Source organism: Trematomus bernacchii, unplaced genomic scaffold (assembly GCF_902827165.1).
Source record: "Trematomus bernacchii unplaced genomic scaffold, fTreBer1.1, whole genome shotgun sequence".
In the NCBI taxonomy this organism is placed as follows: domain Eukaryota; kingdom Metazoa; phylum Chordata; class Actinopteri; order Perciformes; family Nototheniidae; genus Trematomus; species Trematomus bernacchii.
This window is the reverse complement of record NW_022987797.1, coordinates 4019556-4163734: the sequence shown is the minus strand read 5'-3', so window position 1 is coordinate 4163734 and position 144179 is coordinate 4019556. Positions and strand designations below refer to the sequence as shown.

The 144179-nt window shown below is 41.2% G+C and overlaps 3 protein-coding genes across 4 annotated transcripts; 1 reads left to right on the top strand and 2 right to left on the bottom strand.

The window, feature by feature from the left end:
• Positions 1 to 65557: 65557 nt before the first annotated feature.
• si:dkeyp-87e7.4 (uncharacterized protein LOC557283 homolog) lies at positions 65558 to 86463 on the bottom strand. Its single transcript, XM_034149934.1, has 2 exons — positions 86329 to 86463; positions 65558 to 68700 (listed from the first exon to the last, which is right to left on the bottom strand). The coding sequence occupies exon 2, from the start codon at positions 68688 to 68690 to the stop codon at positions 67620 to 67622; it is 1071 nt and encodes a 356-aa protein (XP_034005825.1). The 5' UTR covers positions 68691 to 68700; positions 86329 to 86463; the 3' UTR covers positions 65558 to 67619.
• A 3917-nt stretch (positions 86464 to 90380) lies between these two features.
• kctd6a (potassium channel tetramerization domain containing 6a) lies at positions 90381 to 134216 on the bottom strand. Its single transcript, XM_034149872.1, is given in 5 exon segments — positions 90381 to 90491; positions 90734 to 90892; positions 123027 to 123279; positions 127438 to 127607; positions 133879 to 134216. Coding segments are annotated over 5 exon segments (720 nt in total). The 5' UTR covers positions 133906 to 134216.
• Positions 134217 to 135510: 1294 nt separating this feature from the next.
• On the top strand, positions 135511 to 143669 carry LOC117497885 (bromo and FHA domain-containing protein DDB_G0267958-like). Of its 2 annotated transcripts, none has more exons than XM_034149918.1 (5): positions 135511 to 136522; positions 137039 to 137206; positions 138320 to 138498; positions 138749 to 138989; positions 140437 to 143669. In XM_034149918.1, the coding sequence occupies exons 1-5, from the start codon at positions 135887 to 135889 to the stop codon at positions 140908 to 140910; spliced, it is 1698 nt and encodes a 565-aa protein (XP_034005809.1). In that variant the 5' UTR covers positions 135511 to 135886; the 3' UTR covers positions 140911 to 143669. The 2 variants fall into 2 exon arrangements, with proteins under 2 accessions (XP_034005809.1, XP_034005808.1); XM_034149917.1 differs by having other exon boundaries at positions 135887 to 136522; positions 140428 to 143669.
• The last annotated feature ends 510 nt before the right edge of the window (positions 143670 to 144179 follow it).

Below are 144179 nucleotides of genomic sequence, written 5' to 3'. Positions count from 1 at the left end.
TCTCCAACGAGGCGTTTTGGGGAGGTATTTTCTGTGTTAGAGTTTTACTCCCTACAGGGTGTACTTTCAGGGTTTTTGACTCTGCAGACCGTTTACATGCATAAAAACCTTCATAACACACAAGGGGACGGGTTATAACTGGAAAAGCATGACATGGGACCTTTAAGCTGCAAGCTGGTTTTGATGTTATCGTTTGATAAAGGAGATTAACTAATGATTAAATGTTAAAACATATTAGTTTAAAATAAATGTTTTTGCTATTATGTATCTGTGATTTCACATGTGTTCATTATTATGCTTTTGACAAAAGATGCTCCAAACACTGACGAGAGATGATTTTTCTATTATGATTGGCTGTCTCAATCATTGTGATTAAATATTTCAATCTTATTATGTTGTTATTAATGTGATTGTTATTGATGTAATTGATGTTGTGTAAGTCCACACTCAAATCTGAAGATTCTCATTGATTTAAGTATTGAACTAATTATTATTAGAATGGTTTTTAGGTTATCAAAATTGATAAAAAGAGAGGAACTGTTGGGGAATAATTTGCTTAGGTATTCAACCTTCGACCCAGTTCATCGTTTCCTGTCTTTACTTTCTCTTTTCCCATGGCATAGTTCTACGGCCTTGGGTATTGCTGCTATCTCTCTTAAAGGGGACCTATCATGCAAAATGCACCTTTGTACGTCTTTTATACATGAATATGTGTCCCCGGTGTGTCAGGGAACTCACCAAGTGGCAGAAAACACAACCCTCTCTCTTTTCCTCCATACCCAAAATCTCTAAAAACGGGGCTGCAACGGATCTGATCAAAACTGATCCAGATTTGAAAATAGTCTGACGTCAGTGACGAGGAGCTCCGCCTATATGGCCAACTCTCCACCAATCAGGGGAATGAGAGGTTGCCGTGGCATGGTAACAGCATGGTAACAGCATGGTAACATGATGCTCGTAACTCGGCCCCCTCCTTTGCAGGGGGCGTGGTCAGCTGCAGCGCATGCAAAGACAGGGGTGGAGGAGAGCAAAATAGAGCGAAATGAGGCATGGCTAAAATGCATGATCTGTTTGGTATTTTGAAAAAGAAAACGTATAAATATACCTTATATAGGTATGGCCCTACAATATATTATTCAAATATAGCATGATAGGTCTCCTTTAAGGAGGGGCAGCTGGGCGCATTGTTGTTGCCAGCTTATGACCGAGCACAAGCTGACATGAGATAGTTTATTGTTCAGGGACATCAAGAAGCCCTTCTTTTCTCTGGAACATAGGTTCCCTGGCGCACATTCTTTTCTATGGACGACAGCTCTAGTTAAATTCAGCGTCCATAATTGCACGGCTTCCATTAGGCGCCAGGCCCCTTCATAAGGTTTTATCTCTTGGACATGTCTGGCTCCTTTTCATCGTCTGTGCTTGCTGGGGCAAAACAAGGCAAGGCAAGGCAAGTTTATTTATATAGCACCTTTCAACACAAGGCAATTCAAAGTGCTTTATACAAATAAAAGACATTAAGAGCATTAAAGGTAGGGTAGGTACTGTAAGTTTGAGAAACCGGCTCGAGATACACTTTTTGTTATATTCCATGGAATGCTCTTAATATCCCGATAGCAATGAATGTCTTAAGAGCTTTGACAAAAAAATCCATAAAAGAATGTCATCTGTGGAAGCCGTAGTACTGTAAAAAGTACGACCAATCATTTTAGCCGGCCCGGCTAAAATAACTGGATGGCCTACCTGCCTGTCAGCCTTCCATCTGTGCACAAACTTATCTCGTGCCCTCATTGGTCATGTGCGCGTTCGTGTGTGTTGGAGGAGGGGCTCTGTAAGGAAGTGGCAGATTTTCTCCGGTTGTGTATTTTCAAATTCTAGCGATCTCGAGCCGGTTTCTCAAACTTACCTACCCTACCTTTAAGAAACATATTATAAAATGATATCTAGAAACACTCATTTAAAAGTAATGATATAAAATGACATTTAAAAACACTCATTTAAAAGCAAAGATAATAAAAGTTACAGTGCAGTTTAAGATATGAATATATCAATTAAAAGCAGCAGCAAAAAGAAAAGTCTTCAGGCTGGATTTAAAAGTAGTAAGAGTTGCAACGGACCTGCAGGTTTCTGGTAGTTTGTTCCAGATATTTGGAGCATAATAACTGAACGCTGCTTTACCATGTTTAGTTCTGACTCTAGGGACAGAAAGCTGACCAGTCCCTGAAGACCTGAGAGTTCTGGATGGTTCATAATTTAGCAGGAGGTCAGAAATGTATTTTGAGCCTAAACCATTCAATGCTTTATAAACCAGCAGCAGTATTTTGAAATCAATTATTTGACAGGAAGCCAGTGTAAAGACTTCAGAACAGGAGTGATGTGATCCACTTTCTTAGTGTTGTTGTTTTTCTTAGAGAGCGAGCGAGGGAGAGAGAGAGAGAGGGCGCACCGGTACTGGCGCTGTTGTTATTAGAATCTGGTGCTAGCGGATATAAGAAGTAGATGTTTCTACAACCAGGGTGGAGGAGAGCTCTCCTGTCAGACTGAGAGGCTCAGTGAGGTAAAGGACTCTCTGAGTGTTTAGATAGTTAATTTTAGTCTAAGTTATCTCAGTGGGTCTCAAACGTTTTGACCACAAATTATGTAAACACATATTTCCAAGGCACTCCTTTATAATTATTAGGATAAATAAAAACAGGTTTGAAATCATTCCAATGTATACTATAGGACAGTAAACCAAAAATATCGTTTAAAGTTGGAGAGATACAAAAATATGCATAAATAAATAAATGTTAACTAGGGAAAATAAGATATAAAAACAAAAATAAAATAAGTTACATTCATTTGTTATTGGCTATGGTAGGTTATTGGTTATGTTCACATACTTATTTGATTATTAAAATGTAAACCGATCTTTTTCATATGGGTGTTTTAGAGTTGTACCCCCTAGATCTAGTCTCTAGTAATTGTGTGCTCAAAGTGCACCAGATAGAAGCATTTTACTTTAAAATGTTCAAAAAAATCTTCCCGGGGGGGGGCATACCCCCGGACCCCCCCTAGAGGATGTGACGTCCACCCCCCAATTAAAACATGTTCATACAATACTGAATACATTTGAAGCCATTTTGACGTATATAACCTATGTCAATAAGTTTCTGTTTTTGTAGTGTATTTATCTTTTGTAGAAATCTCGCCTATAATCTCGCCTAGGGCAGCAAATTGGCTAGAACCGGCCCTGGTACTAGGCCTCAAGAGCCTTTCTTGTGCTGGCAGACACATAGAAACAAATTTGCGGGGCGCACTTCGCACGCGCACACACTAAAAAATGTCACGCGCTCCGCGCTCACATTATGCTGGGCCCACGTGCCTTAGCATCGCTGCTATGACTCCATCCTGGGGGAAACACTGGGGTTATTTGTGAATAAACGACCCTCTGTAACGTTTGCATTCAACGGGAGCACTAGAGGTCGAAAAACTTTAAGACGTAATTATAGGTCGTATTAAGCGCTTGAACAAACAACATATTTGGTCGTAATAAGGGCTTGAACAATCGACCCATTTGGTCGTATGAGTTGGAGGACTTGTTGGGATGATGGGAAGTTGGGGTGCGGTGGCTGTTAACCAAAGGCCGGTCAGGGACAGTGTGGCGGATCGATGTTGTAGGACGACAGGGCGTTTATCCATCGGGGCTCCACCCACTGTACCCATAGAGTCCAGTAGAGGGCGGAGCCTGTGTGAAATAGAACGATAGGTTACGTATTGTAACCCTAGTTCTATAAGCACAGGCGGAGCCCTCTACCTAGGGGCCATGTCTTTCCTATGCTGCTCGCTGAAGAGGGTGTAGTAGGATGACAGTCAGGAGGCGTAGCCGCCTTATATACTGTGGGCCTGCGCGCGCATTCAGGTAGGCTCGCCCCGATTGGCCGGCTACGTTGATACAACTTCAGTGTGTGAACGCTCGCATATCATTGATGAGAGTAGTACCCATAGAGTCCAGTAGAGGGCTCCGCCTGTGCTTATAGAACTATAATACAATACGTAACCTATCGTTTTGTTTTTTACCGTGGTAACGACATTCATAAAATGTCACTGGCAATGCTGTCGAAAACTGATATTCTAAGTTTTGACATCCCTATTTTACAATAGAAAACTATACCAAAGTTCATGGTAACCCTTCCAACTGTTGTCACAACACTTTGCTAAAAACAGAAAGGTCGACCTCATGGCCAGACAAGAGAATATTAACACAAATTCATGACAATAGCTGTTCAGATATTTCACACTGAAATAATGTGATGGACCCACCAACACTGAAATCCCTAGAGTCATGGCTAGAGAGAGATTAATTATCAAAATCTTGATCTGTGTGTTTCCTGTTTGCCCCATCCTGATTCTTCCACGTGTGTGTAATCCCCCCCCCCCCTGATTATTCCTCGTGTGCCCTCGTTGATTTGTAATTGTGTTCCTTGTGAAATTCGGGATTCTTCCTCGTTTCATTTAGTTGTTTTGTTTGAACGTGCCTGCTCCCCTTTGTTTTGCATTTGACCGTTTTTTTCGTGTAATCTTTACTATTATTAAGCTCTCATTTTGACCATTGTACAAGGTTCAAGGTTCAAGGTTCAAGGTTCTTTATTGTCAATCTGACATAGCTACAGAGTAATTATGCAGTTGAAAATCTTATGTCACAGGCTTCTCCAACAATGCAACATAATAACATAACATAATAATAATAAGAGCATGAGCAATACAAAAATAATAATAGTTATAAAAATGAAATAAAGTTATGATGTGGAATAGTGCAGTATGAGTCTATATACAAGTTATTGGAATGATATATATATATATTAGGTATTAGATACATACTACTGAGTAGCAGTTGAATGTTTGAAGTTGTTTCAACAGTTCAATTTTTTAACAGTCTCACTGCCCGCGGGAAGAAACTGTCTCCGAATCTTCTTGTCCTTGCCAGGATGCTGCGGTAACGTCTGCCAGACGGCAACAGAAAGAACAGTTTGTGGCTGGGGTGATGGGGGTCTTTGATAATCCGTAGTGATTTCTTCCTGAGCCGCTGAGAGTAAAGGTCCTCCATGGATGGCAGCTCCGTCCTGGTGATGTGCTGTGCAGTTTTCACCACCCTCTGTAAAGCCTTACGATCGAGGTCGGTGCAGCTGCCGTACCAGGCCGTCATGCTGCCAGTGAGGATACTCTCTATCGTGCACCTGTAGAAGTTGCAGAGTATCCTGGAATCCATTTTGAACCTCCTCAACCTGCGGAGGAAGAAGAGCCGCTGTCGAGCTTTCTTGGTGATGGTGGTGGTGTGAAGAGACCATGTCAGGTCCTCAGTGATGTGGACCCCAAGGAACCTGAAGCTTTTGACTCTCTCCACCGTAGTCCCATTGATGGCGATGGGGGCGTGTCCCTCTCCCTGCTGCTTCCTGTAGTCCACAATCAGCTCCTTTGTTTTGCTGATGTTGAGATGGAGGTTGTTCTCCTGGCACCAAGATGTCAGGTTTTCGACCTCCTCTCTGTACGCCGTCTCGTCATACGTCATACTGCTTTTGGGTTGTTTCCCCCCGCCCTTAGAAGTCAATTTATTGTCAAAATAATCATTGATTTTAGTCCTATGGTTAGGATCTTCGATGGTGTTGAATGATGATGCTCAGCATTGCAGTAAAAGGACAAACTGTTTTCATTCCAACAGACTTTCTGAAACATCTACACCAGGGGTGCCCAACCTTTTTTGAACCGAGAGCTACTTTTAAAGTTGCCAGTCTGCCGAGATCTACCAGTCCAAATAGAGAGGCGTAGCCATTACTGACAGCCTACTACCAGGTAAATACACACTTCTACTTGTATAAAACTGACCTTTGTACGATTAATACTTCATAAAATACTGCAGATCCTTTATCTTACCTCTTTCTAATCTACACACATACAAGTATTTAACTGAAGTTACACAACAGTGTTGTTGATACAGAGTTGGAGTTTATTCACACGTCACATACTACAGTGGGTAATGTTTTCAAGAAACATTGAACAGTGCTGCCACATATGACACAGGAAAAAAAGAAAAGACTCTGAACCCTTTCTTTGCCATTATATAAAAATAGTGTTGCTACAAAAGTATAAATTAGGCTTACTCATAAGACAACTCAGATCTGAAGCTACACAGGAATCTGCTGCCAAAGTGCAATAAAAAAGACAAAATTAATAGAATCAAACCCTTTTTTTGTTGCATTTTTAGTAGAGTATAAAAAGAAATGCCTTTAAAATAGGATGCAAGCAACACTAGTTTCTTAACCTGAATTGATAATAGACTATAATCAATTTAAGTTTGCATTCTTATACCATTTTGTACAATAATCATAATGAATAAGTTCAAACAAACTAAAACTTACAGCTGATTAATAACGGTATCTAACTTGAGTTTTTATTATATCAAAACCCTGTTGAAATGCTACTGTTATTTTTACTGTCCCCAAAAAGCGCGTTGGCAGCCTCCAGGAATGCTTCTTTCACAACTTCGCCATCTTTGAAAGACTTCATGTGTTTCGCAAAAACGTGACTGACACGATAAGATGCTATGGTAGGAGCCTTGCTCTTGTTGTTGGGCCTGGTGAAAATGAACTGCTGTGCATTTAGCTGTCCTTTCAGGTCCCTCACCTTTTGGGAGCGTAGGGCAGAATTAGGAGGGAATTCCGTCTCGTAGCGTTTGTGCACTGTTTTGAAATGCCGCTCCTAAATTACCCTTCTTCGGGAAAGCCACGCTCGCATTGCAGATGAGACAGATGGACTTTGAATTGGAATAGATACAAAAAGAATCATCCTCCCACTCGGAGTGAAAATTATATATTTTGGGCTTTTTTGCTTCTGCCATAATTGCGGTCTTGTGTGTGTGCGGACTGTCACTCCTGTTGACACGGACAACGTCAGTGAAATAGTGCCCACTGCCCACCAGCCACGCCCCGACACATGGGGTCACGCCGGCCAATCACAAAGCTTTGATACGTTCAAGTGCATTATTCTGGCACAGGAAGATTATGTTATAGGACATTAACGATAAAACAGAATATTGTTGTTCTATTTTTAGACACATCTCGCGATCGACTGGGAATCTCCGGTCGATCGCGATCGACTGGTTGGGCACCCCTGATCTACACTAACATCTGTTAACGCCAAAGACACGTTATTATCTGATCCTGCTGCGGCGTCAATAAAACAATAACATAGGTCATGATCCTTTGTTGGCTTTTCCTTCATGTCATTGTCGCAGAACAGATTTTTTTGCTTCAACTTTCACTCTGGCAGTATTTGATGTGTCATCTCTCCACATCTGTTATTTTCTCAACCATCCATGGCTGACAATTCTGTTTTTGCAGCCAGCTGATTATTAAAACACTGACTTCTGTGTGAAAGCAGCCATGTTGTTTCATGACGGAAGGAGCCAGTTTGTTTCTTCTCCTTCCTCCTCCTGTTTGAGTCTCCAGACAGAAAGAGATTGTTTTTATTCTGCTGCGTCTGCCGCTGGTTCAGACTGAAAAACCCTGAATGCTTCCTCTCTCTGTAGACCTTCGCTTTAAATAGCCTTCCTTTTCTGCTGCCGACATTCAAGACGCACAGAAACAGCCCTGACCTCCTCCCTCTGCTGACAGACACTTTATTGGTTTGGCTCTTCAGCAGAAGTCAGAGCTCACGAGGAACATGAAGCAGCGTGATTAAACATTCAAACCATATTGAGATATTAGTGACGAGGTAACCTTTTCCAAAATGGAGAGCGAGTTGTGGAGGTTGCTCTTCCGGCTGTGTCTCTGCCTGCAGAGCTCCCTCCCCCACACAAAGAGTGGAGCGGCTGCAGAGCGTAGCAGCTTGGAAATGTTTTCCATGAGAAGTGACGCTGTGGGGGGAAAGGGGGGATGAAAATTGCAGACCCTTCACTCAACTGCTGCAGACCTCATTAAAACCGGTTTTGTTGGTTCACCTCCGACATCCTGTCTGATCAAACATCCCCATCAGAACGGATGAAGCCCCTAAGAGAAAAGCACCTGGCTTTAACACCAATATGTTGTAGTGGCCAAACTGTGGAATTACATCCCATTACTAAACACATTCAAACACCATCGGGAGCATTGTGGGGTTCAGTATCTTGCCAAGGGACAATTCCACATTTTGACAGCAGGGCCTGGGGCATACGCGTAGCTATGGGTGGGCCAAAAGGCTGAACAACTATCTGGAAAATCTGTCACAGCAGCCAGTGAATGTAGTATATTGTAAATTGTCTGACTTTCAATACTTTTTTATTTTTCAAAAATTGCACATTGTATCTTGCTTCTTTACAAATTCAGATATTAGGGTCAGTTTATTTTGAATGGCAGGTGCAACTCACTCCCGCCAATCCAATCCACGGGCGCGAGTGGCGCTCCGATTTCATCCAGTGAGCATGCGCAATGCATTGTTGTCCGGAATCAGTAGCCTTTTGGTAGCAGGTCTCCCTTGAAAAAGAGATCAATGATCTCAAGGGATACACCTGGATAAATAAAGGTTTGAAATTAAATGGTAAACTAGCTTGACAAAATGGACATTATTTCAGTGTTCAACACTAAGCCCCGTCGACTCCTGCTGTGACCATCAAATTATTAATTACAGGTTAAATGTTTATTCGGTAGTTATTGTTTTTGATAGTTTTGCAATTGGATTGGAATTGGATTTTACGCAATGTGTGTGCGTGTGCATGCCTGTGTGTGTTTATGTGGCCGCCGTGCCAGTAGCCTACTGCTAGATTTATTTTTTAATAAACGAGAATACGAATGTCAGTACCGCTCTGTGTATCCATGCTTTATTGTTGATGTTGTTGGCAGCTGTGTGTTTGTGCAGCCGTGCCATACTGTGCTGTTGTTGTGTGTCTGTAACGTGACTTCTAATATATATGCGGCTCGTCTGAATACACTTTTTTGCAATCAGGCAAGTATAGTTGGCTTAATGGTGGCTTATTTCAGTTAACATGCGTTTTAGGACATACAGTATTATTAAGTATGTTTGGTCTTGAACGGGCTGGGCCCACCTGCACTAGGCGACAGTTTGTTACATTGTTTCATTTTTCAGAAGGGTTGGTTTGCATTCACATGGGCAAAACTCAAACGGACTATAAACTTCAAACAAAAGTCATGTGCACGGAAATGCTGTTCAACAATTGGTCAAACATTAAGGGGGTAAAAAACGCAAATCCCGGCAATTTCTACCGTAGCCTCCACAATGGAGCATTGGCAGGTTATTTTCATGCTGCTGTTAATCTGGGGAGCATATCAACAGACTCTAGTAGACAGCACATATGATGATTATACAATCAGATGACATGCGTCGCGGAGGGATCTTGATCAGCATGAAGGGTGTTCTTTTACCCATAATGACCGCCTCGCTGCACATTATCCCGCTTATTACAAGGCCACATTCTCAACAAAGTAACGACATGACTCCCAATATTAATTTAAATGCTTTTATTGATTTAGAAAATGTTTTTATTGATTTAAAAATTGTATTATTGATTTAAAAAAAAAGTTTTATTGATTTAAAATGACATGCATCCGCTAAGAAAAATAGTCTGTTGTTACCGTTTGAACTACGTAGCAACTGCAGGAACTGCTTCGATAGCGTTTTTGCGGAGCTTTTTGATTACAGATTTGAAAACATCGTTGCTTGCTTTAAAAGTAGCACAATTCATTATGTCAAACCTTGGAAAGTATCCCTGCCCTAATGCCCAAGTAACTGATAACTGAATATGTTTTGCCGTTTGATGTCTGGACCGTTGCGTAAAAAGGACCGCAGCTCCGTGTTGAGGGTTTCTGCCCCGTTGCTGTCAAACTCTGTTGGTTGTTGTTTTTCAATCAGCCAGTCTTTAAATAGTTTCATAGCCCATAATGTGGTCCGTCTAATCACCTCTCTTACTTCTCCGCTGTTTTCTTGTCCTTCTTGTCATTTTCTTTTCTTCACTGGGGACTCATCAGCCACTAACCATTCATCCAAATTACTGTGCTCTCCAAATATATTACAATTAATATTAAAATCCTCCATGTTGCTCTCAGACGGTAGACAACGGAAAACTAAAGACAAGCACACAGTTTGAAAAGCAAACTGTATACAGTTAAATCGACCAGACTTCTTTCTGCAGATGTGAGCGTCCTTAACAACGGTCAATAAATCATTGACAGCGGTCTGTACTACTGGATTAACAACGTGTCACGTGTTCTGAATTGACTAATCAGAATCGAGTATTCAACTAAACCATGTAATAAAAAACATTATAACACTGAGAGACGTTCTGCAGTAAGGAGGGATGTTTCACCGACGACAGGTGGCTCTTACTTTTATGTATAGTTGAAGGAGCATTTTTACTTTACACAACACTGTTCAACACTTCATTCTGCTTCACTGTTTCGCTAAAGATTTTGAAGACATCTGCGTTCTTGTGACTCGTAAATACTACGCTTCCTGTGTTTTGGTGCGGACTGCGTTCACACCAGCGATGAACCAGAGTCTGGTTGTTTAGTTCACATCAGAGGTCTCGGACTGCGTTCACACCAACCCAAACGAACCGCACCAAGCTGCTAAACGCACCAGGGCTCAATTCAACCGGACTAAACAAGGCTGGTGTGAATGCGACCTTAAATTCTCAACAAGGCCATAGAGATACAGTGTATTATGAGAGGACGTTACATTGCATTTATATCTTTTTATTAGAGTTCCAAACATTTTTGGTTTGCCTGGAACTCGCAATGACTTAAACATTCTGTATTGGTTTGGTTTCTTGTTGTCTTTACCAGGATGTTGAAAAAAACGTTGCCTCTGTTGACAAAGGAATGTGTCACGGTTTTAGTGTTGTCTGTCTGGTAATGGGTTTTGTTTTGCTGTCCTGTTCTCCCTGGCCCTTTCTCATTTCACTAACTCCCCTCCTCGACTCCCCTCCTCGACTCCCCTCCTCGACTCCTATCCTCGAGACTTAGTCCCGCCCACAGGAGATGCGAGCGGAGGAGCCGAGGAGGGGAACCGAGGAGAGAGGAGGGGAAGCAGCAGGCGGTTAGAGAAATGAGAACTCCTCTCCTCTGAGCGGTCATTTTAAAGAGACGTCCATTAATGATGACAGGAGGCACAGCAGCACTCTGTCTGATGGACAGATGTGTTCATGATGACTTATATATTTACTTTTAATTCATTCACAGTGCGGTATAATGAGACAACAACAGGCTACAGATGTGGACACACACACACACACACACACACACACACACACACACACACACACACACACACACACATATGTATATATTTATATAAATATATACAATTTCAGAATCAAACAGAGCACTCTCATAATAACGTAACACTATCAGAGACTGGATATATCCCGCCCCCCCTCTCCCCTCTCTGGTCGCTACAATGAGGAAAATAAATTACGGGCCAAAAGTTGTATTTACAAGTATTACAAGTAAGCAGAGGACACCAAACCAACTGAGACCTGTCTGTCCGCTGCATCTACGCACACACTGTACCACACACACCTACACTACACACACCTACAGCTCCTAAAGCATATAATCAGGCTACAGCCGTTGTGTATTTTATTATGTGAAGCACTAAATGGTTTTAGAAAAATATCGACTCTTTGTTTGTAGATATCTACTAAACTAAAGCAAATAAAGAGAGTAGGCCTGTTATACTGAGTGATATATATTATACACACTGCTCTGCTTTCTGCACGGACCTCACAGCTGTTCTCACTGTAAACATCGCGTCGCGATGAAAGCAGTTAATAAAATAATATCCAGGGGATGCATGCAGAGCTGTCATTGGCTGAGATAAGTCCGGCCGTGCGTCACGACTCTTTGAAACATCTCTGTTCCCGGAAATGCATCCACGAAGGATCCATCAGTGTATCCTCGATTATAGCTCCTCCAGAGAGCCTCCTCGACGCTCGATCCTCGGTCCTCGAGGTGCATTTAGAGAAATGAGATGTCCTTCAACATGGCGAGCTAAAATTCATTTCCGGGTCACTACCGGAGGACCGAGGAGTCGAGGAGTCGAGGAGGGGGATTTGATGAAATGAGAACGGGCCCCTGTCTCTTGTTTTCCTTCCTGTGTTTTTCCTCCTGTGTCTGATTGTCTCATTGTGTTCACCTGTTGCCCTTGTGTTTCTGCCTCCCTTACCCAGCTGTTTCTTGTCCCGTGATTACCCCTCTCTGTATTTAGTCTTGTCTTTCCCTGTGTTCCCCTGTCGGTTCATTGTTTGTCTTTCCTGTCTCCCTCCATGTTGGTCACGGTCAGTTTTGTTTGTTAATGCTACCTTGTGCTACCTATGTTTTTCATGCCATGTTTATGTTCATCAGCTTTTAAATAAAGCTCGCTTTTGTTTCTAGACCTTTTACCTTTTTTTTGTAGTCTGCATTTGGGTCCTACCTTTTCCACAATTCCGCGATCTTAACAGAATGAAAACCAGCAGCTTGGTCACAAGGATGTCTCTTCCACCTGAGAGAACATTTGCATTATTGGTGAGGTTAAAAATGTTTAAACTTTATGCAAATGCCTGCAACAGAAAGCACAAAGCATTAACTCCTTGGAGGCACACAGGTAAGCGGCGGTCTTAGGCGCCGTTTACACGAGGAGAAAACTGCTTGTATCTGCATAGTTTCGCGTGCGTATAGCCCTATTATTTACACGAGGCCGATAGAAACTGACCCCACAAACGATAACGGGTCCCAAGGTGGATAGATTTGCAAACGAAACGCTCTGGGGGGTCAACCGAGTCCGTGTAATCACCTCTATACGAATATTTCCTGAAAAAATAACGATAGCCCCACCTTTCCCCACCTCTCCTGCTCACTGCTGTAGCATGGCTGTGTTAATTAAACGCACAAGGGGTTCTTGAATGAAATAATATTATAAAAGGCAAACCAGAATTGTTAACGCCCAATATACTCCTTAAACAAAATAAACAGAGTCAGATTTCATGCATTGATCCATTATATTGACAAAGGAGGATCTCACCCGGTGTTTGTAGAGAATATCTCTCTGAGCGAGTCCTCTCCACGGAGACATGCTCCTCCTCCTGTCAGTAGCTACTGCTAGTGCTACTGCTACTGACCATGCTACAGATATTAGTGCAAAAATATACAGCTCCTCTACCACAACCATCAGCAACAAGTGGACATGGAGAATTACATGAACTACATGTTGCTAAATCCACGGCGGGGTGTAAACAGAAGGGTAGCCATGGCAACATTGCTGCGGGGCTGCTGCCGAGTCTTCTTCACTGCTTTTGGTGTATTTTGTGGCGGAAGTTACAGCGCCACTTACAGTCCCGGCATATGTACTACAGCGTTTCCAGCGGTCTCGTTTGAACAGACACGTTAAATGAAACGAATGCATGTGAACGGAAGACTTTTTTGAATACGCATACTGTGCATAAACGCAAACGTTCCCGTGTGAGCGGGGCCTTAGTGGAGCAGCATCCTATTTTCTAAACCTCCCCAAGGGATGCATTCTGCTAACTCCAACTCAACTCTAACACATACTTCACCGGTGTGACCTGCCCTGAGGGAACACATGTACTGATGAACTTACAGTTTGCAGTGCAGCCTGCCATACACATTATTTATTGAATACCTACTGAATGGCTACAAATAGTCCAATATGATGATATTTAACATTATACCATTACATTTAAAGGTCACCTATTTTGCAAAATCCACTTTCGCATGTATTTTATACATAATTATGTGTCCCCTCTGTGTTAAGTGCTAGTGAATTGTCCGACCGGCCCACTTCGGTACCGGCCCACCGGGGAAACTCCCGGTATTCCCAATGGCCAGTCCGCCCCTGAACCAAGGTAACACCTGTCTCCTCCTAGAGCACCAATGTTTTTTTTTTTCAACTACATACATCCACAGAGGGGCGTGGCCAGCAGAAGTTCATTAGCATTTATAGCTGCAGACACTGAATCAGCACTTTTGAAACAGAGAGGTAAAGGACATGCTACAATGATCTGTTTTGTATTTCAGCCAAACACTTCAGAGACATGTTTTGTATATATCTGAGACCCATGGGCTTAACTTCCACTTTCCAAAATCCCGTTTGTGTCCTCCCCACCTTCAAATGTATTTATTATAATTTTTTACCCGCAAGCCATCATCACCACGGAGGAGCACACAGCCTCTGTGTCAGTCAAACTCAGCTCTGTGTGTGTGGCACAAGCCATAGAGTGGTGAAGTCACGCCCATCTACTTCCGGTCCATGGGACCTTATTTCGGAAAAATTATGTATTGAAGTCAATGGAGAGAGAAAACGTATCTTTCGATCCCGTTTGAATTGTGCCATGAATTACACATAAGATGTTTGTCAATCTTAAAAAATCATTTCCACGTCAAAAAAGTCACAGTTTGTCGTAAAACTGTTGAAATATAAGACTATGAAAAATACGCAACTAGAAAGACTACAAATCCCAGAGTCGCGTAAGTGATGTCACTCATAACTGATGTCACAATTGTTTTCCTCCACTGAAATAGAGATAGCTAAGATAACTTTAAAGCTCCCATGTCATGCTTTTCCGGTTATTACCCATCCCCTTGTGTGTTATGAAGGTTTTTATGCATGTAAACGGTGTGCAGAGTCAAAACCCTCAAAGTACACCCTGTAGCGAGTAAAACTCTAACACAGAAAATACCTCCCCAAAACGCCTCGTTGGAGATACGTCACTGCCCATTTGATTATTCCGGGTACCGCATGATGTCATGCGGTACCCAGAACGAAATGGACCAATCCCGAAGAGCTATGGCCACACCCAGCGGCGCTGGCCGCACCCTCTGCCAGCCTAACATTTACTGTTGGAAACTCTGGTTCAGTTCACAATCGATCCAGTCATGCCACTGCCAAGGACCTGTTTCCTGAAATGTGAGGAGAAATCTGAGCTGTTTGTCCTACCGACGGAAGAACCACGACGAAGTCAGTGGTTGACATTTCTTTTTAACACTGTTCCTTCAGAGGTTCGAAGAACCGGCATTTCACAGACGAAAGCTTCCAAAACATTGCCCAGTTTGAGGCCGGATATGCACAGCATTTGAAACTGAAGGACGATGCTATTCCTAGTTTGTTTGGACCGTTGGAGCAGGGGAAGATTCGGGTACACAATCTGTAAATTTGCATTGTTATTTGTGTATTTATCAAACAAGACTGTTTAAATGTGTAAACTGTGTGGGACTGCTAAGCCATTGACACAGTGCTAACTGTGCTAACTAAGTTGCTAGCGTTTCCATATATCAACTCTAATATCAGCAGATGGCCTTGCATACATGTATCTTATAGCAGGAGAATGTCTGCATTCACACACAAAATACCTATTGACAGTATACTCCGGGTGATTTGCCGTGCGGTCAGTCGCGAAACGTAATTACATTATAGCTGGCGTAGCGTGTATGCTACCGATCTAACCAACGGAGCTAGACATGGGTTTGCTACGTTGCTAGCGTTTAAATATATCAACTACAATGTCAGCAGATGGCCTTACATGTTTGTCATGGCAGGAGAATGTCTGCAGTCACACACACCGGGTGATTTACCGTACATTGTGACAGTACATGTACATACTGCATGTATAGCTAACGAGGCTAGCTATACATGCTAGCGCAAAACAATGTATTCATGCAAGTTACAATGTATGACCGAACGTAGCAGAATACCCGTATAAGATTGCAATTATAAACACGTTATTGCTAGCCTAATATGAACCACTAGCTTTTGTTCATAGTAGTTTTATTACACTACATTATAGTTGCCGTTCCTCCGAGCTAGCGTTCATATCGTGTTAGCTACCAAAGTAAACAAGAAAGCTAGGTTAGCATATTAGCTGGCAAGCTGTTCATTAGATGGATTAGATCCACACTCCTACCACAACTACTACTAACGAATCTAAAACAACTAAGTTTCTCTAATATTTTGTGATTTGCATTTGATTTCGTCCAGCCAGATCCTGGCGGACAATACATGACGGGGACCGGACTACCACACTGAGGCCTCGTCCTAAAAAGCACCGGCTGCGCCCAGGCAAGATGCGGGGAGGAATGGATGATATACCGTGTGTATATATATGTATATTTATGTTCATTTTGTACATTTCTAAAAATAAAGTTTAATGGAAATACTTAGTAGGCCTATCCTTTCTTCCCTGAATTATTTGCTCCTATAACATATCATTCATATATAGCAAACCATGATTTGATTTCTCATCAAACAGTAGTAGTTTATTACAGGTAAAAATAACTTACTCTTTGTTATGACCGGCTCGTAGGCCACAACGGAAAGACAAGGAGACATACATGAGTTTACAAAACCACGGCACATTTATTGTGGTAAATGCAGAGATAGGTGGTCGAGAGGATCGCCGAGCCGCTTTGGAGAGAGACGGGCCGCCGTGTGACTCCGGGCAGCTGGGCTTAATAGCACCTCGGCTCCGGAGGTGTCCGTGATCGCGCTGATTAGCCTCTTCAGCTCCACCCCATCGTAAGACCTGCAACACACCTGCACAAAGGCCCTGGGGCCGTCACACTCTTCTATAACAACAGTTGTAGGTACAGTTCGGTTAGTTAGCGTATAAAATATACGGCTGTACCGACGCCATTATAAGACTGATGTTCTGCTGAGAGCAGCCGAAAAAAGCGGGCGGAGCCTCTCTGGTGGTTGACTAATCAGAACAGAGTGGCCGAGCTGACCAATCGGAGCACACTAGGCTCACAGGGAGGGGGGGGCAAGAGCTCCAACGAGTCGTTTAGTGGAGAGAGTGAATACTGCTGAATACACATACTTGACAGAGATGCTGTATGCGAAACCAATGTGAGTTTGGAAAATTGCACAGTATAAATCTATTTTAGTATACCTCAACAATGTAATTATGATCAGTGGAAATGGCCATGACATGGGCCCTTTAACAAGATGCCTGTGTCCTTAGTACCAGGTTGTTATCATACCAGCAATGGGTCTTGCTCGTTCTTTCGCTTCCCGTCTGATGAAAGGACCAGGAGTGGCTGGATCAAGTTAGCTACCTAGCTAGTAGTAAGCACGTTAGTTAGCATTACAGCCGGCTTAGCCTTGTCATTTTTATTAGCCTTAACATGAAGTAACATTAAGTAACCCAAAATGTTAAACGGTAACGGAGCGTCCGCACAGCAGCGTTAAAAAAATCTTGGAGGTGGGCATATCTGAAGCTTGGGGATTTTTTGCGACCAACAACCAATCACATGAATCTCCCGCCCCCGACATACAAAGCAAAAAACCCCGGTTCTTCTCCACTATTGCCAAAATGGATGCCGGTTTTGTAGCAAGGGTAGCAAGTGTAGTAGCAAGGGTGAATTTAGTGTATGCAATGTCTCGCAGGAGGCCATGTAGTGTGCGTCGCTGTTGGGTACATCCAATACTCCGAAAACATCTGCAACGGGGGGAATACCACGTTCTGGTCCAAGAGCTCCGTCTGGATGACCACCTGTTTCAGCAGTACTTTAGGATGAGCAAACACGTGTTCGACGAGTTGCTCGGAAAAGTGGGTCCACTGATTACAAAGGCGGACACTGTTGGAGTAGAATACCTCTTCTACGCGCCGTTCGTTGGATGAGGCTGGATCTCTATTAAATTAAGAAAGGAATTGAAAACACCGGAATCAAAGTTATAACAAATTATCTGAGTTTACTTCTAGTAGGAAACCAAACACATATACAAGTTATACAGAGTACTCGAGTACCCCGGACTTTTAGATTTGTGATGCGATGCGGATAAATGCATCGGGACCAGACAAACTCATCAAACGAGAAGAAATTGGACTTCAAGTTTGTGATTCGATGCGGACACAGATATCGGAACCAACAAACTCACCAAACCCAAAAGCAATTTTACACACACAAACGTCAGTATTTCTATCTGTCTTTGGGGCGGAGATTTGTCGATTCTTCCTTCCCACTTTTCTCCCAAGCGAATCAGAGAAGCCCTGGGGAGGAGCTGTTTAAACTGACCACCTCCTCCAAGTGTCCTGATTGGCTGGATTCGCTTCTGGCCGAGGTCAATCAGAGTTTCGAACAGAGTGAGACCCCAAACCACACTAGGTCAAAAGTCAATGTTATCTCCGTCCCGATCTCCCCTCCCTACCTTTTCCAGGGGATCTTTTCTTATTTTACGATGTCTTTAACGACTTAGAAACAGCATCTGGCTCTTAGTGGTGATAAGGATCAATGTTGGTGTGTGAAACACAGAATCTCTAAGTCAGTGAGTTTGAAAGTGAGAATAACATTCCTATTCTATATATAATTACCCAAACCGTTGTGATTACATAAAACAGTTCAAACAATACATGTTTACTTCAATACAGTGTAGAATCATATCTTCTTACTTCAATCCCTCTTTTGATCTCACCTCACGAGATCAACATATAGCATTTGAAACATTACCACTGTCAATTTTCTTCTTACTGTGTCTGTCCCAACATTTATATAAACCCATCAGAAGTTGGGATATAGAGCACTTTAAACCTTTAGGAACAGTCCACAACAACAACTTATTATGACAGTGGAGGGAGAATAAAATATGTCTAAAAAGCAAAGTCCTTGTCAGCTGAGTCATCTTTACTCTTCCCTCAATGGTGGAACTGATGAGTCTAACACACAGTGAGCAGATACAAGGCACACAACAACAACAACCACATGTCACTAAAATGGCAATAGAAGTAGCCACAGAAATCAGAAAAGACATTATCATACTTTTCCCTCTTTTGGTAACACATAGTTCTGTAGAATAAAAAATACAAATCCCTTACATTATGGGATATAAAAATAAAGTTGAAAGTTCCTCAAAAAAAATGGATTGTTCAGACAAAGTTCCACACCGGCTATATCAACCTGTTTCAGCGGGAAATGGAGTTCCCTGTGCCGTCTTGGTTTGCCATGTCTTCGTCCCCCCAGCCCGCTGACGGCGGCTTCTGGGGTGCTTGCTAGAGAGATGTGGCCTGATTGTCCTCCCCCGGCCCGCTGATGGCGGCTTCCGGGTCGACTGTTGGAGAGATGTCCTCCCGATCCTCCTCCTCCGGACTGCTGATGGCGCCTCCTGGGTCGACTGCTGGAGAGATGTCCTGATCCTCCTCCTCCGGCCCGCTGATGGCGCCTCCTGGGTCGACTGCCTTGACGAGAGCCAGATCTGTTCTGATGTCGTCCAGGGTCCTCGCGACGAGGGCCAACTCTGTCCTGATGTCGTCCAGGGTCCTCGCAGGTGTTTTTCCCGACCGCACACTGGCTCCAGTGGTACCAGTTGTCTCCCTTTCCATCTGAGCGGACGGCATGGGAGGTCCCCTCCAACCAGACGTAATCTGCTGTGTTGGCCTTGTGTTTCTCGGGTCCCCCTTTAACGTCAGCAGCCTGTGTGGAGAAGTCTCATACCAAGCCCTTAAGTTGCTTTTGTATATGGTTTTGAAATCATCTCAAAAAATAAAAATAAAAAATAAAAATAAAAAATCAAAATAAAAATAAAAATAAAAAATAGAACAAAAATAAAAATAAAACAAAAAAGGAACAAACTAACAAAACAAAAAATAACCAAAGCTAGATTATTTTAACTGTATCAATTTCTCTTAAAAGCAACAAATAAAACAAAACAAAAAATACCATAACTAGTATTTTAAATTGATAAATTTCTCCTAAAAATGTAATAATCTCACATACATATTGTCTGATGTATATCCTATCCTTTTCCCCCTTTTACTGAAATAGAACGCCGTTAACGGTGTTCCCATTTTCAGAAATATCGAGCCTTATACATCAGTTATTTAATATCAGCTATATATTTATTATTACTATTACTTATATATCAGGCATGAAATGTCAGCCTTCTTCCATGATTGACCTCGTCTACATTATCTGACTTATATTGATACGTGTCTGTTTGTATTTATTTAATATACTGGGCAATTTATTGATAACTTTTTGAATCTCCCTCTTTTCTTAACAACTTGAGGTATGGCTATTTTGAAATCTGACTTGGTTAAGAGATGATTTGTTTATTGGTGAAAGGAACACTCTTCCCCTCAATGGTGTGGGGGTGGATATTCAGGGAGAGTTCCTTACAATCTCCAGATCTTCCTCTCAGTGTAGAGGCCATAAAACCTTTTAATGGGCTCTGTGGTCTGTTCAGATTTAGATTTTCTTCCTCTCCAGAGGTCACGCCTGTCTTTGACCCTGTATGCTGCTTTGAGTCAGCAGCACCTCAGGACCGAGAAAGGGAGATCTCTTCTCAAAAGTGTAAGTTCCCTTTTGAGCAACATAGCAACACATTTAACACTCCCTGACTTGTTTGTAAAGCGTTCTTTAAGGCCTGAATCGAGTCTTCCGTTATGTAACGGAAAATCCCATTTCCAAAAAGGGTCAGTTTAATAGCCCTTATCATATTACCGCTCTGTGCTTGCATGCTAGGACCTATTGTCTTTGCCAGAGCTGCTGCTAGTCTTTCTACATGTATTAGCTCCATATTAGCAGGGTTCACTAACATGGTTGGTTGATCCAGTTTAAGATTTTTCAATATCTTCCATTACTATTTCCAACATTCCTTATCCCTGAATATCAGGTCTAACAATGTGTTTTCCTTTAGGAGTATTAGATGGGATACTCATAAGTGGCATTTGTGAGCCCTTATCTCCTTAGGGTGGAGGTAGGGTCTCAGACATTATACCACCTTCTCGTTGCTCTCTGTCTCTCAAGTATTACACAGATTTGACTTTAAAAAAAATCACACAGAGCTTCTCATACCTTATCATATCACATTCAGGCAAATTTTTATTGTGCGATGTTTATTTCAACAGATAGCGTGACTTCCAGAAGTAGGCTTCTACAATCTCCTCACGGTGATTGCGACTTCAGGTCAAGAGTTAAAAACTCAGTCAACAAAATCTCTTTATCGTCACGTTTAATGAGCCTGATTATCCCCACAACAGTTTTGTGATGAGATACGGTCGTTCCAAATAATTAGTTGGAGGTCGCGTCTCTCTCCTCCTCTATCACCCACCATATAACAATTACAGACATTTTATACATTTAAAGCACCACGAAAGGTAACCGCATTAATCAATCTGATCATGACCTGCGGGGAATGCAACCCTTTTTTACACCTTTTGTAGTCTTTAATTAAAGCGCTTGCAAGGTAACCGCATTAATCAATCTTATCATGATCTGCGGGGAATTTAACCCTCTTTTTCTAGCCTTGCAGCCTTCGTATTTAGTGAGTTGAAGGGCTGGGATCTACCCGCCACACTCAAACACTATTTTTGCTCTAGATCCAGGACTGAATACCCTTCTGTAAGCACTAATAATCTAATTTAACTAGAATATGTATTGTATTTCCCACCGTGACTAAAAACACTGAGAACGCTGCTGACAACTCTAAAGTTTTAGTATAATCAATCACAGATTTTTGATATTCAAAACAGGTGTCTGCTCACCTTTTGTGTTATAGCGCGCTTGCAGTTGTCAACAGTGTCTCTTTGTCCTCCCCCTGGACTGGATTCTGTCCCCTGGCTGTCGGTGTTCCTTTCTAGAGATCCGCTCACAAACGTCGGGAGTCACCACTTGTTGGAGTAGAATACCTCTGCTACGCGCCGTTCGTTGGATGAGGCTGGATCTCTATTAAATTAAGAAAGGAATTGAAAACACCGGAATCAAAGTTATAACAAATTATCTGAGTTTACTTCTAGTAGGAAACCAAACACATATACAAGTTATACAGAGTACTCGAGTACCCCGGACTTTTAGATTTGTGATGCGATGCGGATAAATGCATCGGGACCAGACAAACTCATCAAACGAGAAGAAATTGGACTTCAAGTTTGTGATTCGATGCGGACACAGATATCGGAACCAACAAACTCACCAAACCCAAAAGCAATTTTACACACACAAACGTCAGTATTTCTATCTGTCTTTGGGGCGGAGATTTGTCGATTCTTCCTTCCCACTTTTCTCCCAAGCGAATCAGAGAAGCCCTGGGGAGGAGCTGTTTAAACTGACCACCTCCTCCAAGTGTCCTGATTGGCTGGATTCGCTTCTGGCCGAGGTCAATCAGAGTTTCGAACAGAGTGAGACCCCAAACCACACTAGGTCAAAAGTCAATGTTATCTCCGTCCCGATCTCCCCTCCCTACCTTTTCCAGGGGATCTTTTCTTATTTTACGATGTCTTTAACGACTTAGAAACAGCATCTGGCTCTTAGTGGTGATAAGGATCAATGTTGGTGTGTGAAACACAGAATCTCTAAGTCAGTGAGTTTGAAAGTGAGAATAACATTCCTATTCTATATATAATTACCCAAACCGTTGTGATTACATAAAACAGTTCAAACAATACATGTTTACTTCAATACAGTGTAGAATCATATCTTCTTACTTCAACACCCATCTGCGTTTGTCAATCGGACCCGCCGAGCGACTCGCCATCTGCCTACGGTATGTTTTGTGTATTTCTACTTCTTTCATCTGACTCTGTATAGAAAGAGAGAGAATGCATGCCATGGATGAATGATGACTGAAGTCTGTGATTTAGTTCAGATGGATGACATTAATTAAGATAGCTAGGTAAACACAGTATTGCTCCCCTGTGTACATGGCGTGTGTGGTCTGTGTGTGTGTGTGTCTGTGATCTGTGTGGTCTGTGTGTGTGGGGGGGATCTGTGTGTGTATGTATGTGTGTGTGTGGGGTCTGACATATATATTTTTTTAATCATGTATATTATTTTTTTCTCAGGTACCTGGCAACCGGTGATTCATACAGGACCATAGCATTCAGCTATCGGGTCGGGCATGCAACAGTGGCTGTCATCATCAAGGAGGTTGCGGGTGCCATCTGGACCGCCCTGGTTGAAGAGACCATGCCGGTACCACAGACGGAGGACTGGAGAGCCATCGCTGCTGGGTTCCAGGAGCGCTGGGAGTTTCCCAATTGCGTTGGTGCCATTGATGGGAAGCACGTGGTGATCCAGTCTCCGGCAAATTATGGGTCCCTGTACTTCAACTACAAGTCCACCTACTCCTTGGTACTGCTGGCTGTCGTGGATGCCCAGTACCTCTTCAGGGTAGTGGATGTCGGAGGCTTTGGAAGGAGCAGCGACAGTGGGAGCCTGCGGAATTCGGCATTTGGAGAGAGCCTCAGAGATGGTAGTCTGCAGCTACCACCTGACACCGTCATCCCAGGAGCAGAGCGGCTGGGCCTTCTTCCCCATGTGTTTGTAGGAGATGAGGCTTTTCCGCTGCTGGACAACCTGCTGCGTCCATTCCCTGGACGTCACCTCACCCGTGAAAGGAGGATGTTCAACCACCGCCTCAGCCGGGCCAGGTTGGTGGTTGAATGTGCGTTTGGAATCCTCTCATCCCAGTGGAGAATGTTCAGGCGTGTCATCACCACCAGCCCGGAGGTAACAGAGTTGTGTGTGAAGGCCACCTGTGTGTTGCACAACTTCCTCCACAGGAAGACGATAGGAAGGACATCACGCACACCTATCCACGGATGAAGCTACTCCAACCCTGTGTGATGCATCGAGGATGGGCTCCAACAATGCCACACGCAGATCCATCCAACTGCAGGAGACCTTCAGCTCCTATTTCAATGAGGAGGGTGCAGTGCCATGGCAGGCGAATGTGGTGTAGGGTCACCATTGTCTCCAAACCAAAAGCTCTTTTAAGAGCTACCCATATTTTCTTTAAAAAGCAAATATTCCAAATGAGCCATTTTTAAATCAAACATTCCTAATAAACATGTTTCTTGAATTGATATTATGATATGACTAACAACCTTTTTCCTTCAGTCCTGTTTTTAGTGATAAACCACTCATAATTACAACAGGTTTTCACCTGAACAATTACAGAAGACAGCACATTATATATCGACATACATGAAGCTTCTGGTATGTTGCAACTGACAAACCACATGAACAAGTCAAGACACAGTATAGCCATAACATACTTTAAATAACTTTTATTTATGTAATGTTGTGAGTGAAGTGTGTGATGAGTGTAAAAAGATGTAATGTGGATCAGTATCAGTATCAGTAATTAATTTTCCTCCTGGTCTGCCTCTAAAACCACCTTGTGTATGGCAAATCTGACTCGTATCCTCTTCGCTCTCGACATCAGTCTCATGGTGGGCAAGAGACTCTTAAAGAACAACAGGTCCTCGTCCTCCTCCACCTCCACTGGTGGGGGTGGTGGTGGTGGTGGCATGGCCAGAATAGGACCGACGGCAGACAGAAAACTTTGCTCAAAGGAGGACATCTCCCTTCCCCTTTTCCTTTTCCCCCGGAACGCAACACTCGCCTCCTCCTGTCCTGTCTCCCCTGCCTCTGCTTGCTGGCTGTTAGCTGGCTGACTGGCTGGCTGACTCGCTGGCTGACTGGCTGCCTGACTGGCTGGCTGACTGGCTGGCTGACTGGCTGGCTCACTGCCACCTGGCTGGCTTTCCTGGCTCTCTTCCTCTGGCACCAGGGTGGATGGAGGCAGGGTTTGCCGGGGGACATTGCTGGACGTCTCATGGTCAATCATGAATGGGTTTAAAAAACTCATGACTGCCGCGAGACGCCAGGGCTTATATCCCCCTGAAGACCCTGCACCGCTTCTTTTCCCCTCCTTTTCATTTTGTTTCTCCTTCCTGTACCTGTCCCTCAGTGTCTTCCATTTCTTTCTGCAGACTTCGTCTAATAAAATGAAATGAAAGAATACAGTTAATTTCTTTAATTTACGAAAATTATTCCTCCATTAATGAAAACCAAATCCCTTTATCACTGTCAATTGCATAAAAGGTTTTACATGTCACACTTTATCAGAATCAAAATCAAAATCAGAAACAGGTTTATTGCCAGGTAGGTTCGCACATACTAGGAATTTGACTTGATGTCATGGTGCATATATAAAAAACAAGAAATCTAATATAAAACACACAATGTTTTACACCGTAATAAAATACAGTTAAGTTGCAATAAGATAACAATTAAATAAAGCAGTAATTTACATGGAAATAGAATGCTATGAATGAATTTTTGCATATAAACTAAGAAATGTGAAATCAGAATATGTGCAGAAAGGAGTATGACATTGTGTGCATTAATGTGATGCATATAGTCTATGATGTGGCAGAGGTAAAGTGTCAGTGGGGAGGGCTATGATGAACATTTATGAGATTAATGTCTATGGTGCTATTTTATGCTACATTCCATGCTGGCTAAATATACTGTCTATGCTTGCTAGCAATGTTAAAACGAAGTAAACTGGATATAAAATCCCCAAACAGGCGAAAACCTACCAGTTTCACCCACTGTCTCTGCCACCTCCCTCCATGCCTGGTTCCTCCGGTTTGTATCCCGGTAAATAAATAGGGACTGGTCATAAAGAACCGGGTGATTTGCTACCGCAATAACTAATTTTTCCTCCATTTTGTTAGGAATATAGAAATGAACTGCGGTATGTCTCTCCCAGCTTACACGCGGTTTGATTGGCTAGCACTTGAACTGTCAGATTTGCATAAACGGGATTTCATTGGCTGATGCTTCCACCTCAGCTTCAAAAGTTGAACATTGCTCAACTTTTGAAGCCTGAGATGCCTGGAAAGCTCCGCTCTGCTTCCCACAATGCAGTTCGGCGAAAAGTGAGGCAAAGTGACGTCACCCCATTCAAAGTGAATGGGCAGAAGCGTTGTAAGATTTTTTTAACGCTGCTGTGTGGACGGGCCGTAAGAGTAGTAGTCATATTTCGTGAACCCTTTGAAGAGTTGTTGCGTGAGACATTATATTCAGCAGAAGTCTCCACGTTTGCAGTCAACCAAAGTAGTTTGTAAGTATGCTAACGGACAGAAAAAACACACGACCACATCGCTCAGAGTTTGGCCTGGAGTACGGACCGTTTATTGTATCTGCGCATGCTCATTAGCATCACCACGTTTCTTTCACTCAGGCACATTCTGATGATGTCATACACATGAACTGAAACATGACTTTGTTCTTATACAAATATGCTTAACACTCCCACTCAAAGACATGTTGATAACTCTCTACAGTGGTACACAGAATCCAAATAAACAAAAAAAACTTCTCTGGCAGTGTTCAATTTGTACACCTGCAATTCACATTACTCTCCAAACAAATACCCTTTGAACTTGTCAAATGTTGCCTTTGTCAACGGCTTGGTTAGGACATCAGCTACCATATCTGCAGTAGGACAATATGTAATAGATATCTTCCCCTCAGCATGTGCAGATCGTACAAAATGGTATTTGATGTCTACATGCTTGCTTCTCTGTCTGGATACAGGGTTTTTGGATAGAGCTATTGCTCCCTGGTTGTCCTCATATATCTTCACTGGTACATGTGGGCTATTAAGGTCTACCCCTTTTAATAACTGTACAAGGTACATGCTCTCTTGAGTAGTAGCCGCTAATGCCATGTACTCGGCCTCACAGGTCGATAACGCCACTGTTGGCTGCTTCCTACTTTTCCAGGATATAACTGGACCATTTTCAGTTAAGCTGAAACAATATCCAGTTGTGCTTCTCCTATCATTTTGATCGGCTGCCCAATCAGCATCACTGTATCCCTCAAGCTTTAGGCTTTCCTCACTTTTCTTGTAATGTAGCTCTTGGTCTATAGTACCCTTTAGATACCTCAACAGTTGTTTTGCTGCAGCCCAATGTTGTTGTTTTGGTTCTGCTAAGTGTTGTGATAGTTTACTCACAATCCAGCTCAGATCAGGTCTAGTACATGTCATAATGTATATCAAGCTACCTACTATCTCTCTGTATCCTGTTGAATCGATAACTTCACCCTCAGTGTCAAAATGTAACTTTTGCTCGCATGGAGTTGACCTTGGTTTGCACTCTGACATGCCAAACCTCTCTAGCATCTTTGCTATTTGTCTCTTTTGGCTCATTTTGATCTCCCCCTCACTCTGTGTAAAGTCGATACCTAGGAAGTGTTTAAGTTCACCCAAATCTTTCATTTTAAACTTCCTCTTCAACATCTCTTTGACATCACTGAGTGAGCCGTTGTTATTGGCTGCTATAAGTAGGTCATCTACCCATATCAACAGAATAACTCTTTCGTTCTCAGACTCTTTTCTGTAGACACAATGATCAGCATCATTTTGCACAAACCCATTCTCTGTAAGATGATCATGCAGTAACTTGTTCCAGTTTCGCCCGGATTGCTTTAAACCATACAATGACTTGTTACGTTTGCACACTAAGTGTTCCCCTGTTTTAGATTTTGCCTCAAAACCTTCGGGCTGTTCCATATATAACTCGCAGTCTATTGGTGCATGTGTTAAGTCCCTAATATGGGGAAAATATCAGACAAGGAAACAGAGACGTTGTTCGTTTGCTTCAAGTCTAATGTATTATGCAACCAACCACATGGTACACATAGCACACTGTATAATACAAAACATAGATTCTTGACATAAAACAAACACTCACAATACACGTACTGCAAACATACATCCAATTTAACACACAAAATGTCCCTTTTTAAATGCACACTACAAACATACATATCCAAATTAACACACAAAATCCCCTTCTTGGAGCTAAACTGCACTATCATAGCTAGCGGCGCTAGCATAGCTAATGGCGCCAGCAAAGCTAATGGCGCTAGCAAAGCTAGCATACACAGCTACAACAATTACAGAACCCAGGAAAACCCTCCAAAAATACCCTCTAACAACTATCACACCAACAGTGTGCTTTTCACATTAATATTACACACAGTCAGTCTACATATATAACATTTATCACGGATGAACTCACCTAATATGGGGAAAATATCAGACAAGGAAACAGAGACGTTGTTCGTTTGCTTCAAGTCCAATGTATTATGCACCAGTGGCAAACAACAAGCGCCCTCTGCTGGACAGACCTGGAAGGTCATCAACCATGACTTGTCATATCTATTACACATGGAGATAAGCTGTCTTCGCATCCATTTGGTGTAGGATAAGATCATCCTGTATAGCCACCTGCATCAATGTATGTACAGAAGTCATATTTGCTGTCGGTGAACAAGTTTCCTTGTAATCAATTCCCTCTACTTGACTATAGCCTTTAGCTACATATCTGGCTTTAAAAATGTCAGATCCATCTGGGCTTTCCTTTACTGCATATACCCAACGACCTCCCACTGCTTGCTTGCCTTTTGGCAGTGTGGTAAGACTGAAGGTCTCATTCTCTGTTAAAGAGTTAATCTCCTCTTTCATTGCATCAGCCCACATTTTTGATTTCTTAGAGCCTACAGCCTGCATGTATGTTTTGGGTACGTCACAAGCAACTCTGTAGAAATAATCTACATTTTCACCTTCATCATTACAATCAGCCTTACACTGATACTCCAATAAATATTCTGGAGTGTTTCTTTGTCTAGTGGGATAGCGTCGTGCACTCTCTCCCTGTTCTCTTTGAGTACCATCTGTCTGGATCTGACTAGCCTCAATATTCTCCTCACTATAGGACTGTACACCCACATTAGGCTCTCTCTGATTCTGGTTGACCATTTGTGATAAACTCTTATTATCTAGACCAGGGGTCACCAACCTTTTTTAGGGTGAGGGCTACTTTAAAAAAATAAAACAAGTCGGGGGCTACTTTTACTTTTCTTTTCTTTTTTTTGCGGTGTATATATTTAGCACATTTTAACATTATGATATGCTGACCTTTAACCTTTGTTTGCTGTTTGGGTCTGTGGGACCCGTTTGCAGTGTTTACTAAAAGAACATGTATGCAATCTAATTATTTTAACCTGCTTTATTTGGGGGTGGACGGGCCTCACCTCCTCCAGGGGGTCCTCACCTCCTCTAGGGGGGTCGGGGGGCATGCACCCCCAGGAAGATTATTTTTTAATGTTGAAGTGAAATGCATCAATCTGGAGCACTTTGAGCACAACATGAATTTATGGATACAGCTCTCAACACTCAGATGAAAGAGAGCTGTATACTTTTCAATAATCCAAACATCTTTAGAATATGATCACAACCAATAACAAATCATTTAAACTGGTTTATTCTTATCTTATGTTACCTAGTTAGCATTTTTTCTTTTTATGTATGCTTATTTTACTAATCACTCCCCTTTCAAACTGTTTTTTGATTTGTTTTACTGTCCTATAGTACACATTGGAATGATTTCTTACTTTATCTATATTAAATAGATAAAGGTATGCTCTCCCTAGCTCTCTCTCTCTCCCTCCCTCCCTCCCCCCCAGCTCTCTCCCCCTCTCTCTCCCCCCCCCTCCCAAGCTCTCTCGCTCGCTCTGTCTCGCTCGCTCAGAGGCTGTGAGCTCCTCCGTGGCGATCAACGGCTTGCGTTAAAAAAAAAATAATAAACATATTTTTAAAGTGGGGGGACACAAACGGGATTTCGAAAAGTGGGGGGGACATTTCCCCCCTGTCCCAGGTGGAAATTACGCCATGCGTGTGTGTGCGTCAAGTGCAATAAAGATATGCAAGTTGCAACACACAGAGTAAAACTCTGCCCCCCATGTGTTGTATAGGCTGCATGATAGGCTGTTCAATGGGGCTGATGTGTTGTGTAGATTCTGCCAGAAGGAAAATCAGCGGGGAGGTGCCACATTGCTTTTCTTCCAGACTGCAATGCTCGCTGGTCCCGCAAATCAAGCAAGAACGTGATTGGTAGATATTCATTTTGGGGGTGGGGGGAGGAGGGGTGTTAGATAGATATAGAGTTGTAGTAAGTAGATAGAGTTCGCTATGATTTAGGTTTCGTTTATGCATAGGGTAGATTCTTTTAATTACATTTCCTTTTTTGTTTTGTGTATTTTATACATTTTGGATTTGCTTGGCGAGCTATTTTTAGAACATGCCCCGCGGGCGACTCACGTTGCCTCTGCGGGCGACCAAGTGCCCGCGGGCACCGTGTTGGCTACCCCTGATCTAGACACTGCACTAATTCAGCATATGCTTCTGCATTCTTTGTTGCGTCTTCTTCAAGTGCTTGGTCGTCATTGTAGTCTATCGCTGGCTCTTCCAGGATAACTTCACTGAGGCCGCGCAGTTCCATGTGCGCCAAAAACCTCATCTCCCATAACTCAAAGTTTTTCTCGTCACCGTCGAATAACAACTTAAACCACCTTTGGCCTCCTTGACTGGGCCCATAACCTGTTGCGTGAGACATTATATTCAGCAGAAGTCTCCACGTTTGCAGTCAACCAAAGTAGTTTGTAAGTATGCTAACGGACAGAAAAAACACACGACCACATCGCTCAGAGTTTGGCCTGGAGTACGGACCGTTTATTGTATCTGCGCATGCTCATTAGCATCACCACGTTATATCTCACACAGGCTCCGCCCTCTACTGGACTCTATGGGTACTACTCTCTATCATGCTGTGCGTGCTTTCACCTACTGAATTTACGTAAACGTAGCCGGCCAATCGGGGCGAGCCTACCTGAATGCGCGCGCAGGCCCACAGTATATAAGGCGGCTACAGCCGCCGCCCCACTATCCTTTTTCTCTTCAGACGAGCTGACAACCGAAGAGTTAAATAAACGTACGAAGATTAGAAGAAACGAAAAATGGACTCACCATTACTGGAATCTCGGCCATGCCCCACCTGCCTTGGTTTGATCGCGGGCACCGATCTCCACCACCTCTGTTAGAGTGTTTGGGGGACCAGGATATGGCCGAGGCGGTGCCATTCACGTTCGCCATTCCAGCGGGGCGGATGGCTCCGTTTGCCGTTGTCAGGCACTTCCGGGTTCGGTCCATGGAGGTCCACCGCCCTAGGTGATGACCATGGCGGCGGAGCGCAGCTGCTCCCAGCGAGCAGCAGGCTGGGCAGGGAGCTGAAAAGAGCTCTGCCACGCTACCGCGTGACAGGGCGACTGCAGATAAACACGGGTGTGTTGGGCATCTCGCTCATTGCTGGAGATGCCCCCACCTCGCCAGATCAGCGCGATTATTTGTAGCTTGATCGTGGCCGCCGCCGTTGTCTGCCGTGTGGTATCCCGGTGAGGGATCACGCCGCATGACACTTTTCAAAAAGGACCGTGTTGATCTCCTGGGAGCCCCCGTGTTTACGGAAGGGCTCTTTGGATCGATCTCCTTGGTCACGTGGCACACTCCCCGCCCCCTCTGTAAACTCCAGTATAGGAGCCAGCAAGTGGGCGCATGCACGTGAGTGGAATAAACCGTAGTGCTGTCAAAGCACTGTGCGGGTTCAAGAGAGTGATGTGTGTGTGAGAAATGCATTCAGTGAAAACGATTGCATTTATCCCAGAGTAAGAGTCATCTCTCTCCACATTTCCACTTTTCACCATAATGTCCGTTTCAAATAGATGGCATTTGGCAGAGCCGCGCCCCATGGGAGCTGCCGCGGTGCGTTCAAGAACCTCAGTAGAAAATCGGCCCCTTTTTCTGTGTCAGCCCCCATGCCAAAACTCCCTTTTATGGAAGGTTTGGCAGCGGAGTAGGCCACCAGAGAATACTACAGCTTCTTAGCTGTGGCTCCAAAGTCGAAAAGAGGCCCTGTTGCAAGAACGGTGGGTTACGTATATAGTAACCCTAGTTCTAGAGTGATGTGTGTGTGAAAAATGCATTTAGTAAAAATGATTGCATTTATCCCAGAGTAAGAGTCATATCTCTCCACAATTCCACATTTTCCCATAATGTCTCGTTGAGATCGGCAAGGCCGTTTTCATACGATGTTAATTGGACACCCATTATGAGGCGCGGCCCCCGTGAGAATGGCCGCGGTGCGTTCAGGGACCTCCGCAGAAGAACAGTGCGTTACGTAGTGTAACTCTAGTTCTAAAGTGATATGTGTGTGTAAAATGCATTCAGTAAAAACGATTGCATTTATCCCAGAGTAAGAGTCATCTCTCTCCACATTCCACATTTTCCACATTTCCCCATAATGTCCGTTTCAAGAGACGGCATTATGACGACGCGCGGCCCCCCCCCCGAGAGCGGGCCGCGGTGCGTTCATGGACAGAAGAAGCTCCGATTAATGCTTATTTCTCTCTATGAGAAAACAGCATTATGGTGGAGCGCTCTCACGGGAGCATGCCATGGTGCATTCAGGGACCTCAGTTAAAAATCGGCCGTTTTTTTCTCTGAGTGGAAACTACATTATAGAAAAACGGCCCTTTCTGTGTCAGCCCCCCATGGGTCAAACTTCCTTTTATGGAGGGTTTGACGGCGGAGTGGGCCACCAGAGAGTACCACAGCTTCATAGCTGCGGCTCTGCAGCTGATTGCACATCCCCTAACACAATGTTATGGGGAATGGAAAATCAGTGGTGTATTAACAGAGCGCATGGACAGGACACTGAGACTGGGTTATTCACTCCAGTTTTGCAGCATCCCTCCTCCGTTCAGAGGCAGGAGAGAGGCACATCTGTCATCCCAGGAGGAGGTTTCCTCTCAGCATGTGCACTCTCAAGTCAGAGAGAAGGGGCATTATTCCCTGTACTTCCTGGTTCCCAAGAAGACAGGAGAATTCAGGCCCATTCTGGATCTTCAATGCCTGAACCAGCACATTGCATGCAAGAAGTTCCATATGTTAACTATGAAACAGTTACTGAGAATGGTGCAGCCAGGCGATTGGTTCACAACCATCGACCTGAAGAACGCTTACTTTCATGGCGAAATTGCTCCAAGAGCACAGAAAGTATTTGCGTTTTGCCTTCCAGGGGGTAGCCTACGAGTACAACAGATGCCGTTCGGCTACTCCCTATCCCCACGCACGTTCAGCCACGACGCTGCAACCGCGGCGGGACCATGGCATGAGGGACAACCTCATAGTTATGGCCAGGTCCAGGGAATGGGCAATACTGCACACAGCCCAATTGATCCTACACCTAACCAAGTTGGGTTGAAAAAGAAGTTGCGGTCAATTGGAAGAAGAGCTCCCCCATACCTCACCAGCAGGTAGAATATCTGGGGGTGATGCTCGATGCAGGCAGACTACGTGTCACCCCTGACAGAAAGCAGACAGGCATCCCTGCTGCGGGCAGTCTGCAGGCTGCGTCAGGGGGCGACGGTGACAGCTTTGATCATCATGTAGACTTTGGGTCTCATGACGGCTGCTCACTCCGTAGTGCCACTCGGACTGCTGCATGCACGTCGCATGCAGATGTGGTTTACCGGCCTTCGTTTAGATCTTAAGACACAAACAACGTCTGGTGGCCATCCCCCCCCTCAGTAGAGAGCAACCTCCGATTCTGGGGGTCCCCAGAGAATCTGCGGAGGGGAGCTCCACTGGGGCAGGTAACCTCCTATATCACAGTCTTCACAGACGCTTCAAAGAAAAAGAAAGTGACAGGATGGGGGGGGACGTGTCTAGAGAGAGCTGTGGGTGGTTGCTGGCCTCTGGCGGCACAGCAACCTCCTGGAGCTGCAAGCAGTGATGTTGGTCCTACAGCACGGCAAACCCTTAATACAGGGCAAACATGTGCTAGTAAGGAGTGACAACCGCACCACAGTGGCGTACATCAACAGGCAGGGCGGAGTCCGCTCAATAGCCTGGTTGACCGCAGCAGAGAACCTGTGGCTGTGGGTTTCACAGATTGTGTTGTCTCCGACCTCATGTCAAGAGGCGGACCCCTGCCAGACGAGTGGAGGCTTCACCCGGAGGTGGTGAAGCAGGTCTGGACTCAGTTCGGTAGAGCAGAGGTGGACCTGTTCGCCAATCGGCGCAACAGCCACTGTGCCCTGTGGTTCTCCCTGGCTCGGTGGGACAACCCGCCCTTGGGGGTCGACACATTTGCACACGAGCCATGGCCAAGAAAGCTGCTTTACGCCTTTCCACCGCTGCACCTTATCCCCCCCCTCCTGGAGAGGGTGAGGCGGGAACAGCTGTCAATCATCCTGGTGGCCCCAGATCGCCGCCTGGCGCCGTGGTAACGCGGGGGTAACACAGATGATGGTGGGCCAGCCCTGGGCGATTCCTCAGGTCTGGGGAGCGCTGTCTCAGGAAGCAGGTGCAATAGGGGCGTTACCCACTCTGGGCCAACCTCTCCAGGCTTGGCTCCTGAGAGGGACAGGCTGAGACAGGTGGGGCTGTCTGATAACGTTATTCAGACTATCCAAGCAGCAAGAGCAGAATCCACCACAGCTTGTTACAGGCCAAAGTGGGCGGGATTCCGGCGATGGTGTGAAGGAAGGAGTCTAGAGCCTCTGTCATGCACACTGGGCTCTATTCTTACCTACTTACAGATACTGGTGGACAGGGGGCTGGCTCATTCCACAATTAAGGTGTATGCAGCAGCCATTTCGTCCTGCCATGAGGGATTTGGAGGCAGGTCAGCCTTCAGTCAGCCGCTTATGGCGCGGTTTTTGCAGGGGGTCAGGAGGCAGCGCCCAGTAGTGCACGCCTCCGCCCCGCAGTGGGACCTGCCGTTGGTGCTCGAGGCTCTGGTCACAGAACCATTTGAGCCTCTGGAGCTCTCCTCCCTGAAAGCACTGTCATGGAAGACAGCATTGCTACTTGCCTTGACTTCGGCTAAAAGAGTGTCCGAGCTGACCGCTCTGTCGGTACACCCAAGTTGTCTTTTGATCCGGGGTGACCGTAGCGGGGCGACACTCAGGCCGAACCACTCCTTTACTCCTGAGAGTATCAGAAGTTCATTCAGATCAAGGGCTATTCAGTTAGGTGGCTTTAATCTTCCACCCCATATTGGGGCCAGGGAGGCTAAATTGCACCTCCTCTGCCCAGTGCGTGCGCTAGCATGCTATGTAGAGCGCACGGCTGCCATTAGGCGCACTGAACAACTGTTTGTGTGCTTTGGGGATGGTGTGGCTGGAAAAGCCCTCTCAAAGAAGCGCCTAACAGGATGGCTATGCAGGTGCATTACACATGCCTATGGACGGGCGGGGAGAGCCCTCCCCACTGGGGTCCGTGCACATTCTACACGGGCTGTGGCTGTGTCAACAGCCTTATTCAGCGGCGTGAGTGTAGAAGATATATGCACGGCGGCGTCTTGGTCTACGCCAGGCCCCTTCATAAAATGTTATCTCCTGGACATGTCTGGCTCCTTCTCGTCGTCGGTGCTTGCCGAGGCAACGCATGACTGGTGAGAGGGGGGTGGCTGTGGGTCAGCAGGTATCTGACCCCCCCCCCCCCTGGACATAAAGCACTTGTGTTTTTCCCATGCTCCTGAGGGACTCGGGAGACATGGTGCGCAATCAGCCCCATACAGGGCTGGAGGACTCTCCCCGCCTGCCTATGGGCAGGCGGGGAGAGCCTTCCTCACTATTGTCCATGCCCACTCTACACGGAGCGTGTGTGAGTGTGGGGGATGTGGTGCACTTATGTTTTCCCGTGCCCCTGAGGGACCTGGGAAACATGGTGCGCGGTAGGCTCCAGACGGAGTCTCCGCACAGTTTTTTCCATGCACACTCTACACGAGGTAAGCGTGTGTGAGTGTGCCTTATCCAAGTTGCGGCCCCGACTTCTCCACGGTTACAACCGGATGGGAGGAAGTGGGGATGCAGAGGATGTTAGCCAAAAGCCGGTCAGGGACGGTGTGGTGGGTCGATGTTGTTGGACGACAGGGCGTTTATACATCGGGGCTCCGCCCACTGTACCCATAGAGTCCAGTAGAGGGCGGAGCCTGTGTGAGATATAACGGGGGGTTACGTATTGTAACCCTAGTTATATAAACACAGGCGGAGCCCTCTACCTGGAGGCCCTGTCTTTCCTAGTCCGCTCGCTGAAGAGTGTATAGGATAGTGGGGCGGCGGCTGTAGCCGCCTTATATACTGTGGGCCTGCGCGCGCATTCAGGTAGGCTCGCCCCGATTGGCCGGCTACGTTTACGTAAATTCAGTAGGTGAAAGCACGCACAGCATGATAGAGAGTAGTACCCATAGAGTCCAGTAGAGGGCTCCGCCTGTGTTTATATAACTAGGGTTACAATACGTAACCCCCCGTTTCTTTCACTCAGGCACATTCTGATGATGTCATACACATGAACTGAAACATGACTTTGTTCTTATACGCTTAACAAGAGTACTGCCACACCGGTGTGATCATTCTATAATACACCATTTAAGCCCGGGGGAGAAATGCTAACACTAACGCTACATTAGCATCTGCGATCTTTTCTACTTCATGCTATCTGCACAAAGATCAGGCAGTTCAGAGAGAATCAAAGGAAGGCAGGCAGCTTTGCATGACATTCTTCTGGACGTGTTTCATTGTGGTGATAGTGAGGGTAGTCAATCCCTTTTTTGACAGTAGTGACGGCCATCTTGGTGACGTGTGTTGTTGTGCAAGAGATGTAGTTCATTGAGCGTTTCACACAAATAAATGTGTTACTTACTTGTTTTTTTTTTTACTTGAAAAATTATCTTTTAAATTGACAAACATCATATGTGTAATTCGTGGCACAATTCAAACGGGATCGAAAGATAATCTTTCTCTCTCCATTGACTTCAATAATAGAATGCTAACTAGGTAACATACAGATGTAGCAGCTCATTTAGGACAGTTTGAAACGCGAGGGTCGTGGTCGGCCCGTGAACGGCCCGTGATCAAGAGACTGCCTCCAGTCTGACTTGAGACCACCCCCGGGATAAATAAATGTAATTATTGTGAAGCCAGCTGCAATGGATCATTGATCCACCAGGGGGTGCAGTGGGGTTCCACACCGGAGCTCATGTGAAATCAACTTCGATACAGATACCAGTATGTCTGGTACTACTGTATAGCGGATCTTTGTTAAGATCCATATGTCACGGATAGGATCATAGTCTGTGCTAAATAAGAGACATGTAATCATTTACAAAACATCACCATGTTGTTATTTAACAAAATAATGTTGTTTAGTCGAAAAAAACGAACGAGAGGAAATGCAGCCGGCTCTCGATTTTTAATCCTAATTTAATCATCATCTTCACCACGATCATTTATGTTTATGTTTGCCGAATTGACATGAAATCACTGACAAATATGAATATTCTGTATTCAACTTCATTAAAACGTTATTAACATGCCTAAACTCAGTAATTCACTAAGAATATTTATATTTTAATGGAGCCTTGTCAGGCAGATCAGGATCCCGACGCACCCAGGGATTTGTTGATCCCTGGGTGTTATTTTTCCCCATAATGACCAAGTCGCTGCAAATTATCCCGCTTATTACATGGCCACATTCTCAACAAAGTAACGACATGACTCCCAATATGAATTGAAATGCTTTTATGGATTTAGAAAATGTTTTTATTGATTTAAAAAATAGTTGTATGTATTGATTTAAATTAACATGCATCCGCTAAGAAAAATAGTCCGTTGTTACAGTTTTTTAAACAGTCTGAATGCTGTGTGTTTACACACCTAATGGCCCATCAGCCACAACTCTCCCCCCCCCCCCCCCCCCCCCCCCCCCCCCTGATCTTTCTTCTCCAGCAGTTAAGTTAACTGTAGGTTACTCTGAGTGACAAGCTTACAGTTAGTGAAGTAACACTTTTTTTTTGTGAGTCACGACCTGGCTGTTTCATTCAAACATAACGCTCCAAATGCTACTGTTTCCACTCGGACTTCAACACCATTGTTTGGTTTCCATGGTAGCGCGTCTCTTTAGTAGCGCGCACTCCTTTCCTGTAAATTACAGGTCCAACCAGGCAAAACAGTGCACTTCTCTTTCCCGCACTACTGTGACAGACCATGGGGCTGGGTCAGCCACTAACATATTCATATTGCTCTTCTCAAAAAGAGAAATAGGAACGTTAGTTTTTAACTGAAATGATCAAATAATGTCAAAATGTCACAGTGTTTACAAACATTGACCATACCGTTCACCAGCCCCAACCCCCCTGCCTACTGTAGGCCTATGTTGAGTATACTCTTTATTTAAAACTAATTGGCCATCGGAATGTGTGTGTCCCAACCCCCCCCTGTGATATCTCTTCTCCAGCAGTCTGTAGGTTTGTGTTCGCATATTTATGCTGTCGCAGTTCCTAAATGACACGTTTACACCTTAAAACGATGTTTAAAACGAAAAGTAAACGTTCAGGGTTTTTATTAATGGTAATTTTCAGACTGTGAGTTGTTTAGTGGTAGCTCATATAGTCTTGATTCTTGTGGTTAAACTTTTCGCTCCGTATTTGATGGTCGTGGTGTCGAAATTCATTCGTCACTTCCTTTTCAGTTTTTGTTTTTTTTAATCTTTTTTTTTTGTTATTATTGTTACGTCCTGTCTGTATACACATGCTTTAAAATGTATTGTTTAATTCTACATATTTGTCATATAATAATCAAAATATATGTTTACATAGTCTTTGTCAGCATATTTTTGCCACGTTATGCACCCCTTGCTATCTTACATAATAAAAGTGTCACATTCATGAAACTTGCTCCATTCATTGGTACTAGTCCTACAACTATACCCTAAAAATGCTTGAGGGTGGGATTAATACAAACATCTTTTTGGGTGGGGTGCATTTTATGACAGGCCTGGTTATCACAATATGCCCCCCCTTGCTATCTTACAAAATAAAAGTGTCACAGATTGCATTTAACTTCAATATAAAGAAAAACATATTCTGTTGTAACAACAATAACATTATAAATAGTAACATAGCTGAACATGGTATTGCACATTTAGCTTTCAGTGTTACTGACCTGAGATGTTTTCATTACATGAATTAAGGTGACTGAGGCTTTTTAACATAGACTTTTCAGTGTCCCACATTTTGCACAGAACTGTCCCACATTAGGAAATGCAGATTGTCTGAGACAACTTGGCACTAAGAGTACCGATATGTCTACCATTTCTTTTCTGAGTATAATATCTGCATTTTCTCTTTTGAAAAACTAAGTCCTAGTTTGGCCACTCATTTTTAATCACACACGTCTCCCCATCCCATTCAAATTCAAATTCGTGTTTTACTGAACGAGCATACTGTACTGTGATCTGCATGCACTTATCAAACATTTAATTAAAGTAGTGAAAACAAATAGTGAGGGGGTCCAAAATCAGCCAACGTGCTTTGTTTTTAATGTTCATCACTATAATAATAAGTACATTATTCAAAAGTTTACATTAACTTTGGATAATAACACGGGAGAAACGGATCCTCTCTTTTCCTCTCCCTCTCTCTCTCTCCTGACAGCCCGTCAGTTTCTCATGCAGCTCGCCAAACAGTGGGCGGAAATAATAATAATATTAATTATTTCACACAAAAAGGTTATGACAATATATGACTATTGACGTACAAATAACACTGTCCGTCAATTGTGTAAAATAAGAGGATTAGATTACAACTTGTATTTAGAAATACTCTGTTGTAATTATTGATGCATAAATGTGTTCATCCATTCAATGTGGCATCTGCTATAATGGGGTTAATGTATGATATTACTTAATAATACAATACACTATATAATATATGATATGATAATTACATTTTAATTTGATTCATTTCTTATTTCATAGTTTCTCATCATTATTATGAAAGCACCCATTGTTTTAAATAATGGTCGCAATGTGACCTGTGAGCCTTCTGAATTACCGTGGGATAGCACATTCTAAACTAAAATGTTCAATCAATAAAGTAACATCTTATCTTATCTTATCTTAATAATATCTTCATATTAATAATAATAATAAATCATACAGTATGTGTCCGAAAGGGAGCAGGAGGAAGCAAACACAAAAATATACAAAAAATATACTACATATTAAAGCAAACGATTGTAAAGGTAAAAGTATGAGCATCAAATCAAATCAAATCAAGTTTTATTTATATAGCACATTTTTAAACGATTTTTGGTCGAGCCAAAGTGCTGTACATATAATAAAAATACCCTACAGTAAAGACACTTTACAGCAAATACAACAGCACAGTTTGTTCAGAATATCAGTATGAGAAAACGACACCCTCTGTCCTTAGACCCTCACATCGTACAAGGAAAAACTTCCAGAGAAAAACCCACATTTCAAAGGGAAAAATGGGAGAAACCTCGGGGAGAGCAACAGAGGAGGGATCCCTCTCCCAGGATGGACAGAAGTGCAATAGATGCCGTGTGTAAATCGAAGAGATAATACATTTTACAGCGTAGGTAGACCGCATGACAAATAAAGAAGTGTAATGTAATGTAATTATTATGATTATTTAATATATAAAGACTATATATTATTGAATTACAAGATTAGATATACTTTATTTGATCTAAAATATTGATGTGTTCAAATGCTCTTCTAAACAAAACTGAAAGTCCATGAAAAGTTGTCTTTCTGTATTTGTGAATGAAGCGCCATCTCCTGGTTAAATCCTGAAATTGAAAATCTGGCAACGCCCTCTTGGAAAATAGTGGGAGGGCTTAACATTCCCATATGCTGGTTTTAGGCAAGTCTTAGGCAGGTAGCTGGCAGGTAGCAGGCAGGAAGCTGTAAGCTGGAGTTTGAAATAAGCTGCTACATCTGTAAGATAAAGATAGGAGAGAGGAGGGAGAGAGGAGCTTATAAAATAAACAAGTTTAAATTATTTGCTATTGTTTGTGGCCATATTCAACCCAGTCTCACAAAAAAACGTGAAATAGCTACGTTGGTCCACAACGTAGTATAAATGAGAGTAACACCTACGTCACGTCCGGGTGAAAATTACGGCCCCGCCCACTTTTGGGGGAAAACAATGCTGTAATTTGAATGGCGGTCAATACAAATTCTGAAGTTTTTGCCAATCCGATCAAACATTTTTGAAAACCCGAGCCCGATTACGATGGCCAGTCAGGCAAACAATTACATTAAATCATTGGAAATCGACAATCGGGCTCTATATATGGTTAAATTAAAATCAGTAGGCGAGGCCGTAATTTCGCCAGCTGTTACGCCGCCTACACAAGGCGGCGTGCGTTGCCGCTTGGCGGTGGGCGTGTCTTGAGCTTGGGGAGTTTACGCGAGCAATGCGACCAACAACCAATCACATGAATCTCTGCTGTCAATTGCATAAAAGGTTTTACATGTCACACTTTATATGATGAACATTTATGACATTAATGTCTATGGTGCTATTTTACACAACATTCCATGCTGGCTAAATACTGTCTATGCCTGCTAGCTGTCCATTCAAACGAAGTACACTGGATATAAACTCCCCAAACAGGCGAAAACCTACCAGTTTCACCCACTGTCTCTGCCACCTCCCTCCATGCCTGGCTCCTCCGGTTTGTATCCCGGAAGGTGAACCTACCGCTACGATTATTTTCTCCTCCATTTTTTGTCATATGAGGAAATGAACTGCGGTCTTGCTCTCCCAGCATACACGCGGTTTTATTGGCTAGCGCTTGTACTGGCAGATTTGCATACGCGGGATTTGATTGGCTGACGCCTCCGCCTCAGCTTCAAAAGTAGAACATTGCTCTACTTTTGCAGCGAGCACCGCGAGAAAAGCTACGCTTTGCTCCCAAAATGCAGTTCGGCGAATCGTGACGTCACCCCATTCAAAGTGAATGGGCAGAAGCGTTGAAGCGTCAATGCACGCCGCCGTGTGTAGGGGGCGTTACTCTCATGAGCGAGGTGGAAAATAATTGTTTTATCATGCCGAAAAGCTGCTGTGTCTTTTATTGCACTTCAAACATCTACCTGTACGTCCTCTAAGAAAAAAGGACAGTAAAAGAAGAGCTCTGTGGCTTCAGGTTTGATCGCCATTCAAATGACAGCGTTGTTTTCCCCCAAAAGTGGGCGGGGCCGCAATTTTCGCCCGGAAGTGAGGTAGATGTTACTCTCATCTATGGACATCGATCGCCTACAGCTATATTTAACCATATATCGAGCCCGATCGTCGATTTCCAATGATTTAATGTAATTGTTTGCCTGTCTGGCCATTGTAATCGGGCTCTTTGAAGATCCACAAATCCACGGTTTTCTTAAATTTCTGATCGGATTGGCAAAAACTTCAGAATTTATATTGACCGCCATTCAAATGACAGCTTTGTCATTGCTCTGCGCGGACCCCCTGAAATTCATTTATATTGAACAGCGTCCATGTAAAGTTATCCTCAACTCTGTAAACCGTGAAAACAGTATTTCCGGTCTCGTCGTTTTCATAGTAACTAAGGTGGCTGCTAGGGACACATATAATTCCCCTCACTGTCGAATGATTTTACAGTGATATCTGCAGTACTCATCAACTAAAAAACATCAGTTTGTCCTTGTTAATTACACGACATTAATTGTTTTAAATTGTGTACAATGCGTTTGTGTTTTACTGTTTCGATTCTGAGAGACACATTTTCTTTTTTCAGAGTTTTGGAAAGCCGGAAAAATTACGCTACCCATAATCTTCAGCTATGAAGGTCGGTGATTGGATGTCTTAGACGCAATGCACGTTGGGATATGGTGTTGATGCGATAGAAAATACGACAACTTTTTTTTTTTTCCTTCTAATTTGTTATTCTTTTCTAAATAACACAGTTATTTACTCAACAATAACACACAATTATCCTTGTTTTTATTTATTTGTTTAATTCTATAATCTCTGGCTTTTTTGCCGTCCGTCAGGAACTGAATTTCAAAATAAAGTCACCGGAAACAGACGTAGGCGATACACACCCACTGAACTGATTACCCAAGATCCTCAGCTATGGTTGAAGCTCGGTGATTGGATGTTTTAGCCGCAATGCACGTTGGGATATGGTGTTTATGCAATATGAAATCCGAATTATTTTTTTTTAAAAGAAGAAAATAATACTTTATTCCGAGTGCTCTTGCTTTTCTCTTTGAAAGTCATCACATAACGGCAATGTAATAAACGGTTCGGCTGCATTACATATTACACATCTGCCGTAGTTCTTTATTTATAGAGCCCTGATTAGAAGACTTCTAGACAAACTGGAAGAACTCTGACAACGAAACTGCATGCATGACGTGGATAACAAATATATCCGCAATTAAACAACATCTTCAATTTCTCTTCACACAATACGTCTCCTTGCAGTATCAATACTACTTCAGCTGACTTTTATATTCCAATCGGTAGATATGCTATATATTTTACACCTTTTTGCATACCCAAAATGAACTACAAAACTTGATGTCGTTTTGCAAAACGGTTCACAGCTGATATAATGGGACTTGTATTTTTTCAATATATTATCAATTTTATTTGCATTAAAGAATGTAAACACTGAGTTGAGAGAATAGTCAGGGGTTTTGGGTGATGGGAGACACATCTATGGAATCAAAATGGCAATATCTAACCGTTAAATGACTGAACATAATTTTTCTCCCTAATTTACAATTATAATAAGGCATTTTCTATCATTTAATTGTATTCAGATGTTATAACGTGTACTGTCTACTCTGAAACACTTTGTTACCAAGGTCCGACATTAAAGTTTACGGTCATTGTTAGGACTGTGTATTCATGTTATGTTTGTATCTCTGTTCAGACATCCATGTTCCATTTACTTGTAGCAAACATAACGTATTGAATAGCACCTTAAGGGGGCGGATAAAGCTTTCTGCCTGTGATGTTTTACAAATCAGATATTCATATGTGTAGAACTAAAATATGTGAAATAATATAGTAATATACTGTAAAATGGTGTGAAAACATGAATAAAATACACATCTTCAGATGTTATACATATATGTGTCCTACACTAATAATAAAAAGCTATTATGGCATTGTATGCTGTGTGTACCTTATTTGTAACATCTTCAGAAATTACCTGAGGGGAATTATATGCGTCCCTAGCAACCACCTTAGTTACTATGAAAACGACGAGACCAGAAATGCTGTTTTCACGGTTTTCAGAGTTGAGGATAACTTTACATGGACGCTGTTCAATAGAAATGAATAGGGGGAAAGACGTATCAATCTCACAATTTCAGGGGGTCTGCGCAGAGCAACCTCTATAGTTAAATACGTAGTATATTCACGTCCTCCTGGCGAGACCTCCAATAATCTTCGTAATATTTATCAAACGATAGATCCTACTCATCCACAGTACGTAGATTCTAAAAGTGCAATCTCGCTAGAAATCGAATCAAAAAGCATTTTAATGGCCAAACTATACAATTTAGGATTTTCCACTAAAAATAGATCGGGTGGCCGCCATGTTTTTTTTCTTTCTCACGCTGTTAAAGTTTTCGATCACGTGACATGGACACAACGGTCATTAGAAATTAATAGGAAAAAATATGTGTCACGATTTGAGAGGGTTATTTGTGAATATACTACGTCTTGCCCTGTGGACCAACGTAGCTATTTCACGTTTTTTTGTGAGACTGGGTTGTCATATTCTAATGATTTTTTTATTACTGAAATGTGTACAGTTCTGTTTCATATGAGTGTTGAGAGCTGTATCCATAGATCTCTTAATTTTGCACTCAAAGTTCACCAGATTGATGCATTTAACTTCAACATTTAAAAAAAAATCTTCCCAGGGGAGCATGCCCCCGGACCCCCCAAGAGGATGTGAGGTCCACCCCCACATTAAAGTTATTAGTTGGCACACTCATTATATACATTCCAAATGTTTCTTGGATTTTTGAACACCATAATATACTTATATATATAGAAATGCAGGTATGGGATTCAAATCGAGAACATTTTTCATTGCGGAGGACCCCCTGTTTTCTGTCCCCCCCCCACTTCTCAAACCAAAGTTACACCCTTGCTGAGACCTATAATATATTGTTGAAAAAGAGTATAATAGGGGCCCTTTAAAGCTAGAGTTAATAGTAGCTAAGTAGTGCATACAACAGTCAACCCATCATGTTCCCACCGCTAAGCTAAAGGTGGCTAATGTTTGGCATGATAACGTTTAGTATGCTCATTTAGACAAGCGTTAGCAACCACTGTTTTTATGACACATGGTTTCAGACATTCTCCAGTGGTATTTACTAACAAATGGTATGTTGAACAAAACGTGAAAAAAACATTAACTTGTGCTCAAATGTATTTCCGGTTTTTATGACTCATTCCTGCACAACTCTGTTGGTCAACTTTAACTTAAACAAGTTGTTGTTGTTGTTGTAGGTCAGGTGGGGGTCCCTTAAGAAGTATTTTGATTGTGAGATTTGACCAAATCAGCAGGATAATCCCCACATAGCCTACTAACACAACCTTTGTAAACATTTGTGTCTTTATTTAGTCACCTGTTAGCAAAAAGCTGATTTTATGACACATAAAGGTTTTTGGAAGGTCATGAGTTGGCTGTTTACTACTTAATTGTAACAAACCATTGACTTTGAGATGAGGGAACAGGAAGTGGTACAAAGTCCTTTCTGTGTTTTCTGGGTTATGTTCTAAAGCAGCAATGAAAAAAGGATTGTTTATTTGGAGAAAAATGTGCAGTCTCTTTTTCAATAATTTACCCTATTAGTATAATAATGTGTTTTTTAAGTCATCTGAAGAATTACACAAATTAGAGCAATAAAAGGTTTAAAAGCATCTTTTATCGTTCTAATTTAGTAATGTCTTTTGTTCTGCATCACGACACAGAAACTACCAGGGAAATAATACATTTTCACATCTAGGGGAATTGATTAACCAGCTACAAACAGGCCACAGCATGCGTATAATGAGTGCCATCTGTTGCCGACACCATGAGAAGGATGCGGGCTCTACCTGAATGAAGCCTGCTGGGTTGGACTCGTCTCCTGAAGTGTCTCTTCATTCATCAGGGTGGAGGGAGCTATTCTTTTAATGATATTGATTAAGAATATGGATCCAGACGTTGAGCGATTTTCATGTCGTCAAACAATCACAAACTTCACCTTTTTAAGCAGAGCTCTGGAGCGTTGAGGAACAAATAGACTCAGACATAGGTCTAAAAATAGACTTTATCCTTATTCAGCGCAATACTTGAAACAATTTTCATTCATTATTCTATTATTAGCCCGACAGGCTAATGTACTGTATGTCACATACATTATGCTTGTAATAGAAGAATACAACACAATAAATTGGTGCAGACAATTGGCTTAGTGTCAGAGAAAAAATAAATCTCTTAGTAAATTACAATTTAAAATAAATAAATTCAAACTAATAGTGCTGCAGATAATATAATATACCAGGGAAAAAGTTGATACAAGTTATTACATTGGCATCCTTTGAGGTTACTCTTTTTAAAAAGCCCGTTAGCAACTAAAAAATCCAAGATGGCGGCAACTTTCCCATATTGCCCCAATGATGGCTTGGAAACAGGGGGGGAATGGGGGTGCTGAGGGCGCTGCAGCACCCCCTAGCGGCAGGCAGGCGGAGCGGAGCTCCCCTGTCTGCAAATTTATTTTATTTTTATTTTATATATATTTATTTCATTTCATTGTGCCTGAGATTATATTTTGTATTATATATTATTATTCAAATGATAATTTAAAACTATATAATACATTATTTTGCTTCAGGGAAGAAAAATAAAAAGATGTGGAAAAAAAGTTTTTTGTTAGTTTTTAGTCGGCTAGTTTTAACATGACGCACAACAACACAAGTAACTGACATGGCGCAAAAACGTATCTCGGAATTTTTTCTCTCTAAAAACGCTACATCTGCTAAATCATGTGCATAATCTGTATACTGGTCAATATCATGTTTGTGGTATTTTAATTATTATGTTATGGTTATTGCTGCTGCAGCCGTGCATAATCTGTGTAATATGTAGCCAATAAATTCCACATTGTTGGTAAAATAATATTTTACATCTTTGTAGTGTGTGTGTGTGTGTGCTCGCGTGCTCTATTGTGCCCGTAATAGTGTTCACTGGAGTCCATTGTGATGCCAGTGTGTGTGTGTGGTTTTGCCAAAATTACCATGATGTGGTCAAATAAAGTTTATTCAGCTTGAAATGGCAGCCATCTTGAAAAACGGTTGCCATTTTGAAAATTCAAGTGGTCAATGAGCGAGGGAGAGAGAGGTGAACATGGATATTTTTATGCTTGTATACACTTTTGAAAGATTTTTTACAGCTGTTTATTTTTCTTTGTTGTGGAAAATGTACATGACATCATGGACTTTTTGACATTTCTTCTTAATGTGTCTGTCTCATTAAAATGAACTAACAACCCTGAATCAAAAGGCGCGTTCACACCTTCAAGTACTTTTCCCACAATAGTTCATGAGAACTCAGTTCATGAGAACTCTTTTAGTTCTGATGAACTAAAGCAGATCGCGTTCACACCGAAATGAGTTCCTGGGGGTGGATTAGGCAAATGAAGCCGCTGACGCCTTCTTCTTCTTCTGCTTTGGGTTTACTGGCAGGCCGCAAACAACTTCACGGCGAGTACAGTAGGTGGCGGTATGCACCTTAAAGTTGCAATCCGCCAAAAAAACGAGAGAAGAAGAAGAAGAAAAACCTCCCGCGTATACTGCCACGCCCACCTGCTGTATATGAGGCGTCTGTTTACCTTCCAACCTCAGACATGAGCTTCGTCTATTTAAGCAAACACAAATACAGATCGTCAACCAGTCAAATGCAATAGCAATGCTGATTCGGAAGCGAAGGCAGTTAAGAAGGATTGACAAAAGGATTGGACGACGACATGCACGCGCTATGGATTGTGTAACCTGTGTGAAATAAATAAACTGTGCCAGGTGTGTCGTATGCACAGTAAATAGGCTCAGCAGTTAACACACCTTTATTATATATCCTCCTGAGAGCAACTGCATCCGTCTGCCATGAACCCTACAGAAACCTACGTGTTAGTTTTGGCCCATAGTGGCCTCCATTTGTGTCGTGTAAAATGGGGGAAATAAAAAGTTAGCAAATCCCCATGTCCTCCTCAGAGGACATTCATAAAAACATTTAGTTTTAGGTCAAATAATTATTACACTGCTCTGAAACTCACTACACTAACTCCTAAGATGTTCCCTTACTATAATGAATTAAAAATATTGAACTGACAACACTGGTAATTACTAGTACTGGGGGGAAACGATTATTTTGAAAACGATTATTTTGAAAACGATTAATCGGGCGATTATTTTATCGATTAGTCGACTAATCTAACGATTATTTTTCTGTTGTTCGATTAATAAAAAACATAATGTATCTCAAATAAATACCAACAAATTCTTAATAATATAGTTTTTTTTTATTGCACAGCAAAATAAGAAATATAGAATAAAATTATACAAAATAAAAAGGCCAGCCTGTTTACTCTTACAGTCCAACAAAAAATCTCTTCTGTACAAAATTACACAAGATAAAAAATGTAGTGCAAAAACAAACACTGTGCCGTGCACAGTACAGAAATTCCTATCACACTTGGATGTGTGCTCATTTTAATGTTTTCAATGCTCATAAAAACATTAATTAATTCATGACAACTGCGCACCAGCTTACGTGCAGCCCTGGCCTGGACATTGCTTGGCTCCGTTAGTTGACATACATTGATACTATAAGCTGACTAACGTTAGTCTAATGTTATGTTTGACTCGTAAACGACCACAACATGAGTTAGCTCTCTGTGCAGTTTGTTCGACATCGTCGACGCGTCGCTACAGCACTAGTAATTACAAACTTAACCATTTCTCTTTCTATAAATAAATAGTGCTTGTGTTGATGGACGCCATTTTTAAATACAATGAAATTATCTTTTTCAAAGCCACATATTTGGGGTGGGACACAATAAATAAAACTTCTCCAGTTTATAACCGATGAAACATGATGGTATCAGAATAATCACTTACATGTGATGTATAGGATGCTACACAGGTCACGGTCAGTGGCGGCTCCAGAGTATTTGTGTTGGGTAATCTATGGTAGGGCTAACCCATACAGTGGTGGGGCTCAAGTCAGTATTTGCAATGTAATTACATACACGCTATATCGCCCCCCTTGACAGTGAAACGCCACGCGTGAGGTTTAGATTATTTCCCTGTCTCAATCCAAATTGAACTGTATGAAATAAAAAGGCACATTTGTCTTGTAGTAAATACAAAGGGCGACCTGGAGCCAATCCTGCAATTTCCCCACAGGTGAAAGAGTTGACATGCTGAAAACCCAACCCCTACAGGGGGGTCTGGGGGGATTCTCCCCCAGGAGATTTTTTGAAATACTAACATAAAATACACATTCTGGTACTCTCTTGAGAAGAAAAATAAATAAATCTGTTACTACATATTTAAAGAAATGAATGCCATTTTTGTTTTTTGTTACTTTGTTCTGAAAGCTGAACCTGCTGCTCCTCAGAGAGAAAGGGGAAGAGGCTGTGTGAATTACATTGTGGATAAGGGTGGATAGCCCCCATTGTTCTGTGTGTCAAAATGAAAGACAGCCCACACACCTATCAATCATCAAACCGTGGGGTCTTATTTCACGTAATGTTGTATCGATGTATATAGAGATGTACTACCGCTAAAGTATTCTCCGTCGGGACTTCCTGCACGCCGTTATCGTGATTCTGATTGGCCAGAAGACATTATCAAAGATGTTTTATTGGGAAGAAGATCACTACGTGACAAAAGTTTTCAAAGCCGTTTCTAGTCTTCGGTATTTCCAGACAAGTGGCTACTGAAATCAATCTTACTAACTGCTGTCTGTGCAATTTACTCCGCGCGAGATGACAGACTTTATTTAGCTTACTTTAACATCATTTTTCATGGTGGGGCTAAGGTGGGGCTAAGCCATTTCTTGGTATGGCTGTAGCCTACCCCAGCCATACCCTGGCGCCGCCACTGGTCACGGTAAAGATAAAGTGTCAGAGGAGAAATAAGCAAGAAACAGGATCTGTTTAATCGCCATGTAGGTTCTCTTTTATTGCACACTCAAGACAATATCAATAACGGCATCACGCTGTCCCAGGTGTGTCGTATGCATGTAAATACAAGTTAAAAGTTTTAATGTAAATAGAAGTTAACATTTTCAATATAAAAGAAAGTGTCAGTAGTATATATTAGAGATGGGCGAGTCCTGATTCATCTGGATCATTAACCCGGATCCTAGAAATGAGCTGGTCATGACGAGTCTCCCCTCTCCATTAACCCGAGTCCTTGAGTCCCACACTTGGTGTGACGTACAAATTAAAACTATAAATTGCGTCACTCGCTACTCTCTTTATAACATGTAAAATCACATTACAAACGTACCCCAGTCCATCTACCTACCCTTTAGCAAGTATACAGGATAGCTGCCAGAAGTGATCGTTTGGCTCAGGGGAGGGGACGCGGATCAGTGAAACTTCCTGCAGACTCGTGGGGACTCAGAGGAGCCGACGGCTCCAACAGCAGACTCGCAGATTCGCAGATTCGCAAATCCTGACTCGCTGCAACACACAGCGGATCAGACTCGTGCGGACTCTGAGCCGTAACCGTATAGCAGCAGATCCAGAGATCCAGCAGACTCGTCGTCATGCACGAGTCCACACAGCAGACTCGGATTCGCAGATTCGCAAATCCTGACTCGCTGCAACACACAGCGGATCAGACTCGTGCGGACTCGGAGCCGTAACCGTATAGCAGCAGATCCAGAGATCCAGCAGACTCGTCGTCATGCACGAGTCCACAGCAGACTCGGATTCGCAAATCCTGACTCACTGTGTGTGCAACACACAGCAGAGCAGACTCGTGCGGACTCGGAGCCGTATATAGCAGCAGATCCAGAGATCCAGCAGACTCGTCCTCATGCACGAGTCAACAGCAGACTCAGATTTGCCAAATCGCAAAATAACCCTTTTTTTTGTGATCAACATTTTTTATTAAAGCAAAATACACTGTGTAGCGGAGGTTAATTATAACGTCAGTTTAATAGATAGATAGATAGATAGATAGTACTTTATTGATCCCAAATTGGGAAATTGTTGTTGTTACAGCAGCATAAAAGGCATTTTACAATAAAACAAAACTACAAAATATACAAGAATAGAAATAAAAATAAAATATAAAATATACATGTCGAAATAGAAAATATACATGCAGATATTATATATATATATATATATATATATACAAATATATATATATATTCAAAATATATGGAATAATAATATGCTCGTGAAATTCAACAACTTTTCGGTTTCACCAATAGGATTTCTACGGTCTTGGTCATGCTGACTCATATGACTCAAATGACTCGTATGATCCGGATCTCTTCAATGACTGACTCAGAAGACCCTGAGTAGTGATGTGTCGGTCGCGAACGAGCCGATTCTTTTGAACGGCTCTTTGGTACGAACGAGGGGAACCGAGTCGTACTTGGTGAGAGCCGTTCTTCTTATCGTTCAATCAAAGTTGGTCCGCACTCACTGCCTGCCAAAATTCACTCGCCTTTTAAAAAGCTTGATTTTTTTTCCCCAAACGTATTCTGTGAAGACCCGCCCCTACTCTGATTGGTAGGTTTCAGCACGAGGAGTTAGGTGGGGTGGGTCTTAACGGAATACGCGAGAGAGAAGTCATAACAAGTGGTACTGGACAGATAGACGACGTGTTTTTCGGATGGAAAATGAGCCAAACGCGAAAACGCAGCAGCATTTGGATGCACTTCAACCAAAACCCAGGCAGTGATAAAGCGCACCATTTGTAAAGGCAAAATATCCTTTAAAGCAGGGTCAACAAATAATCTCCATCGCCACTTAAAAACACACTACTAATATTAAGAGTTGTGTGAATTTCATTCAAGGCAAGGCAACTTTATTTACTTAACACATGCAGAGGGTACATTGAAAGTACATTCACTGACATGAATGACATGGATATGGCGCCACCTTGTGTCATGTTTACAATGCAGATTATTGACATTAGGTCTGGCAATGCAGTCAATCATTATCCTGGTGATTATTTCGCAGATAAACCTAGTAACCCCGCCCCCTTTTTAAAAAAACGGCTCTTTTGAACGGCTCTTTTGAACGGCTCTTTGAAAGGAACGGAGCCATAAGATCCGGCTCCCTTCAAAGAGCCATAATTCCCATCACTAACCCTGAGTCCGTAAAATGATCCGGATTTGCCATCTCTAGTATATATATATATATATATAATAACAATAATAGGTAGGCTCAGCAGCAGACACACCTTAGTGCAAAGTGAAGTGTCAGTATTAATAACAGCCAGTGGCGGCGCCAGAGCATTTTTGTTGGGTAATCTATGGTAGGGCTAACCCATACAGTGGTGGTGCTCAAGTCAGTATTTGCAATGTAATTACATACACGCTATATTGCCCCCCTTGACAGTGAAACGCCACGCGTGAGGTTTAGATTATTTCCCTGTCTCAATCAAAATGGAACTGTATGAAATAAAACGGCACATTTGTCTTGTAGTAAATAAAAAGGGATCACTGTGAACGTGACGTATGATAGTACACGTTGAAGATCCAATGGGGATTGTTAGAAATTAAAATCAATGTTAAACAGCATAATTCAGTCTAAAATATATCGTCAGTTTAAAGCTGTTTTATTGTGGAAAAACCCGGAAGTTCTCAGGAAATCAATGCCAAGCTTTTATTCTGAAAATCCTTTATCCGGTTAGCATGTGACTAATGTTACGTTTTCTGAATGTAAAGTGAAAATGACTTGGAGTGTTACACACCAAATCGTACGGACTTTAACACTACATCGATAGACGTTAAGATATTATTACTGCTGAATATTAAATGAAGGAACAGTTGATCATGGAGTGTTTACACATTACGTGAGTAGCTATGACGTCAGAGGAAGCTACCGTAAATGAGAACTGTGCCATAAGAGGTGTTTTTAGGACTTCTAAACTAACGATTACAGCTGTTTATAAGGTATTAAATAGAAAGTCATGACAGAGATAAGGAGGAGAAAATGCTTAAGGAAGTAGGCAGAGAAAACCAAATGTCGAAATCATCTGGTCTCTCGCGATATCGAACCCACAGATGAGAAGGGAGGTCCCACTATCTGCACAGCGGGGGACAACGAGACGTGCATAAAAACAGAGGACAGAGGACAACTCGACCCTTTCCTTCGCTGCAGCCCACCCTGAAGACATCACCGGCTTTGTCTCTCCATTACCCATGCTTGTTCTTCAACCACGTTACTTAAACTACCCATTTGAACCTCTTCAGAGACTCCATTAGTCTTGTTATTTAAAGCTCCTCTCCTGGGCGCGAGAACATCGAATACTCTAATAGGATACTGAATGGCGGTTTCGATTGATCTCAATCAATAAGGCATGACGCAGATCCAACGTTTCGTTGCTCTGATTGGCTGTAGGTCTATTCAAATTGCATTCGGAGGCATTTTGATCTGACCGCGGCCGCGCTGATATTATAACGCCAGAGAATTTCCACACCTTTAGTGTATAAAACTCCCCCACTACTTAGACTATTCCTTGCACCCCTCTTATAGCATAAGCCCGAATGGTCTCAACCATATTGCATCAGTAACGTGCACTTGTTGTTACAGCAGGATCAGTTTGTGTGCTGTGGACACGACCCGTATATTTTCGCAATCCGTGTTCTCAACATTTAGCATTTCGCTTATTATTTAATTGAATTTGCATCACTTTTCATGGTGGGGCTAAGGTGGGGCTAAGCCATTTCTTGGTATGGCTGTAGCCTACCCCAGCCATACCCTGGCGCCGCCACTGATAACAGCGGCATATATACAATCACAATAATACAAAATTAACTGTCCCAGGTGCAGGCAATTTGGGGTGAAGTGTCTTGCCCAGGGACACAACGGCATGCTGACTGCAGTGGGGTTTGAACCTGTGCTCCCCTGATCCGAACACCAATGCACCAGTCCACTGCACCACACGCCTCCCAACAAGTCATTGTACAGTTTATCAACGACGACAAGTTTTTCTTAATTTTTTTATTGAAAGCCTGTTGGATTTAATCAGCTCGCTTAGCACTGCCAGAAGCCCAGCCTGAAATGTATTTTGTTGCTCCACCTGGCGCGCCGCCGAGTCAGCATGGCGCGGCATCACCATGAGCAGCTGGTCGTCCGATTCCTGGGCCTTGTGTGAATGCAGCAGCCGTTCGTCGTGCATCTCCTTGGCACGCAGGTCCTCATTCTCCTTGCTGACCATGGCACGGCGGTCCTCCATCGCCATGATGGTGTCAAGGAAGCTGTCATCCCGTGCCCGCTTTCCTAAGGAGGAGAAATAAGCAAGATACAAGATCAGTTTAATTGCCTAGTAGGCTGTCAACAGAGACAACATTGGACATGGTGCAGGCAGGGACAGTGTACAAAATGCAGGTGTAAAGTAGAAGATAAGATAGGATCAAATAATATCAAATAAAAAATAAATATCAAAGTGCCCTTATTTATTTTTTTGTGCTTAAAGGTGGGGTAGGTCATTTTGGAGAAACCAGCTCAAGTGCGCTAGAATTTGAAAATACACAACCGGAAAAAATCTGCTACTTCCTTACAGAGCCCCTCCTCCAACACACACGAACGCGCACATGACCAATGAGGGCACGAGATAAGTTTGTGCACAGATGGAAGGCTGACAGGCAGGTAGGCCATCCAGTTATTTTAGCCGGGCCGGCTAAAATGATTGGTCGTGCTTTTTACAGTACTACGGCTTCCACAGATGACATTTTTTTATGGATTTTTTGTCAAAGCACTTAAGATATTCATTGCTATCGGGATGTTAAGAGCATTCCATGGAATATAACAAAAAGTGTATCTCGAGCCGGTTTCTCAAACTTACCTACCCCACCTTTAATGTATGCTTGAACTTTGTTTTATAAGGATTAGTGGACATCAGTTCGATGCGTAACCTTCTTTCAAGGCCAGAGTAGTTACAGTGTAAGTGGATTGACATCTAACATAACATGGCTGAGTAAAATTATAACAATCTGTAACCGCAGCCGCGAACAAAGGAAAAATAAATTGAATTTCAATTACATTTTTACTTAAATGTGCAAAATATTAGAACATCAGTCTTTGTGGCATGCAGGTAATCAACTGTTTAAGCTTTTACCATTAACATGTAGAATGAATGTTGCAAATGACACTTGAAATTATAGCAACTACCATGTAAGTTATGTTTTACCTCTATTCTGTGTAGCCACAGAGGTAGCATTATGTCCAGCTAGCATGCTAATTGCTAACGTTATATTATCGTTATCCCGGAGGGGAAAGCTCACTAGTTTCCAATCCAGAGAGAAACACCTCGCCTGAAACACACGATTAGTGCCATGAGTTAGTGAAGCAAATTACAGAACATTGCACACTTATTCACAAGTCAAAACGTTTTCATAGCGGCCGCGGCTGAGAATAGCTAGCTAGCTAGATGTTGTTAGCCAGCTTGGAGCTATGATAGCCAGTTCAGCTAGCATGGCTAGCTCGATCTACTGAGCAAATAAAAGTACATCTGAGACCAGTATTGTGCAGATTAAAACAGTGCAGTGCATGTCGTTTATTTTACCTTTGTCGTCGTCTCGGCATGACTTTGCGGAACAACGCTCCTACATTTTGCAGTAGAAGCTTCTGGATCGCGTCCTCCGAGTAAATCGCCAGAAGCGCCGACACATCCTCATCACTACACCGCTCCGATGATTTATTTAGTGTTGCTATAATAACTGCTTTCACAAAAGTAATCTCTTCGTTGGTGCGCTGCACTGAGTTTTTAATGCGAGCAAATACAATGGCGGCTACGAACACTTTTTCAGAGTTTTACGGGGCGTGGTTTTTTTCTCCCACGAAAGTCCCTGCTCTCTAGCAGGGACTGAAAAGCGGGTAAAAATGGTTCTGATGAACTAATTTGGTTCCTGGGGCTTTTTGGTGTGAACGCAAATATATCGTAGTTCTGATTAACTATTGTGGGAAAAGTACTCCGGTGTGAACGCGCTAAAAGGCTGAAATCAGCCAGCTGAGCATCCTGATTGGCTCAACGTGCTGCTCCCCATCCACACTGAATATCACTTATTTCCTCTTTTAGCGCGTTGAAGTAAAAAGATATGATTCTACACTGTATTGAAGTAAACATGTATTGTTTGAACTGTTTTATGTAATCACAACGGTTTGGGTAATTATATATAGAATAGGAATGTTATTCTTACTTTTAAATTCACTGGCCCAGAGATTCTGTGTTTCATACACCAACCTTGCCTGGGTTTCACCCCTAAAAGCAGATGTCGTCATTAAGGTCGTTAAAGACAACATTACATTGCTTCTTATCATCCCTAAGAACAGATGTTGTTTTCAAGTCGTTAAAGACACATCGTTAAATAGGTGAGGAAAAGTTTAAATGTCTGTGGGAGAATGGTTTAGGAAAAGATCCCCTGGGAAGGAATGTAGAGTAAGATAAGGTAAAGATAAACATTGACTTTTGACCTAGTGTGGTTGGGGATCTCACTCTGTTCGAAAACTCTGATTGACCTCGGCCAGAAGCGAATCCAGCCAGTCAGGGCACTTGGGGGAGGTGGTCAGTTTAAACAGCTCCTCCCCAGGGGCTCTCTAATTCGCTTGGGAGAAAAGTGGGAAGGAAGAATCGACAAATCTCCGCCCTAAGGACAGATAGAAATACTGATGTTTGTGTGTGTAAAAATGCTTTTGGGTTTGGTGAGTTGGTTTGATCCCGATATCTGTGTCCGAATCGCATCACAGACCTGAAGTCCAATTTCTTTTTGGTTTGATGAGTTGGTTTGATCCCGATGCATTTATCCGAATCGCATCACAAATCTAAAAGCCCGGAGTACTCTGTATAACTTGTATATGTGTTTGGTTTCCTACTAGAAGTAAACTCAGATAATTTGTTATAACTTTGATTCCGGTGTTTTCAATTCCTTTCTTAATTTAATAGAGATCCAGCCTCATCCAACGAACGGCGCGTAGCAGAAGTATTCTACTCCAACAAGTGGTGACTCCCGACGTTTGTGAGCTGATCTCTAGAAAGGGACACCGATAGCCAGGGGACAGAATCCAGTCCAGGGGGAGGACACAGAGATACTGTTGACAACTACACCAAGGCGCCATATACAAAAGGTGAGCAGACACCTGTTTTGATTATCAAAAATCTGTGATTGATTATACTAAAAAATTTAGAGTTGTCAGCAGCGTTCTCAGTGTTCTTAGTCACGGTGGGAAATACAATACATATTACAGGTTGGGGATATTGGGGAAGTGCTTAGAGAAGGGTATTCAGTCCTGGACCTAAGGCACAATAGTGTTTGAGAGAGGCCGGTTGATCAGTCCCGGCCCTTCACTCACTAAATACGAAGGCTGCAAGGCTAGAAAAAGAGGGTTAAATTCCCCGCAGATCATGATAAGATTGATTAATGCGGTTACCTTGCAGCGCTTTAATTAAAGACTACGAAGGTGTCAAAATAGGGTTAAATTCCCCGTAGGTCAATATAACATTGATGAATACGGTTACCTTGCAGTGCTTTCATTAAAGACTGTAAGGCTGTAAAAGAAGGGTTACATTCCCCGCAGGTCATGATCAGATTGATTAATGCGGTTACCTTTCGTGGTGCTTTAAATGTGTAACATTTCTGTAATTGTTATATGGTGGGTGATAGAGGAGGAGAGAGACGCGACCTCCAACTAATTATTTGGAACGACCGTATCTCATCACAAAACTGTTGTGGGGATAATCAGGCTCATTAAACGTGACGATAAAGAGATTTTGTTGACTGAGTTTTTAACTCTTGACCTGAAGTCGCAATCACCGTGAGGAGATTGTAGAAGCCTACTTCTGGAAGTCACGCTATCTGTTGAAATAAACATCGCACAATAAAAATTTGCCTGACTGTGATATGATAAGGTATGAGAAGCTCTGTGTGATTTTTTTTAAGTCAAATCTGTGTAATACTTGAGAGACAGAGAGCAACAAGAAGGTGGTATAATGTCTGAGACCCTACCTCCACCCTACGGAGATAAGGGCTCACAAATGCCACTTATGAGTATCCCATCTAATACTCCTAAAGGAAAACACATTGTTAGACCTGATATTCAGGGAAAAGGAATGTTGGAAATAGTAATGGAAGATATTGAAAATCTTAAACTGGATCAACCAACCATGTTAGTGAACCCTGCTAATATGGAGCTAATACATGTAGAAAGAATAGCAGCAGCTCTGGCAAAGACAATAGGTCCTAGCATGAAAGCACAGAGCGATAATATGATAAGGGCTATTAAACTGACCCTTTTTGGGAATGGGATTTTCCGTTACACAACAGAAGACTCAATTCAGGCCTTAAAGAACGCTTTACAAACAAGTCAGGGAGTTTCATGTGTTGCTATGTTGCTCATGTGGGGGCTTACACTTTTGGGAAGAGATCTCCACTTTCTCTGCTCCTGAGGTGCTGCTGACTCAAAGCAGCATACAGGGTCAAAGACAGGCGTGACCTCTGGAGAGGAAGAAAATCTAAATCTGAACAGACCACAGAGCCCATTAAAAGGTTTTATGGCCTCTACACTGAGAGGAAGATCTGGAGATTGTAAGGAACTCTCCCTAAATATCCACCCCCACCCAATCACGAGGGCAAGAGTGTGCCTCTCACCAATAAACGAATCATCTCTTAACCAAGTCAGATTTCAAAATAGCCATACCTCAAGTTGTTAAGAAAAGAGGGAGATTCAAAAAGTTATCAATAATTGCCCAGTATATTAAATAAATACAAACGGACACGTATCAATATAAGTCAGATAATATAGACGAGGTCAATCGTGGAAGAAGGCTGACATTTAATGCCTGATATATAAGTAATGGTAATAATAAATATATAGCTGATATTAAATAACTGATGTATAAGGCTCGATATTTCTGAAAATAGGAACACCGTTAACGGCGTTCTATTTCAGTAAAAGGGGGAAAAGGATAGGATATACATCAGACAATATGTATGTGAGATTATTACGTTTTTAGGAGAAATTTATCAATTTAAAATACTAGTTATGGTATTTTTTGTTTTGTTTTATTTGTTGCTTTTAAGAGAAATTGATACAGTTAAAATAATCTAGCTTTGGTTATTTTTGTTTTGTTAGTTTGTTCCTTTTTGTTTTATTTTTTATTTTTGTTCTATTTTTTAATTTAATTTTTAATTTTTAATTTTTGATTTTTAATTTTTAATTTTTAATTTTTAATTTTTAATTTTAATTTTAATTTTTGTTTATTATTTTCTGCATAGTCTCTTGTCCACACTCCAGTCTAGTTCGTGCCGCCAATAAACACTAAAGAAGTAGAAAAGATGATTTCAAAACCATATTTCCAGCAACTTAAGGGCTTGGTATGAGACTTCTCCACACAGGCTGCTGACGTCAAAAGGGGGACCCGAGAAACAAGGCCAACACAAGAGATTAAGTCTGGTTGGAGGGGACCTCCCATGCCGTCCGCCTAGATGGAAAGGGAGACAACTGGTACCACTGGAGCCAGTGTGCGGTCGGGAAAAACACCTGCGAGGACCCTGGACGACATCAGGACAGAGTTGGCCCTCGTCGCGAGGACCCTGGACGACATCAGAACAGATCTGGCTCTCGTCAAGGCAGTCGACCCAGGAGGCGCCATCAGCGGGCCGGAGGAGGAGGATCGGGACATCTCTCCAGCATCGACCCGGAAGCCGCCATCAGCGGGCCGGGGGAGGACAATCAGGCCACATCTCTCTAGCAGGCACCCCAGAAGCCGCCGTCAGCGGGCTGGGGGGACGAAGATATGGCAAACCAAGACGGCACAGGGAACTCCATTTCCCGCTGAAACAGGTTGATATAGCCGGTGTGGAACTTTGTCTGAACAATCCATTTTTTTTTTGAGGAACTTTCAACTTTATTTTTATATCCCACAATATAAGGGATTGGTATTTTTTATTCTACAGAACTATGTGTTACCAAAAGAGGGAAAAGTATGATAATGTCTTTTCTAATTTCTGTGGCTACTTTTATTGCCATTTTAGTGACATGTGGTTGTTGTTGTTGTGTGCCTTGTATCTGCTCACTGTGTGTTAGACTCATCAGTTCCACCATTGAGGGAAGAGTAAAGATGACTCAGCTGACAAGGACTTTGCTTTTTAGACATATTTTATTCTCCCTCCACTGTCATAATAAGTTGTTGTTGTGGACTGTTCCTAAAGGTTTAAAGTGCTCTATATCCCAACTTCTGATGGGTTTACATAAGTGTTGGGACAGACACAGTAAGAAGAAAATTGACAGTGGTAATGTTTCAAATGCTATATGTTGATCTCGTGAGGTGAGATCAAAAGAGGGATTGAAGTAAAAAGATATGATTCTACACTGTATTGAAGTAAACATGTATTGTTTGAACTGTTTTATGTAATCACAACGGTTTGGGTAATTATATATAGAATAGGAATGTTATTCTTACTTTTAAATTCACTGGCCCAGAGATTCTGTGTTTCATACACCAACCTTGCCTGGGTTTCACCCCTAAAAGCAGATGTCGTCATTAAGGTCGTTAAAGACAACATTACATTGCTTCTTATCATCCCTAAGAACAGATGTTGTTTTCAAGTCGTTAAAGACACATCGTTAAATAGGTGAGGAAAAGTTTAAATGTCTGTGGGAGAATGGTTTAGGAAAAGATCCCCTGGGAAGGAATGTAGAGTAAGATAAGGTAAAGATAAACATTGACTTTTGACCTAGTGTGGTTGGGGATCTCACTCTGTTCGAAAACTCTGATTGACCTCGGCCAGAAGCGAATCCAGCCAGTCAGGGCACTTGGGGGAGGTGGTCAGTTTAAACAGCTCCTCCCCAGGGGCTCTCTAATTCGCTTGGGAGAAAAGTGGGAAGGAAGAATCGACATATCTCCGCCCCAAGGACAGATAGAAATACTGATGTTTGTGTGTGTAAAAATGCTTTTGGGTTTGGTGAGTTGGTTTGATCCCGATATCTGTGTCCGAATCGCATCACAGACCTGAAGTCCAATTTCTTTTTGGTTTGATGAGTTGGTTTGATCCCGATGCATTTATCCGAATCGCATCACAAATCTAAAAGCCCGGAGTACCCGGAGTACTCTGTATAACTTGTATATGTGTTTGGTTTCCTACTAGAAGTAAACTCAGATAATTTGTTATAACTTTGATTCCGGTGTTTTCAATTCCTTTCTTAATTTAATAGAGATCCAGCCTCATCCAACGAACGGCACGTAGCAGAAGTATTCTACTCCAACAGCGTTCACACCGGAGTACTTTTCCCACAATAGTTCATCAGAACTACGATATATTTGCGTTCACACCAAAAAGCCCCAGGAACTAAATTAGTTAATCAGAACCATTTTTACGTTCATAGTCTGATTGGCTGTGCGGAATGCAAACCACGCCCGTTTGACTCTGAATTTTTTTTTTTAAGCGGCCATTGTATTGCTCGCTTCGGGCAGCGCACCCGAAGAGATTACTTTTGTGAAAGCAGTTATTATAGCAACACTAAATAAATCATCGGAGCGGTGGAGTGATGAGGATGTGTCGGCGCTTCTGGCTATTTACTCGGAGGACGCGATCCAGAAGCTTCTACTGAAGGCAATGTCCGTGGTTCAGTAAAGTTAGCAGACCTGGAAACCGTCCACAGCGCAGTCATGCCTGGAAGGTAAAATAAACTACATGCAATGCATTGTTTTAATCTGCACAATACTGGTCTCAGATGTACTTTTATTTGCTCGGTAGATCGAGTATAGCAATGCTAGGTTGAATTGGGTAACACTGTTAGCAGGCCGGAACCGAGCTAGCTAATAACATCTAGCTAGCTCGCTAGCTATTCTCGGCCGCTATAAAAAACGTTTTGACTTGTGAATAAGTGTGCAATGTTCTGTAATTTGCTTCACTAACTCATGGCACTAATCGTGTGTTTCTCTCTGGATTGGAAACTAGTGAGCTTTCCCCTCCGGGATAAAACGATAATATAACGTTAGCAATTAGCATGCTAGCTGTACTGGAATGAATAGGGAGGTAAACAAATTATGGTAGTTGCTATAATTTCATGTGTAATTTGCAACATTCATTCTACATGTTAATGGTAAAAGCTTAAACAGTTGATTACCTGCATGCCACAAAGATTTATGTTCTAATATTTTGCACATTTAAGTAAAAATGTAATTGAAATTCAATTTATTTTTCCTTTTTTTTTTATTGATTGTTATAATTTTACTCAGCCATGTTATGTTAGATGTCAATCCACTTACACTGTAACTACTCTGGCCTTGAAAGAAGGTTACACATCAAACTGATGTCCACTAATCCCTATAAAACAAAGTTCAAGCATACATTAAGCACAAAACCATAAATAAGGGCACTTTGATATTTATTTTTTACATGATATTATTTGATCCTATCTTATCTTCTACTTTACACCTGCATTTTGTACACTGTCCCTGCCTGCACCATGTCCAATGTTGTCTCTGTTGACAACCTACTAGGCGATTAAACTGATCTTGCATCTTGCTTATTTCTCCTCCTTAGGAAAGCGGGCACGGGATGACAGCTTCCTTGACACCATCATGGCGATGGAGGACCGCCGTGCCATGGTCAGCAAGGAGAATGAGGACCTGCGTGCACAACGAACGGCTGCTGCATTCACACAAGGCCCAGGAATCGGACGACCAGCTGCTCATGGTGATGCTGCGCCATGCTGACTCGGCTGCGCGCCAGGTGGAGGTGTCAGCGCGCCAGGTGGAGCAACAAAATACCTTTCAGGCTGGGCTTCTGGCAGTGCTAAGCGAGCTGATTTAAATCCAACAGGCCTTCAAAAAAAAAATTAAGAAAAACTTGTCGTCGTTGATAAACTGTACAATGACTTGTTGGGAGGCGTGTGGGGCAGTGGATTAGTGCGTTGGTGTTCGGATCAGGGAAGCACAGGTTCAAACCCCACTGCAGTCAGCATGTCGTTGTGTCCCTGGGCAAGACACTTCACCCCAAATTGCCTGCACCTGGGACAGTTCATTTTGTATTATTGTGATTATATATATGCCGCTGTTATTAATACTGACACTTCACTTTGCACTAAGGTGTGTCTGCTGCTGAGCCTACCTATTGTTATTATATATATATATATATATATATGTTTTTATACTAATGACACTTTATTTTATATTGAAAATGTTAACTTCTATTTACATGCATATGACACACCTGGGACAACGTGATGCTGTTATTGATATTGTCTTGAGTGTGCAATAAAAGAGAACCTACATGGCGATTAAACAGAGCCTGTATCTTACATTTTTCATTACATTTCATGTAACTAAGCTTGCTTATTTCTCCTCTGACACTTTATCTTTACAGTGACCTGTGTAGCATCCTATACATCACATGGAAGTGATTATTCTGATACCATCATGTTTCATCGGTTATAAACTGGCGAAGCTTTATTTATTGTGGCTTTCAAAAAGATAATTTCATTGTATTTCAAAATGGCATCCATCAACACAAGCACTATTTATTTATAGAAAGAGAAATGGTTAAGTTTGTTATTACCAGTGTTGTGAGTTCAATATTTTTAATGAATTATAGTAAACATCTTAGGAGTTAGTGTAGTGAGTTTCAGAGCAGTGTAATAATTATTTGACCTAAAACTAAATGTTTTTATGAACATGACATGGGGATTTGCTAACTTTTGATTTCCCCCATTTTACACGACACAAATGGAGGCCACTATGGGCCAAAACTAACACGTACGTTTCTGTAGGGTTCATGGCAGGCGGATGCAGTTGCTCTCAGGAGGATATATAATAAAGGTGTGTTAACTGCTGAGCCTATTTAGTGTGCATACGACACACCTGGCACAGTTTATTCATTTCACACACGTTACGCAATCCATAGCGCGTGCATGTCGTCGTCCAATCCTTTTGTCAATCCTTCTTAACCGCCGTCGCCTCCGAATCAGCATTGCTATTGCATTTGACTGGTCGACGATCTGTATTTGTGTTTGCTTAAATAACTCAGACGAAGCTCATGTCTGAGGTCGGAAGGTAAACAGACGCCTCATATACAGCAGGTGGGCGTGGCAGTATACGCGGGAGGTTTTTCTTCTTCTTCTTTTCTCGTTTTTTTGGCGGATTGCAACTTTAAGGTGCATACCGCCACCTACTGTACTCGCCGTGAAGTTGTTTGCGGCCTGCCAGTAAACCCAAAGCAGAAGAAGAAGAAGGCGTCAGCCTAATCCACCCCCAGGAACTCATTTTGGTGTGAACGCGATCTGCTTTAGTTCATCAGAACTAAAAGAGTTCTCATGAACTGAGTTCTTGGTGTGAACGCGCCATTTGGCTTTGATATCTGGTTCTCCACCTGCTCCACCTCCCACAGCAGACAGATGATGCCAGCAGGCTGAACCCGGAGCACGGCTTTGACACCACAGCAGCTTTTATTTCAGTCCACTTACTATTTGAAATAAATATTGTTTACAGGGTCAAACAATCCAACAAAGAGAAGTGTGTACGTCCTGTCCGGTGTTGTAATACATTACTAAATGAATGAGGAGTCGTGACTCCGCATTAAGACTTGGTAACATGACATGGAAGCTATAAATAGCTTTTTAATTAAAAAAAACTGCTACGTTTTAGTGACTATATTCATATAAAAAAGTTGGTGTGTCAGTTACTCCAATGTAGTAATACAATGCTGCACTGACTTGGAGTCAATGGGTCACATTAAATGGAAGATATTAAAGGAAATCTAGACTTTAAGAAAAAATCTCAAATCTTCATATAAAGTAGGTGAACTAAGATTTAATAATGTGTCCTATTTCGTCCTGTTTACAGAACATTCTGAGCTTTTCTATTAAAAAAAAAAACACTAAAACCCAATAAAAGAGACTTGTCCGCCTTGTAGTATTGCAATAATGCATTGATTTGAAATCCTTGAGTCAAAAAAATATGCTATTGGAGAGATGAGACTTTTCAACAACGATGATATGAAAGCCATACGATCCATTAAGTTGAAGCTATTGATGACATGGAAGCTATATAAATGAATTGAGCTTTTTCAATGAAAAATGTATTGAATTTTAACAAAGCTAATCGTAATAAAGCCCTAAAATCCAATCAAAATAGGTTTGTCCAATGTTGTATTTATATCGGATATGCATTGAGAGTCAATTTGTCAAAGGTTGGTAAGCTATTGAAAGAACTCAAATTATGTCTATTACATTTTTTTAGTAAATCTATTCCCCACACATAATAAAAAAAGTTGTGCTACATAAGACAGACTTATTATAATGTTTCATCAAGATTAGTAAGGAAGGCAAGGAAGTATTGCAGATAACTTGGCTAAACTTTTAAGAAAAAATAAATGGGGCGAAGCCTGCAAGCTAGTTCAGACAGTCAACTCAAGCACCAATGATACATTGGCACGTGACGCACCTTGTCCCTCTTACAACCAGCCAGGTCTTCCTGCCTCTGCCTCGCTATTGCTGCTGCTGCGTTCATGCTCCTGATGCTGTGTTCATGCTGCTGCTGCTCGCCTGCCCCACCACCGCCCCAGCTTCCACCTGTAGGCTCGGGGGGTAGTTATCTAATCATCACTCAATGTTCTGTGTACATCTGTGGAGTGATGAGGCCCGAGCCTAGACGCCAAACTCAAACTATATGCTGCTTATAATTAACATGTCAAAGAAACACGTGAGTTGTCTGACTGAATTACATTTATTAAATTAAATAAATTCGAAACTGAAGGATAGGCCCGTTATGAACAATGTTGTAGATGGGGGGGAAAAGACAACCATGTTTCTTTTCAGATCGATTTTATTGAATAAAAACAGTTTTCAAAGAGCATGTAGGAAATACAATATTAAGTGTTGCACAAACAAGACTAACAGAAAGAAGGGAATTGTCAGTGGGAATGAACATGACTCGTACAGACAGATCGGTGGGGTGAAACGAGTGACTCTTCCAGAACGTAATATTTACCAGAACAGCTAAACAGAAGAGCAGATTGCCAATTTGTGAATAATGCATGAACTTCACACCAGCAAGCTAAGATTTCCTATTCAAATCTGATTATTTATTTTTTTGCAACAGTCCAAATTAACTGACCTGGTACATGTACTTGAAGATTTGGTGGTTTAAGCAAATAATATATTTTTTATAATTGATCTTCTTTTTTTGGAAAGAAACAAAAACTGACATTACAAATCCTAAATCCATGTGTCCTTACTGGCTTTTTCCAGGGCTTTCATTCACATTAAATGGTCTTGATATCAGCAAAATGTCAGAGACAAAGCTAGTAAGTGGACTAAGAATTACAACATTGCTAAGACATATTTTTAGGGGACTTCACAGGAGTTTTTCACAAATGTTGACATAAAAGTTAATGGTTTGGCATGCTTATCCCAACCTGCAGAAGGCAGCAGCGCCATCAGCCCCTTAATGAATACCTCACAGGAAGTCAGTGCTCCCAATTGCTCCAATTTTAACTACAAAAACAGAAACATGATGACATTCTTGTGCCTGTCATTTAACTCAGCACCAATGTTGCGAAGTTAGCACCTGTAGAGAAAACCAGTGTGGGTGTTCTCGCCACCGACTCACACAGGGATGAGTTATGATGGGAGATTAAACTTGCAGTTTCAAATTTAAATGCTCAGGAAACAAAAGTGTAGCTCAAGTTAACGAATATCACCACACAGATTTTTTATTTGGCCAAACAAATGTCTTACATCTAGGCTCCAAATTGAGTTGCCTTAGAAGTACAGAAATGTATTCAGATAATGCAATAAGAAATATGGAAGGGGGCTTGGTCATACCATGGAATTTTGAGAGAAAAATATTTGTAAATGAATAATTTGTACTTGTTTTAAAAAAATAATTCAGAGATCCAGCCGAATAAGGAGAACAATTATGCAATTAAAGAATTCTTAAACATTCAATATTTTGATTAAGATTTGAAGATACATTTGGTCATTCAAATGTTTAACGAGGCCAAAGTCCTTTTCCATATTCCATAGTCATGTGTTGTTACTGTAAGACATCAAATCACCCAACAGTTTAAAATACTTAACCAAAAAGGAACACTTTGTGAAGGAGTGAAGTTCAAACAAATCATTCAGGTATCTCTGTATGGGCCACAGGTTTGATTCCCTGCTGTACTCGCTGTCAGAGCCTTCTGATTTCCAGTGGAAACACCAACAATACAAAAAAGGAAGACAAACTAAACACTTCTCTTTATTTTCCCCTCCTTTAATTTATTTGCTGTGACCAACCAACCAACCAAACACCACGTCTGCTCATCTGAAGACATTTCTCGATCCTGGCAGTCAATAGAATATTGACAGCACTGTTTGGAGCGCTACAAGTAAAAAAGGCTTTCTAACAAACGGCACTTTACATGAAATTAGTTATAAATACTCTTCAAAACAACTTTTAGCACCCAATACCCTTTTAAAGGGCAGAAAATTAACTTTTGACTTAAGAGTCACAGTGGATGCTGCATCCCAAAAATAATTGACAACATTGGAGCGCAGGTGGTCAACTCAAAGCAGAATGATGGTTGGTTGAAGGAGGTTAGTGTAAACTAAAGTAGACCGTAAATATGCATTCGACCAACAGTAAGTTCCCAGTTATCAAATCCCAAATCATTACCCAACTTCAAATGCTTTGTAAAGTGTCCCTGTCAGGAACCAGGACTTCAGACAGACCGACTTCTCTACCTCCAAAAACTCAGCAGAGATAATGAAAGCGCATGTAAGATGTCTACTATGAACACTGAGGCTCAGCCAGGTACAGGCTAATGATGTAAAACACCAACATCTGCTAAAGGAAACAATGTGTGTTGATTTGGGGTAAATTATCATTTAATCTGGTATCTGAAGTCTCTTAGCAAATGGTTGAGTGGTTGGATTTGAATCACAGGAGATAGGTTGACCTGTAAGAGCTTCTGTGCTTTTCGGCGGGCATCAGCCACAGAGCGAGATTCATCCACCTTTATCACTTTCCATCTCAAACTGTTTTTGTTCTTCCAACCGTTTCTCTGACGGGTCGGATGGTTTGGTTCCTTGGGGCCACGACCATTTCGATGGAGGCCATTGCTCCTCCAGCCATTGCTGGTCATCGCTGTGTGAGTCTCTGGGAATGCCCGTCCATTTGTGTAGAAGACCGGTGCAGAATCTCCAATAAGGGCGCCATCCAATCGGATTGGGCAGGACAGGCTCTTCTGGCTGAACAAGGCCACAGCTTTGGTGGGCGCCCCACCACCATTCTGAGAAGGCTGCAAAGGTATTCCTGAAAGCGCTGGAAGGGACTGTTGCTGTAAAAAACCAACAGAGGGAGCCTCAGATGATGAGTCCCAGGAAGTGTGTATCTGGAGTCTGGCTGTATGAAAGCGAGTCAGGCCCTCAATGTTGGTCAGTCTGAGACAGGGTCGCAACTGCAGCTCTTGTGATATTTCTACAGTCCGACTAGGTGTCCTGCTACCGATGATGGCCCGATGGTCTACTCGAAGATCTGGAGGACGAACCCCTTGAATCTTGGGGATGTCAGAGATGTTCCATGACGGGTGCACCTCGCTCTTCTTGGCAACAACCTTTCTTCCTCGTCTCTTGGCGGTGGGTCTCATATTTCGGTTGGATGGTTTCAGCATGTCTTGAGTCAGCGGTTGGTTTGTGCTGGAGCGGTAGCTGTATACGTCCTTGCTACGAAGCACAGTGGGCTTATGGCCCTCCTCAGCCAGCTCCTGCAGGAAGGTTACCAGCTCCTCACTGCTTGAGAGGTCACGGGACATCGGACTGAGGATCTTCAGAGCATCCAATAGGACATTGTGCCCCGCTGAAGATATCCGGGTCCAGGAATGAACCGCCCTCCGTTCTTCATTGGCAAATGCCAATGGCCTGCCAACGGCGGGACCTCGCGCCGCGTCAGCCATGTGTCTATTCCTGGAGGAAATACAAGAAGAATTTAGTTAAACGGAATCACAAAAAGGAACATCAAGAAGTTCTTTGTTTTTTTCTACAATATAGAAAGGGCTTCCTACCCTGCATTCTCCCAGGCTTGGCTAGCCCGGGGGGAAAAGGTCTGAACTGATTCTACCTACGATAGAGATATAAATTGGTGCCATAACTAGGGATGCTCCGATCGCCAATTTTGGGGCCGATCACCTGAATCAGTATCGGCCGATACCGATCGCCGATCCGATCCAGAGGGCGGGGCCTATTCACTTCCATTTAAAGTGATGTTTACAACTCAGTTAATGGGGCTCATTCACTGGCGCTTCCACAAACAACAACCAACATAATTATTACATTCAAATGAAGTACATTATTCAAGTTAACTTGAAGTTAACTTTGGATAATAACACGGGAGAAATGAGCGGATAAGCGCTCTCTTTTCCTCTCTCCCCCTCTCCTGACAGCCTGTCAGTATTTCATGCAGCTCACTGATCTAGTAATGAGTGACCCGACAGTGAAGAATAAATATATTTACAACTAGTTTAGCTTGTTCCAGAGGTAGATAAAATGGCTAAGTGTGTTAGGTCTAACTCTTAGTGTGTGTTTCGCTCCGCTCACCGGTCCGTCACAGCGGGTGGAGTTTCAGGATTTCTGCTTCACACACGTTGCATACCGGCCGCTATTTTATTGTCATTTAAACCTTAAAATACTGCCAGACTGGTGAAGCCATTTTGGCGAGCTTGTTTTGCCGCACACAGAGAAAAGTGTCATGTATTTTACATCATGCGATCGGCTCTCGCGATCGGCATGTTTAGAGAGCACCGATCGATCGGCAGAGAGTGAGTTTCGACCGATATCGATCGGCGGCCGATCGATCAGAGCATCCCTAGCCATAACAAATAAGCCACAAGGGCATCCCAGGAGCACTTTTCTAAATGAAGTGAAACGAGGGAGGAAACATGGTCCAAGAAAGTACACTAACACTTTAAACTACTCATGATCAATTCTACATGTTGATGGGTTTTGAAATGTGTCAAATAATAATTGTAAAGCACATGAGACGTAGTTGGAGCTAGGCCTGTCGCGATAAGCAATTAATTGATTTATTGTGCAATAAATAAAAATGAACTCGATAACTTTTCTGACCTCGATAAATTGCCGTTTACATGCGTGTTTGTTTACATATGGATGTGACCAGCATTTTAGCCAGGCGCACTGTGGCCGCCGCGAGAGGGGGATTTGAAGTTAAATGGAATTGGTTGACTATATATATATATATATATATATATATATATATATATATATATATATTATATATATATAATATATATATATATATATATATATATATATATATTATATATATATATATATTATATATATATATATATATATATATATATATATATATATATCGGTTTATTGTTTTGGTTGTGTGTGATTTAATTAATTTTTTATAATTTAATTTATTTGTTTATTTATTATATATAATTTATATATTTGAATATTATTTCACATTTAATTTGCAATGTTGAATGTTCAATAAAAAAGTTCTGTTTGAAAGGATGTACTTGAATTATTATTATTATTATATATTATCATTATGTCAGTGGTCTAAAATGGTCTTACAACGGTGCCGACAATATTATTGTTTATCGCAATAATTTCCGGGAAAATGTATCGTCCAACAAAATTAATTATTGTGACGGGCCTAGTTGGAGCATAGCCATTCACGCTTTAACATTGAACAATAGAAAGGTGACACCTTTGCTTTGGTTACCTTAAACTCAGAACAACCATACCTGACCAGTTTGAGCTTAACAAGTCCGTATGCATCGTTTTGAATTTAGGAAACGTAGACGCCTCTCTTTAGACACACATCTTATAATCAGTTTTATCTTCTTCTATAGGGAAATAAATGCATATACGGTCCTCCACAAAACTCACACTAATCCGTTTGTTGTTGCATCTATTCTGAGAGGCTTACCTGTTCATATGCAAATAATGTATGGTTGGACTGCTGTGACCTTCTTACCTGACTTAGGCCTCCTTCACACGGGAACGTTTGCGTTTATGCACAGTATGCATATTCAAAAAAGTCTTCCGTTCACATGCATTCGTTTCATTTAACGTGTCTGTTCAAACGAGACCGCTGGAAACGCTGTAGTACATATGCCGGGACTGTAAGTGGCGCTGTAACTTCCGCCAAAATACACCAAAAGCAGCGAAGAAGAGCAGCCCGGAGCAGCCCCGCAGCAATGTTGCCATGGCTACCCTTCTGTTTATGCCCCGCGGTGTATTTAGCAACATGTAGTTCATGTAATTCTCCATGTCCACTTGTTGCTGATGGTTGTGGTAGAGGAGCTGTAGATTTTGCACTAATATCTGTAGCATGGTCAGTAGCAGTAGCACTAGCAGTAGCTACTGACAGGAGGAAGTGTGTGTGGCGATTGCTGGTATTCAGCGGGATATAGTAATTTCCTCAGCATATGGATAAATGCAACGGGGAAGTTAACTAAAAGAAACCGAATCTGTGGATATTGCATCGACCGACCAAGAAGCACGTCTCCGTGGAGAGGACGCGCTCAGAAAGAGAGATATTCTCTACAAACACCGGGTGAGATCGCTCCTCTGGGACACGCCGGTCCTCTGCCTACAAACATTTCTCTTTTTGCCGCCGACGGGCGCAGGAGCAATGAACAATAATGGCCTGGATTAGGCAGTAAAGACAAGTTTGGTGTATCGCAGAGCGGACTGTTTAATTTTGTTTGTGTTGTTTGGCTGGAAAATTGTCAATATAATGGATCAATGCATGAAATCTGACTCTGTTTATTTTGTTTAAGGAGTATATTGGGCGTTAACAATTCTGGTTTGCCTTTTATAATATTATTTCATTCAAGAACCCCTTGTGCGTTTAATTAACACAGCTATTTTTGATAGTTGCTACAGCAGTGAGCAGGAGAGGCGGGGAGAGGTGGGGCTATCGCTATTTTTTCAGGAAATATTCGTATAGAGGTGATTACACGGACTCGGTTGACCCCCCAGAGCGTTTTGTTTGCAAATCTATCCACCTTGGGACCCGTTATCGTTTGTGGGGTCAGTTTCTATCGGCCTCGTGTAAATAATAGGGCTATACGCACGCGAAACTATGCAGATACAAGCAGTTTTCTCCTCGTGTAAACGGCGCCTTAGAACATGTTAAACTTGATCAAGAAACTGAAGTGTGTTCTGCCTCCGAGTTCACTGCAAGATGTTAATGATACGCGTCACATGATTTATTTTCTTAAACATGAACGTGTAGTGCAGCTGTGAACACAAAGGCTGGGGATTTTTTTTTAATTGCTAGATTAGTGCTCTGGGAGAAGCTAGGTGAATGTCAGCAGCAGTGTAATCAGACACCTTACAAAGCCAGAAAATATAAAGAAAAAGCAAAGGTCCAAATCTGCTGAGAGAACGACCCCAGCTGGCTTGTTACCAGTGGGACCATCTCTCACTTCATAAACTTTATCTAAACGAGCCTCTTTAGCTACCATGGCAAACAGTACCTTTGGGACAGAAGAGATAACGCCCTTAGCTCATATTTGGAAATGAAGAAAATGAAGAAAAGCAAGACAATTGCCAAATATTATTTGAAAAAAATGTGAAGCACCAAAATAGGACAATAGACTAGGGGTGTATTTATTCTGGAACCAAGAATATAATCTCCGGTTAAATCTTCTGTGTCTTCAGTACAGGTGGCAATATTGTCACCTGCCTGCGCTCATCTCTGAAACCAGACCATGTAAACAGGCTGGTGTTTCTAGCAAAAAATCTTTAAGAGATGAGATGAGCAGCCCTACCAGCATTTGCCATGGAGGCCAAAACATTTTTATTTGGTCTTAAATTGTAGTTCAACATTTATTTCCTGTTACTTCTGGACCATGATGGTAGGCCAGCCTTTAATGTTTAACTGAGTGGAATATGTTGAATATGTTTTACCAAAATGTTGGCTATATGTTAAGGAGTTTTCAGGTTGTGAGTGCACTACAACATGTTTGTTGATCTTGTTTATTAGTATTTATTATTTTGATATTATTTATTTAAATGTAGACATGAATGTATAATTTATTTTATTTTGTATTGGTTTTTCAGTTGATTACCCTGAACGTATAATTCAAAAGTTAAAAAGTTCAAATTATTATTTGTATTTGTTTTAAAGTACAATAAATGGATGTTTTCAAAGTCAATGAATAATCGCAATTACAATTATTGACCCAAATAATCGAGATTATGATTTTTGCCATAATCGAGCAGCCCTACTGTGTGGCCCCAAATATACTGTCCCACTGACAACAAATTCACTAGAGAACAAATCTGCATAAAATGTCAGCGAAGATCCAAAGCAAAAAGACAAAAAAAAAATTCGGGCAACCAGTGCCTTTATTGGAGTGACAGCTATGAAAGGGGGAAACGGGGGACGACAGGCGTCAAATGGTCCCAGGCCGATTCGAACCCTGGTCCTCCACATGGGGACCTAGTCCCAGTACATACAGCTCTACCAACTGAGCTATACGGCGGCCAACTATTTACTCCTCTTTGAGTAACATTTCACATAAACTGCAATGCTCAAATGTTTCAGAGAAGTTAGTGAGCCTTGAAATAGTGTATTTTTTCAAATGTATAGAGTTAAAAGGAACTAATCCATTCTCATGTGGCTAAATACCAGAAAGCCATCAATAGATTTGTAAAGAAGGCCAGGAAAATTCAAAGAAACCTAAAATCTATCTGAAATCTCCCATAAATTAACCAGGGAGCCCAGGGGAGCTAAATAGCTTCCTGGTAGAAAAGACTGTGTCACAATTTTCGAACTTCGGCACTTGCAAATGCTATTTTGAGTGCATAAGTGCGATCTGCTTTTTTTTTTACACTGCGAGATTTGGAACAGAGCCTTGCGGTGAAAAGAGCTAGTTGGTTTAATTGTCTATGGTTACTTCTATTGCAAGCTTGCACCCCTTCATACATCTATCATCTGTTTGTTTGCGCGTCGAATGCTCAGCATTAAACAAGGTCAAAGTTTAAATCATTTGGATTTTTGAGCGCAGTGCTCAGCGACAGTTTGAGCGGTGTGTGATGCTGATTAAAGCTCTTTCCATAGAAACACAACGGCAGCGCAGAGCCGAGTATCATGTGAAGGCAGCGTAACCCTCAATGATCCACATCTTGGCGGAATGGCGGAACTGGAAGAACCTGCAGCTGTTGCTCTGGTGAACACTGTAGTATAACAATTTAAGTTAACTACAATCAAAAATACATTAATGATTAGATACAGCTAACAAACCTATTTTTGACATCTTTTTGGCGAGTGCCCAACAGCATTGTCCGATTTGAGACACACAATGTCAAATATGTAAGAACTAGTAACACAAGTAAATACATACTATATACAGTGACACATACAAGTCTGCAGCTACATGGCCACAGCAGCAGTCAGCGGCTGTATGTAATGGCCGTTTTTATAATTTTCTAACACACACATGATATAATAACATGTTCTGTTTACCTTTAATGCAGAGAAGGAATGAGATATCGTATCTAATCCGGTAACAAACGGCTCAGTGGAACCCCCCAAAAACATAAAAGTTATTAATTTAATACTTTTACAGATCAAATAGCGCATAAGGCAGCGTAAAGACTAAGGCCAAGAATATCTATGGCGACTCTGCAGTTGAACATGCACAATAACAGGCCCATTAATCAGAGGCAGCAACTCACAAAATATCTTTGCTTCTGCAACAGATACAGATGGACTGCTTATCTGCAGACAGACGAGGGATAATACTGTTTTGTAATGATACTTTTCAAGAACATTTCTAGCTAATTATTTTTAAACTATGGCCTAAGAATTCAAATAGATAATCTAATATATAGGTTTAGCCCAGCTCAGTACTGTACAAAGACTTAACCACTTTATGGTGCGTGGCATCATTTGTGTTTACTTGCGTCACAAGCTAGACGCACCATTGAGGAAATCAACCAAGATGCTGAATTTTTGGGCCATGGCTGAAATGAACACCAGTGTTTCCCCTACCATTGTCTTGGCGGGGGGCTGCTTTTTTTTTTTAAAGGAGAGGTGTCATGCTTTTCCGGTTATTACCCGTCCCCTTGTGTGTTATGAAGGTTTTTATGCATGTAAACGGTGTGCAGAGTCAAAACCCTCAAAGTACACCCTATAGCGAGTAAAACTCTAACACAGAAAATACCTCCCCAAAACGCCTCGTTGGAGATACGTCATTGTCCATTTGATTCTTCCGGGACGGCATGATGTCAAGCCGTACCCCGGTTACGTCCGCGGAGCCGTTACGTTAAGCCCCCGCTGATTGGTCCAAATTGACCAATCCTAGGACTTCCTCACACACACATCTGTGTGCAGGGAGCAGGCAGCTCAGCTGATTTCTCCTCCCTGGCTGCAGGCTGATAACAGACAGTTGGGATCGCGGCGAAATTCTCTCTGCAGACCCATTCTCACAGCGTTTATCAACCTTTTTCTTACTCAATATCAAGCCACACGTTTTTACTTCGGATGTGAGTTTGTGTGTGCTCAGGATGAGTTTGGCTGTGTTTCGCTATGTATCCTAAACAAGGAAACAACACCTCCACGGAGCTCAGCGCGATTCACAACGTCCCGACCAATCAGAGCACACTGTGCTCACAGGGAGGGTGGGGGCTGGAGCTTTGGGAGCTAAAACGAGCCGTTAAAGGCAGAGAGTGAAATTCAGTGAATACATGTGAGTTTGGAAAAATGCACAGTATAAAATCTATTTTGAGTTTAGTACCTCAACAATGGAATTATGATCAGTGGAAATGGCCATGACACCTCTCCTTTAAATTTTAAAATAAAAAAAAAAATATATATATAGCACGAATTTGCAACTGAAGTAATCTATCTACGGTCACTTTTCACATGTGCTCTTTTATTAAATAAACTAAACGCCTATGTTATTTATCCAATGTATGTGCATGTTTCAGTGTCCACTGCTTTGCGTATTCACATTCTCCCTTCTCCCTCCGCTCTGTTCTGACAGGGCCACACACACACACCACACACACACACACACACACACACACACACACACACACACACACACACACACACACACACACACACACACACACACACACACACACACACACACACACACACACACACACACACAACACACACACACACACACACACACACACACACACACACACACACACACCACAACACACACACACACCACACACACACACACACACACACACACACACACACACACACACACACACACACACCACACACACACACACAACACACAACACACACACACACACACACAACACACACACACACACACACACACACACACACACACACACACACACACACACACACACACAAAGTCAAACAAATCTGCATTATTGCCCCAAGCTCTGCTGTCTGCCCGTTTGTGTCCCCCCCCCCAGTTTCAAATTCGTTTATTATTATTTTTTAACTTCATGCCGTTATCGTCACGGAGAAGGACACACACAGCCTGCCCAGGTGGACGCGGCGAACGCGACAACGAACGTAGCGTGCGCATTCTAAAAATAGCTCACAGATGGTGAGCAGAGGCCTGTACTACGAAGCCGGATTTTCGCTTAGCCGGCTGTAGGGATGCTCCGATCGCCAATTTTGGGGCCGATCGCCGGAATCAGTATCGGCCGATACCGATCGCCGATCCGATCGAGTGGGCGGGGCCTAAATGGAAGATTTAAACATCACTTTAAATCTTCCATTTAAAGTGATGTTTAAAACTCAGTTAATGGGGCTCATTCACTGGAGCTTCCACAAACAACAATCAACTTAATTATTACATTCAAATTATGTATATTATTCAAGTTTACATTCACTTTGGATAATACCACGGGAGAAATGAGCGGAAGCGCTCTCTTTTCCTCTCTCTCCCTCTCTCCCCCTCTCTCTCCCCCTCTCTCTCCCTCTCCTGACAGCCCGTCAGTATCGTCTCATGCAGCTCGCTGATCCAGTAATGTGTGAGGCCGACAGTGAAGAATAAACATATTTATAACTAGTTTAGCTTGTTCCAGAGGTAGATAAAATAGCTAAGTGTGTTAGGTCTAACTCTTGTGTGTTTCGCTCCGCTCACCGGTCCGTCACAGCGGGTGGAGCTGCAGGATTTCTGCTTCACACACACGTTGCATACCGCTATTTTACTGTCTTTTTCGGACACCTTAAAATAATGCCATTTTGGCGAGCTTGTTTTGCCGCGTACAGAGAAAAGTGTCATGTATTTTACGTCATGCGATCGGCCCTCGCGATCGGCATGTTTAGAGAGCACCGATCGATCGGTAGAGAGTGAGTATCGGCAGATCTCGATCGGTGACCGATCGATCGGAGCATCCCTAGCCGGCTGACTTCAGGGAAAACTCGGGCTTTCCGGTCCTACGACGCTGGTTCTCTTTTTAGCGGGCTAGATCTCCATGGTAACTTATGCTGAGCGGCTAACCTCCTCGGGAGGAGGTTAGGTTGCAGGCTAAGAGATCAACTCAGTGAAAGCACCGCCTGCTGACCAATCAGAGCTCCGTGTGCGGAGTTTAAAGCGATCAAGTCATATTACAGGATAGAGGAAATACAGAAAAAACTGCCGTTGCAGGAAAGACGACCGGCAAAATCAACTGACTCCCCTCCCATCTTCAGAGCAATCTGACTATTATAACATTAGCGTTAAGAAAGCTTACTTAAATATCTGCCACGACATAAGTAACCGGATCAGAGTAACATTAAGTACAGTCCGCGGCACTGTGAGTGCAGACGTTGATGTGTCCCATTATCATTCATATCATATCACTAGGGATGTCCCGATCACCTTTTTTTGCTTCCGATCCGATTCCGATCATTTGATTTTGACAATCTGCCGATACCGATTTTTCCCGATCCGATCTTTATGCAATGCATTAAGAGAAAAAAAAGGTAACAGATAACGGCTGATCATCCAACGCGATGAATTCAGCTATCTTGGCTGTTATTTTCTTGGCCAGTGCAACAGTGAAAACAGTTCTGGGGCAGTTTCTCTTTCCTTTTAAAAGTCTCTGAAAGTGTCGGTTGTTTCAGTGCCGTTACCTGAATGGCCGCTGTGAACTCCTCGTGTTGTTGTTGGTGTTTGTTTCTCAGGTGGCGTATTAGATTGGTCGCGTTGAACGTAGCTCTGTTCTTTCCACCACGCGGAACCTCCGCCTTGCAAACATTGCATCTGGCTGTTACACTGCCTTCGCTTTCAATTTTATAATACTTCCAAACTCCTGACATTTTCTCTGTCCCGACTCCCGAGTCACCAGCTGAACGTAGCCTCTCGTTAGCTTACTGCTACTATTAGACACTGCGCCCTGCCCACTCTGTTGCCAGATTTGAGAGAAATAAGCAACACATACATGATGTTGTGTAATTTTAAACCAAAACTAAGGCCTCAGGATGACTTTAAGACGTGAACATGGTCATTTTTGTTTTGTAACATTCAATAATAAAAAAAAAATTTTAATAAAAAAAAAAAAAAAAAAATCCCGATCCCCGATTTTTTTCTCCCGATTCCGATCTTTTTAAAATCACGTGATCGGCTCCGATCCCCGATCACGTGATCGGATCGGGACATCTCTACATATCACATCATAATGTATCATATATTTCCTTATTTGAGTCAGCTTCTTGAGCCGTATCTGGCCGTGCAACACTCACAGTGTCACATACTGTATGCAGAAGTATTATTTTAAGCAACACATTAAGTTGACGAAACACTCGAGTCAAATGTAATTAAAGTCAGATCCACTCGTGTCTTAGCAGTGATTTCATAAACCTGTTAATGTACGCATTCAAATGCTTTTTCTTTTACCAGCTGTATTCACCTTGCAGGTGCAGCTATGTGGCTTATATCCTGGATAAAGTGTTTAAGTCATGGATGTTTAAAGTTTAACTTCTTCATATTTGACTAATATTAAAGTTCACTTTCCATTCAGGAAGTATGACGCTGCGCTGTCAGTACGCTTGTCCATGTTTGAGATTGGTCGAATGCTCCAAATACCACCCCTTTCATGTGAACGCGCACCTAACTAGATAGGACACGGCTGGCTTGAGCGATCCACTTGATAACCAGCGTCGTAGTACAGCTTAGCCAGAGCGCGTATGTTTTGGATTGGGCCAACCGGCTAACTCAAACATATCCAGGTTAGGAAAATCCGGCTTCGTAGTACAGGCCTCAGGTACCGCGGTTTTGAACAACAGTATTGAATTTGACAGAAAACAACAATGAAACGCCAGCAGAAGAATAGTCTAATGAGTTGAGTGAAAAAAAAGACAGGAGATGTGAGTTGGTTTATTCAGTAAATTAGCTCAGGATAATTGGATGTTCTGTCTACACCTGTTGATGTGAGGCTAATGCAGGATTTGCTAGCTTGATGCTACCGGCATTTAGCGGCAGTGACTCAACAAATTGCCTCTTAAAATGTATCGTCAGCAATGTATGACAAGCAGACTGCTTGTTTAATGTTAGACTCACACCAATAGCTCAATATGATCATAACACGATTGCTTTCATATCAGAGATCAGATGAGGTGGAGCTGCCTCCAGCAATAGAGGATGAGGCAGAGAGAAGCAGCAGCAGCACAGGGTTGCAGCAGGTATGTTATATGCTGTAGTCAGGTGATTTCAATGTATCAATGAAAGGAAGAAGTGTAGGCTACATGATAAGAAGGGAATACAGTTTGAATAAAAGTAATACAGTACAGTGTAACACTGTACTTTATTACTTTTTAATGTACAAATACTTTGTTACTGTACGATAACAATAACAACTAGAGAATGCAATTCCTGAAGAAATTGCTAGTGGGAATGCTTTATGCTGAAAAGGTGACGCTAAACTGCTATGCTGAAATGTAATGTGTGAGAAGAAAGTGAAGAATTTAGATTGAAATGATACATGAACACTGGGAGCTTGAATGTGTGATGAGCACATGGCGAGCATTGTGTTGCCATGGCACCGGCATTTGAAGAAACCCCATAATTGACGTAGAGCTGTTGAGGGCTGGACCGGTGATATACAAGCAAAGTTTGGGGGACGATCGAACCGTGTCCATTGGACTTACAGCGACATCGTGCTTCATGGCGAGTGGTCTGTCGCCATGGCAACGGCATTTGATGACACCCCATAACACGGTTAGATGCGTTGATGGCTGCATCGTTACCAAACCTGTGAAGTTTTGGGCCGTTTGAAGCATTTTCACTGAAGTTATGAGAAAACCGTGTTTCATGGCGAGCATTGTGTTGCCATGGCACCGGCATTTGAAGAAACCCCATAATTGACGTAGAGCTGTTGAGGGCTGGACCGGTGATATACAAGCAAAGTTTGGGGGACGATCGAACCGTGTCCATTGGACTTACAGCGACATCGTGCTTCATGGCGAGTGGTCTGTCGCCATGGCAACGGCATTTGATGACACCCCATAACACGGTTAGATGCGTTGATGGCTGCATCGTTACCAAATCTGTGAAGTTTTGGGCCGTTTGAAACATTGTGTGTGAGAGAGAGAGAGAGAGAGTGGGTGTGTCTGTGTGTGGCAGAGAGAGAGTGTCAGAGAGAGAGAGAGAGAGAGAGAGAGTGTGTGTGTGTGTGTGAGTATGAAATGAACAGTTAGAACTGACTGCTGTCAGTTGGAGTGATGACATCATCGTGTTCCATTAAGGTGTTTATAGTTGAGCTAACGAGCTCTGTAGAGATCAAAGGTTTGCATTGTTCTGAATGAGAGATGAACCTCTTACATGTGAACGTTTTGTGGAAGAACGATAACAGATATCTGTGAAATTTCAAAACGTGAAGCATGTCAAGGAAGTTGAGTATCTGAAGTGTAATTTTTGTGTACTTTCGGGTTAATAATGTGGCCTTTTTGGCAGTTTAACTAAAAGGTGTGCGGTTGCTGCTGTGAGGAAATATCAGCCTGAAATTACAATGGGTTTTAATGGAGACATGTTGAACGTTTTTGTCACTTCATGCCCTCAAGAGGCATTTTGTTTAATTATTTTTTGCTTAATTATTTGTCATTTTTCAAGCTACGAGATGTTTTCCTACGTTTTTCATGAAAAAGTATGTCTCAGGAATGTAGGGTTTGGGCATTATGGCAGTTTTAAAAAGAAATATGAAGGCAAATTTCAAGATTTCCTACCCTCTAGCTGTGACATCACGCACTCTGCCTTAACGAGCTGCGCAATGTTAAAGTTAAAATGTTAAAAATGTGATGAATTATGGGATGTATCTCTGGAATTATGAAAGTTATGAATGATAAAAGTAATAGCCTGCGATTCCCGACCGAGCTGAACGTTTTGATGTTTGAACGGAGTTTTCTGCGATGTTGAATGTGGGAGGAGAAGAGGTCCAAAATAAGTCGGCGGAATAATAAACTTTTGTCCGTAGCATAACATATAGTTGGAATGCTGTATCAACACGTGTGTACCGAAGTGTACCGAACGAATATAACCTTAAACGTAAAAAATTGAGAACGTGAACAACTTTTTGGAAGTAATCTCAGGTGCTGCGTCGCAGCATTCAGTGTAATTTGCTCACATTGGGTTCAACGCGTCATAGAGCGACCAAGTCATTTCATTGGACGAGAGGCATACTATGAGAGCTGTTCACAGGGATGCGTTCAAATTTAGTCAGTAATTTGAGGAACTGTCAAAATGGCGAACGCAGATAAAGTTGAGCTCGAAAATCCTCCAGCATCATTGAAGTCTCCGGTTTGGGAACATGTTGGTTTCGCAGTTACATAAAAGGATGACGGACAAAGACAAGTGGACCAAACCAAAGCTGTTTGTCGGCATTGTTCAACTAAAATTGGTTACGTGGCTGGCAATACATCAAACTTGCACACTCATTTGAAAAGGCATCACCCGAACGTGAATATCACCGGTACCAAAAGAAAAATTACTGAAGTGCAAACCCAACTCCCACTAGCATTTAAGCCTCCAACACTCGCAAAAAGTTCAGACCGAGCCAAAGCTATTACAAACGCCAAATATCCTTATGTTGCCATGTTAGCAAAGCGCTACCTGGCTGTATCTGCTACCTCTGTCCCTAGCGAGAGGGTGTTCTCCACAGCAGGAGACATTGTTAGTGCCAGCATATCTGCCCTTTCGGCAATCAATGTGGACAAGTTAATTTTTCTTAAAAAAAACATGAAAATACAATGACAAGCAAGTAGTGTTAATTTCGTTGACTAAAACTATGACGAAATATGTTCGTCAACGACCTTTTTTTCCATGACGAAACGAGACGATGACGAGACGGCAGTAAACAATGACTGTAACGAAATCATCATGCAATATCGTTGACGAAAAGTGACGAGACGAAAATGCAGTTTACTAAATAAAAACTATGCCAAAATCTCTCTTTACTTTCGTTGACGAAAAATGAGGAGACTAAATATTATCAAAGATAACGTTACATCTCTGATAGTCAGTTTTTCTCCCAGCAGTTCCATTTCCGGTGCTGTGGCTGGGCAGCAGCTGTGTGTCTGTGCTGCGCGCGGCGGTACATTTGAATTACACTGGGCAGCGGCACAATATGAACTGTCAGGAAGACTCGGGTCTAACTCATGGTCTAACTAACCTTATTTAACATTTATTTAAAATGGCAACAACAGGGCTTGGGAGCAGTGGTCGCACTCGCGTTAACCGAATACCCCCCCGTCAGCGCGAGTGAGTGATAAATTGTGCATTCGACGGGTAATAATGGATTATGACGGAAATGTTACGATCCTAAAAAGTCTAAAGCCACCACTGCTTGGGAAAAAGAAACTATGTGATATTTGGGCCCATTTTCGCTACAATGAGGCGGAGAAAAAAAGCGAATGCATTGTTTTATCAGAAGGGAAGCAATGTGGCCATAACACAGCTGGTAAAAACACCACAAACCTGACCAGATACTCTCTGCAAAGCTGCATTCTTAATCATTCAACCTGTGTTTTTCATCAAATAAAGACAAGATATAATCTTATTGTGAAATAAGTTTGACTAAAATGACAAATTATTGGTTTTGGCTAGACTAGTTTGACTGAAATGTTCTATATAATCTGATGACTAAAAAAGACTCAACAGTTTTCATTGACAAAAAGTAGACTAAAATAATTAGTTTTCTTTTACTAAAATAAGACTAAAATGCTCAGACTTTTAGGCGCCGTTTACACGAGGAGAAAACTGCTTGTATCTGCATAGTTTCGCGTGCGTATAGCCCTATTATTTACACAAGGCCGATAGAAACTGACCCCACAAACGATAACGGGTCCCAAGGTGGATAGATTTGCAAACGAAACGCTCTGGGGGGTCAACAGAGTCCGTGTAATCACCTCTATACAAATATTTCCTGAAAAAATAACGATAGCCCCACCTCTCCTGCTCACTGCTGTAGCAACTATCAAAAATAGCTGTGTTCATTAAACGCACAAGGGGTTCTTGAATGAAATAATATTATAAAAGGCAAACCAGAATTGTTAACGCCCAATATACTCCTTAAACAAAATAAACAGAGTCAGATTTCATGCATTGATCCATTATATTGACAATTTTCCAGCCAAACAACACAAACAAAATTAAACAGTCCGCTCTGCGATACACCAAACTTGTCTTTACTGCCTAATCCAGGCCATTATTGTTCATTGCTCCTGCGCCCGTCGGCGGCAAAAAGAGAAATGTTTGTAGGCAGAGGACCGGCGTGTCCCAGAGGAGCGATCTCACCCGGTGTTGTAGAGAATATCTCTCTTTCTGAGCGCGTCCTCTCCACGGAGACGTGCTTCTTGGTCGGTCGATGCAATATCCACAGATTTGGTTTCTTTTAGTTAACTTCCCCGTTGCATTTATCCATATGCTGAGGAAATTACTATATCCCGCTGAATACCAGCAATCGCCACACACACTTCCTCCTGTCAGTAGCTACTGCTAGTGCTACTGCTACTGACCATGCTACAGATATTAGTGCAAAATCTACAGCTCCTCTACCACAACCATCAGCAACAAGTGGACATGGAGAATTACATGAACTACATGTTGCTAAATACACCGCGGGGCATAAACAGAAGGGTAGCCATGGCAACATTGCTGCGGGGCTGCTCTTCTTCGCTGCTTTTGGTGTATTTTGGCGGAAGTTACAGCGCCACTTACAGTCCCGGCATATGTACTACAGCGTTTCCAGCGGCCTCGTTTGAACAGACACGTTAAATGAAACGAATGCATGTGAAGGAAGACTTTTTTGAATACGCATACTGTGCATAAACGCAAACGTTCCCGTGTGAAGGAGGCCTTAGTCGACTAAAACTTGACTAAATAAAAACAGGATGAAGGTGACTAAATATGACTAAAACTAAAAAGGAAATTTAACACAGGACTAAGACTAAAACTAAATTAAAAAATAGCTGACGAAATTAACACTACAAGCAAGCAAGTCCTAGTGTCAAGCTGGCTGCTTAGGTGAGTACTAGTACAGTACAGTTCAAGTACAGATTATTTCAGTTCATCGAAATGCTGCACCTTAATGTTTATTTTATTATATTTTGTATTTATTTGAGTGAATATTCAGTTTAATAATAATTAAAAACTCAAAACTAATATTTTATGTTTTGTGAGTACTAGTACAGTGAAGTTCAAATACAGATTATTTCAGTTCATCGAAATGCTGCACCTTAATGTCTATTTTATTATATTTTGTATTTATTTGAGTGAATACATTATTCACAGTTTAATAATAATTAATAACCCCCAAAAAATATTTTATGTTTTGTGATCATTTTTTCTGCTGTACCGAAAACGTACCGAACCGTGACCTAAAAACCGAGGTACGTACCGAACCGAAATGTTTGTGAACCGTTACACTCCTAACTAGCAAGCTGAGATTCCAAAGATTCTAGAAATATAAATATCACTGTGCGATCAAAACTCGCAGCAGGGGAAGCAAACCCAGACAACACACAACGTAGCTTTACGGAGCAAAAACGGCAAATATGTCTTACCTTTTGCTGTTTTTGATCAAAAGTTGTGTTCAATGGCATTAAAACGAGAAAAACGCTGCTGAAGGTTAATCCAATGTGTCTGTGTCACTTTGAAATGATGTCACATACTCTTTTGTCTGTCACATACTGTTCTTGTCTGTCACATAAGTGGCGCAACTGATGCGGTATTGCGCTAAAGGGAAATTATTTTGACCGGACATTTTGACCTGAGAGATTTAGATTTGCCGGTCTTCAGCATATTTTACCGGTCATAGTCCGGTAATTACCGGCTAACGGGAACTCTGGTGAGTATGACACATTAATAGACCGGAGGAGAACGCTGGCATTTCTCCTCCTACTTGAAAGACTACGGAGGGATAGGGTCTGCAAAATTAGTTTGTGTGTGTGTGTGTGTGTGTGTGTGTGTGTGTGTGTGTGTGTGTGTGTGTGTGTGTGTGTGTGTGTGTGTGTGTGTGTGTATATATATATATATATATATATATATATATATATATATATATGCTATATATATATATATATGCTCTGAACGTTCCACTTCCTGCCTGCCCGACCTTACGTTACGGCTGCGCCGCGCCAAAAATAGGATTCATCCTAATTTTAGAGGAGCCCTGCGCCGAGACGTTTCTGAGCCGCCGCGTGTGATGGAATAGCACCCATTGACTAGAGTGGCCGCGATCGCCGCGGCGCAGCCGTAACGCGCCGCAGACGGACCCGGTGGAATCTAGGGGTTAGGCTGACCAGATGTCCCGCTGGACTGCACAGCGTTTTCACAACTTTTGGTGCGTCCCGCAAATTGAGACGATGTCCCGCATATTCCATTTCGATTGGCTAAAACCCTTTTCTAAAATCTGATTTATTATTATATGTTTTAAATGGCATCATGTAAGTTGCGCTGACAGAGGTCCACAGTGTACCCCCCCCCCCCCCCCGTTGACAGTTCACAAGCGTCCCACACAAACATACCCTCTGTCTCACTTTTGGCTTTCTGGCACCTGGTCACCCTACTCAGGCTAGCTAGCTAGCCAACTGGTCACAATGAGCTCCTCCGCCTTATTTTACCCTGGCTCTTTGTTTACTCAAAAAGATATTTGAGATTAAAGGTCAACAAAGCTAACGCACACAAAATGCTATATTTTAGTGTCCCTGCATTTTGAAAAATATATATAAAAACACTAAATAGTAAACCGACTAGCCAATAATAGGGCTAGCTGAAATAATAGCGCGAACCTACGTAGTTTACTCTAGAGCGCCCCCTACACGCGCCAATAACACTCAAGTTGAATACCAGAACACTTGAAATGGAAGAAGCTCTTCAGTGTTTTGATAAAAGACGTCGCCATTTTTCATAAGGACTTGTGAACTGGCAGCGACAACCCTTGCTCACCAAACACTCTCCCTACAATCTTTCCTGTGTCTGGGCAGCTAGTTGTGGAGGCTCCCTCACCCCTCTGGCCGCTGCCCCTCAACTCGCGGGACATTTTCCGTCTTATATACGGGATCGGAAACATGAAGGATACCTATGTTAATGAAAGTGATCAATAAAAAAGCGGAATTACCTTTTAACTGCGCTGTTTCGGCATCCTCCGGTCTCTGCTGTGCCGACTCTCCACGGTAAAATGGCTGCAACAACAGCGGTGTGGATGATAGACCAGGGAAGAGAGGCGGAGGCAGCCGGGGAGAGAGGCGAGGGGGGCGGGCTCTGTTAACCCCGTCGAGAGGTGGGGGTGGGGAACGGACACAAGTGACTGAATCTTTTTTTATTGTTTAACTGAGACAAAATTATATCTGAAATAAAATCCACAAAAAATCCAAAACAATAATAATACTTCGATTTTTCCATATCACAGTTCTTTTGAAAGTATACAATTGGGTCCTAGAAACCGAATGTAATACGTGACGTCATGACAGGGCGGGGCTTATGTCCATTTTGTGACAAAAAACTATTTCGCATCTGCAACAAACCAAGCAACCCAGTTTCCTGTATTATTACCAGTACTAGAAAGTAAATACATACATTTGTAATTGTTATGCATTTGTATGTAGATTATGTTATGCTTCTTACAGTATACCTTCACTCCACAACATTTGAAAGGCAAATGTTGCACTATTTACTTATTTTATATAACATTCATTACTAGGCCTACTTAGGTTACTTTGTAGATTTAAATGATTAATACGCAATATATAGATCAACTAAAAGGAATTTCAGCGCACATGAAATGATGCAGTTTAAAGTCTACTCAACAACAGTGTTGCGATCAAGGTTAACTTTAATGTAGTTAATATACTAAAAGCGCTCCATAAACAACAAGCTGCCAGTACTAAACGCTGCAAAAAGCTCAAAACACAACAGAACGGGGACACTAAGTGTTTTAGTGGTAGCTAGCTTACAGCAGATGTCCAATTATATCAGAAGGGATCATACGATCACATTGTTAATAGCCTACAAGCCAATAAAACATTTTAGATACGTTTTCAGTTAAAGTGACAGTTGGCCAATTTTATAATCACGAACGTCAACAAGCGCTCCGGTCCCAGCTGTGTGCATCACTCTTTAGTGTCCCCGTTTTTTCTCTCCAAAGTTTAGTATTTGCAGTGCTTAGTTTACGCAGCGTTATTGATAAATGGTGCGCATGTTTCATCAAGTTGATGAATGTTTTCTAAATGCTGAGCATGTGTTGTCAAGTTTGTGAAGATGATTCTTCATTTGCATGTGTTTTGTCACATTTGTGTTTTTTATTTGCATCGTTTTTGAAACAGCAGTGTTTTTCTCCTCATGGAAGTGTTTTTGGAAGCAGAACATGCTTCTTTTGTTACTGGATACAGTTGATAACTGTTGATACCATTTTTATTATTTGGGCTTCAGAGATACAGTATGCACATCATGAGGCAGTCTTTGAAATTAATATTTTGAAAACATTTGAGGAAGTAGGGAGTTTTATTTCATGGTTTTTACTCTCTTTTCTGACTAATTAAAGTGCACTTTGTGTTTAACTGGCAAATGCAGCATATAACTTGTTTACACTACACAATTCGACAACTCTACGTCTGTGTTGGGATCCCTTCTGGGATGATTCCCAATCAAATTGAGTGTGCTGATGTGGGGGTGTCACCGTCACCCTCTAAGAAAAAAAAACATTTTAATGCCTTTTTATTTGTAAGCTTAACCAAAGATGCTCTTTAGTTAAAGTTGATGTCAAGTCGTGCCAATGGTGTGCAGACACTTCCTGTTTCAAAATTGGACGTGGTCTAATGTAATTTTACATCTCCTTTAATTCTGCTAACATTTGATATTCACACAGTTAAGGAATAATTCACTTTAGTAAAACGTGTAAGCGTTGGCATTCACAAAAAATAGTTATAATAGGCTGACTAATGTTTGGCTTTAATCCATTTAGTAGTCACATTTAGCCATTTGTTAGCAGCCACCTTTTTTTCAGAAGTTCCTAAAGGGGTACTTACTGATGAGTTTTTTGTGGTTTCATGTTGTTATACCGAACGTTTAAATCTCTTCAGTTTGACAGAGACAATAAAAGAAACATCAACCTCTCCTTTAATTCGGTTTAAAATTGGCCCCATTTCTATTGGTGGACAGTAGAAGAACTGAGGATGTGAAAGAAAAATTACAAAAATTCTATACATCATTTGTATTTATTTGCAATTAATACTAATTCATTGTCATGGAGCAGACCCGGCGCCAGAACAAATCTACAGAGAGGGCATATGATTTTCATGGTAGGGCACACAAAACCGTCATGTGCCGCGGCCAGTGGCGGTGCCAGAGATTTTCTTTTGGGGGTGCTGTGGGGTAGCTTGACGTTTCATAGAGGTAGCTCAGTCATGTAGGGTTTCCCATTAATGTACCGGGCGCTACAGTGGAATGTTCTACTGCAACACTCCCCACATACACAGTGTATCCGCGACTGTTACAATGAAGGCTCGATAATCAGCTCGCGGCATATAGATGTAAGCAGAGGTAAAGTGCTAATTTTTTTAAGTGGGACGTGGACCTAAGCTCCTCTAGGGGGGTCCTCACCTCCTCTAGGGGGGTTCGGGGGCATGTTCCCCCGGGAAGATTTTTTTTTAAATATTGAAGTTAAAAACATCAATCTGGTGCACTTTGAGTGCAAAATTAAGAGATCTACGGATACCTCTCTCAACACCCATATGAAACAGAACTGTATTTCTTTATGGATATTTGACAAATCACTGTATTATTGTTTTACTGTCATATAGTATTTCATACCTGTTTTTCATTTATTACTCTTATATTATTATCTGACATCACATACATCGTAGCTCGTAAGTTCACAATTTATTTATAATTACAAAAATAAAAAAATATATTTTATTTCATTTTTATAAATAATACAAAACGTGTTTATTGGGGGAGGGCAGGAATGTCAAATGGGAGGGCCTGGCCCTCCCACGGCGCCGGGTCTGTCATGGAGGTACCACGGCTTTGTGATAATGCTAACTTGCCAGATTTATGTTGGCAAAAGTATGTAGACATAATTTAACCTTAAAATTACAGATATATATAATAGTTTATTACACGGTTAGTTGAATACTCAGATCTGATTGGTCAAAAGTCAGTTTAAGGAATAGAGTGGTGCAGTGACGAGTCCTAAAACCCGGAAGTGAGTTAGTATTTTACCACTACCGGTTCCCTCGTCTCAGAGTCAATGGGAATTCTCCATAGGATTTTGGAAAATAGCTCGAAATAAGGTCTGTGGTTGACACAAATTTAAGAGACGGATCACGTTTTGTTCTACCACATTAAATACATCAGCAGTGACCCCACTGGTGATTTCTGAAGAGTTTACATGTCTGAAAAAACGATGGTTGTTACCAAGTGGCTGAATAGGACTACAGAAGTTGTCGAGGACGTTGTACGTCATTAGGCCAAACACGTAAACACTCACGCTAAGTTAGTTTGCCCTGTTCTGCTTGAAAGCAAGGAGCTGCCTCCTGCAAACTGTTAAAACCAACGCTTCAACTTGTACAATTTTGAATGTATTTTTGAATATCGATCTTAAGTTGGCGTGACGTTGAAGTCGTGCGACTCTGCTGTCCTCGGCTGTAGTTCGTTTATAGCATAACGTTAGCATTTTGCTTCTGGCGATTAGATTTACGATTCAAAAATTATAAAAGTAGGGTAGACATGTGGATATTATCGGGCTGAACAAAATGTGCATTTATCAAACAGGTTCGTTTTCCACAGACCTTATTTCGAGCTATTTTCCAAAATCCTATGGAGAAATCCCATTGCTTTTTTGTTGAGGTAACCCATGCGCAGCTTACTTCCGGGTAAATACGTTATCCCTGCACCACTCTATTGTTAATGGAAAAGTAACTGGGAACTGACTATACTGAGGCATAGGCTCTTGACTGGTGTGGTGCAAGGTAATTTGTCTCTTATACTGCTGTACAGCAATATAATATTTAACTTCAACCATCTCTGTGTCTGTGTTTTTAATGTGTCCTCTTTGTCTTATACTTTAATGTTGTGAGTGTTACATCGGATCCACGACATAACAACAAAGCCAACACAGTCTTTGTGTCTTAATTTTTCTCCATACATTGAGTTCATCCATCAGTTCATCTGTCAGTATTCAACTTTGCGAGCTCGTCTGCAGAACGTCCAGTGATGTTCTACTGTGTTCTCATTAGCCCGTTCACTCATGTGATGAACACGTGTGTTGTGTATTGTGAAACCCTGGAAAATATTGAGACAGGCAAACTGAGTCATATCACTGCACTTATCAATTAGCCATTATTTAAGAAAATGCTATGGTGTAAGCCTTCTTGTTTTTCAGAAACTATAATCTTGACCACTAAATTAAAAAAAAAAGTGGCAGATTAGCTTTGATCCAATTTATTGGTGTCAATGTCAGTAGTTAAAGTTGACCTGACTTTTCTAACAGGACACATGTTAAAGAAAATATATAAGCCTCTTACAGCTTTGGAGATGAAGTCGAGTAGGAGGACACGCAGGCTGACTTCCTGTTAGTGGTCACATGGTCCGAAGGTGAAGGACACCTGGTAGTCTCTCGTATCCATCATGTGTTTGTTCCACTTTGTGAAACTGCACGAGATGGACTCTAACATTGCATGGACCTAAACATAAAAGAGGGACATACTTTACTCCTTTTGACTTATGTTCAAATACATATTTATTTTCTTTGAAATATTGTTATGCAGTATTTTTTAACTATGTCAGTTATGCAGGGAAATATCAGATATCATTACCATAGGATTTTATAATTTAAAACTGTTATTATTAATGCTATTTTTTAAAGTAAAAACGGCAATAATAAGTATTTGCATAGCACTTGAGCCATGAAAGTTCAATAATAACTGAAAATAAACAAAATATATTTGTATTTTCTTGGTAAGTGCAAACATTCAAAAATACTCTACTACAACTTTTATATAATGAGATACAAATAAACTAGCTTAGAAAATATTATTTCGGTTTTTTTTTGCAATATAAACACATATTCGAAAACAGTACTGTATTTTGGGAAAATCAACAATCAATCAAATCAAGTATCTATTGACAAGATAAAAATACAAGAAGTGAAATTCACAGTATTTAACTGGCAGCAATTGACAAGTTACTTACTGTAAAATGAATTACAGTAAGTAACTTGTCAATTGTTGCCAGTTAAATACTGTAAAATGAATTACAGTAAGTAACTTGTCAATTGCTGCCAGTTAAATACTGTAAAGGTAATCACAGCATTTACAAGTTTTTATCTCTCACCAATTTCCAACTCAGGCTCCAGTGGGGACTTTGTTCCCTGCGTGTGCCTCTCCACCTCTGTTTCTTACTCTCTTACTTGCTACCCTTTTCCCTTAACCTATCCTAAGGGAGTGCTTGTTCTTCCTTCTGTCTGTCTGTGTCTGTGTATTCTCATGTTCCGATTAACCCAGCCAAATTTTTCTTCTTTTGTGTCTATATCGACGCCGGGATCCGGAGTCGAGGCTGATCCTCTTGCTGTGGTCCTGTGCCCTGGATCCTCTACCCTGAGTTCTGGATTAAGTCGTGGACTTCGGGTCGTGGCTGGGCCTGTCTCTGCGGTCCTGCCTGGCTCTCGTCATGCTGCTTCCCTGAAGGCTCCCACAGGATTGTTGTTGACATCCTCGTGGATTCATCTTCTTATTATAGACACATGCATTTCCAAACATTTGGTCTACCTATGCTGTAAAACGTATTATCTCTTCGATTTACACACAGCATCTATTGCACGTCTGTCCGTCCTGGGAGAGGGATCCCTCCTCTGTTGCTCTCCCCGAGGTTTCTCCCATTTTTTCCCTTTAAACTGTGGGTTTTTCTCCGGAAGTTTTTCCTTGTACGATGTGAGGGTCTAAAGACAGAGGGTGTCGTTTTTTTATTTGTACAGCACTTTGGCTCGACCAAAAATCGTTTATAAATGTGCTATATAAATAAAACTTGATTTGATTTGATTATTTACAGTAACAGTGTAAAATGAAACACAGTAACTTCCAAGTACTGTATTTATGTTTACGGTAATAGTGTTTTAACTGTAAAATGAAACACTGTAAATACCATTTACTTTATTTGGTATTACAGTAGTAGTATTATAGCTGTAAAATGAAACACAGTAACTTCCAAGTACTGTATTTGTGTTTACGGTAATGGTGTTTTAACTGTAAAATGAAACAGTAATATTTAATTACTTTATTTTTTGTTACAGCAGTAGTGTTATAGCTGTAAAATAAAACACAGTAATTTCCAAGCATTGTATTTTTGTTTAAGGTAATAGTATTTTAACTATAAAATAAAACACTGCCATTTAAAAAGTACTGTATTTTTGTTTATGGTAATAGTGTTTCAACTGTAAAATAGAAACGTTAATGCAATCATTTTAAGTTACAGTATCAGTATTGTAACTGTAAAACAATTTATTATAGTATACTTCATGTCATTCTGGTAATTTACAGATTACCAGAAATTCTTGACACAATTTTAAAGCTCACCAATAACTGCAGGGAGACAGCAAACAATACATTTTAACAATGTATTCTTAATTGTTGAACGGTATCAAGAACATGTACAGATGTAGCAGCTTATTTCAGACTCCAGTTTACAGCTTCCTGCCTGCTACCTGCCAGCTACCTGCCTGCTACCTGCCTAAGACCAGCATCTGGGAATGTTAAGCCCTCCCACTATTTTCCAAGAGGGCGTTGCCAGATTTTCAATTTCAGGATTTAACCAGGAGATGGCGCTTCATTCACAAATACAGAAAGACAACTTTTCATGGACTTTAAGTTTTGTTTAGAAGAGCATTTGAACACATCAATATTTTAGATCAAATAAAGTATATCTAATCTTGTAATTCAATAATATATAGTCTTTATACATTAAATAATCATAATAATAATGTAAATGTTTACATTACACTTCTTTATTTGTCATGCGGTCTACCTACGCTGTAAAATGTATTATCTCTTCGATTTACACACGGCATCTATTGCACTTCTGTCCATCCTGGGAGAGGGATCCCTCCTCTGTTGCTCTCCCCGAGGTTTCTCCCATTTTTCCCTTTGAAATGTGGGTTTTTCTGGAAGTTTTTCCTTGTACGATGTGAGGGTCTAAGGACAGAGGGTGCTCATACTCATACTGATATTCTGAACAAACTGTGCTGTTGTATTTGCTGTAAAGTGTCTTTACTTTAGGGTATTTTTATTATATGTACAGCACTTTGGCAACAGAAGATGTTTTTCTTTAAATTGAAGTTAAATGCATCAATCTGGTGCACTTTGAGGGCAAAATTAAGAGATTTATGGATACAGCTCTCAACACTCATATGAAACAGAACTGTTATAATAATGATGAGAAACTATGAAATAAGAAATGAATCAAATTAAAATGTAATTATCATATCATATATTATATAGTGTATTGTATTATTAAGTAATATCATACATTAACCCCATTATAGCAGATGCCACATTGAATGGATGAACACATTTATGCATCAATAATTACAACAGAGTATTTCTAAATACAAGCTGTAAAAATACTTATATGTATTTAATACTAATAACCAGAGGTGGGGACTCGAGTCACATGACTTGACTCGAGTCAGACTCGAGTCGCATATTTTTTGACTTGAGACTTGCTTGACAAACATTGATAAAAGACTTGACTTGACTTTGACTTGGTATTCATGACTTGAGACTTGACTTAAGCTTGAGACAGATGACTTGAAAGGACTTGACTGTTTAAAATTAAATATTTGCGTTTGTTTTTGTAGTGAGATATTACGTTTAGTTTTTTCGAAAAACGTGATTGGGTGATTATAGCGCCGTGCGCGCAAACCTGGCAACCCACTAGACGGCAGGAGTGTCAGTTAACATGGCAGCGGCTAGCGTTACTCCAAAAATAGTGAAGTTTGGATTCAAGGATTATGTTGTCGATGACGCTAATAAGAAGAGAACAGCAGTATGCAGGGTCTGCAGCATAAAGATCGGTGACAGGACCACCACAACATCCAACTTCATTCGTCACTACAAAAAACCCACAGAGAAAGGTGCGTGAATGTGTTGTGTTAGCTAGAAAGCTAACGTTAAGTTTCCCTTACGCAAAGAAAATATATTTCCCCATATATTAACTGTCAATATATTGCATTATTTTGTTTTCTGATTTACTGGTTAATTGAAAAGATTTAATAAAGGAAATCTTGCTGTTGGCTACACCAAGTGATACTGATTAATAATCAACATGAAAAACATATTTATTCATATCTACAAAATATATTGAAAATATATTGAAGATATATAGAATAATATATTGTGTTAATATATTACAATATATATATATTGAATAATATATTGTGATAATATATTGTAATATATGGGATAATACATCAGTAATTGCCGCTTTCCATATATTGAGTAATATATGTAAATATATATAATATATTGGTTGTGTATATATGTGAACATACATTTTACTATATATTAACATTTATATGGGGACATGTACTATATATATTCACAAATATATGGGGACATGTATGCTCTATATATTCAGATTTATATGGGGACATGTATGCAGAATATATTCACAATTATATGGGGACATGTACTATATATATATGCACAAATATATGGGGACATGTATGTACTATATATTCAGATTTATATGGGGACATGTATGTAGAATATATTCACAATTATATGGGGACATGTACTATATATATTCACAAATATATGGGGACATGTATGCTCTATATATTCAGATTTATATGGGGACATGTATGCAGAATATATTCACAATTATATGGGGACATGTACTATATATATTCACAATTATATGGGGATATGTATGCGCTATATATTCACAATTATATGGGGACATGTATGCACTATATATATTCAGATTTATAAAAGACCATGTACGTACCATATATTCTGAACATGAGTGCAATATATGTTCACAATGAGGAGAAATGCATGTTCTGATAAAAAAAATCTTTCATTTCATTTCAAACCTTTATTTATGCAGGTGAATCCCATTGAGATCATTGATCTCTTTTTCAAGGGTGACCTACTGCAAGTAGGTTCCACATGAATACATATAAACATAACAGAAAAACAAAAAAGGACATCATACAGCATATTTACAGTGACTACAGTTTACATAGCTAGTAACATTTACAGGTTCCAACAGTTTCCGATTGGATAGTATCTATCCTTGCTTTAAAAACATTTAGCGGAACCAAATTGCTCAGACTGTTCCAAGTTAGCGGAGCTGCGCATCTAAATGCTATCTTCCCTAAGACAGTCCTAGCAGTTGGCACATTTAATAAAACAACAGCATTCGATCTTAGGCAGTAGCCACTTACAATTCGCCGTGAGATCAGGGAGCAGATGTAGGAAGGAAGTTTCCCTAACATGGCTTTGTATATAAAAATGTACCAGTGACTGAGCCTCCGTACAGTTAGTGAAGGCAAACCTGCCCTTGCATACAGGGTACAGTGATGGGTTAATACTTTACAGTTTGTCACAAATCTCAGTGCACTGTGATAGGCGGCATCTAACTTGACCAGGCAATTGGCAGGTGCATTCATATAGATCAGATCACCATAGTCCAGTACAGGTAAAAAGGTCACAGTGACTAGCCTTTTCCTGGCCTCAAGTGAGAAACAGGACTTGTTCCTGGAAAAGAAACCTAGCCTAACCCTCAGTTTTTTAAGCAGGTTATTGACATGAAGTTTAAAAGTGAGACAATCATCAAGCCAGATACCAAGGTATTTGTAACAGGTAACCACTTCAAGTTTTATTCCTTGTGTAATTAAAATATCTAAAACAGGCTCTGGTGTCTTTTTAGCTTTTGAAAAGAGCATTACCTTGGTTTTATCAACATTTAAAAGAAGCTTAAGCGCTGAGAGCTGAGTCTGAATAATGAGAAGCTTAATTTGTTTTTTTCTATCAATGTGTAACAGTTATCAAAATACTCATTAAAAGAAGGACAAGGAACGAATAAAAGAAAAGGCCTATAAACAACACATTATGTCATGACTCAAGAACATTTTTATGTAATTATGTAATAAAACCCACATTTTGTAATAATCTGCTGCATTCTGTAACAGCCTGAACGCAATATAAAATAAATGTCCCTGCATTTTGTAATAAATTATTACATTTTGCAATGGTTATTACAAAATGCGTGAGTTGCCCTTTTAAAAAACTGTAATATTCATTATGTAACCATAACCAAACTGTAAATATATCCCAAAATTGATGTTGATATACATGTTGGCTAATGAATATGGTAACACTTGATCTAGTTTTGGCCAATGAAAGATATTCTACTGAAGTATTTTTAAATTATGAGTAAGGATGATTCATGGTTGAATAAATAAATAAACAGTTGTAATGTTATTGTTTGCAACTCATTTTGTAATAACCACAGCAATATGTAATAATATATTTCAAAATGTGGCGACATGTATTACATATTTGCATTGAACTTGTTTACTACATAATGGGCAAATTATTACAAAAGGAGGTGTTATTACATAATGAAGGGAAAATGTATTACATTTTGTATAGGTATAGTTAATAAATGATGCATTGTTATTTCATACAGGGCCAAAAAGAGCAGTCTGTTATCCTATTTAACAATCTTGTTTTTTGTTTCACCTGGTGACAACTTTAAACATGAGCTGATCACTCATTAAAACAATGTCCGGAACAGGGCCAAAAAAACAGTCTTGTACCCTATTTGATCGTCAATCTTGTTTTTTTCGTGCCTTTACTCACAAATTCTTGTGTTAATGGATGTTCTTATATCTGATGTCTTGGTCCCTGGATGGTGGTTTACTACAGCATCTGTGGAACAGAACAATTACAAATAATTAGAAGTTCACAAAAGACAGCAGGAATTATAACAATATCCATAATATCTATATTAAAGCATGGGCTGGCTTGGTGAATAATGTGGGAATACAAATAGTGGAAGAATAGGCTTTGTACATTTTCGTCTGAGTGTGGTTGGTATATTTTATGGAATTTGGACCAAGCATCTGCATCTGTAACAGTTCTGTTTAAAACTTTTTTAAATGTAATTGCATTCATCTTTAAAGGTGGGGTAGGTAAGTTTGAGAAACCGGCTCGAGATACACTTTGTGTTATATTCCATGGAATGCTCTTAACATCCCGATAGCAATGAATATCTGAAGTGCTTTGACAAAAAATCCATAAAAAAATATCATCTGTGGAAGCCGTGGTACTGTAAAAAGCACATCCAATCATTTTAGCCGGCCCGGCTGAAATGACTGGATGGCCTACCTGCCTGTCAGCCTTCCATCTGTGCACAAACTTATCTCGTGCCCTCATTGGTCATGTGCGCGTTCGTGTGTGTTGGAGGAGGGGCTCTGTGAGGAAGTGGCAGATTTTTTCCGGCTGTGTATTTTCAAATTCTAGCGCACTCGAGCTGGTTTCTCCAAAATTACCTACCCCACCTTTAAAAGACTACTTTTATTGAATGAGAGTTTTACCTAGCACAATGAGCCTGGGGTGGTGGGAAGGGAGAACTGGGCCTCGGCATCGGCATCGGCAGGAGTGGTAGTCGCCTATGAGTATTAGAATTTAGATGAACAAAGGCATAGAAAAACCCTGAAATATGTACTGACACAAAGCTACAACCCTCGATTTTGTAAGTAGTAGTAGTAAATACATACGTATATACAATATACAACAATACGCATAATGCAATTAGCAGTACCAGTAATAAAATAACTGAATAAATAGTAGTAGAACCTTTATTTAGCCAGGAAAATCAATTAAGAACAAATTCTTATTACAATGATGACCTGACAGGAGGCAAAAGGCGTCCTGAGGGGATGGGGTTTGGGAGGAAAAAAATAAAAAGACAGACTCCGGGCACTACAGAACCCAGGAGACAACACAATGACACAGAGCAGAGATGACAGGCATAGCAGTTAAACATATAAAATCTCTAAAACAATATTGCTGTGGTTCAATCTGTCATTAAAATAATATAGAACATTCATCCATTCAATCCTTCATGGCAAGGATAACTAAGCTGAATAGTGAATAAAGTGATATGTGAAAAGTAAAATGACAGTGAAATTAAATGACAGTGCGTTCCTTACCACTGCGATCTGGCTCCTCTGTCCTCGTATATTTTGGGTCTGATTCCTCACTACTGATGTCTGCCTCTGCATGGGCCCTCTCTCCTTATTTATTCTGTCTCAGTCACCACTGCTATCTGGCTCCTCTGTCCTCTTGACTTGTGGTTCTGCAGGCTTAGTTCGACCTATGAATTTCAACAATGCTCCTGTAAAATATATAGATATATAGTATTATGGGTCAACATTAAAATAACATACACTGGAGAGCAAAATGTGAAATGCCATTGACTGTAGGCTACATATTATCCACACAATTGTCAGCAGGGGCAATAACAACTAAAATGTGAACTAACTTGAATGCATTAGTCCACAACACATAGCCTAACGTAGAGTAGAGAATGAATGAATGGTTTCTGCAAAATACACAGAAATAGAAATAAGGTTCAAATTACAATAACTAACCAGACGATGGTTATTAATAATAAGCAACAGCAATACTAATTGTTGCTAAAACACATTAGACACGTTGCAAACACACGGCTAATAAAAGCTAAGTTAGCATCTCATCCACACACTATCATAGCTTAACTTAGCTAACTAGCTAGCATTAGCTCAATTCCTGAACAACATAGAAACTATAAACGGGACATCAAGACTCATTAACACACTGACTGAGCAGGACACTATGCATACAATCTTATAACATTATCAACACTAAAGATCTGCATATATGCTCACATTCTTCACGAACGCATTCTCTCTGTGACGATGGTAATTATGCATGTGACGATGCGCAATAATGTCCTGAACGCACATGTGTAACCAGCTCGAAGACCCGTAGCTGAACTACTTTAGCTGTCCCTAAATGTGCCTGACTAAAACACGAACGATATAATGCAGATCAAGGAGAACAAGGGGAATTTACAAGACATAGACTAACTGTGGTTACATTACTTAACTAGCTCATCGTCGTCACCAGTCAGAAAATGTCCGTTAGCCGTGGGGCTAGTTTTCGCTGAGCCTGTTTTTCAGGTCTCAGGCTCGAAAATGACATTCCCAGAACAAATGACCATATCTTCCCTTCTAAAAGGGTTAAATTAATAATCTTTTCTCAAAGTAATGATAAACCTGTGAGTTGGATGTAGAAGTGTCAGAATCAATATAAATGTTTTTTATTTTAAAGAAAATTCAGATTTTACATAGTAAAAAACTGTAAATTATAGTGTCCGTCCAAAAATAATTTTTTACAGATAGTGAAAACTACCCTTGGATGATGGGTTAGTAGACTAAAAGCTTTAGGAATCCAAAGTACAACATATAATAAGTACCCTGTATCAAGATTGATGCAAAACAAGTGAAATTTGACCTTTTTAGAGAGATTTAGCCAAAAACTGGGCCATCTGGGGTCATTTGGGTGGATTTGACCTATCTCTGGCCCCCCTTGCTCGATCTGGTTGGTTGACATACCCTTGTGACCGTTAGAGCCAATAGAATCGAAGGAGGAGACTCACATAGACACACATTGTAAAGAAAAAATGTTGCCGCTTCGCGTGTGGAAAGCGAAACTAAACTGGAGGAATGTCTCCTTCTGGAGTTTGGAAACTAAAACGCAGTTGTATTGCTTATGGATTATCAGAAATAATTTCAAAGAAGGCACAGACACATAGGATGAACCTATGGATTAACTGCAGCATCGTTTTTTTATCGTTTTAATGCCATTGAAGACCACTTTTGACCAAGGTAAGATATATTTACATGTTTAGCTTCTTGGCTCCACATGTGATGATGTACGCTTTCGTTGATAGCGTCGCGAATGTTTATCACTGAGTGTTGAGGTGGGCACCGTTAGATTCAGTGTCTCCAGGACACCAAAAAATAGTGTTTGGTTGTGCATCTAGGATAAGTAATAAGGGAGTTCTGAGTGAGTTTATGTGCCTTTGTAGGTTACGTTTTTTCGTCGAGGCTAATTCAGAGGCTGAGTGCTAGCATTGTGGGGTTTTTTTGAAAAAAAAAATTAAAAAGATCAGTTAGCTGAGTTTCTTCCCGTTACATGGATATAACACATTCATAGTTTTATTCAATATTAAGATTCCTTAGACGTTGTTTCCTGCAAATGACGCGTTTATCCGCCCGGTACCGGGGGGAAGGCGTGAAACAGGTGTTAAACTCCATTGACTTATGCTAAAATGTTAGCGATCTAAAGGTCCGCTATTTTTGGCTGTTTTGGGTCGACTTCAGTTGACTGTAAAATCGAAAATCTTCGAAATTGAATGTTCACAAAGCTGCGGACCGGTTATACACTCATACACGAGGGAACTAACATAGCTAATTTAACTAACGTTAGCTAATGTAGCTGGTGTAGTGCCGAGAGACGGGACATACGGATTAAGCAACTAGACTACTTATAGTGTACATGCAGAATTATTTCAATTTAAAATAGTTTTAAATGCTCACACACATACCTGACTCTGGTGCTGTATTTTCCTCTCGTTTCTTTTTAATTTTCCGTTTCGAAGCACCTGATGAATGCTTTCTCTTTGACACTCAGCGACAGAATCAACAGACAGAGGCAGCAACGCAGATTTGAATCTGCCAATCAGATCAATCTATTGCTGGAGAGGGGGGGGGGCTCCCCGAAATCAGCCGGAAGTGGCGCATTCGAATACTGTTTGGGCTGTCTGCCGTGGATGGGCTGCGTTCCACTCCAAATAGCCGGTCGGCCGTAATATATGCATTAGTGATGGGAATTCCGGCTCTTCTTGGTGAGCCGGATCATTTGGCTCGGCTCACCAAGAAGAGCCGGCTCTTTCGGCTCCCAAACGGCTCTTCAGTTTACCACATATTATACCTTTTATAATTCAATCAAATGTAGCCCTGTTTTGACTAATGATTTAAATTATTCAATACATCCTTTGTACTGAAGTATTCAAAAGTAAAAATTACATGTTTAATATCAATTATTTGCTGTGGCCAATTGTTTTCATTGCATTTACAGACCCTTGTATCTCTCTGATACCACCCAATGAATGCACAGACTTGTTTGTAGAACCACGCTACACAAAGCAGATAGCAACACAAAAACTTAAGCATAGACATTTAAAAAAAGGGGCTACTGTATCGACATTTTAAAATTATATTTAAAGAAAGGGCCCTGACAAAACAGCAGGGCTCTATTTCAGTATTAACTATAGAAAAAAAGACAGCAACAGCTGACATCAAATCTTTGCTGAGCCCAAGGATAATCATAAATAAATAACATAGTGAAAATAAATATATTGCAATGCTCAGTACAGCAGCATCCAACCGTCTCTAATCATAAAAAAACATAATAAAAATAAATGTATTGCAATGCTCAAAACAGCAGCATCCAACAGTCTCTAATCCTTGGATATTACATGTCACTGCATGCATGCACGGAGCAGATGTAGCGCGGAGATCATCATATCATTCTGTCTTGTATTACTTAAAAAAAAAAAAAAACGGCTCGTTCGCGGGCGCGAGCCGGCTCCCGTCGTTCACTTAAAAGAGCCGGCTCTTTGAGCCGGCTCGTTCGCGACCGACACATCACTAATATGCATAGATATATATGCGTGCATATATGCATATATATATGCGTGCATATATGTGTGTGTCTATATATATTTATAAACTGTATATTATTTTCCATCATTCAATGGACAATTTGTACTTTTTTTATATGTAGGCTACCATCAAACATATGTTCATATATAAAGTGGGTAACTATACAAAACGAAGTGAGATAACTGTTTATGAATATCTGTTCAATTTTATGTAAACTCATGAAAGATAAATGAGTGTTTCAATAAAACTATTACATATAAATGTATAGTGCAGTTTTTGTTTTCATTGCAATATATTTTTTTTATATGTATCAATATATAGCCATACATGGTCCATGCATATATTGCAATATATTTAAAAATATAAGGACTACTTTCCCATATATGGAAATGTATGATCCAATATATTGTATTATATTTACCAATATATTACAATATATTTTTGTTTCATAAGGGTTAAGCTACGTTAGACTTGGTTTCAAATCGATTAAGCATTGCAAAGAGAAGACAAAACGGTAAATGAATACTAGAACCGCCAAGGGATTAATTTGTACTAACACTGATACTGACGGGCTGTCAGGAGAGAGAGAGAGAGAGAGAGAGAGAGAGAGGAAAAGAGATGCCTCGTTTATTTCCCCTGTGTTATTATCAGAAGTTACTGTACACTTTTGAATAATGTAGTTCATCTACTTTTAGTAGTTTGTTTAAATCTTTTAATTATGTTGTTTTTGTTTGTAGAAGTGCATCATTCCTTGATTTATTGTAAAAATGAATCTGAACTTTTTGATCTGTTACGATGATACACTGAAGCAATTTCTAAATTAACCCAATTAAGTGAGTTTTAAATCGTCCTACTTAGTTTATAAGGAAATTATGAAGAGGAACAAATTCAATGATTTGAAAATGATATCTATGTAGGTGCTGACGCTGTTGGCGGTTCTAGTGTTAACAGACATTTAAATTAAATATGTGTAATGGCAAATGCCATATATGATTTTCTTACCTGGAATTCTGCTTTTTTGAACAGACTTTTTGATTGAGTCCTAGCTATATTGTCTGCAGTTCTAGGGTTAATATGAATCTAATATGATTGTCATCGGTCTAAATTGGATTTCAAATGATTAACTGTGTATGTAATGAAGATCATAGTGTGTGTTAAATCCATTTTCATAACCACTGTCTTTTAACTGATTTAAATGCGGAAACTGGGCGTATTCATCAGAATTTCGTATGACTTGACTTGACTTGCTTGACCTGAGCAATGACTTGACTTGACTTGCTTGACTCTCACCACAGTGACTTGGGACTTGCTTGATACTTGTAGGTCAAGACTTGAGACTTGCTCATGACTTGCACATGTAGGACTTACTCCCACCTCTGCTAATAACATAATGATTAATTTCAGATGATAATACTTTTCAGTGTCTGTCTCATGCAGCAGCTGATCCAGTAATGAGTGACCTGGCCGACAGTAAAAATAAACATTTATAACTAGTTTAGGTTGTTTGAGAGGTAATTAAAATAGCTAAGGGTGATGATCTGACTTGAAGTGTGTGTTTTGCTCCTCCCGCTGCATCAAAGCATATACTGTGTATATCACCATTCTTTAATTAAATGTTTGATAAGTGCATGCAGATCACAGTACAGTAAAACACGTACACAGATACATTATTTTGTATTTTTATTAAATTTGACAATGTCAATTTCACTTTCCACTATGTACAGGTATCTTGGGTCAGTCTTGTCTTCCAAAAATCAGGAAGTAAAGTCCCTGGTTTGTGACAAGATGTGAAGTCAACACGTAGTCACTCAGAGGGGGGTACTATTTCTTTTCAAATGCATAAGCAATGCCACCCATTTACATGTACTGTAGGCTACACTGCTCTTTCAGTCAAGAATTTGAATTTGAATGGGATGGGTAGACATGTGTGATTAAAAATGAGTGGCCAAACTATGGGCAAACTAATGGCGCAGTTCCACTGCAGCGCGGAGCTCGCTTTAAGCGTGCCGTGTCGTGCCGTGCCCTTTTTTGGTTGTGCTTCCACTAGGCGTAGTTCCGGCCCGGCCCGGCCCGGGGCCACTTTTTCACCTCTTTTCTGGCCCTAGAAAATTGTGGTTCTATCGAGGCCACACTAGCGGGCCAACAACTGGGCGGACTGCTGATTGGTCAGAGAGAATCGTCACAATTCTCGCGCGAGTTGATCATCCATAGCGTCGCATATAATGTGACGCTTGCAGCATTTTTGAAAACAGAGAAGCTAGAAATGGCAAAAAAAAGCACACCGTGGTCCGTTGACGAGGTTACGACGTTCCTCCATCTGATAGCAGATGACAAAATACAGCGGGAGCTCGACGGCACAACTCCGAACCTCAAAGTTTTCCAGGAGGTCTCTGCACTGTTGTCCGTACGCGGATACGCAAGGACTTTCCAGCAGTGTAGGGACAAACTGAAAAAGTTGAAGAGTGAGTATCGAGCCGTCAAGGACCACAACGGCCGGAGTGGTTCAGATAGGAGAAGCTGGAAGTGGTTCGACCTGATGGACGATATTTATGGCCGAAGACCGGCCAGCGTTGGGAGGGAGGGAGGCCTGGACTCTGCAACCGCTTTGCTGGAGTCTCTGCATGGTAAGTCTTTGCTAACGTTCTGTTATTTGCTTGAAAACGTTGTGTCCCTATCTATTATAAAGCTCACTTCTAACAAACAAGTCTATCTTATCCTTACATTTAAGTTCTACAACCCATGCTTGTATGGATCCCCGAAGAGCTACATAGCTAGCTAAGGCAGATAGCATTAGCTAGAGCTATTGTTTGCTACCACCACATGTGCCATTGTTTACGTTCAGTTTTTCTTTTCTACAGTTGTTGTTGTTGCTATTTAGTATTGTGCTGCAGTAGTTTGTGGAATTAACAAGTCATGTTGCTGTTCTAGATGATGCCATTGTCTCTAGTGAGGAGGAACAGTCCCGAATAATGGGTGATCCGTCCTCGTCATCGTCGAATCCAGAAGGGACCCCAACTCGACCCCAGACACCAGGCCCAACCGAACACCCGACACCAACTCAACCACCAACGCCGAGTGCCATCGCGACACCGCAGCGTGTGGTTCTAGGTAAGAAATAGGCATGGCAAAACGACTGCAATTGTGACTTTTTTTTAAACTTTAGATCATCCATCGTCAGTAAGTAAAATAAGCTATACCACTGTGTGGAAGTGCTCTGTTACAAGTAACTAGCTAGTAAGCAGCTAGTACAATTGTGTGTGACATCCTATTATATACATATATTTATATTCATTATCAACAGGCTGGACATAATGTAATTCACTTTCACAATCATTGTAAACATCTAGGGCATAACTGTCTTTAGTTCATCCTTACTGTAGTTCTGCTTATACATTTTATTCTTATATCCTTGTGTGACCTGTACCTGTCCTGTGTTTTTCATTGTTATTGCTAATTCTTATTGCTATAATTATCTTATCATCATACAGGCAAGAGGAAACGAGGAGGAGACGAGCACTTGGCACAGGAGGAACGGCACCATGTACGGAGCCTGGCCCAGGTGGATCGGCACTGGCAGCTGACCATGGAGGCTACTGCCCGGGCAAGGGAGGAGGAAATGGCCTTGAGAAGGGAGGAGAACGCTCAAACTCAGGCATTTAACCTAGCCTTCCTGCGCACTCTTGGCCAGGTTGTGGACAGCCGACGTGACCCGTCTCTTCATGAAGACGAACCACCTCTGTAATTGCCACAGTAGTACAGTAGTTTCTTGTACATGTTTTACCTTCTTTTTTTGTTTTTATAATGCCATGCTTTTTATGCTGCAGCAACACATTTTTTAATTTTGTACAATGCCTTGCCTTTTTATGCTGCAGCAACACATTTTTTTATTTTGTACAATGCCATGGCTTTTTTATGATTCAATAAAGTACTTCTCATCTTATCTCTTGTTGATAAATGCATCATCTGATTTCCTGCCATAATCTGATTAACCAACTGATTTTCGTGACCATGTAAACAAAGTCACTGGGTTGCCACTCACACACACTTTTGTAATCCAATCATAAACTGAAATGAAATGTACACGTTTCATTAAAGGGCTTTAAATCAGCAGAACAAAAACACTGAGAATTGTGTCGTAGTCCAACGTTTAAAAAAAATTCAGATGCACATAATTTTGAGGCAGAAGTTATAGGCCTATATTTGTTCTAAATAATAATAAAAATAGGCTACTAATAACATTTGGGGATCTAACATTGTACATGAATTTATAAAGCAATAAGAAACACCAGTTAGGAAAAAGCCCATAAGATAAAAAGTGAATTCGAAGAATAGATTTAAAGCAAGAAATAGTTTGCTAGCTTGAGGTCCTCCTCTAAAACATTGTTTGGTAACTGACACATTAAAGTCAAAGACTACCTTTTATAAATAAACTGGAAGGGGGTATTTCGAAAAAAAAACAGAAAGAGGATGATAAGAGATCATTTGTATTTGTTTATAGTTTACTTGGATATTTGCTAAATTTATTAGAGATTTTCTTTTCAGGATCTGATATTTGCTCAAATGTTCTTATTATGGGGCAGTACTTACTGGTACTTGAAATTCAAATATTTACTAAATAGTCAATTCTGATAACATTTTTTGGTTTAAATCATTTGACAAACACATGTATGTGAAAGAGAAAAAAATATGTATTTATGTTCAACACAATGTAGTAATAATAAACACAAAACAAAATGTCACTACCCTTAAATGGCCCACAATCTTTCAATTCCTATTCAGGTAGCGCATCAAACCCTCTCTTATGTCAGTGCCCCCCTCCTCTGCACCTTGTGCCACTGCTACCCCAGGCTCTGCTGCTGCTGCTGGTGCATCCCATTCATCATCATAGGCCTCGTCATGACTCTCGCAGAGGTTATGCAGAGCACAGCATGTCAGCACCATAGATTTCACAAGTTTCACATCACAGTCATTTCTTTTCATGAGGCAACGCCACCTTCCCTTCAGTCTACCAAATGCGTTTTCGACCACTACCCGTGCTCTGCAAATGCCCTTGTTGTAGATCACATGTTCTGCTGTCAGCTGTCTATTGTCAGGGAACGTTTTCATGAGCCAGTTTTGCAAGGGATAGGCATTGTCTCCCAGGATGTAATAGCCAGCATTCACCCCACCAATGTTCCTGGTGCAAGGTGGAAAGTAGTTGCCACGACTGGCCAACTCCCACAATGAGGACAGCCTCAAAACCCGAGCATCATGCATGCTCCCAGGCATTCCTGCAAACACATTCCAGAAATGTCCCTTACCATCAACAACTCCTTGAAGGATGAAGGAGTGCCAGCCTTTACGGTTGAAATAGTCACAGTGGTATTCCTGTGGTGCCAAGATGGGTATGTGTGATCCATCAATAGCACCTACACACTGTGGGAGCCCCCACCTCGTCTCATTGTAGTCGGCCATTTCTGCAAACTTCGCCCGGTCTGGTGAACGAATTAGTTCCGGTACTAACAACGTCTCTGCAGCAGCACAGAAGTCGTGCACACACCGGCACACAGTTGTGTTGCTCACTCCGAAAAGATGTCCAATGCTTCTGTACTCTGAGCCGGTCGCAAGCTTCCACAGTGCGATGGCCACCCTCTTCTTTAGAGGTATACACTTGCGGAATGATGTGTCCTGTCTCTCCATCGCTGGCCGCAGTTTGTTGCACAGGTAGGTGTATGTGTCCTCAGACATCCTAAAGTTTTCCACCTACTGAGTGTGTGTGAAAGATGGAACAATCACACCCCACCACTCGGTAGCTCGGTCGAGCATGGTCTGCGGCGGCGACCTAACGTCTGAAATACACAAACAAAAGCATACATATTTTAATACGTAAAAGTGGTAGCTACAATTAATTAAATACTTGAAACACTTTGGTCGTATAGTGAGCGTGAAACACATTGCTAGTTAGCGAACGTTTGCTTACCGAGTAGCGTTGAGTCGTGCTGGAGTAGTCTCTGCCGCTTTCTACGATTGCCATAAGTCTCCCATGAGCTTCTTCTCTATTACGTCTTGCTATAAGCCGCCTTTTCCGAAACAAAGTCTTCCTTCTTGCTGTGATAAAACACCACAGACACAGAAACAAGTTAACGATGGTATCCACATCCTCCATTGTTGCGTGTTTCATGAGTTGTGTCGCATTGAAGATGACGTCACGGCAGTTGTATGCAGCGTCGCTCCGCCTACACTGCGTTACTATAGTAACTACCCCAGTTCCTAAACTGTAATGGAAGCGCAGCATGAAGTGAGTCGGCCCTGTTAAGGCCCAACGCGGCCAAGCCGTACCGAGCGTGGCCGAGGCCGACCGTGTAGTGGAACTGCGGCATAAGACTTAGTTTTTCAAAAGAGAAAATGCAGATATTACACTCAGAAAAGAAATGGTAGACATATCAGTACTCTTAGTGCCAAGTTGCTAAGCTGGGAAAACCTCAGTAAACATGCAAATGCTTGCCTTTTTTACAAGATTGTCAACGGCCTTACCTCACCTCCTCTTAGACAGTTTATTAACATACGCACAACTGCAACTAGGGTAACAAGAGGTGCAGAGAGAGGAGATTGCATTATTCCACTCAGAAAAAGTTCTTTCAGTCAGTCTTCATTTTCTGTTAAAGCTGCTCAGCAATGGAACTCAATCCCATCTCCAATCAGAGACCAGTCCACATTCACTTTATTTAAATCAAAACTCAAAATATGGTTAGTGAGGAATCAGCTCTGCCAACAGTGACCCAATCTTCTGCTGCTTACAACCCACTGCCTGTGTTTTAACATGTTCTTTTGTTTTGTTTTATTTGTTTTGTTTTAATGTTCTGTATTTTAAATTTTAAATTTAAATTGTTTAAATTGTATCCCAGTAATGTATGTTGCATGTTTTAAATGTATTGTATTTACTTGTTTAAAATGAAATGTGTTTTAGATTGACTTTTAAAATCTGTCCAGGGACTACAGATGAAAAATAGCCTCTTGGCTAACTCTGGCACATTTACAGAAATGTTCATTAATGTGCAGTGTCCCTGTTAAATAAATGAATAAATAAATAAAAACACCATTGCCACCGGTCATTCCAGTGCCAGTGGTCACTCCAGGGTCGGCGGACACACCTGATGAACCCACCAGGGCAGTTTCCTCAGAGCGAGAGGAACATTTTTATCAGGACAGCTTTTTTAAGGGACAGCATCGCCCTGAGATCTATGCTGCTAATATTTTCATGGCCATAACGCCATTTGTAACATATGGGAGAATGGTGAAAAGAACCAACTGGACTGGGACCAATGGAAAAATGCCTCTTCCCCTCAATGTGAAGCAAAAGATTGAGTCCTATGTTTACAATCGGTTCCCAAATGTGAACATTGACCAGTGGCATAAGATCAGGAGCCGGGTAAACGAGAGACTGAGGAGCCACCGAAAAACAGATCCCGAAATAGCTCGTCCTGGTTTCCGCAGCAGATAGGCCTATGGTGTCAGTTATGTCAGTTATGTCAGTTGTTTTAAATAAAACGGTGAAAACTGAACTTGAAAATTGTTTCCTCTTTTTATTTTATTTATTATTTTCGGGACGGGGAGACGTGTGTGATTAAAAATTCATTCACAGAAATGTAAAGTGATCTAACTAAGTTCTATTCATATTCTTGACGGGAAGAGCAGTGTAAATGGGTGGCCTATATGCATTTGAAAAGCAATATAAATCACACAGTTAGTATACAATAGGCTTTAAAAGCACCATCGATAACCATTGCCCTTCTCCAATTCAAACCAAAAGAGAAAAGGCAGATATTAGCCTACCCTCATAAAAGAAAGGGTAGACATATCAATAAACATTTATAACTAGTTTAGGTAGTTTGAGAGGTAATTAAAATAGCTAAGGGTGATGATCTGACTTGAAGTGTGTGTTTTCCTCCTCCCGCTGCATCACAGCATATACTGTGTATATCACCATTCTTTAATTAAATGTTTGATAAGTGCATGCAGATCACAGTACAGTAAAACATGTACACAGATACATTATTTTGTATTTTTATTAAATTTGACAATGTCAATTTCACTTTCCACTATGTACAGGTATCTTGGGTCAGTCTTGTCTTCCAAAAATCAGGAAGTAAAGTCCCTGGTTTGTGACAAGATGTGAAGTCAACAGGTATTCACTCAGAGGGGGGTACTATTTATTTTCAAATGCATATAGGCAATGCCACCCATTAACATGTAGGCAACACTGCTCTTTCAGTCAATAATTTGAATTTGAATGGGATGGGGAGACGTGTGTGATTAAAAATGAGTGGCCAAACTAAGACTTATTTTTTCAAAAGAGAAAATGCAGATATTACACTCAGAAAATAAATGGTAGACATATCAGTACTCTTAGTGCCAAGTTGTCTCAGACAATCTGCATTTCCTAATGTGGGACAGTTCTGTGCAAAATGTGGGACAAGTCTATGTTAAAAAGCCTCAGTCACCTTAATTCATGTAATAAAAACATCTCAGGTCAGTAACACTGAAAGCTAAATGTGCAATACCATGTTCAGCTATGTTACTATTTATAATGTTATTGTTGTTACAACAGAAGATGTTTTTCTTTATATTGAAGTTAAATGCATCAATCTGGTGCACTTTGAGGGCAAAATTAAGAGATTTATGGATACCGCTGGAAAAAGCTGCAGTACATATGCCGAGCCTGTACGTAGCGCTGTAACTTCCTCCACAAAAGCAGCCTTCTGTTTATTCAACGTGGCGGGGGCCGAGGGAACCGGGCAGAGTTTTTCGCCGGTCAACGTGTGTTAAAGTTTAAATCTTCCTTATTGAGCTTTAAAACAAATGAATAACGACTATATATAATAATAAAATACACGGAGCCTGGCCTCTCTTTGTCCTCCCTCTCTTCTGACAGCGTCAGTGTCTGTCTCACGCAGCAGCTGATCCAGTAATGAGTGACCCGGCCGACAGTAAAAATAAACATTTATAACTAGTTTAGGTTGTTTGAGAGGTAATTAAAATAGCTAAGGGTGATGATCTGAATTGCAGATAGGCATAGTTTGTTAAATATAGGACCATATTATAAGATTCTGATTTTTTGTAGATTAAATAAAAACATGGTGATGTTTTGTAAATGTATGATCCTATCTGTGACATATGAATCTTAACAATATTACACTCCTAAAATAAATGGTAGACATATCAAATTGTTTCCTCTTTTTATTTGTTTTATTATTTTCGGGACGGGGAGACGTGTTTGATTAAAAATGAGCGCTTACTCGGTAAATAACAAATATACCTAAAAAACATAGCCTACCAAACATATTCATATATAGGCTACTGGAGCTTAAATTAAGAAATACGTAGCCTATAATGGGATCAATAATGATTTTAAACAAACTACGTATAACTACCACATTATAACTGAGTGAATGTAAAACTTAAGGATACAGTTATGAAGACATATCTGACCGTTAAATACATTATTAAAATATCCATTTCCACTGGGTGACTAATTTCAATTGATGTTGACACCATCTCACAACACTCCAAAAATAACATGACTTTCTGAAGCACAATTTAAAATGTATGCTGTTTAAAATCTCAAATTAGATCTATTGTCCATCTATATTTTGATTATTGTTTAATGGGAACTGTCCATAATCAAAGAGTCATTCCACTTCAGACTGAGAAAGTCAGTCAGCGAATATCAGGACATTCTGATGTAACATTTCAAGATAAAAGACCTTTGAAATGTCATATATGAGCTATCGTCCCGCTGTTTTTGGATAAGAATGAACTACTGGGTGTTGATTTATTCTATTGGCTTCATATCCAGGGTTGGGTTGTAACGGAATACATGTAACGGCGTTACGTAATCAGAATACAAAAATCAAGTAACTGGATTTAGAAAATATTTTTATTGATTTAAAAAATAGTTGTATGTATTGATTTAAATTGACATGCATCCGCTAAGAAAAATAGTCCGTTGTTACCGTTTTTTAAACAGTCAGAATGAAACGGCAGCTCTCAGCTGTGTGTTCACACTCCTAATGGCCCATCACAGCTCTCTCCCCCCCTAATCTTTCTTTTCCAACAGTTAAGTTAACTGTAGGTTACTCTGAGTGACAAGCTTACAGTTATACCCCTTTCACACCAACGGTGTTGCAGGGCCGGTTCGGTGCTGGTGCTTGAAAAGCACCGGGTTTTCCTGTTCACACCGCAGCGGAGCAGCGTCATAGCTCCGGAACCCGGTTCGTTTCGAGCACCAAAAAGTTGTCCGTCTAGAAGCAAGAACCGCATACGTCACGCTTACGTCGGAGGAGGGCGAGATTAACCTGAGCTAACACTTAAGGCGAGTACGGCAAATAAAAGTTGTAACAAGCAGTAGTGCTGAGCAAAGTGACTAGAACGCAACCACACACTTGTTAAAAAAAACACACTTTATAAAGTCAGGCAACACTAACGTGTGATTCTGTTTATTTGTACCTTACTTTGACCATCCGTTCGCTGTTATTGATCATTGTGGAGAGCAGGCAGACGTTTTGTTTGTTATTATAGCAGCTATCGGATGGAATCAATACATGGGCTGCACAGGTTGTCATGTCCGACTATCACAAGTAGAATCATAATGAAAAATACGTCGGTAAAAAGTGCCTGTAGAAAACTGCTTAGCAAGTAGTCAGTTTAGCTTCGGTTGCTATGCTAACATCACCCATGTTATACCAGAGAAACTTTCATAACAGCGTTGTGATGCCAAACAGCGTCAATTCAGACTGACACCAAACAGCGTCAATTCAGACTGACACACATTCACTTAAGGGGAACTGGGGATATGTATCAGCTGCTTGTGTGACAGTCAGACAGTGAATACTTTAGAGCCGTGTGAGCTAACCCGGAGCTAACGGGAGAATACACTCCCGTTGAAGAGCAGCCGGCCAGCACTGCAGCGGTCGGTAAATGCCGCTGAAACACATTAATAAACAATGAACCACGGCACTCTGGAGAAAAGTATAAGGTTGGAGAAGTCGTTATTTAATTTAATCTGGCTTCGTATGATTAAAAGCAACGCAGTCCCCGGCCCGTTGTTGTTGTGAGGTGAGCTCCGGCGTTGGGGAGAAACTCAGCGACGTAAACTGTGACGTCATGACGCAGCAGCGGCAGCACCAGTCGGGCTCTGAGCGGTGTGAAAAGAGCTGGCGCTAAACCGAAGAACCGGTTCTGAACCAGAAAAGCTCTAGCACGGAGCTTGAACCGGAGTTGCGTTGGTGTGAAAGGGGCATTAGTGAAGTAACACTTCACTTCACTTTTTTTGTGAGTCACGACCTCGCTGTTTCATTCTAACATAACGCTCCAAATATGACTGTTTCCACTCGGACTTCAATACAGCAACACCATTGTTTGGTTTCCATGGTAGCGTGTCTCTTTAGTAGCGTGCACTCCTTTCCTGTAAATTACAGGTCCAGCCAGGCAAAACAGTAATATGAAATATGAACGTTAGTTTTTAACTGAAATGATCAAATAAAGTCAAAATGTCACAGTGTTTACAAACATTGACCATACCGTTCACCAGCCCCCACCCCACTATGTTGAGTATAGCCTACTCTTTGTTTAAAACGAATTGGCCATCGGAATGTGTGTGTCCCAACCCCCCCCCCTGTGATATCTCTTCTCCAGCAGTCTGTAGTTTGTGTTCGCAGATCATCACCCTTAGCTATTTCAATTACCTCTCAAACAACCTAAACTAGTTATAAATGTTTATTTTAAATAAAGTATGTTTCTTCACATGTTAGGTCTATTAGTGATGGGAATTCCGGCTCTTCTTGGTGAGCCGGATCATTTGGCTCGGCTCACCAAGAAGAGCCGGCTCTTTCGGCTCCCAAACGGCTCTTCAGTTTACCACATATTATACCTTTTATAATTCAATCAAATGTAGCCCTGTTTTGACTAATGATTTATATGTGTACACATATCACTTAAATTATTCAATACATCCTTTGTACTGAAGTATTCAAAAGTAAAAATTACATGTTTAATATCAATTATTTGCTGTGGCCAATTGTTTTCATTGCATTTACAGACCCTTGTATCTCTCTGATACCATCCAATGAATGCACTGACTTGCTTGTAGAACCACGCTACACAAAGCAGATAGCAACACAAAAACTTAAGCATAGACATTTAAAAAAAAGGGCTACTGTATCGACATTTTAAAATTATATTTAAAGAAAGGGCCCTGACAAAACAGCAGGGCTCTATTTCAGTATTAACTATAGAAAAAAAGACAGCAACAGCTGACATCAAATCTTTGCTGAGCCCAAGGATAATCATAAATAAATAACATAGTGAAAATAAATATATTGCTATGCTCAGTACAGCAACGACAAATTATCTGTTTTAAATACCTTTTTAGACCGTAAACTTTAGAATGAAATGTAATACCGGTTAGTTTTTTGTGTTCATACTGAGAAGAAGAAATAAATTAAGTATGAATGAGAATAAGACTTATGTAATGTATTGACATTTGATCAGTAGCCTATAAATGTATTACTAACTTTATCCACTGTGGTACCGAAGCTTGGATCACCGCCAAAGACATGGCCGAGGGCAGCTGGCAGCTTTCAATATTTTTCATGTGCGATTCTAACGCTTTCAGAAAGTGAAACATACAGCATCATTTGAGAAAAATAAATCAAAATAAGCGTTATAAATGAACCCTGACTACTTGTGTTTAGGACTCACTGTATTTTGCTACTCTCTAGGTCTGTGGGCCAAATCCAGATATGGGGGGGGGGGGGGGGGGGGGTTCTGTTAGAAGGTGCGACGGGGGAGGGGGGAGAGAGTTAGACGCTCGTGAATTGTCAACGGGGGGGCCTCTCTGCACGGAGGAGCCGCGGAGAAGTGAATCACAGTGATCTCATAAACATATGACCAATGTGCGAGGGTGATGACATCAGAGCATCGTCCTATGGGCTTAGCCCCGGACAGGTACAACAGGTATTCACTCAGAGGGGGGTAGTTACCCATTTACATGTCAAAAAGCAACAAACAGTGGGCGGGTGGGGGAAGTATACTGAGAAGTATATAATGAGAACTGCTACCAATGGTGGCCTATTTAGTTTATTAAGAAATACATATTTGTAGCTTTTTTTTTATCTGCAGTAGGAAATGCAGAGAGTAGCGATAGGGCTGGTCCAACCTGATCTGTAAAGTGATCTAACTAAGTGCTATTCATTTTCTTGACGGGGAAGTGCAGTGTAAATGGGGGGCTTATATGCATTTGAAAAGCAATATAAATCACACAGTTCGTATACAATAGGCATTAAAAGCACCGTCGATAACCATTGCCCTTCTCCTATTCAAACCAAAAGAGAAAATGCAGATATTACACTCTGAAAAGAAAGGGTAGACGTATCTGTACTCTTAGTGCCAAGTAGCTAAATAAATTCTCCAAATCAAACCAAGATATCTTGGGTATTCACTCAGAGGGGGGTCGGTGAACCGGGCAGAGTTTTTCGCCGGTCAACGTGTGTGAAAGTTTAAAGTTTATCATCTAAATTTGCCGAAACAAGTTTAATATTCTGAAAGCCAAGACTTTGTTTATTTGAAATCAGATGAAAACAAACTGTAACGGACCCATTTTATTCATATTCCGAGTCATAAAGACTTTATTTAAAATAAACATTTATAACTAGTTTAGGTTGTTTGAGAGGTACAGCTACCATTCTTTAATTAGATGTTTGATAAGTGCATGCAGATCACATAAAACACGTACACAGATACATTATTTTGTATTTTTATTAAATTCGACAATGTCAATTTCACTTTCCACTATGTCCACCGTTGTTTTTCACAACCAATGGCAGAACTTTATTGAGGCCTGTAATTAGTCAACTACAGGTCTCTTGAAGTCTTTTTCTTCCAAAAAGCTTGTGACAAGATGTTATTGCTCTTGGGGCATTAAAAACAAGATTTTAACTTTAGTTTTTTATATAATATCTGCATTGTCTCTTGTGAAAAACTAAGTCTTAGTTTGGCCATAGTTATTTAATATATAGCGCCATCTCCTGGTTAAACCCTGAAATTGGAGAATAGTGGGAGGGCCTAACATTCCTGAATACTGGTCTTTGGCAGGTCTTAGGCAGGTAACTGGCTGGCAGTAGGCAGGAAGCTGTATGCTGGGGTCCAAAATAAGAGGCTCCATCTGTAATACATAAACATAACTGACACATTTGACGAGACACAACAAAAGGCACTGTTTGGCAAATACATTATCACTATTCTTAGATAATACACAATATTTGAAAACACTTTGAATACAAACAACCAAATGCATGCAGGAATGGACCCTGTACTGAACTTACAAACCTTACACGTGTAAGACATTTTGATAAGCTAGCCGAGTACAGTTAGCTTAACTTGCTTTTTCACTAAGCGGCCTGACGTCGGAGTGTCAAACTTTGGCTAGGGTTACATAAATTAACTGACAAAATTGTTTGTATTAATGACTTTCTTTGTCTCTTGAGTTACCATGTCCATTGGGGTAGGTTACTTCCTGGTTCAGCAAAGGGCGTGGCCGAGCGCTGAGGACTCATAAATACTGCAAGGAGCCAATTGGGACAGATTGGGACAAACCACCTGCTTCAATAGGCGCGTTCACACCAAGTACTTTTCCCACAGTAGTTCCTGAGAACTTTAGTTCATGAGAGTTCTTTTAGTTCTGACGAACTAAAGCAGATCGCGTTCACACCAAAATGAGTTCCTGGGGGTGGATTAGGCAAATGAGCCGCTGACGTCACTTCTTCTTCTTCTGCTTAGCTTTTCCTGGCAGGCCGCAAACAACTTCACGGCGAGTACAGTAGGTGGCGGTATGCACCTTAAAGTTGCAATCCGCCAAAAAACCGAGAGAAGAAGAAAAAAAACTTCCACTTCCGCTGTATGCTTCTGTTTACCTTCCGACCTCAGTCAGACACGCTATGGAGTTGACTGAAGTTGTGGTTTTGGTGCTGAGTTATTTAAGCCAATAACTCAGCCACAAATACAGATCGCGGTTAAGAAGCCTTAACAAAAGGACTGGACGGCGACAAGCACACGCTATGGACATGTTTCGTCGTAGGACAGCTGAGGATGATGACCGTTATCACGCCCAAAGAACAGCAATGGTACGTTCAGTAAATCACATTAATACTATCTAATGTAGGATTTATGGAGTTATGTAGGGCTAATTTGTGTCTTTGTATGTGTTCCAGATATGCGGTGCTTGATGAAGCGAAACGACTGCAACATGGACAATATCAAAATCCAGGTGGCAGCATGTTGCGTATTGCATAACCTGTGTGAGCGTCGTGGTGATGAGTACAGGGAGGAATGGACTGCCTTACCGGCGACCCAGCTTGATGACAACCATTCATATTTTTTTGTTTATTACAAATTAAAGTAAAATATACACAAGTGTCTTGATTAAATGATTGTAGAATAAGGATTTTGGACGTTTGCCCTGCAGCCATGAATTGCATTAAAAGCAGCAAAAAACTTTGAATTGATTTCATTTTATACACATTTATATCCGAGTAGGCAATATCAATATAATCAATTACTGTAGTACATGTCATTCATTTATTTGTGATATAAAGTCTGTGCCTAGGTGGTGCATATTCTGGAAAATCAATTGAGAAACAAAAAGAACAATCTCAAATTGTTTAAATGACTTCTGATTTGTCTGACCATAGGAAAGAGTTAGATAAGAAATAATACTACTAACATGTCTGTAGTATTGCACAGTAAATAGGCTCAGCAGTTAACACCTTTATTATATATCCTCCTATGTTCCCTTACTATAATTAATTAAAATATTGAACTCACAACACTGTTAATTACAAACTTAACCATTTATCTTTCTATAAATAGTGTTTGTGTTGATGGACGCCATTTTGAAATACGATTGAATGATCTTTTTCAAAGACACATATATGGGGTGGGACACAATAAATAAAGCTTCGCCAGTTTCATGGTGTCATGATGGTATCAGAATAATCACTTACATGTGATGTATAGGATGCTACACAGGTCACCATAAAGATAAAGTGTCAGGAGAAATAAGCAAGATACATTTTCTGTTTAATCGCAATGTAGGTTCTCTTTTATTTATCAGCAGCAGATCAATAAGTGTCAGTAGTATCAAAACAATATAATAACAGTGGCAATATATATATATATATATATATATATATATATATATATATATATAGACAACATATATATAGACAACATATATATCTAACAATAGATATAGAACATAGAGTGCAAAGTGAAGTGTCAGTATTAATAACAGTGGTATATATATATATATAATCACAATAATACAAAATGAACTCTCCCAGGTGTAGGCAATTTGGGGTGAAGTGTCTTGCCCAGGGACACAACGACATCCTGACTGCAGTGGGGTTTGAACCTGTGCTCCCCTGATCCGAACACCAACGCACCAGACCACTGCACCACACGCCTCCCAACAAGTCATTGTACAGTTTATCAATGACGACAAGTTTTTCTTAATTTTTGTATTGAAGGCCTGTTGGATTTAATCAGCTCGCTTAGCACTGCCAGAAGCCCAGCCTGAAAGGTATTTTGTTGCTCCACCTCGATTCCTGGGCCTTGTGTGAATGCAGCAGCCGTTCGTCGTGCATCTCCTTGGCACGCAGGTCCTCATTCTCCTTGCTGACCATGGCACGGCAGTCCATCGCCATGATGGTGTCAAGGAAGCTGTCATCGCGTGCCCACTTTCCTAAGGTGAAATATGCAAGATACAAGATCAGTTTAATCGCAACAACGACACAACATTGTCCAAATACTAGAAGGGGAGCAGCCCATAACAGAGAGCCCCCCACGTCAGAGTCATCACTGTGGGCGATCTCCACCTCTGAGGCCCAATCCCAAACCACTCCCTCGACCCTACCCCTCCGTGACGGAGTGAACTCCGTCTGTAGCCACACTCGCAGCTCAACGAGGCTCCCTCCTGTCAGATGGAGGGAGTAAATACAGCGGCAAGCTTTGGGACAAACTCCCCTCTCTCCGGCAGAAACAGGAAATGCCGTAACTGTATGTAACAACGGTTTCAAATCAGCTTCTCTTAGACAAAAAATGTAAATTAATAACTCAAATAAAACTCCAAACATCTTTCATTGTGTTACTTTTTCTGTAAAGCTCTTTTAGTTTTAAACCTGATGTTTATAAGTTTCTTAGTTTTTGCAACAGTCTGTAAATATACACAACTTTATAATAAAATGCACACATTTACCTTTTTCTAGACTAAACACAGGTATGATCCTAAGTTAAAAGAATATGAGGTTATCATGAGGTTGTTAACATCGCAATTTATCAGTGGATGTTTGCTGGAACTACTTTTTAACAGCGTGTTTCCTGACGGACACACACAGCGTGACTCCGGTCAGGTAGAGACCGGTCTCAAGTCAGCACCGATGCAGACTCGCTGTTTGAGGGCTTGATAGCCCACTCCCCCTCCACACCTCTCCACACTCGTTGGTTTGGAACAGCACTTAATGTGGCGGACCCTCCGCGCGAACGCGCAAACGGAGGGGTAGTGTGTAGGGGTAGGGTGTAGCATGTCGTTGTGTCCCCGAGACACTTCACCCCAAAGTGCTCCTGTGGAGATTGCCCACAGTATTGAGTAGGTAAGCTTTGGATAAAAGCGTCTAACAAGTGACATGTAATGATTCAAAAAGCTTTTGGTGGCCATATTGAATAACAAACCAATGTGGTTTACTTGTTATCCACAGTTTAGCTGCTAAATGTTACCTTTACAAAGCTACGCTGAAAACACAGCAAAGTTCATATAACGGTATTAGGTTAGTTGAACCTAATATTTTTATAGTTAAACTCAACACTTTTCTTTGTGCTCCACATATCTAAATTTATAAAGTGTGTTTTCACCTCCGTTCCCTCCTGTTTGCTGCAGTATGGCAGCAGCGGTCAGGATGGGATCCTCTGTGATCAGATAGTGGTCCTGATGGTGTCCGCTGACCGGGCGCAGGCTGCCTACTCTCAGCGGGGGGGAACTGAACGTGGAAACTGTGTTTCTCTGAGGGATCCTCCATGTAGTCTGAGAAGCCTTCTGAGGAAACAAGGTCAAACTATTTAGGATAATACTATGAGAAGGAACAATGTTTAGGCAGTAAATAGAATTTCAATTACATTTCTACTTAAATGTGCAAAAATATTAGAACATCAGTCTTTGTGGCATGCAGGTAATCAACTGTTTAAGCTTTTACCATTAACATGTAGAATGAATGTTGCAAATTACTTGAAATTATAGCAACTACAATCTGTTGTTTACCTCTATGCATTAGCCACAGAGGTAGCATTATGTCCAGCTAGCATGCTAATTGCTAACGTTATATTATCGTTTTTATCCCGGAGGGGAAAACTAGTTTCTAATCCTGAGAGAAACACCTCGCCTGAAACACACGATTAGTGCCATGAGTTAGTGAAGCAAATTACAGAACATTGCACTTATTCACAAGTCAAAACGTGTTCATAGCGGGCATGGATGAGAATAGCTAGCTAGCTAGATGTTATTAGCCAGCTTGGACCTAACGTTAGCAAGTTCTACCATGGCTAGCTCGATCTACTGAGCAAATAAAAGTACATCTAAGACCAGTATTGTGCAGATTAAAACAGTGCAGTGCATGTATTTTATTTTACCTTCGTAGTCGTCCCGACATGACTTTGCCAGGTCTGCTAACTTTGCTGATCCACTGAAACTGCATGCAGTAGAAGCTTCTGAATGTGGCGCTTCGCGTCCTTCGAGTAAATCGCCAGAAGCGCAGACACATCCTCATCACTCCAATTGATTTATTTAGTGTTGTTATAATAACTGCTTTCACAAAAGGAATCTCTTCGGATGTGCTGTCCAGCGAGGAAATACAATGGCCGCTTACAACAAAAAATTCTGAGTCAAACGGGCGTGGTTTGCATTCCGCACAGCCAATCAGACGTACGAACTACATTCTCCCACGACAGACCCTGCTCTGTAGCAGGGACTGAAAAGCGAGTCTCGCGAACTAAGTTGAGCTACTTTAGTTCCTGGGGCTTTTTGGTGTGAACGCAAATATATCGTAGTTCTGATGAACTATTGTGGGAAAAGTACACCAAAGTACTCCGGTGTGAACGCACCTCATGTTAAAGGGGGGATTTGGGTTTTGTCAGTGTCCTTTGTGTTTTCTGTTACTATTAATTATCCCTTGGTTTCAACTTGGTTTGGCCAAGCCACTATATAGGTTCCTTGGTTTTTCATTGTCGCAGGTCAGTTTGTTGAGTTAACACCTGTTAAGTTGATGCCATGTTTCTTTGAGGTACTTTCTGTTTACCTCTTTTATAGGCCTAGTTATTAGAAATTATTGATTTATGATGTTTTCTGTGGACTTTTGGGTAAATAAAAAACCCAGTTTATTTAAACCACTCCTGTGTCCTGTTCATACCCCTCACTGTTTATTCATCATTCAATTCATTCTATATTTTATTCTATAGATTGTGTACATTACTTTTCACTTCACTGCTTGTTGCACTCCTGGTTAGAACCTAAACTGCATTTCGTTATCTCAGTACCTGTAATATGTGCAATAACAATAAAGTTGAATCTAATCTTGAGCAGGAACAAATGTATTTACTTAGTACATATCTGACATTAACGATTAAACACATTTGTGCATTCTTTATAAATGCAAACTGGTCAAGACCACTGACGGAAGTAGTTTTGAAAAGTAGTGGTTCTGTCTTTCACATGTAGGATTCAACCCCCCTTGTATTGATTTGTTTTAAAGTGAACAGACACTTGAGTCATTAATTTGTAGTGATATAATAATTGTGGGATTTCTATTGCATCCACTTCATCTGCAACGAAGAACGCCAACGCAATTTCCGCCATTACAAACCGAGTCAAGCCGACTCCGAGCTGTCCGACTTCAGGCGAGTTTTTTGAGACCTCCCCCAGCTGCAATCGGCTATTCTCGTCTAATTTCGAGACGAGCCGCAGCTCATCTCAAACAAGCCTATTTTTTCTGTTGACCGTTTTTGTCCCTATAGTTTGTCGTTCGTTTTTTATTAAATATTTTCTGACTATATTACTTCGGTGTGGACTTTCTCTTTGAAAACGCGTCACAGCCTATAGCCAAGCTTAGCCTCTCGGCGACTCAAACTGGACTGGGAATTGAGCCGCCACAATAATAATAAAATTGATGATTATTACCTTACTTTTGTCTATTTTTATTCCTTTGTGTTGCGTTTTTAAGGTGCAATGCCAAGACACATTCTTTGTATAAATCAGCACCACATTTGTAGTTCTTCCGGTTTGCAAAGACATAGGGTCTTAAAAATATATATCTACTAAGTATATAAAATATCTAGTATAGCCAAACTAGTAATTACACTGCATCAAGATTATGTATATTAAGAAAAAGATGTTGGTTTATTTAAGATATTTTAGATAATTTAGCTATTCTAGAAATGGGGTTTTTCGGTTGGTTCTTTATTTTTGGTTACTGTGATCTTCTACAGTACATTGTTGGTTACTGTGATTATCTACAGTACATTGTTGGTTACTGTGATCTTCTACAGTACATTGTTGGTTACTGTGATTATCTACAGTACATTGTTGGTTACTGTGATGTTATACAGTTGGGACGTTACTACTGCTATTTCTACAGTAACTCCAGAGTTGCTGTAATTTTTGGTTGGAAACACGGTATTATACTCTACAATGGTATACAGTAATTTACTGTGCACAAACACTGTAAATAACTGTGGATTTCACAGCCATTTTTTACAGTGTACAGTTAGTTATATTTGAGTGCAAACATAGTCAATTAAAACATTTGAACAGAGGGGAAGAGATGTCCATTTTTACTAAGCCAACCATATCAAAGAGATACAACATTTTAAAGAAGAAGAAAGTAGGGTCTCATGAAAAATAAGATGATGCGGCGATATATCTTCCTACATCAACACGAGCCCGTCCTGTTCCCACTGACCTTGGTGGTGATGGTGAGCTGCGTGATGATGACTGCGACTGGGTTGGAATACTTTGACAGCTTTCTGGTGCTGGACAGCTCCACCACTTCCTCGTAGGTGTCTGTGGGATAGGGAAGCAGGGGTTTGGGGTCTCCCAGGCACTGAATCAGGGGCTCGATCTGATAGAAGTCAGCCTCCTTCCTGAGCAGCTCAGTCTCCTTGAAGTCGCACGGCAGCGTCAGCTCTGACGTCCGCAGGAAGTTTAGGATATAGCTGAAACAGCAGAAACGTACGGGATATGTGCAGAATGCTGAGCTGGAGGGAGAGCTGCTGTACAGCTCTAGAGCAAGCGGAAACTTCCGGATCTAATTAGAGTGATGCAGCCGAGTCCTTAAACTCGGAAATGACTATAATGTGTTTGTGGTTAGAAGCCTAAAATAAAGCTTATGAGATTTTCCAATTTTGTTCTATGACATAACAAATGTCAATAAATACCCCACTGGTGAATGTCTGAAGCTTCTGTGAGTCATGAAAAACGCTATTACTAATAAGTGACTAAATAAACTAACTTTCACTAATGGCCAGCAGGGGGCTACGCCAGTGGTTCCAATAATAAGTCTGGTTGCATAGAAGTCTATGAGAAAAATGACCCTACTTCTTACTTAATTTATTACCTAAGTAAACATTTTCCTTGCAAGTTTATTGTCTCAGTCACAAGTTTAATGTATTTTCCAATACAGCATGATATTCATTTAGTAAAATATGGTTCAATTCAGAGTAGTGATTTGACTATTTTATTACTGGACTCTGTAGTTTAAGATCTCTTCCTTCCCCAGGAGTAGACTGGCAAAAGCTCAGCCAGCCGGATGCTCTGGAAAATCAAAGAAATTACACTGATATATGGTCAGTGATAGACCTCTATTTTACGATGTAATTGGCCCAGCTCCTACCTAGGAACCAAAATCAAAATGGACACCGCAAAGTCAGAGACAAAAGGACTGATTTCTGCATTTGAAATAACATGTAGTAAAGGTCGCTAAAAAAAGAGGACCCTTTCTCACTTTAACTCTACAGGGCATGTGGGAAGGGGGAGGTGTTAACACAGCACCCCTACTCTCTGCATCCCTAAAAGGAGAAGATAAGGACAGGATGTGAGCTACAAAAAACATCAAAGACTTTGGGTAAATCAAATGTAACCCTTTAAAGGCCCTGACACACCAGGCAGTCACCAGAGAACTCGCCGACATCCGACACCGACAGATCCATCGACGAGTTCTCCTATATTGGCCGTGTGTCGCACTGAAATACACCGCTTTACTACAGCCGAGCACGTACGAACTGCGCATGCGTGAGTGGCAATAACTCTCCTTACCAGCAGGCGGCGGTAGTGTGTATTCGTCATTCAAAATAGGCAACAACCGGAAGACAGAGAAGAAGAACAGACTGATATACAAACAAATAGCGGGTGCCGTTCCATTTTCACTCTCGTCCATCGAAAACATGTTTTAGAATATAAAAATACATGCATGATGAAATGAGCACATAAAGTGCAGACATACTATAAAATCACAGTTAATAGACCTGCATCTGATGATCGCAGTGTTCTGGCGGGTGTGTAGTTTATTGAGTCAGCAATGTAATAATGGCCACTTCTTGCTAAATTTACGATGAGATGAAAAACCGGACTTGACCAAACAAATCACGGAGCTCTCAGCAGAGGACAGCCGGGGACGCTCCCGCCGATATCAGAGATGTCCCTGCTATGTGTGGGAGGTAAGAGAGGACATTTAAATCGTTTGTTTACGTCCCTCACTTCCGTTTCGCTTCTCATTTGCTAGCTGAACAGCTGATCAGAGTGGTTTCTTGGCCCGATAGCTTGTGTCCGACACCCGGCCGTTTCAACATGTTGAATCGGCCGGGTGTCGATCGTGAAAGGCCAAATAAGGCGTGTCACGGCCGAGGGTTCGGGACACACCAAATTGACTTTGGGCGACAAGGAACCCGTTTTCGCCCAACAACGCAAGACGGCCGATATCGGCCTGGTGTGTAGGGGCCTTAAGGCGCAGTTTACACGAGGACAAAACGGCTTGTATAGATTCGCGTGCGTATAGCCCTATTATTTACACGAGGCCGATAGAAACGGACCCCACAAACGATAACGGGTCCCAAGGTGGATAGATTTGCAAACAAAACTCTCTGGGGGGTCAAACGAGTCCGTGTAATCGCCTCTATACGAATATTTCCTGAAAAAATAATGATAGCCCCACCTCTCCCCACCTCTGCTGCTCACTGCTGTAGCATGGCCAGTAGCTATCTGTAACGATCAACTATCAAAAATAGCTGTGTTAATTAAACGCACAAGGGGTTCTTGAATGAAATAATATTATAAAAGGCAAACCAGAATTGTTAACGCCCAATATACTCCTTAAACAAAATAAACAGAGTCAGATTTCATGCATTGATCCATTATATTGACAATTTTCCAGCCAAACAACACAAACAAAATTAAACAGTCCGCTCTGCGATACACCAAAATTGTCTTTACTGCCTAATCCAAGCCATTATTGTTCATTGCTCCCGAGCCCGTCGGCGGCACAAAGAGAAATGTTTGTAGGCCTATTCAGGCTATAATCCACACAAAAAAAGGAAACACAGGACCGGCGTGTCCCAGAGGAGCGATCTCACCCGGTGTTTGTAGAGAATATCTCTCTTTCTGAGCGCGTCCTCTCCACGGAGATGTGCTTCTTGGTCGGTCGATGCAATATCCACAGATTCGGTTTCTTTCAGTTAACTTCCCCGTTGCATTTATCCATATTTACATGCTGAGGAAATTACTATATCCCGCTGAATACCAGCAATCGCCACACACAAAATAACGATAGCCCCACCTCTCCTGCTCACTGCTGTAGCATGGCCAGTAGCTATTGTCAGTAGCTACTGCTAGTGCTACTGCTACTGACCATGCTACAGATGTTAGTACAACATCTACAGCTCCTCTACCACAACCATCAGCAACAAGTGGACATGGAGAATTACATTAACTACTACATGTTGCTAAATCCACCGCGGGGCATAAACAGAAGAGTAGCCATGGCAACATTGCTGCGGGGCTGCTCCAGGGTCTTCTTTGCCGCTTTTGGTGTATTTTGGCGGAAGTTACAGCGCCACTTACAGTCCTGGCATATGTACTACAGCGTTTCCAGCGGTCTCGTTTGAACAGACACGTTAAATGAAACGAATGCATGTGAACGGAAGACTTTTTTGAAAGCGCATACTGTGCATAAACGCAAACGTTCCCGTGTGCACAACGCCTAAATGTCCTGTCAATTTCATGCATACACATGTATACAGTATAATAATTCTTAAAGTTTGTGTAACTTTACTTTGGTCAGTTGTCAGTTGTTAAGGTAAATTAATGTTTTTATTTGCTTTTTTAATCAATTCTATTTGTTTCCATTATTGTTTGTCAGACAACAGCTGACACCACACAGGTTTAAAAAAAAAATGGGAGAAATAAATTGAGGATTATTCAATTCAGAGTGAATTCCTTAAAGGTCCCCTTTATGCAAAATGCACTTTTTGATGTCTTTTATACTTAAATATGTGTCCCCGGTGTGTAAGGAGACTCTGAAAATACAACCCTTTCTCTTTTCCTCCTTACCCACATCTCTAAAAACGGGGGTACAACGAAGCTGATCCAGATTTGCTGCGGTCATGACATTACTAAAATGTGGGCTGGCTTTACGTCCATGACCCTATCAGAAATGTCGCTGTATCAGAAACAATGTGTGACGTGTTTTGGAAGTAATATGGTCTGTGTTTACATTAGCTGGCATCGCTAACACTAACCTGTACTGGAGAGAATATGTGTTAAGAAGCTGGAAATAAAAAGGTACTCACCTTGTGGTAAGACTGTGAGAGAAAAAGCATTTGAGCTCCATACTGTCCTTGATGTGGTTTGGAACATGATATGGCGTTTAATCAGGGCAGCGTTTAGCATCTGGGTAGAAACCTCTCTATTCACAGCTCCAAAGGGGCGTAGCCAGCAGCAGCTCGGCAACATTTAAAGCTACTGACCCAGAATCAGCACTTCTCTAACAGGGCTGAAATAGAGGGGTATGAGGCATGGCTAGAATGGGTGATCTATTTGGTATTTTGAGCAAAACACTTCATAGACATGTTTTTTATATATCTGAGACCTATAATATATGCCTAAAAATAGTATAATAGGAGACCTTTAACAACTTATTGATGATGGATGGTTCGTTACCACGATCGTAAAACATGGTTTGCCTAATACATAGCACGTTTGGATTATTAATACTGCAAGTTAAAATATGATTCATTTGATGAGCTACCTGCAGATTTTACAGTTAAAAAATATAAAATTCCCCCACAGTGACACGCTAATTCACACAAACATTAACTCACCGAAACAGCGGGCCGTCACGGTCAATGAAGTAGTTTCCGCGTACGTCCCTGGCGGTGGGGAGGTCTCCTCCGAACATGGCTCCCAGCATGGAGTCTGGGTAGCGCTGTAGCGTTGACAGAGACATGCTGTACACGCAGCCGCCAACATTCAGAGTCACTGGCTCCCGCATCTGGACAAATCAGGAACAGCAGTCACAGACAATGACAGCGTTTCCCTTTAAAGATACACCAAACACATATTTGTGTCGCAGGGAGTTTAAACTTGGCTAAATCAAACCCTCTGAGAGGAAGGACTCAGTGGAGAAAATGACAAAAATATTGGATTGAGCACGACTCAATGCTGTGCATGTTTGTTCAAGTGGGTGAAGATCTCTTTTCATTTGCATTTGTTTTGGCACAGTTATGTTTTTCATTTGCATTGTTTTTTAAACTGCAGCACATGTTTTGGGCCGGTGCATCGCTTGCACCTGGCGGGCCAACGTACTGATGGCTCCATGAATCGTGCATCAATTACAACGTGTATCTTCAGCTCTAATTCACAAAGAATATTGCAACTAATTTTGTTAAAGCGCAAACACAGATATAACGTTTTTAAAGCAGAGTGTAATCTGCCCTTTTTGTGAGGAAGTTCCCCTTTTTGACTGAAAGGGGAACATTTTGAGCCAACTGTTTATTTTGTTTTGTCTTGTTTGATCAGGTTTAGCAACCACAAAAGTCATGCATGCTTTTGTGAATTAGCCCCTCAGTTAATAATTGTGTAGATACTGACAACAGCAGCTAAGCTGCGCTCATATGATAGTTATTACATTTCCAAAGGTATAGCAGAATTTAACGCAATATTTAGATAAATCAACCACATCTTTAAAATCTGTTAACTTCTTTAGTAAAACAAATTCTCAAAACTAGAACTTTCAATAATATAATACATTGCATAGCTCCTAACCTTGACAATAAAACGAAATGCAAAATCAGAGCCGTTGGAACCAAAATATTCAATAACAATTCACAAAATTGGTATGTTATATCAAAGTTCAGTGGCCTGCTGTTCACATCTTTACCCAGTATCAGCATATAGTATGGTATGTACAGATACAGAAATTGTTGTTATCTGTACATCCCTAATTCTAAATATAATTCAAGCTTTAACACTATTTGAAGGTCCTAATAAAGACAAACACAAGCCTACTGCAGCAGTAACACCTGTGCTATCATAAACAAAATCAGACATTGTTTAACTGGCCGAAGCTGAACTGGTAGAAAGTGTCACAGTTCAAATTGAAAAACACACACACACACACACACACACACACACACACACACACACACACACACACACACACACACACACACACACACACACACACACACACACACACACACACACACACACACACACACACACACACACACACACACACACACACACACACACACACACACACACACACACACACACACACACACTGTTGGAGTAGAATACCTCTGCTACGCGCCGTTCGTTGGATGAGGCTGGATCTCTATTAAATTAAGAAAGGAATTGAAAACACCGGAATCAAAGTTATAACAAATTATCTGAGTTTACTTCTAGTAGGAAACCAAACACATATACAAGTTATACAGAGTACTCGAGTACTCCGGGCTTTTAGGTCTGTGATGCGAAGCGGATAAATGTGTCGGGATCAAACCAACTCATCAAACAAAAAGAAATTGGACTTCAGGTCTGTGATGCGAAGCGGATACAGATATCGGGATCAAACCACTCACCAAACCCAAAAGCAATTTTACACACACAAACATCAGTATTTCTATCTGTCTTTGGGGCGGAGATTTGTCGATTCTTCCTTCCCACTTTTCTCCCAAGCGAATTAGAGAGCCCCTGGGGAGGAGCTGTTTAAACTGACCACCTCCCCCAAGTGCCCTGACTGGCTGGATTCGCTTCTGGCCGGGGTCAATCAGAGTTTCGAACAGAGTGAGATCCCAAACCACACCAGGTCAAAAGTCAATGTTTATCTTTACCTTATCTTACTCTACATTCCTTTCCCAGGGGATATTTTCACCTAACCTTCCCTCCTTCCGACATTTAAACTCTTCTCCACTTATTTTACGATGTCTTTTAACGACTTAATGACCGCATCTGGCTTTTATGGATGATAAGAAGGATGTTGGTGTATTGAAACACAGAATCTCTGAGCCAGTGAATTTAAAAGTGAGAATAACATTCCTATTCTATATATAATTACCCAAACCGTTGTGATTACATAAAACAGTTCAAACAATACATGTTTACTTCAATACAGTGTAGAATCATATCTTCTTACTTCAATCCCTCTTTTGATCTCACCTCACGAGATCAACATATAGCATTTGAAACATTACCACTGTCAATTTTCTTCTTACTGTGTCTGTCCCAACATTTATATAAACCCATCAGAAGTTGGGATATAGAGCACTTTAAACCTTTAGGAACAGTCCACAACAACAACTTATTATGACAGTGGAAGGAGAATAAAATATGTCTAAAAAGCAAAGTCCTTGTCAGCTGAGTCATCTTTACTCTTCCCTCAATGGTGGAACTGATGAGTCTAACACACAATGAGCGGATACAAGGCACACAACAACAACCACATGTCACCAAAATGGCAATAAAAGTAGCCACAGAAATCAGAAAAGACATTATCATACTTTTCCCTCTTTTGGTAACACATAGTTCTGTAGAATAAAAAATACAAATCCCTTATATTGTGGGATATAAAAATAAAGTTGAAAGTTCCTCAAAAAAAAAAAATTGATTGTTCAGACAAAGTTCCACACCAGCTATATCAACCTGTTTCAGCGGGAAATGGAGTTCCCTGTGCCGTCTTGGTTTGCCATGTCTTCGTCCCCCCAGCCCGCTGACGGCGGCTTCTGGGGTGCCTGCTAGAGAGATGTGGCCTGATTGTCCTCCCCCGGCCCGCTGATGGCGGCTTCCGGGTCGATGCTGGAGAGATGTCCCGATCCTCCTCCTCCGGTCTGCTGATGGCGCCTCATGGGTCGACTGCCTTGACGAGAGCCAGATCTGTTCTGATGTCGTCTAGGGTCCTCGCGACGAGGGCCAACTCTTTCCTGATGTCGTCTAGGGTCCTCGCAGGTGTTTTTTCCCGACCGCACACTGGCTCCAGTGGTACCAGTTGTCTCCCTTTCCATCTGAGCGGACGGCATGGGAGGTCCCCTCCAACCAGACGTAATCTGCTGTGTTGGCCTTGTGTTTCTCGGGTCCCCCTTTTGACGTCAGCAGCCTGTGTGGAGAAGTCTCATACCAAGCCCTTAAGTTGCTGGAAATATGGTTTTGAAATCATCTTTTCTACTTCTTTAGTGTTTATTGGCGGCACCAACTAGACTGGAGTGTGGACAAGAGACTATGCAGAAAATAATAAACAAAAATAAAAAAAATTAAAATTAAAATTAAAAATTAAAAATTAAAAATAAAAAATTAAAAATTAAATTAAAAAATAGAACAAAAATAAAAATAAAACAAAAAAGGAACAAACTAACAAAACAAAAAATAACCAAAGCTAGATTATTTTAAATGTATCAATTTCTCTTAAAAGCAACAAATAAAACAAAACAAAAAATACCATAACTAGTATTTTTAAATTGATAAATTTCTCCTAAAAACGTAATAATCTCACATACATATTGTCTGATGTATATCCTATCCTTTTCCCCCTTTTACTGAAATAGAACGCCGTTAACGGTGTTCCTATTTTCAGAAATATCGAGCCTTATACATCAGTTATTTAATATCAGCTATATATTTATTATTACTATCACTTATATACCAGGCATTAAATGTCAGCCTTCTTCCATGATTGACCTCGTCTACATTATCTGACTTATATTGATACGTGTCTGTTTGTATTTATTTAATATACTGGGCAATTTATTGATAACTTTTTGAATCTCCCTCTTTTCTTAACAACTTGAGGTATGGCTATTTTGAAATCTGACTTGGTTAAGAGATGATTTGTTTATTGGTGAAAGGAACACTCTTCCCCTCAATGGTGTGGGGGTGGGTATTTAGGGAGAGTTCCTTACAATCTCCAGATCTTCCTCGCTGTGTTTAGGCCATAAAACCTTTTAATGGGCTCTGTGGTCTGTTCAGATTTAGATTTTCTTCCTCTCCAGAGGTCACGCCTGTCTTTGACCCTGTATGCTGCTTTGAGTCTGCAGCACCTCAGGACAGAGAAAGTGGGAGATCTCTTCCCAAAAGTGTAAGCTCCCTTTTGAGCAACATAGCTCCACATTTAACACTCCCTGACTTGTTTGTAAAGCGTTCTTTAAGGCCTGAATTGAGTCTTCCGTTGTGTAACGGAAAATCCCATTTCCAAAAAGGGTCAGTTTAATAGTCCTTATCATATTATCGCTCTGTGCTTGCATGCTAGGACCTATTGTCTTTGCCAGAGCTGCTGCTATTCTTTCTACATGTATTAGCTCCATATTAGCAGGGTTCACTAACATGGTTGGTTGATCCAGTTTAAGATTTTCAATATCTTCCATTACTATTTCCAACATTCCTTTTCCCTGAATATCAGGTCTAACAATGTGTTTTCTTTTAGGAGTATTAGATGGGATACTCATAAGTGGCATTTGTGAGCTATCATCTCCGTAGGGTGGAGGTAAAAAATCACACAGAGCTTTTCATACCTTATCACATCACAGTCAGGCAAATTTTTATTGTGCGATGTTTATTTCAACAGATAGCGTGACTTCCAGAAGTAGGCTTCTACAATCTCCTCACGGTGATTGCGACTTCAGGTCAAGAGTTAAAAACTCAGTCAACAAAATCTCTTTATCGTCACGTTTAATGAGCCTGATTATCCCCACAACAGTTTTGTGATGAGATACGGTCGTTCCAAATAATTAGTTGGAGGTCGCGTCTCTCTCCTCCTCTATCACCCACCATATAACAATTACAGACATTTTATACATTTAAAGCACCACGAAAGGTAACCGCATTAATCAATCTTATCATGATCTGCGGGGAATTTAACCCTTCTGTTTTTTACACCTCCGTAGTCTTCGTATTTAGTGAGTGAAGGGCCGGGACTTTTTACCCGCCTCTCTCAAACACTATCTTGCTCTAGGTCCAGGACTGAATACCCGACACTAAGCACTTAATCAAACTTTTCCAACTTGAATATGTATTGTATTTCCCACCGTGACTAAGAACACTGAGAACGCTGCTGACAACTCTAAATTTTTAGTATAATCAATCACAGATTTTTGATAATCAAAACAGGTGTCTGCTCACCTTTTGTATATGGCCATTGGTTTAGTTGTCACCAGTATCTCTGTGTCCTCCCCCTGGACTGGATTCTGTCCCCTGGCTGTCGGTGTCCCTTTCTAGAGATCAGCTCACAAACGTCGGGAGTCACCACTTGTTGGAGTAGAATACCTCTGCTACGCGCCGTTCGTTGGATGAGGCTGGATCTCTATTAAATTAAGAAAGGAATTGAAAACACCGGAATCAAAGTTATAACAAATTATCTGAGTTTACTTCTAGTAGGAAACCAAACACATATACAAGTTATACAGAGTACTCGAGCACTCCGGACTTTTAGATTTGTGATGCGATGCGGATAAAAGCGTCGGGACCAGACAAACTCATCAAACGAGAAGAAAGTGACTTCAAGTTTGTGATGCGATGCGGACACAGATATCGGAACCAACAAACTCACCAAACCCAAAAGCAATTTTACACACACAAACATCAGTATTTCTATCTGTCTTTGGGGCGGAGATTTGTCGATTCTTCCTTCCCACTTTTCTCCCAAGCGAATTAGAGAGCCCCTGGGGAGGAGCTGTTTAAACTGACCACCTCCCCCAAGTGCCCTGACTGACTGGATTCGCTTCTGGCCGGGGTCAATCAGAGTTTCGAACAGAGTGAGATCCCAAACCACACCAGGTCAAAAGTCAATGTTTATCTTTACCTTATCTTACTCTACATTCCTTTCCCAGGGGATATTTTCACCTAACCTTCCCTCCTTCCGACATTTAAACTCTTCTCCACTTATTTTACGATGTCTTTTAACGACTTAATGACCGCATCTGGCTTTTATGGATGATAAGAAGGATGTTGGTGTATTGAAACACAGAATCTCTGAGCCAGTGAATTTAAAAGTGAGAATAACATTCCTATTCTATATATAATTACCCAAACCGTTGTGAATACATAAAACAGTTCAAACAATACATGTTTACTTCAATACAGTGTAGAATCATATCTTCTTACTTCAACACACACACACACACACACACACACACACACACACACACACACACACACACACACACACACACACACACACACACACACACACACACACACACACACACACACACACACACACACACACACACACACACACACACACACACACACACACACACACACACACACACAATGTGACCCAGGTCTCCATTCTCCATCTGCAGCCCTGTGCTGGCTGGTTTTTCTTCCAGGTCCGATTGTTGAGAAGATCATTTCCAGCAACACCTGCAACAAAGAGGACCCCAACATGATTGCCATGGAGATATGTGATCAGCTGATGCCGCATTGCCATCGTCCAAACCTCTTCTGACTGAGTCTCGTGTTTCCGATGTTTCCAGAAACCCCTCAGTGAGGTAGAAGCTGTGGACTGTGCTTCTTAATTCAAACCCAGATGTATGCACAGACAATTTGATTTAAGAGGCCCTGTTATGCTGTGTTGGTTCCATAAATTTGAATTTCAGAACACTTTTTTCAGAACATAATATTACATGGGTCTAAAACAATCCTATGCAGCCACTACTGTCCGCTCTTCGCTTCCTGTCGTCCGAGGGGAGACGGGCACAGTGTGTGCATGCGACCTGCTGGCTGAGAGCCGCGTATGCGTGCTCTGGCCCCAGGCAGGATTCGCACATCGTGTGCTGGTCGTAACCCATAATGTATCCAGAGCCACATGAGGGACAATCTCTCACACAATTGCTGCTCATGATTGCTCTGTTAATGAAAGTGTCTCTTGTGCTTCAGTAACGGGGTGCTGAAGAAAAAGAGGGAGCAGATTGTCGGGCCTCCTTCCTATTTATACCGGAAGGGAGCCCGAGGGTGGGGCCCACCTTGCGGGCGGGCGTGGACTACAAGTGTTTCAGTGCTGCGCGGGTGCGCAGGGGGATTACCCAATAGCGATAGCCTTAGAGGGCGAAGCCATATACGAAATAGAACTGAGCTGTCCAACTATGACAACACTCCTTGAACATGCGCGCGCTATGTGAGAATCTGCCTTGGTACAAAGTAGCAGTGAAAACATGGTACGGAGTTTCATTGATTTGGGCATTCTCTCAATAAGCAAGTGGAATGGATTTCATTTGATAGTGAAGCACTGACACAGCGCTCTACAAAGTGCGGCGAGTGGATAGACCGATTCACAGACTTTCCGCATAGTAAAAGTGGGGGGGTCTAAACTAATCATTTGAAAAAGTGGGGGGGACTTGTCCCACCCTCATATAATGGCTGCGACGCCCATGATTAGACACCTTGTCTATGAATTCTGCAAGGGGGAAATTGACTTACAGGTGGAATAAGCTACAGAACTGCATGAAATAAGAATAATTAAAAATAATTAAAGCCCAGAACTCCAATTAAACGGTGTTCAATATAATCAGTACTCGTGTTTTCCTTAATTCGTATGCTTGTTATATTTTTTTATTTATCTTCCTGTGCTTGTGTCGTATATTAACGTAGCCCTATCACTCTTTTTTTATTGTATAACGCATCATTGAGTTTGGCTATCTTCAAGGCACCATGGTGAAAGAAAGCTTAAATTTAGATACGTACACTGTACAAAATATGTTGAAAATAACTGTAATTCTCCTTTATTTACTCTGTATATATTTATATCAATATTTGTGTTATTTAATTAAGTTAAAGTGTGCATGCAATGATTTTACTTGCACATTTTAATTGTATTTGTATTGCTTCTTTTGGCCAGTGGCAGTGCATATATTGAAAGATTTACAAAGTTCCAGTCGGTCCATCTATGATTCTATCACTTGTAGTACAGGCCTCCCACCACACGAGGTCGCCATCGGCGTGTCGGTCAACAGAAACACGGAAACTAGTTCAATGTTTATCAACGGCTACATCCTGTTGGTCACAGTTTCTGTTTTCCAACTGATCTGCAGCTGTTCATAGTTTAAAACGGTCTATATTTTGTCCGCAAAGATTTGTAGAATAAACCTCCCTTTGCAGTACATGTCGACCTGACGGTTCAAGAGACTTTACTCTGAAAGATCTGCCTGCACGTCCTGGTGGTTGTTCTGGCGGGCTCCAGGGTTAGCAAGTAACCGTTGGCCTGCTGCGAACAGCGATGACTGCAGACAGAGTTTCTCTTCCTGCGTATTGACTCAAACCAGAGGGTGTCTTTTCATCATGGCGAGTGAAAACAGCGAAACCAACGCAGTGAACGGAGATGAGACTGTTCCCTCATCCGAGACAAACGAGCATGACTATGCCCACGACTCCGCGGACGGTAACCTAACTTCCACGGAGGCGTCCTCCTCAGGTGCACCAGCTGCTAACGAGGCTGTCAGTGCAGAGAGCTTCACGACAGCGGCCGAACCTGAGCCCAGCTCCTTGGGGCAGCATACCCAGCCGGTGGAGCTTCCCGAACAGGCTGTTGGTGCGGAGGTGGACTGCCCCGGTGGAAACGATGTGGAGGCGTTTCCTCCAGCGAACACAGAAGAGGTATCCCATAAGACAGACCCATGTATACTGGCTGCTACGGCCTCGCCCGCTCTGCGAGTCGGTCGCCGTAGACCCAGGCGGCCCGAGGACAACAACTGCTCCGCCTGCCACTCTCAGTTCGAGCGGCAGGGCCGCAGCTTCAACCGGAGGGCGGTGTACACCTTCTCCACCCCGGAGACGGTGCAGTGGGCATTCCCGGGCGCCTCTGTGCACGAAAAGTCCTTCGTGTGTGAGACCTGCGCCCAGGTCATCAGGAGCAGCTGTAAACGCAGACAGAGTGGGAAGCGGACTCTGTGGGTGATGCCGCCTCAGACAAAACAGGTGTGGGATACATACAGATAAGAGTGGTATCTCCCATCATACATTCTGCAATGTATTTAGGCGAAGCCCCTCTCACTTCGGATGTCCCCCCTTAAAATGTGTATAGCAGTCAACCTCAATAGACACATAACGTTATTGTGTGAATTATGCCATTAATAACACATTTGAAGTTTAACATTTAAAAGATACATTTGCAAGTAAAAAAAGTTGCAGTTCGTCGTTGGAGAGTGGGTGAAACGGCTGACCTTCTAATTTTGTATTGCACTCACAAAAAATAGCTAGATAACTTGCTATCTAGTACGCAACATGCGGAAATGTAACATTTGTTGTACCTGGCGTGTTTCATCCTGCAACTCCCAGTCGCTCTATCAGCTGTAAAACAAGCAGGACCCATTGTGACCCTTGGTCTGTGGGCTACGATATGTTAACCATGGATGTGGTCGTGTTCCACACAAGAGAGATGCTGTATGAATCTTTGATGTTTTCTTTGTTTCTCCTTGGTGATGGTGACTGCAGTCAGACGTGAGGGACAAGAAGAAGAAAGGCCGCAGGATGGGGAAGAAGAGCAAAGCGGCCCTGCTGGTGAGCAAGTCCTGTTACAAGGCTGCCTTCAAAATGCTCTGGTCAGCCAAAGGTGCCCGAAAGCCAATGATGGATTTCTGGAGCAAACAGCTGAAAGAGGAGGTGAGGAGAGCAGCTACTAAAACCATCTATTATAACAAACACATTCTGCTTTAGGTCTCCAAAAGAAACATTTCACCAATGTTTGTTATAAGGGAGGCGCAGATACAGACCCTAGTCATTCTTTGGATTTGTCAATTTGCTTCAATTTATACACGTTTCACATGATGGCATTGCTGCACACAGCGGCACATGCACTTAAATCACACACACACATACACACACACACACACACACACACACACACACACACACACACACACATCATGGCCAAAACAAGGTTTTGAAAACAAGAAGGTCTTTTAACTTAGTGAGGGAAAAATGCTAATCCATGTTTTATTATGAACATAAAATGTAATCTAACTTTTCCATTAAAGAATCTTTACTATAATGATTGCACATACTTACGGCCCGTCCACACAGCAGCGTTAAAAAAATCTTCCAGCGCTTCTGCCCATTCACTTTGAATGGGGTGGCGTCACTTTGCCTCACTTTTCGCCGAACTGCATTGTGGGAAGCAGAACGGAGATTTCCAGGCATCTCAGGATTCAAAAGTTGAGCAATGTTCAACTTTTGAAGCTGAGGTGGAAGCGTCAGCCAATCAAATCCCGTTTATGCAAATCTGACAGTTCAAGCGCTAGCCAATCAAACCGCATGTAAGCTGGGAGAGACATACCGCAGGTCATTTCCTCATATTCCAAAAAATGGAGAAATTAATTATAGCGGTAGGGAATCACCCGGTGCTTTATGACCAGTTCCTATTTACCTACCGGGATACAAACCGGAGGAGCCAGGCATGGAGGGAGGTGGCAGAGACAGTGGTAGGTTTTCGCCTGTTTGGGGAGTTTATATCCAGTTTACTTCGGGCTTTTTTGCTTTGTATGTCGGGGGCGGGAGATTCATGTGATTGGTTGTTGGTCGCATTTCTCGCAAAAAATCCCCAAGCTTCAGATACGCCCACCTCCAAGATTTTTTTAACGCTGCTGTGTGGACGCTCCGTTACAATTATACTTCTTATAAAGATAGAACATTGTAATCAGCAGGTCAGGCTTTGCAAATTGTGCATCTCTAACTGTCATGTCACATGTCCTGATGTGTTTCCTGGTGGCGGTGCAGATGAAGGCGCTGACACGGCAGACGGATAATCCTTTCCATCAAAAAGTGACAAGCAGGAAGCCACTGTCATGCTTCCCCTGGCGGCGTTGTCTGACCTGGGCCCAGGAAAAGGCTCCCCTCGTCACCGCCTGCCTGACCTCACTGTTCCCCGACATCAACAGCCTCTCCAAGAGCAGCAAGTAAGTCTGAGAGGGGACCCGCCAGTGCTTAGTACACACACACACACAAACAAACAAACAAACAAACAAACAAACAAACAAACAAACAAACAAACAAACAAACAAACAAACAAACAAACAAACAAACAAACAAACAAACAAACAAGTTTAGGAATCCTGCTGGGTCATAACAGTACAAATGTCTTTGTTAAAAGTCTCATTGTTTGGTCAGCGATCTGATGAACACTTGTTCTGTTTGCTTGTGTGACAGCCAGATGTCGGAGGAACAGGCCCAGACGCTGCTGGAGCGACGGACCGTGGTGGCGCTCTCCCTCCCGCTCTTCACCAGGAACATCTGGAAGAACAACTTCCTGCAGGCCGCTCTGGGGGCCGAGCTCCGCCTGCAGGGCTGCTCCGGCTCCGCTCTTGACGCCCTGAACACGATGGGACTATGTCAGAACAAAGACACCGTCAGGTTACTGCTGCACAGGCTCCGAAACGGCAAGAAGTCGGTGAGTATTAATACGATTTTTACACAAACTCTTCTTGCAGCCAGACATTTATATGTTTGCACAATTTAAATGTCACAATGAAAACATAAATAAGGGAGCAAGAAGACAACACTGTGTCTAATATTAAAGGGGCCTTATTGCGCTTATTGGGGTTTTCCTTTTCCTGTAGTGTGCTATGTAGGTTTTTGTGTATGTAAATGGTCTGCAAAGACATAAAACCCAAAGTTCCCTCCAGAGGGAGTTTCAGGGGGAGAGCTCCAACCGATTGTACTTGATAGGCTAAGGGGCGGGATATCTCTAAGCAGTTGACCAATCAGAGCAGACTTTCAGGTACAAGCTAGAGCTGTGTGACCCAGACCAATCATCATATCCCTGTTAGGCTGAAAAGCAACACATGATAACTTTGGAAAAAATGAGATTCTCCCTAATTATAAAAAAATTGAATGTATCAGGGTTTCCGCTAGGATTTTTTCTTGCCTGTCAAGTGTCCGGAAATAATTTATTTTACCGGACAAATTTGAAACTTACCGGTCATGTTTCAATAATAAGAATAATAAGAATTGTGGAGCAGAGTTTCCGTTAGCAGGTAATTACTGGACTATGACCGGATATGCTGATGTTTAAACTCAGTTAATGGGGCTCATTTTTATATTGCTTCAGTTTATAATCGTAACAGATCGAAAAGTTCAGATTCATTCAATAAATGATGCGCTTCCCCAAACAACAAACAACATCATTATTACATTCAAACAAACTACTTATAGTAGATAAAGTACATTATTCAAAAGTTTACATTAACTTTGGATATTAACAACGGAAAAATAAACGGAGCCTCTCTTTTCCTCTCTCCCTCTTCTGTATCAGACTCATGCAGCTCGCTGATCCAGTAATGAGTGACCCGACAGTGAAGAATAAACATATTTATAACTAGTTTAGCTTGTTCCAGAGGTAGATAAAATAGTTAAGTGTTAACTTGAGGTGTGTGTTTTGCTCACCGGTCCGTCACAGCGACGGAGCTGCCGGTGATCGGAGCTGCGTGTCTCCGTCAGACTCAGCAGCTGATCTGATATCTCTCTCTCACGTCCGGTTAAACGCGTTTATGTCCATAATATCGATCAGATCCAGCTCTCCTGATCGGCCTTTATAGAGAGCATCGATCAAACTATTAAGAGTGAATATCGGCCGATAATGATCGGTGGCCGATCGATCGGAGCATCCCTAATTATTACCGGACATTTTGACCGGCAGGTTTTGAATTGACCGTTTTTTTATAAATTCTACCAGCTAAAAACCGGTAATTACCGGCTAACGGAAACCCAGATAAATATAACTTTATTTTTAACTATTTTAACAGGTTGCATAAAGATTATTTGTTTAAGCTTTTTTTGTTGGGAAGTACTAGAGTTCTTTTTTTAACTTTGTGCTGTGGTCCTGTCAGCCGACACAGAACGGACGACAGAGGATGAAGATGAAACTAGAGCAGATGAAGGGAGAACATATGATGGATGAGGAGGAGGAAGATGACATCGAGGAGGAGGAGGAGGAGGAAGAAGAAGAGGAGGAGAATAATGAGGAAGAAGAAGACGACGACGAGGAAGAGGAGGAAGAAATGGAGATGGCGGTGGAGGAGGTGGAAGTTGAAGAAGTGCAAGTGGGACTCCAAGAGGATGAAGAGGAGGAGGAGCAAGCAGTGGAGGAAAAGGTAGAGTTGGAAAAGAAGCGGAGGAAGAAGAAGGCGAAGAAGCAGAGAAAGGAGGAGAAGAGGAAGGAGAGGGGGAAACGAAGGGGGAAAGACAGGGACACGGAGGAAGAGTCAGATGATGAAGAGTCGGAGCAGAAGAAGAGGCGGGTGGTGGTGGTGAGGCTCGGCCTGCTGAAGGGACACTCAGAGGTCGGACGATCCGACCTATCAGCTCCCTGAGACTCTGCAGGCTCCGCCCAATAACTAAATAGACCCCACCTCTAATCAGAGAGCAGGACAGAAAAGTCCCTCCCTCTTCTCCGGGGGGTGTTGAAAGGGATTCTGGGAATTGGAAGAGGGCAGAAACTGTGGATGGAAACTAGCGAGAGCTTTACTTTATATTGTTATTTTGACGTTAAATCAATTTAAGGCAGAAAGGAGTTAATTTGATCTCAGAAAAGCCCCTGAAACACAAAATTGCTCCACTGAAAATAGGTCTAACAATAACAGAGCCACAGCTGATTAATCACAAGAGTTCCTGCTGCCGGTTTAAAGTCTCGGGTTAGCTGGATCTGAAAATCCACAAACGTTCTTATTTGTTCCATGATGGTAGCCAACTCAAATACATTTCCTCTCTAACATTTTGTCTACTTTGTCTCCTTCTAATATACTAAAACAGTACATTTTCAAATCTTAGAAAGGTTTCTGGACAGAGCTACACAATTTGACCCTAAACGTCGCGACATATGGAGTACTAGGTCCACTGGGGAGCAATTGTAAAAAGGCATGTTACAAGAGGATTTAGTCATTTCAGAAGAAACAGCCTCACAATTCATAATCGATCATAGGGCTGCAACTAACAATTATTACTCTAGACAATTCAATCAATCATTATCATACACTTTAAATCTCTTGTTCAGTCAGCCCAGAATCCACAGATATTTAATTTAAAATAAAATAAAATAAAGAAAGATATCCATATTTGAGAAGCTGGAAAAAACCTGTTCTGCCATGTAAAGTTTTTATTCTTTTGATCGATAATTCGTTGCAGCTCTGATTACAAACTTCTATATTGAGATAATGAAGTCAAAGAAATCTCAAAGAAAACATAGTTACATTTTGAGAACAAAGTTTCGATTATTTTAAGATATTAGAAGTTCTTTAAATTGTCTGTTAACTTCACACTCAACAACATATTACACTACTAATAAGAGGCTGACATTCTTGAAAAAGGTGTACGTGAGTTTTTCCATAATATTTAGTACCAAAATGCCAGTTTTTCTTTTACCCCACATCATTTAACCTTTGGTGAAACTCCACCGGGACAGAATGGTTCATTAGAGAGCATGATGCGAAGAATAAGCCCCACGTTGTTTCTTCAGGTGAGCTGAGAGCCTTGAAAGAAAGCCACCAGCCACCAACAAATCTCTGAATGTTTCACTGTCTGACCGGTATGCTGCAGATTACCGACCCGCAGCAGAAGTCTGTTTGTCACCTGTCAATGTTCTGAACTGGTGGGCTGTTTCTGTGTATAGGATCAAGCTGTGCGTTTGTTAAACGGAGGGAAAAAGGCCCTGGAATACGTTGATTTCTGAACCCTAACCCTGTTGGCTGTAGTAAACCCATCAGAACAGAATCATGGCTTCAGTTTCTTGTTTGAAGCACGCTCAGGCTTCACATCAAATATGTATGATTACAAAGGCTGCAACGAGATTACTTTTTATTACACATTTATTCTGCTGGTGGTTTCTAGATAAATCTTTTTCTTAGTCCATGGTCGTTAAATGTATATATTTTTTTATTTCAAATCACATTTTACTTTATATGACATAAAACATAAAAATCTAAATTTTTGAGAAAAAACAGCATTTCCTGACATTTCTCCATGAAACTGCTCAATTGCTGATCAAAAAAGGTGGCTATTATTTTCCTGTTGTCGATAAGAGAACAATTTGTTGCAGCTCTATGTTACAGTCAGTCATGTGAGGGTTAAAAATACTGTTCATTGACCATATTAACATTACATTACTATAAAAAAGACTTGGCTAATGGTGTCCATATGTTTGATTGTCAGACATTAGATTATTTTGATGTTCAACAGAATGCTGTTGGCAAATCGGTTATTACATGAGCACAGAACGAGTTAAAAATGATGTTAAGAAATCAAAGAATATTCATTTTCTCCAAATATTTTTTTCTTTAACTTAAAGTTTGGACGTTAGTCAGGATAAAAAAAACGAACATTTTCCTTTTAAACTTTATTTCATGGTCTTTGATTTTGTCACCATTATAAAGAAAGTTCTATGTAATAAGATTATAGTTAAAGTGGAAACTGGGGAATTTCAAATAATTGCGTTATTTTCATATGATTAATACTTTATTACATAGTTATTTCCAGGACATCATAACTCCTTAAGGGACCCATACAATAAAGTAAAATGTAGGTTTTCTGTGGAGTTCACTGAATATTTCCACCATAAAGCAAAAAAGCGCAGCTGGACATTTCTCTCCTGGTTAGAATCTGGTTGAGTTAACGTTTCTGTAAATCGCTACCGTTTTATAGTTTGATTTAAAACAAATGGTTTGGTTTGGTTTCTTAGCTTCTAAAAACCATTTATTTGTTATGTTTGAGTCGAAGAAGACTGATGAATGTGTTTTCTGACTGTGGGTGTGATGTTCAGCGAGTCTGATGCAGGACTGTACCTTTGTCAATAAAATTGATAAAGGCTTGTCTTGTCTCTGTTGGTTACTGAATTATTGCTGCAGATTTGCAGCTTTCATTGAACAAATAATGTTATTGTTTTTTAAATTACTATTGATATTATATTTCTAATATTTTATTAAATATTTCCTAGTGAACATTTCTTAACTAACATCCAAATATGTATCTAATAGACTAAAATCCAATAAGAGGTGTGTCCGTTTCCAGTGTAGTATTGTGTGTGTGTGAAATGGCAGCAAATTAAATGTCAATAAAAACTCCTGAAGTTGAATAATTATATGTATAATGATGTATTATCCTGTGTGTGTATTCATTTAGTAATAGTAGCAGGTCAGTCTTCTACAGTGTTTTTTTACTTATTCTGTATGTTTTAATATTGTGTATTTTATATTGTGAACTCTATAGATACAGTATATATCTTTTGTTAAAATGTAAATTATTACTGTTTGTAACAAAAAAATGCTAATTTGGGATCAATTAAGTATATCTGATCTAAATTGATTTTACCTAATTATTTAGTATTAAGCAGTATTTTTGTTGAGCCTCTGAAATGTCATCTTTATGCAGGACAAGTTCTAGCCATTAATTGAAATTGAATAAAGCCCCAATGTTGAGGGGCTGCTGCTGACGAAGAAATAACAGTTTGACAAACGATAGCAGAGTACGACAAGGATCTTTCTCGACTAAAAGATGAGAACCAGCGATGACGGGCGCTCCTTGACGCTGTTTATGTCCAGATACACGGAGCAGGTAAGTTCTGTCATTGCTCTATTATCACTTTAAATAT

Excerpts from the sequence above, each read along its gene's own strand:
- LOC117497885 (XM_034149917.1), top strand. The coding sequence starts at position 135,887 with ATGGCGAGTGAAAACAGCGAAACCAACGCAGTGAACGGAGATGAGACT. Across the intron at positions 137,207-138,319 it reads GCAAACAGCTGAAAGAGGAG|ATGAAGGCGCTGACACGGCA; the intron begins GTGAGGAGAGCA and ends GTGGCGGTGCAG. Across the intron at positions 138,499-138,748 it reads AGCCTCTCCAAGAGCAGCAA|CCAGATGTCGGAGGAACAGG; the intron begins GTAAGTCTGAGA and ends CTTGTGTGACAG.
- si:dkeyp-87e7.4 (XM_034149934.1), bottom strand. The coding sequence starts at position 68,690 with ATGGCTGACGCGGCGCGAGGTCCCGCCGTTGGCAGGCCATTGGCATTT.